Below are 144,179 nucleotides of genomic sequence, written 5' to 3' on the forward strand. Positions count from 1 at the left end.
GACCATGATTAAGAGCTCTGTCGTGTCGGTGATGACAGCCTTATGTAGTTTCAGAGCAAATGAATTTGTACACGTTGCATTATCATTCACTTCCCAGTGTATGGCGCTCCATGTTGGACAGGGCGTGTGAGCAGCTTTGACAAACATGTTTGAAACTTATTTAAAAACAGAAAGTGCTGAAGACAATGACCAGTCTGACAGCATCTGTGGAGTGAAAGCAAAGTTAATCTTTCGGGCTCTGTGACTGTTCCTCAAAGCACCCAGTACGTCCAACAATTTTTGTTTTTGTTTCAGATTTCCTGTATCCAATGATCTTTGCTATATTGAAAATGTGTTCTGTAACTTTTCATTTCTGAAGGAACTTAGGGGTCTGGCAACATCTGCAGAGACAGGGAAACAATGTTAATGTTTCAAATCCAGTGTAAATCTTCTTCAGACGTGTAAAGAGTTGGAAAGTGAGCGCTTTAGTATCTTGGCAGAGGTGGGAAAGAGTGTTTGGAGGCCCAGCGTGAAAGACAAATAGGCTTGAAATTGTGGTAAAAGAGACACAGATATATAATGTGTGTAAATTAATGTGTAAATATTAGAAATTGATTTTCTCTGCTGAATGGAACATAAACAGGACACGAACTTAGGGATCCCAGGAGGGAGAGTGTACGGAAAGTGGAGAACCACAATCGGTTCAGGCTGGGAATTTATGGAATTCAATATTAATTCCTACAGACTGTAACGCACCAAAGTGTAAAGTGAGCTGTTACTCGAGCGTGGGTTGTGCTTCATTGGAACATTGCAGCAGCCTGCAATTTCTTAGAATCCCTACAGTGTGGAAACAGGCCCTTCAGCACAACAGGTCTATACTGACCCTCCAAAGAGTATGCGAAACAATCCCATTCTCTACCATAATACTATACGTAGACCATTGACTATTTCACCTAACATCAACATCCCTGAACACAATCGGCAATTCAGCATGGCCAGTTCACCTAACCTGCACAACTTTGAACTGTGGCAGAAAACTAGAACACCCAGAGGAAATCGCACCCACTTCCCTGATGCTGTGAGGCACCAGTGCAAACCACTGAGACACTGTGCCATCCAGGACCGAAATATTATAAGGCCACAACTCTATACGAGCAGAAATGAAGCCATTCAGACCATCAAGTCTGCTCCAGCATTCGATCACGAATTATAGATTTTCAACCCCATTTCCCTACTTCCTGTCAGTTACCTTTGATCCCCTTGTCAATCAAGAACTTATCTGAGTCTCTTTTAATTATACTAAATAGAACATAGAACAGTACAGCACCGAACAGGCCCTTTGGGCCATGCTGTTGTCCTGAGATTTAATCTTAATGTAAAATGTAGTAATTTAACCTATGCACCCCTCAACTCACTGCTACCCACGTGTATGTTCATCAGTCGCTTAAATGTCCCCAATGACTCTGCTTCCACCAACAGAGCTGGCAATGCATTCCATGCATTCATAACTCTCTGCGTAAAGAACCTACCTCTGAGGTCTCCCTTTTACCTTCCTCCTAATATCTTCAAACTATGACTTATCGTACTAGTCAATCCTACCCTGGGGAAACGTCTCTGGGTATTGACTCTCTCTATTCCTCTCATTATTTTGTACACCTCAATCAGATCTCCTCTCTCCTCCTTGTCTCGAGAGAGAAAGGTCCAAGCTTGTTCAACCTTTCTTCATAAAGCAAGCCCTCCAGTCCAGGCAGCATCCTGGTAAACTTTCTTTGCACCCTCTCTAAAGCCCCTGTATCTTTCCTGTAGTAGGGGGTCCACAACTGGACACAATATTCCAAGTGTGGTCACACCGGGGACTTGTAGAGCTGCAGAAAATCTTTGCGGCTCTTAAGCTCAATCCCCCTGTTAATGAAAGCCAAAACAGCATATGCTTTCTTGACACCCTTTCCACTTGCATGACAACTTTGAGGGATCTATGCACTTGCGCACCCAGATCCCTCTGTTCCTTCACACTGCCAAGAATCCTGTATTTAATGCTATATTCAGGATTCGAATTTGACCTTCCAAAATGAATCACTCCGCATTTACCGAGGTTGAACTCCATCTGCCATTTCTCAGCCCAGCTCTGCATCCTGTCTATGTCGCGCTGCAGCCTACAGTAGCCCGCTATACGATCGACGACGCCTCCAATCTTTGTGTGATAAGCAAATTTACTAATCCACCCCATAACCTCCTCATCCAAGTCATTTATAAAAACTACAAAGAGCAGAGGCCCAAGGACATAGCCCTGTGGGATCCCTCTCAACACTGTCCTCCAAACAGAATATTTTCCACCTACAACCACTGTCTGCCTTCTGCTAGCCAGCCAATTCTGAATCCAGATAACCGAATCTCCCTGTATCCCACACTTCCTGACTTTATGACTGAGCCTTCCATGGGGAACCCTATCAAATGCCTTGCTGAAGTTCACATGCACCACGTCCACTGCTCAACTGTCGTCGACGTGTCTTGACACCTCCTCAAAGAAATCAATGAGATTTGTGAGGCATATCCTGCTCCTCACAAAGCCATGCTGACTGCTTGAATCACACGATGCTTTGCTATATAGTCATAAATCCTATCCCTCAGAATTTTTTCCAAACTTTGCTGACCGCTGACGTAAGACTGACTGGTCTGTAATTGCCAGGGATTTCCCTATTACTCTTCTTGAAATAAGGAACAACATTCGCCTCCTTCCAATCCTCCGGTACGACTCCTGTGGAGAGTGAGGAGGCAAATATCCTAACCAGCAGCTTAGCAAACGCCTTTCTCGCTTCCCGGAGCTGTCTAGGATAAATTTGGCCCTGGGGACGTATCTATCTTAATGTTTTCCAAAATTTCTAGCACATCAATTTCATCAATCTTGATCTGGACCAGCTCCTCCAAGTTTTCATTTACAGCAAGTTCCCTTTCCCTGGTGAAAATCGAAGCAAAGACCTCATTTAGGGCTTCCTCTATCTGCTCAGACTCCACGCATAAGTTCCCGACGCTATCCCTGATTGGCCCTACCTTCTCCCTAATTATTCCCTTACTCCTCACGTATGAGAAAAATGCTTTTGGATTCTCCCTAATCCTTCTTGCCAAGCCTTTTTCATGCCCCATCATGGCTCTCCTCGGTCCATTTATGAGCTCCTTTCTAGCAAGCCTGTAATCCTCTAAAGCTGTGTTAGATTCTTGCTTCCTCCATCTTCCGTCAGCTGCCTGCTTCCTTTTGACGAGAAGTTTCTCTGTTCTCGTCATCCAAGGTTCCTTAATCTTACCCGTTCTTACCGTCTCAGAGGAACAAATTTGTGTATTTCTCGCAACAACTGCTCCTTAAGCAGTCTCCACATACCTGCTGTGCCCTTTCTGTGGAACAATTGCTCCCAGTCTGTACTTCCCAATTCCTGTCTGATAGCATCATAATTTCCTTTTCCCTTATTAAATATCTTCCTTGAGAAACTGCTCCTTTCACTCTCCCAGACTATGCTACATGTGAGGCAGTTGTGATCACTTTCAACAAAGTGCTCTCCCACCATTAGTTCTGACACCTGTCCTGGCTCGTTGCCGAACACCAAATCCAAAATAGCCTCTCCCCTTGTTGGTCTGTCTCCATACTGAGCAAGGAAACCATCTTGAACACACCTGACAAAAACGGCTTCATCCACACACTTAGGAGGTTCCAGCCGATATTGGAAAAGTTGAAATCGCCCATAACATTAACCCTGCTAACTTTTGCACTTTTCTGGAAACTGCCCGCCTATGAGATCTTCAATCTCTCTACTGCCATTAGATGGTCTGTAGAAAACCCCCAAATTTGGCGACTGTTCCCTTGCTGATACTAACTTCCACCCATACTGACTCAGTAGACAAACCTTCCTCAACAACCTTCATTTCTGTAGCTGTGACGCACACTCTGATTAGCAATGTTACACCCTCTCCTCATTTTCCACCCACCCCGTTCTTTTTTAGATAAGATTAGATTACTTACAGTGTGGAAACAGGCCGTTCGGCCCAACAAGTCCACACCAACCCTCCACAGAACAACCCACCCAGAACCATTCCCCTACATTTACCCCTTCATCTAGCATTACGGGCAATTAAGCATGTGCCAGTTCACCTAATCTGCACATTTTTGGATTATGGAGGGAAACCGGAGCACACCCAAATGTGCAAACTCCACACAGACAATTCCCTGAGTTGGGAATTGAACCCGGGTCTCTGGCGCGGTGAGGCAGGAGTACTAATCATTGAGACTGTGTGCTGCCCCGAAACATTTTTAAACGTTTTAAACCACCCCTGCCCCTGTGAAACCTACGTCTCTGTTATCGATATCGTAACCCCAAGTACTGATCCATAATCTAAGTTCGTCACTCTTAGTTCAGACATTCCTTGCATTAAAGCAGATGCACTTTAACTGATCCCTTTGTTTCATCGCGTGAGAAACCTTCCTGATAGATTCAATATATCCTGTCACAGTCCCGTTTGCAACTAATCCCCTCTCAGACATGTGGTCTTATTCCTACCCCTCTCTGCCAAACGCATTTTAATCCTGCCGGAATCACACGAGCAAACCTCCCAAACAGGCCATTTGTGCCCCTCCAGTTCAGGTACAACCCGTCCTTCATGTACAGGTCCCACCTTACTCAGAAGGTATCCCGATGGTCTAGGTATCTGAAGCCCTCCCTCCTGCACCAGCCTCGCAGCCACGTGTAAAGCTGCATTCGCTGACTGTTCCTCATCTCACTAGCCCGTGGCACTGGTAGCAAACCTGAGATCACTACTCTACTCGTCCTGCTCTTTAGTTTCCAAACTAACTCTCAGGAGTCACGTTTCAGATCCTGAATCCCTTTCCTGGCTATATCGTTGGTTCCAAATGATCTGGTTTCCAAAGCCTTCTGTGGTAAGGGATACCACAATTTCAGCACTCTCTGGCAAAAGACCCTTTCATCTTATCCCCTTTCTAATGGGTTTTCGCTTTGCTCTAAGCCTGTGTCCTTCTGCCAGTGCCAACGTCCTCCCAATTTTGTCTGTATCAAGGTCATTCAGTATTCTGTAAGTTTCAATATGATTCCCCCACCACCAACCCCCCCCCCCCACCCCCCCACCCATCCTTGTAATCTCCATCGAGTATAAACCCAGAGTTCTCCAATGTTCCTCATGTGCTAAGTTTTTCATTTCTGGTGAACCTTCTCTTGACACACACCAAGGCTAATACATCCTTCCTGATATATGAGGCACACAATACAGGAAATGTGGTCTGACCAGAGCCTTAGAAAGCCTCAGAATCCCCACCATTATATCCTACTCCTCTCAAGATGAATGACAACACTGTATCTGCCTTCTTAACTACTGACTGAACCTGCAAGTTTATATAAGGCAAATCCTGCGCTTGGAATCCCAAGTCCTTTTGTTCCTCAGATTTCTGATTTTTTTTCCCATTTAGTAATTAGTCCATGCCTGTTTTCTTCATACCAAAGTACATGACCTCACACTCTCCCACATTGTATTCCATCTGCTACTCCTTTTCCCACTCTCCTAAACTGTCAAAATCTTTCTGCAGGCTCTCTGCCTCCTCAATATTACATGCCCCTCCACCTGTCTTTGCTTCATCTACAAACGTATCCAGAATGCCTTCTGTCCCGCCACTCAGATCGTTAACCTATAAAGTAAAATATTGTGGCCACAACAATGACTCTTGTGGAACACTGCTAATCACCGGCTGACATCCTGAGAGAGACAATTTTATCCTCACTCTGCAACCTGTAAGAGAGGCAATCTTTTATCTATGCTCGTCTCTGTCCTCTGAGAACCATGGGTCCTTATCTTACTCTGCAGCCTCCTGTGCGGTACCATGTCAGAGGCCTTCTGGAAGTTCAGATAGGTAACTCTCTATTGTCCAACCCGTCGTTACCTCCTCAAAGAATTCTCATTATCTTGAGAGCAATGTAGGTTCTTGAAATGGGGAGCAATCAGAATGTCAGTGTCATTCCTACAGACAGAGTGGAGATATTCATCAAAGCAGTTTCTGTTTAGCTCAGTAATGTAAAGGAGACTGCATTGTCAGCAGCAAACAACAGGAGATTGGATTGAAAGCGTACAAGTGAAATGCTGCTTCACCTGGATGGTGTGTTTAGAGCCTTGGATAGTGAAGAGGGAAGAGAGGAATGGGCAAAAGCTGCAGCTTTACATGGGAAGGTGCCATGGGGGAGTGGGGAAGTGTTCGGAATCATGGAGCATGCCACAGAAGGAATGGTCCCTGTGAATTTCTGACAGTGGACGGGAGGGGAAGATGTGTTTGCTGGTGCTGTCCTGCTGGAGGTGGTGGAAGTGGCGGAGGATGATTCTGTGAATGCAGATTCTAGTGTGGACAAGGAGAGATCTATCATTGTTCTGGGGAGGAAGGGACGGGGTGAGGGCAGAAACGAGGGAGATGGGCCAGACGCAGCTGAAAACTCGGTCCATCAGCTTTAGGGGATTTCTCGTTTGAGAGAAAAGGATGACATGTAGGAAGCTTCCCACTGGAATGTGACATCATTGAACAGAAATGACAGAGCCAGGGAAACTGGGAGAATGGAGTTACCCTCAGCTGATCATGTGTTCAGCCACATACGTAGGTTCCCCCTGAATGATTGAGAAGAGCCAGACATTTCAAATGCAGATTTATGTCATATATCTGGTCAAATACGGAGTGTGAAAATAGACACAGATGAAGGTCAGCAGATATGTTTGTGGCGGGGGTGGGGTGGGGGGGTAGGGGTGTGGGAACATTTATGCAGGTACTGATTAATAACTCTCAGTAATGTTTGGCTCTGGTGAAAAAGAAGATGATATGAAGATGTGAAGATGAACCACCCATGATCCACAAATGCTGTGAAGTATGCTAATCAATCACAAACTAAAGAATTCAGATTGTTGAGCTCTAGCGTCGGCCACATTTGGAAAGTTTACTTTTGGAACAAGAAGCAGATTGTATGAAACAAAATACAAAGAAAAAACATTTCAAATCTGGCAAGAAATATGAAAAGAAACTAACCGCAAGAGTTTTCCCATATCAAATAAAAAGCATTCATGATGTGTGTGTGACCCTTGGAAGGAAGGTAGGAAAGGATATGTGGGACACCTGTAGGATGTGACTGGGGAACTGATTTCAGGGAACATGCAGAGAAATTAAAACATTATTTTACATTGTTCCTCGGAGGGGAAGGCACGAAGCGTTTCAATGGTATAAACAAAATTGTAGTCAGATGAAAGTTTTGCATTGTCTCTAACAAAATGAACAAGGCTTTTCTCAAACAGAAAAGACCAAAGGTAAACAGCTCAACAGCAATTCATAGCTCGTTTTGATAGAAATGGTTTCAGAGTGACTCGTGGCACTGTGTGAAATATTCCATAACTCTTGGGATTACAGGAGTGTTCCAGTGAAACTGGCGAAACTCCACAGTGGCGCCTGTCTTCAAGAAGAGAGTGAGTCTTCAAGTGTTTAGATGTTCCCTTTGCTTGATTAGTGGAGCATATTTGAGAGGATTAATGGCCTCATGATGCACTTTCATCCTGAGGGATTTAAAAAAAAAGTAAAACTCTGCTCCTTCCTCTGATGCGTTGCATACTGGGGGATGAACATTTTGCTCAAATTGAATAATTTTGAAAATTATTTGGAACATTGTACGAACGACGTCAACCAGAGAATTCTAGAAACTGCACTCATAAGAACATTTTATAACCATGTGGGGGTATTGCGTAGGTGAGAGAGAGAGAGAGAGAGAGAGAGAGAGAGAGAGAGAGAGAGAGAGAGAGAGAGAGAAGGTGCTGTATTGCAGTGGTAAGAGTGATGGGGCCTTATTCTGGGGAAGGCACTAACAGATATACAATGAGTGTGAGAGAGTAGAGACAATACATTGACCATTATCCTGACAGAACGGGGAAGGTTATTGATGCTTTTCCTGTATTGCTGGACTTTTCTTCGGACGCAGATACTGCACTGAGCTGGGTAGTGTGCTCAGACCATGGTCTAGGAAGAGAATGGTCCGCCTCTGTACTAGACCATTCACCATGGCCTCCGTGCCTCTGTCGTCAAGCTGTGGTGTAATTTCCCTTTATCTGCCATGCTCGGGTAAACTATGCAGGGCAGCTCCAAACTTAGAAAGCTCAACCGTGTGCCCATTGGCCTTTTCATGATGGCAGCAGTACCAGCGATCACGGAATATGCAGGGGCATCCGGGCGATGGTGAGCACCTCCAGCCATAATGGGTGGGAAAATCGTGCTGGCGTTGAATGAGAGGGACACCATGAGGTACGGTGGGTAGTTAATGAGGTGAGTTCGATAAGATAAAACCAGGAAACTAGCTCTGCCTCGTGCAGATTTTCCTTCTGTCACATTCAATGAAAATGACACTGAGACAAATTATTATATGATTCAGCCCAGTGAGTCGAACACTCTGCTGATCATACTCCCAGTTACAACGCTGCAGGACAAATGCTTATCCAAAATTCTCAATCATCATAACTTACACAAATATCCTGCTCACCCATCATTCCTAGAAACAGTGGCTTATATTGCAAGACGCTATCAAAATGTTCTTATTTCACAATTTTTAAACCTACCATCAGATCAGTCTCTAAAATTCTCTCTCAATCTTCCCCTCGCTTTTAACAAAGTTCCTCCCATTTGTTGGTATTTAAACTGATTCCCCCACCATCCCGCTCTGGCAGTGAGTTTCACATCCACAGCACTCCTGTGTCATGCCACAATGGAGATATGGAGCTGTAAATGGAGAGGTACTGCACATCCTGTCGCTTCCAGCGTGAGCTGCAAGGTTCCCCACGCTGGGCAATGATCTAATACAGTGTTACACAGCAATGCAGCGTTGGTGCACACAGCTGCATATGCTGGGAAGGTAACTGCTCCAGATTAAAAGATAAATTCACTGCTATTTACTGCACAGCTCCCCATGCTGCACAGATATCCAGTCCGTGTGTATAGAACAATGCCTTTGTGTGTCCTGCACAGCGCCCTGTGTTGAACAGATCTTTTAGTCCAAATTTATAGATGAGTGCACTGTTGGACACATAAGTAGTGAACTTGTGAGCTCTAAACAGTGTTCGATCCTGAACGGATTGCTGAGCAGTACACTAGCATGGTCTACGCAGCGCTTCATGTTGAGGAGGTACCTCATCTGGGCTTATACGTGCTCGGGCTGGATCTGAGAGGTGGATTGGGTAACCGATATAATTCTTGACATGATTAGCACTCCTCCAGCTCGGCCCATTCCGCTGGTAAATGTAAGGTGCTGTGTTTGAGATAGAATTTACTTGGTCAAAATATTCGACATTAAGCAAAACACAATTTATTCGAAGACTGTCGATAAAAGACAACAAAAGGAAGACAAACTTGCAATAACTTAATTCTGTTCGAAAACTTAGAAGAATAATAGTTTATTTAACTACTATACACTAACTGCTCCAATATGGTATCATCCAATAAGCCCACAAAGGTCAAAAACAAATGCAGGAAACAGATTATCTGACATGCAGTTCTCCAATCCAGGAGGAAAGAACATCAAAAGACAGTTCCAAGAGAAATCACAGAGAGAGTGTGTAGAACCGAGGAGAGATTTCCTGCCTTCCAACCCTGCTGAGACCCCAGCAATAACTGGTGAAAGGTAAAATTAAGAGTCCTGGTTCTGTGAGAGTTTGACCATCACTCCACAGGACCAGGCCGTGGCTGCAAGAACACAAGGAATGGACTGTATCTACATCGTCTATGGCTTTGTAGGTGTCTCTCAAAAAATGCCTAAACCCACCTAAGCCGTTAAATGCTGGACAGACAAAAGTCAAAGTTAAACATAAATAAATAAAACAAAAAGATGAGGCGGGCCTGGTGATCAGACACAGTCGGCCTCGGGAGCCCCGCAATTCCTATATTTCCAAAGCACAGCGAATAATCGAGCTTGTGAAGAGAAAGAATTATGTCTCTCCCTCACCTCGATGTTTAAAACTGGAGATGTGCCATGCGCCCAATAATCATCGATATCAAAATCCCACCCACACCAATTATTGTGATATATCAGAGTTGCCGTGAAATGGGTTAACTTGATCTGTTTGTTCAGTGACTGTGATTAATATCAGTCTTTCTGGACCCACCTGGGTCACTGGAGGATTTCCCTCTTCCATAATTAGGGACTTCTTTCAACTTGTTATGCCATAGTATTCGGCTCAGCGTCAACCTCAACAAGATTGGGATCAGCAGCTACAGAGGAAGAGAGAGAAATCAGAATCTGAGAACATTAAAATGGTCCAACAATGGATTTAATTTGAGAATTTTAGACTAGAATGTTCCAACAATGGATCCGAATCTGAGAACATTAGACTTGAATGTTACAACAATGGACAGGAGTTTATTATTGGGTCTTTCCTGGCTTTCTCAGGATTGACCATGGTTACAGTTGCGGATACGAGCCGTACTGCTGATTAGTCAAGCTGGGTACTATCCCATCCTCGCTATTAGTGGTGTTCCTGGTAAGTCTGTCTCTGTCGATTCTATAAATGATGCTGAATGTTATTGCTATTCTGGTCGATTATATTTAACAAATACATAAACTTTCAGTCACAAACGCCATGTCCTTCTCATGCATTTCCAAAGTACTTACTCATAAACATCTGAGAAGGAATAAGACTGTTCGGAACCTTGAGTTTCCTTTTTACTGTGAACTGTTTTATATCTCCATATACTCTCTCTGTGATCAAACCTGCCGACACCCACCTATATAATATCCCCAATCACAAACTCTGCCTGAGTTCTCTTGCTGACTTCGCCATCACCTACCCCTTCGTTAACAACAGATATTATGGATCCAGTTCTCTTCTGACCTCTCTTCCAGTTACAAATAGTTTGACCACAAACTTGTTCTTGTCTCTACAGTTACTTCACAACAGGAACTGTTAAACAGAGTAGTAATGTCACTGACTGTGTAATTCAGATGCGCAAGTCATGACTCTAAAAGCATTGTCTGAAATCCTACCACTGCCGATGACTAAAGTTAAATTCCAATATCAAAAATTGGAATGAAACCTAATTTCACTCATGGCAAGCATAAACCATCAGGATTTCTTTTCTTATTTTATTGATAACCTTTGGTAAAGAAGCCTAACATGTTTGCCCTGTCTGAACTAAGTGTCACCTCAGATCCACAACAATCTGGTTGCCTCCATATTGCCTTGACAAATGGCACCGTGGTCAAGGGCAGTTAGGATGGACAATAAATACTGCCCTTGCCAGTGATGCTGGCATCCCGCGAAACAACAACATTAAAGGTGAAATAACCAAGGAAATGCGGATGCTGGCAATCTGAAATAAAATTCTCCACCGTCTGAAAGAATGTTGGAGAATCTCAGCAGGTATGGCAGTCTGTCGGAAAACAAACAAATAGTGTTTCAAGTTCAGTGAACCTATCAAAACTGAATGCAACTGAGAAATAATATTATTATATCAGGGATGGTAGGAAGGGTGAGCGGGAGGTTTGTGTTGAGTGGATGATGTCCAGCAAGAGAGAGAAAGTGAGAGAGAAAGAGAGAGAGATGGGGAGAGAGAGAGAAAGGAAAAGCAAGCAAAAGGATTGCTGATGATGGACTGGAAGGAAAACAGAATGGGAAGTTATTCGAACATTTCCCCTTTTCACATATTCCTGAATATCATACTTATTATGGGATCTCCCTGCTTACCGTGAGTTATTTTCCCTCTATCTCTTGTCTCTGAGTGTGGTGATCAACTCCATCAGCAATACTTATAGTCGCTGAGATATAGAGAAACGTAATGTTTCATTGTCAACTGTTTATTTGGAGACAGGAACTGTTACTGTGCGACTGTGTCGAGATGTAAGAGCTTTCTCAGCCAGGAAGAGAAACTGAGCAGCTGAAAAATGTAGTGCTGGAAAAGCACAGCAGGTCAGCCAGCATCCAAAGATCAGGAGAGTCGACGTTTCGGGCATGCCCTTCTTCAGGAATGAGGAAAGTGTGCCAAGCAGGCTAAGATAAAAGGTAGGGAGGAGGGACTTGGGGGAGGGGTGTTGGAAATGCGATAGGTGAAAAGAGGTTAAAGTGAGGGTGATAGGCCGGAGAGGGAGTGGGGGCGGAGAGGTCAGGAAAAAAAATGCAGGTCAGGAAGGTGGTGCTGAGTACGAGGATTGGCATTGAGACAAGGTGGGGGGAGGGGAAATGAGGAAGCTGGAGACATCTGAATTCATCCCTTGTGGTTGGAGGGTTCATAGTCGGAAGATGAGGCGTTCTTCCTCCAGCAGGAAGAGTGCCTCATCTTCCGTCTGGGAACAAACACACACACACACACACACACACACACACGCACAGACAGACAGGCAGACACACACACACGCACACACACACGCATGCGCACACACATACGTATTGTTGATAACAAACTGAAAAGCAAAATATCTGCAAAATTAACTTGAAAGAACATTGTCCAAATCTGATTTGAATTTATGACCTAATGAAAAATGTGAGTTTGACCCAAATGCTGTTCTATTTGTACAGTCATCAAGTCCTACAGCATGGAGAGAGGCAGAGAGGCCCTTTGGCCCACACTCGTCCATGCTGACCCAAATATAAAACCACACAAAACTCATTTCCCAGCACTTGGCCCATAGCATTCACGACCTTTCCTGTCCATGTACTTGCCCAAATGCCATTTAAATATCGTTAATATAAATTATTCAACTCCTTGTGTGCCACTCTCTGTGTAAAACAGTTTCAATTAGTTTCCCTTTATTCTTTCCCCTCTCACCTTAAACTGATGCTCTCGCCTCCTTGATTCCCCAACTCTCGGAAAAAAAAGATTGGGTCCATTCACCCTAACCATGTAAACTTCTCTAAGACCCCTCTCCTGTGCTCTAAAGAAAAAAGTCCTCGCTTGTCCAACCTCTCCCTATAATTCATACTGTTGAGTCCTGGCAACATTTTTGTAAATTCCGTCTGCATACATTCCAAATTAAAAACATCCTTCCGATCGCAATGTGACTAAAACTGAACACAACACTACATGTGCAGCCTCACCAACATCCTGTATAACTGCAACATAACTTCCCAACTGCTCTCCTCCATGTCCTGACCGATGCTTGCTAGTGTGGCAAAAGCCTTCTTCACTACCATGTCTAACTATGACCCCACTTTCAGAGAACGGTGGACCTAAACTCCATGGTCCCTTTGCTCAACTACACTCCTTAAGGTCCTACCAATCAACATGAAACTCCTACCTTGATCTAACGTTGCCAAAATATTTCTCAGTTCACTTCTCCAGTTTGATCAAGGTCCTGCTGCAATTTCTGATATACTTTCTCACTGTCCACGATACCACCTATTTTAGTCATGATTCGGAAATGCCGATGTTGGACTGGGGTGTACAAAGTTAAAAATCACACAACACCAGGTTATAGTCCAACAGTTTTAATTGGAAGCACACCAGCTTTCGGATCGACGCTCCTTCATCAGGTGATTGTCAATCATCTGATGAAGGAGCGTCGCTCCTAAATCTAGTGTGCTTCCAATTAAACCGGTTGGACTATAACCTGGTGTTGTGTGATTTTTAACCTATCTTAGTGTCATCTTCAAGTTTCCAAACCTTGAACGTGCCTTGTACATGCCTTGTACATTCGCAAGAATATCATTGATAGAGATAACAAACAGCACCGGGCCCAGCAGAGACCCTTGAGGCACTTCATGTGTCACAGGCCTCCAGTCCGAGAGCATTTTTCCACTATTAACCTCTGCTTAGTACCATCAAGCCAATTGTGTCCAATTTGCCAGCTCCCTCTGGATTCCATGCGATTCTAACCTTCCAGACCAGCCTATCAATGGCAACCTTGTCAAAGGCCTTCCTGAAAACCACACAGTCTACCGCCCTACCCTCATCAACATTCCTGGTCAATTCATCAATGAACTCAAACAAATTTGAGAGGCATGATCTCCCACTCACAAAGCCATGCAATCTTTCCAGTCTAAAAACAACTATTAATGATAATTATTAAAATTAATAATATAAAACTAATAAATAATAATAATATGACACTTTCAGTGGAGAATAAATTATTCATGGTAAATGATATTGGAACGTGCATCATGGGTGAAGGGCAGAATAGATTTTGTACCTGTGTCATTGAACGGTGTTGAAAAAAAGCAAGGGTGACATGGTAGTTCAGTGGCTAGTACTGCTGCCTCATAGTGCCATGGATCCGGGTTTGGTTCCAGCTTCCGGTGACTCTCTGCGTGTAGACTGCACATTCTCACTGTGTTTGTGTGTGTTTCCTCTGGGTGCTCCATTTTCCTTCCACAATCTAAAGATCTATAGGTCAGGTGAATTGGCCATGCTAAGTTACCCATAGTGTTATGTGCATGCGTCAGGGCTAAATATAGGGTAAGGGAATGGGACTGGGTGGGTTACTGTTTGGAGGGTCAGTGTGGTCTTGTTGTGACAGATGGCCTGTTTCCATACTGTAAGGAATCTTTCAAAAAACTATTTCTAAACAAACCCTATCTTTCCAAATGCATGCATATCTCATCCCTCAGACTCTTCTCAAGCAACCTACGTACCACAGATATTAGACTTCCTGGTCTATCGATCCCAGTTTTTCTTTGCTTCCCTTTTTGAATAATGGCACAGCATTTGCTAATCTTCAATATTCTGGAACCTAACCTGTTGCTAATGATGATGCAAAAATATCAACCAGGGTCCCCGTAGTTTCTTTTGTAACCTCTTGCAGTATTCTTGGATGCATCTGTTTAGGACCAGGAGGTTTATCCACCTTCATACATTCTAATGCATCCAACACATCTTCTCCTGTGATGTTGACTCACCCCAAGATAACACTACGACTTTTGTTAACCTCCCAAGTTTCATGTATTTCTCCACGGTAAAGACAGAGGAGAAATATTAATTGAGAATCTCGCAAATCTCCTGTGGTTCTAGACATGCAGGTCCACTTTGGACCTTGAGGGGTCATATTCTCATTTAGTTATTCCTTTTACTTTAATATACTTAATGAACCTCTTTGCATTCACCTTAATCTTCTCAGCCAAGGCTATCTTGTGCAACCTTTTCACCCTCCTGATTTCCATCTTTAGTAAACTGCTGTATCCCCTGTATACCTCCAGGTATTCCCTCGATCCCAGCTGCCTGGACCTGAGACACGCCTCCTTTTTGCTGGTCAAAGCCTCAATATCTCCTGACATCCGAGGTTCCCTCTTCCTACCAACCTTGCCTTTTACTCTCGCAGGAACATATAGACCTTGAACTGTAGACATTTCACTTTTAAAGTGCTCCCACTTGCAAGAGCTCCCTTCGCCTGCAAACAAACTCCTCCAACCAACCCCTACAAGCTCCTGTCTCATTCCATCAAAATTCGCCTTGCCCCAAGTTTGAACTTGAACATGTGGGCCAGTTTTGTCCTTCTCCATTACTATTTAAAAATTAATAGAACTATGGTCACGGGTCCCAGAGTGCTCCCCCACTGTCACCTCAGTCACCTGTCCTGCACTAGATCTTAGAGTATGTCAAGTTTTGTCCCTTCCCGAGTTGCACCCTCTACTTACTGCTTGAGGAAACTATTCTGAACCCACTTAATAGATACACCCCATCTCAGTCCTTAATTCTATGTCATTCCCAGACTATGTTCGGAAAATTAAAATCTCCTACTAATGCAATCCTATTGGCCCTGCAAGTCTCCCCAAACTGTCTACATACTTTTGTTCCCCTAATTCCTCGTTTATTATTTGGGGGCCTATGGTACAATCCAATGCTATCACCATTCCCTTCTTATTTATTAGCTCCCCAGACAAATCCTCACAGGATGATTCATCAGTTATGTTATCTCTGTTTACTGCTGTGTTACTCACCTTAATCAAAAATGAAACTCCCCGTCCCCTCTTTCCACCATCTCTGTCCCGTATAAAGCACCTGTACCCTGGTACATTAAGCTGCGGGTGCTGTCCCTGCCTTAGCCAAGTTTCAGTAATGGCTATAATATCCCAGTCCCACGCACCGATCCACGCCCTGAGTTCATTGGCCTTACCTGTCAGCCATCTTGCATTGAAACAGTTGCGATTTAATCCAACAGACATTCCTTGCTCCCTGTCGTTGTCTAGCCTGACCTGTCTCTTCATTTTACTGTTTCTGATTACTGCATCTCCTTCCAGCCTCGCAATTGCCTCCCTGCTGTTGAGGATCCCACCACTCCCCAACCCCAGCCAATCTAGTTGAAACCCTCCCTTGCAGCAGTTGCAAACCTGCCTGCCAGGATATTGGTCCCCTTCCAGCTCAGGTACAACACGTCCTTCCTGAACACGTCACCTTGCCCCACAAAAGATCCCAGGAATCCAAAAATCTCTGCCCCCTGCACCAATTCTTTAGCCACCGCTTCATCTGCCATATCATCCTATTCTTACCCTCACTAGCACAGAGAACTGGAAGTAAACTGGATATTAGCACTGTCTTTTATCCTTTTCCCTAGCTCTCTACAATCACTCTGCAGGATGTCATCACTATTTCTACATGTGTCATTCTGTCCTTTGTACCAATGTGCCCAATGATTTCTGACTGCTTCCCCCCACTGCCACCACCCCCCCCCAACCCCCAGTGAGAACGTTCTGCAGCCGCTCTGAGATATCCTGGACCCTGGGCATGTGGGAGGCTACACACCTTTCCGGATTCCCATTTGCAGCCACAGAATCTCCTGTCTGTTCCCCTCACTATCGAGTCAGATAATTACTTCCTTTGTTATTCTGCTTGCACAGCCTTCTGACAATGGGATTTCTTCATGAAACTGTTGAACTTGGCTGAATTGCTTTGCTTCAGGCAATGAGGAGATTCCAATGAATCCTCATCAGGAATCCTCCATTAGTGGGAAAGACGACTGGGCTTTTTTCACTCCCACACATTGCTGTGATGAGCGATTGGGAAACAGAAAGGGAGCAATAGAATGTTTCTCCACAGATAGGCTACATTTTCCATCTGTAAGTTAAATCAGTAACGTTATCAGTCCCACACTGGACTCAGTGAGCTCTTCTTGAACATTGTATGAACTATATGACTCCCTCAGATTCTCGACTCCAGGTCAGTGCATTATTGCAGTATCAATTCATTAAAAATAAATGGTTCTACTTGTTTTGAAGATGTGTTACTATGTGCTTGCATAATGTAAAAATAAGTGTTTCATGTCTTCACAATATCTGTGTAAAAATGAATATTCTTAAAAATACACAGTAATTGCTGAAAAAGCTCAGCTTGACTATCAGCATGTAGGAAGAGAATTCACAGTTCAATTTTACTGTCCAATGACCTTTCCTTTGAAACTGACTTATTCTTAAATTATTTCCCCAGTTTTATTCTCCCACACAATGAAAAATATCCATCTGGTATTCACCAACTACATTCTTCTCAAGATCTTATATGGCCAATAAAACATCCCTCAATCTCAGGCCGAACAGTTAATTCTTCACAACGTAATGCCTTCATTCCAAGAATGCGTAAAGAGAAACATCTTTGAGACGTTTCGAAAGCATTTTTGTTTTTTTTTTCAGTTTAGGCTGTTATAACTACACATAATGCCACAGATGTAATCTCAGCAATGCCCTGTACTGATGCAGAAAACATCGCTAAGATCATACCCAACACCCCTTGCACGAAACAGGATCACGACATTTACCTTCCAAATCACTTGCTACATCTTCAGGTTAATTTGATGTGATTCATGTACTAAGACACACAAGTCCCTCTGTAACACTGAGTTCTGCATTCTCCTTGCATTTAAATAAATTTCTGCTGTTTCGTCATTTCCACAAAACAGAAAATTTCCATCACATATATATTGTACTGTTTTTTTTCTGCTGAAGGTTTGCTCACAGCCATTCTCTGTCTCTATGCCATTGCTTGCTGCTATTCCCTCCCCCAGTCTGTGTCCCATTGCAGATGTTGTGCACTCCCACTGTCTGTATCCCATTGCAGAAGCACTGCCCTCCTCCGTCTGTATCCCATTGCAGATGCTCTGCCTCCCCATCTGGATCCAATAGCAGACCCTCTGCCCTCACCCATCAGTATAACATTGCAGACGCTCTGCCCTTCTCCTGTCTGTATCCCATTGTGGACGCACTGCCCTTGCTCTGCCCTCCCCCGTCTGTATCCCATTGCAGATGCTCTGCCCTTCCCCTGTCTGTATCCCATTGCAGAGGTGCATCCCTACCCCAGTCTGTCTCCCATTGCAGGCACACTGCCCTTCCCCTGTCTGTATCCCATTGTAGACGCTCTGCCCTCGCTCTGCCCTCCACTGTCTGTATCTCATTGCAGGCGCTTTTACCCTCCCCCCCCCGTCTCTATCCCATTGCAGACGTTCTGCCCTCCCCCGTCTGTATCCCACTGCAGACAGTCTTCCCTCCACTGTCTGTATCCCATTGTAGACGCTTTGCCCTCCCCGCCGTCTGTATCCAATTGCAGATGATCTGTCCTTCCCCTGTCTGTATTCCATTGCAGATGCCCTGTCTGTATTCCATTGCAGATGCCCTGACCTCCCCCTGTCTGTATCCCATTGCAGACGCGCAGCCCTCCCCTGTCTGTATCCCATTGCAGATGATCTGCCCTCCCCTGTCTGTATCCCATTGCAGATGATCTGCCCTCCCCCTGTCTGTATCCCATTGCAGACGCTCTGTCTCCATCTGACATCTTTTAACTAAGCCTGAAAAGTGAGAGAGATGAGATTGGATCTGCCAGCAAGTTTAAATTGAGAATTGCTCTTTCCTGAACATTGCTGCTTACTTGGTTGGTGGGACGTCGATGTTTCAGGATCTCCACACAAGGTGTCCTGGTCCTCTCTGGCTCTTTCCAGGATCCTCCCCACATGTTGAGGTAGAGGGTGAGGGAACGGATATCGGGCACTCTAACACCCTGCGTGGCCCTTTATGTCATATTCCAGGATGTTTCTCCTGGAATGGGAGAAGAGGGGGGACGGAGTGAGAGTGGGAGTGTGTGTCCCTGCTGTTAATGCTGGTATAGGGGAAGGGGGAAGGGTGAGATGTCCGGAGGGAGTCTGACCACAGTGTTGTATCCATGCAGTGGTATTCGTGTGAGTGGCTATTGCGTCAGTGACAGAAAAACTGAGGGAAGGAAGGTGCTGAATTCAACAGTGAGTGTGGTCGTGCTTGAGCCTTATTTGGAGATAGAGTGTGAGCCTTGTTCGGGGGTAGGTGTTATAACAGATATACAGTGAGTGTGATGGAGCAGAATAATATGGTGACACTTATCCTGGCAAAGTCGGGGGAAAGAATATTGATGCTTGTCCTGTATTGCTGACCAATTCTTCAGATCATCTCAGCGTTGAGTTGAGTCTCCCTGAACGCCTTGTCCAAGTCTATCGGTAATAACGCCAGAGACCCTTTCCCTCACTTCCCACAGTATCAGTTTGGGTGGATCTTACAAATAGCAAGGGGAAGCAAACAGTAGTGTAAAATATATCAAAACCAAATCTGTCACGTAAATACTTTACAACATATGCTCTGGAAATGAGGTATGCAAGTATATTCAAGGGGGAGCAATGACACAGTGATATTATCACTGGGGTCTTAACCCAGAGACCCAGGTAATATTCTGGGGACATGAATTCAAATCCTGACAAGGCAGATGGTGGAATTTGAATTCAATATGTATCTGGAATCAAGGGTTTATGATGACCAGGAATCCATTGTCGATTGTTGGAAAAACCCATCTGGTTCACTGATGCTCTTGAGGGAAGGATACTGCTGTCCTTACCTGGTGTGGCCTGCATGTGACTGCAGACTTAAGACAACGCTGCTGACTCTTATCTGCCCTCTGGCATGGGCAATAAATGCTGGTTATCCAGCGACACCCTCATCCTGTGAATGAGCAACAAATAATCGTGTGTGCTGCAGTAATAATGGATGGTCTCAAGTTGCACCGAAACTGCAGTGACTACTAATACTGTAAAGATAAACTTCCGTAAGTGTGTATTATGTAGGTTGAACAGTGTGTTGTGAACCAAAGGAGAGAGCAGATTATTTCAGAATTGGTGTTGTGTTGTCAGGAGAATAATTAATAACCTTGCTCTGAAGCAGCTTTGGAGGAATAGTGACATCAATATGTTACATTTTTAGCGTCTGAATGCAATATCGAATGTTTGAACATTCTGGCCAAACATCATGGAAGCCCAGAGGCTAGAGGGTCAAGTACGCTCCAACGAATTGGGGAAGTATAATATAAAATTCAATGGGAGAAGCAATGATTGTGAGAGTCATAGAGCCCGACAGCATGGAGAAAGGCCATTCAGCCCAAACTGGTCCATTCCAAACAAAATGTCCATTCACATTTTCCCCCATTTCCCTGCTCTTGCCCCATATCCTTCTTCTTCTTTCCTATCCGTGTATTTGTCCAAATGCATTTTAAATGTTGTGAATGTACCGCCCTCAACCACTTCTGCTGGCAGCTCAGTCCATGTGCACACTACCCTGTGTGTAAAAGAAATTGCCCCTCGGGTTCCCTTTTACTCTTTCCCCTCGACTCTTAAATTGATGCCCTCTAGTTCGTGGGTTGTTCAATCATGTGGAAAAAAAGACTTAGTGCATTCACTCTATCCATGCTTCCCATGATCCTATACACTTCTATCAGATCCCCCTCAGTCTCATACACTCTAAAGTAAAAACTTCTATCTTGCCCAACCTCTCACTGTATCTCAGACCATTGAGTCCGGGCAACATCCTTGTAAATTTCTTCTGCACTATTTCCAGTTTAATAACATCCTTCCTATAGCAAAGTGAACAACACTAAACATAACACTACCAGTATTGCCTCACCACCATCCTGTATAACTGCAACATAACTCCCTAATTTCGATACTCATTACTCTGACATATGAAGGTCAGTTTGCCAAATGCCTTTTTTCACTGCCCTATCTACCTGCGACTCCACTTTCAGAGAACCTTGAACCTGAATTCAAAGGTCCCTTTGTCTCAATACACTCCTTAAGACCCTGTCATTCACTATGAAACTCCTACCTTGATTTGACTTTCTAAAATGCAAGAACTGACACTTATCCATATTAATCTCCATTTGCCATTTCTCGGCCCACTTCCCCACCTGATTAAGGCACTGCTGTAATTTCTGAAATTTCTGATAATCTTCCTCACTGTCCACGATACCACCTATTTTTGTGTCACCTTGAAACTTATAATTCATGCCTGTACATTCTGATCTAAATCATAGATATATATATATATATATACGTACAATATACATGGATAAAACTAACAGTAATTGCCCCAGAACCGACCCCTGAGGCATTCCACTCATCACAGGCATTCAGTCCGACAAGCATCCTTCCACTTTAACTGTATGTTTCCTACCATCAAGTAAATTTTGGATCTGATTTGCAAGCTCCCCCTCAATTCCATATGATCTATACTTCCAGAGCAGCCTGCCATGTGGAACCTTACTGAAGGCCTTACTGAAATCCATATACACTGCATATACCACCATGCCCTTGTCAAAGTTACTGGTCATTTCACCAAAGCACTCTCACAAATTTTTGAGCCATGATCCCCCACGCACAAAGACGTGCTGACTGCTCATAATCACACCCTGCCTTGCCAAATGCATGTATATCGTCTGTCTCAGAGTCTTCTCAAGAAACTTACCTACTAGAGATATTAGGTTTACTGGTCTCTAATTCCCAGGTTTTTCTTTGTAGCTCTTCTTGAATAAGGGCACAGCATTCGCTACCCTCCAGTCCTCCGGGACCTCACCCGTTGGCTACTGATGATACAAAAGTACCAACCAGGGCCCCCACTATTACTTCTCTGTCCTCCTGCAGTGTTCCTGAATATATCTGGTCAGGACCAGGAGATTTATAGAAATACTGCATTGTCTGAAAGATATGTCGACCTTTTTCAAGTGAAAATACCAAAGAGTGAGTAAGTGACTCGATGATTAACATAACAAATTAAAGAATATATTAATCACAGGAAGCGACTTCAGAAGAATTCCAGACATTGTGGAATCCAAAGAATTCTCAGAAAATTGCAATCCAGAAAAGGGGGGTCATGAAACTGATCAGGAAATCAAAAAGCGAACATGCATGCAAACAGAAACACAAGGACTGCAAAAATCGATGATCTATAATTCCAAAGAAAAAAAGCATAGTCAAATGTGGAAATTTGCAATCGGGGTAGACATGTTTATGGTGAATAACAGGGAAATGGCAAAACAAATGACCAGTTACTTTCCATCTGTCTTAATGGAGTAAGATCCAGAAAATCACCCAGAAATACGAAGTGATTGTATAGGACTTGTGGAAGTAAAGACATAAAGTGAATTCATATCAGTAACAAGGCAATATTGAACATGCAGCTGGATTGAGCATTCCTAACCTTGACAAACCAGATGTACTTCATACCAAAATCTTCAGAAATAACTCACAAATAGAAGTATTGATTGCATTGTCGATGACTGCGTTCTATTTTTCTGTACATTCTGCAGAGTCCAGAAGCTGATGCAGATAACTGTACATTCGTAAACGTGATCCAAGCACTATAGATGAATGATCGAAGCATCTACAATGAGAAGGAAGTGTGGAGAACTGCAGACCAATTAACTTGACATTTGTTGGGAAACTGTTGGAATATATTATATAGGATGTGATATTGGATATTTAGACATTAACAGCAAACTTTGAGAGACTCAGTATGCATTTCTGAAAGGGAAATCATACTTGACAAAGTTTGGAATTGTTTGAAGTTGATTCTTACAGCGTAGATAATGAGGATCCAGTAGAATTGGCATATTTTAGGTTATCAGAAGGCTTTCTATAAGAACTCACACAGTGAGTTCGAAAATACAATGATGTGAAGGGTATTTGGAGGAATATATGTAAGTGGAGACTTAAAGTTTGGTTTGCCTTCCTTTAAGGGAGTCAGAATATAGATGTAAAGACACGTTGAAGCAGTTTCACAGAGTGTTGGTGAGATTGTACCTAGAGTATTGAGAACAGTTTTGGTGACCAAATCTAAGAAAGAATATACTGACCATAGAGGAAGTGTAATGGACATTATCCAGATAAATCCCTCAGATGGCGAGATTGCGTGATGAGGAACCTTGGCCTATGTTCTCTACAGTTTCAATGAATCAGCGGTGGGTCACTGTGAACTTATAAAACTCACAAAACATACTGCAAGTTGGAAATTAACAGAAAATTTATCAGGCTGTCTAATCTACATTCAAGGCAAATAATGACAGGATAAGGGACAGAACATTGAAGACTGTAATAAGGAGCAAAGTCGGCGCGTGGAGGGGACTGACTAACACAAGGGTAAGGCAGGACAAAAGAAATAAAGTAAAAAGAATACAAACATGGACTACTTTCTAAACGGTGAGAAAATTCATAAAGCCAAAGTACAAAGGGATCTGGGAGTGCTAGTTGCGGATTCTCCAAAGGTAACCATGCAGTTTGAGTCCGTGATTAAGAAAGCGAATGCAATGTTTTCAATTATCTCAAGAGGGTTGGAATATAAAAGCACCGTTGTACTACTGAGACTTTATAAAGCTCTAGTTAGGCCTCATTTGGAGGACTGTGTCCAGTTTTGGGCCCCACACCTCAGGAAGGACATACTGGCACTGGAGCGTGTCCAGCGGAGATTCACACGGATGATCCCAGGAATGGTAGGTCTAACATACGAGGAACGACTGAGGATCCTGGGATTGTATTCATTGGAGTCTAGAAGATTAATGGGAGATCTAATAGAAACTTACTAGATAATACATGGATTGGAAAGGGTGGACGCTATGAAATTGTTTCTGTTAGACGAGGAGACTAGGATCCGTGGACACAGCCTTAGAATGAGAAGGGGTAAATTCAGAACAGAAATGCGGAGACATTTCTTCAGCCAGAGAGTGGTGGGCTTGTGGAATTCATTGCGACAGAGAGCAATAAAGGCTGGGACGCTAAATGTCTTCAAGGCAGAGATTGATAAATTCTTGATGTCACAAGGAATTAAGGGCTACGGGGAGAATGCGGGTAAGTGGAGTTGAAATGCCCATCAACCATGATTGAATGGCGGAGTGGACTCGATGGGCCGAATGGCCTTACTTCCGCTCCTATGTCTTATGGCCTTATGGACAAGATTACAGAGAATCCCCAGATAATCTACAAGTGTGTCAAGCGGAACAGAATAACCAGTGAACTCGTGGGAATCATTAGTAACTTGCCAAGTTGCATCTAAATCAACTTTAGTAGTAGGAGAAAGAGGGGAGTGGTAGAAGGCTGTTTGTGTGACTGGAGGCTAGTGTCCAATGTTGTACCAATGGGCATCAGTGCTGCGTCCCTTATTATTTGTGATTCGGAGGTGCTCGTGTTGGGTTGCGTTGGACAAATCTAAAAATAGCATAACACCAGACCATAGTCTAACAGGTTTATTCGGCAGCACGAGCTTTCGAAACACTGCTTCTTCATCAACGTGCACAACCACGTGATGTAACTGATGTTGAGAGATTTTTATCCTTATTATTTGTGGTATTCATAAATGATGCAGCTGTGAATATGGACGAGGGGTGGGGTGTGTAATAAATAAGTTTGGATTTTATACAAAGATTGGCCGGGTGGTTGGCAGTGAGGAGGAAGGCCTTATGTTATGGGTCAATACTGATGGAATGGTCAGATGGGTGGATCAATGGCAGATGGAATGTAACCCTGATAAATATGAGGTGATGCAACTTTGGAAGAAGGAACCAGACAGGGGAGTACTCAATGAAGGCAGCACACTAGAAAGCTCAGAGGGTGCTTCTCCAGACATCGCTGAATGTGTCTGCACAGGTTAATATGCAATCTGGGAAAGGCTAGAGGAATGTAAACATAGTCTTTATTAATCGAGGCATAGATTATAAGAACGATGCGAAACTTTGGTGAGGGCAAGATGGAATACTGTGTGTAGGTCTGGGAACAACATTACAGGAAGGATGTGATTGTCGTAGAGGGGGTGTAGAGATGTTCCCTTGGATGGAGCATATCAGCTATGGAGAGAGGCTGGACAAGCTCAGATTGTTTAGTTTGGAGGAGAGAAGGCTGTGAGGTCTGTGATTCAGAGAGATAGGATTACGAGGTACATGGACAGGGTGGATAGACAGCAGCTGTTGCTGTTACTCAAAGGACCAGACTTTAAAAGTGAAGGATTTACGGTTTAGTGAAGATTTGAGAATTGTTTTTCAACCAGAGCGTGTTGGGGTCTGGAATGCACTTCTTGAGCGTGGAGTTGTCATGCTAACCTCAAACCATTAGAAACGACACTGTTGTGCACTTCAAATGCTTTAAGATTCACGGCGAAGGTCTTGTGGTGGAAAGTGGGCCGAATGTAGACTGTGTTGTATTTCTGGTAGTCCAGAGTCCGTGCTTCTGTGATTGTATGGCTGTGGAAGGCCAATCATTGAGTAGCTTAAGGTAGGAAATGATGGGTTTCTAAGATTATCTTAACAAAGTTGATAAGAGAGAACTTGTAATATTTTCTGGAAATATGTCAATAGCAAAATTAAGAGAAAAAAGTTGCAGATTTCTTACAGTCTGATACCAGATAATTGAGAACCGGGAAATAGCAGAACTATGGAGCAAATACTTTAATTATGCCTTCACAGAAGAAAACAAAACCAAAAAGAAAACTTCCTAGCAGTACTAGGGAATTTCAGTCTTGTGAGAAAAGGGGAATAGAATGTAAATAGCAACTAAACAGTTTAGAGAAAGTATTGGACTGAAATTAATGGGCATAGACAAAGTCAACAGAGATTTCTGAAATGGGAATCATATTTGAGAAAGTGGCTTTTAGGAAATTTATGTAGTAGGTATCAATGCAATACGAGTGGATTAACAGAAAGATTTTTGATAAAGCACCAAGCCTATTGCGCAAATTCGAATCCTATGGGACTCGGGCTAATATATGGTCATAGATTTAGAATGGGAGAGCTGGCAGGAAACAGTGAGTAGGAATAAAACTATGTTTTATTTTTAAATGGAAGGCTTAGAGGATATTGTACGGATCGTGTCTTGGGCTCCAGCTATTCCCAATACACATCATATCTTTGGGTGAGGGGCGCAAATGCAATATTCCCAAGTCTGCTGTCAGCACTAAACAATGTCTGCTTGTGAGTGGATGAGGAGGATATAAAAAAGCTCCAAGGTGACTGAGACAAGTGGAGTGACTGGGCAAATACGTGGCAGATGGAGAGCAATGGGAGAGATGAGATGTTGTGTACTTTGATGGGAACAATGGACTGGCAGCCTCTCATTTGAAAAAGGAGTGGTTGAAAAATGTTGCACTATAAATGAACTTAAGCTGCATTTTTGTTTATTTCTGCGTAGCCCTCTGAGTCCATGTGTGACAGTGAGTTCTGAAGCCAGAAGTCAATACTGGGAATGGCATTGGCACGCTGACCATTGTATGTAGGCCCAGCACATGGGGAACTGTAACTTTGAAAGGAATCTGGATCTCCCTGTACACCAATCACTTAAAGCAATATTGCAGGAACAGAAAGCAGGAAGGAAGAAACATGCTGTATTCAGCTTCATTTCAGGGACATTTGAGTACAGGAGTAAATGTATCTCACTGCAGCTGTACAGGGCCTTGGTGAGAACCCATCTCGAACATTGTGCAGTATTGTGTGCAGTTTTGGTCTCTTTTCCTAACAGATGACAAACCTGACATTGAGGGAGAGCAGCAAAGGATGACCAGACTGATCACTGGGATGACAGACTTGTTATGGGAGCAGAGTTTGGGGTAACTGGACCTGTATTCAATGGGGTTTAGGAAAATGAATGGAAATCTCAGTGAAATATATAACACTCTGACAGGGCGAGACAGATTAGAAGCAGGGATGGTAATTCCCCTGGCTGGGACGTCTAAAACAAGGGGCCACAATATTAGGTACAGACAGGCCACTTTGCATTGAGATGAGAATAAATGTCTGCATTCGGAGACTGGCGAACCAGGGGTACTCTCTCCCAGATCAGGCTGTGGAAGTCAAGGGGCTGAATATAAATAATGATTTGTGGAAACTAAAGGGATAGGGAGAGAGCAGGAGTATGGTGTGAAGATAGAAGATCAGCTGTCATTCCAGGTTGTTCTCCAATAACGCAATAACTGCGTTCCTGTGCAACACTGTGGTGTACAAAATCGTGTAATATTAATAATGGCGTCTATGGAAAAAAGAGGGTAATTGGCGAACCCCCAAAAATATCAGTAAAAACCAAAAATTAAATTTGATCGAACAAGCAATACGACAGTCTAAATAAATCTTTAAATTACATGTTGTAATGGAACAATGCTGTAAATGCAACGCATTCACACTACAGTCACTCACTGGTGCACGATATCTTTCACTACAATCTTAACCAGAAAGCGCGCGGGGGCTGACTGACCATGTGATGCCGATGGGGAATTCCAGTTCTCTCCAAGATTCTCCCCACAGTTTGAAATAGAGTTCTTTCGAAACATAGACTACAATTCCCAGTTTCAGGCTCAGTTTCAAGGCTTGCAGAGCGGATTGCATTCCGGTTTTTGCTGAACACATTGCTTGTACCTTTTGTAGAAAGAGGGTTTCTGAGGCAGGATTTGCTGGTCAGCTGGTGCCCGACAAGGAATCGCGTCACAGTGAACGCCAGTTCACTTTATAGTAAAAGGTTCATGAATTGCATTGCAGCCGAAATGTATTTAATCAACACGTGTTATTGGTGAACTGCCTGTACATAGAATGGAGGCACAAAACTGATGGGCTGAATGGACTACTACAGTTCTCATTTTATGTTTCACAATGTTTAAACATATTAAGAGATATGTATATTGTATGGGGAAAACTGCGTTGAGGAGATGTTCGTCCATTAACTAGAATAGGGAAAGCTCAATGAGTTGTATGACGTATTCCTTTCCTGATGCTTCTGTGCAGTGTGTGGGAAAGCTCTGTAAATGTTGTCACAAGCTCTCAGCTGTTAGGAAGGAGGTCTCTGCAGGGTCAACAGGATTGTGTTTCCCATTCCCTTTTCTGATAACGAGGCTGGTGCCCGGTGTTCTCTCCGGGTTTATCCTTTAAGACCTCGAAGCAGTTTGATACAATTGAGTGCCTTGCTTGGCCGTTTCAGAGACCATTGAAGAGTGTATCACATGTCTGTTTGTCTGGAGTCACTTTTAGGCCAGACAGGAAAGCACGGGGGATTCACTTCCTGAAAGTACACTGGGGAATGAGATCGACATCTATAATCGACCTTGAACACAAGATCAATATTACTGACACCAGATAATAGATCACGATATTTTATTAATTGTTTTTAACTTGCACCAGTTTCCAGAGAATTATCCTGGTCTGGATTAGCAATCCAATGACAATTCCACAACAGCACCATCTCCACATGGGGGCCTATCGGAAACCACACTGAACCGATTATTTCTGTACTGTTTGACAGCTCTATCAAAAATAACCCCAACCAATTTGACCATCGTGATGGGACTGAGGGCGTGGCAATTGGTCTAATTGTAATTATTTCCTTCTTAGGGGATGGGACATAGTTGAGTAATTACCCACATTGCCAGGGAGTTGTCAGAGTTGGAGCTGGAATGAAACAGCTTCCTCAGGTACACGGCTTGTTGTGTAGCAAAAGTCCTCAGTCCTATTGCAGGAATGGTGTCAGGGCCAAATGCCTTTGTCATATCTACAGTGTCCAGCTGTTGCTTCATGTCACGTACAGTGAATTGAATTGGTTGAAGACGGGCATCTGTGATTCTGAGGGTATCATATTGAGGGTGACGTGGGTAATCGACTCAACACTTCTGGATGAGGATGGTGCAGATACTGCATCTTTTATATGGATGCACCGGGCTGTTGCATTATTTAGGGTGGAGGTATTTGTGGAGTCCTCTCCTCCAGTAAGTTGTTAAATGGTCCATCGACTTTTATGCATGGATTTGACAGGACGACAGAGCTTAGATCTGATTTGTTAGTCTTGGGATCATCTCTCTCTCTGTATCAGATGTTAGTCCTGATGTTTGTAGTGTAACCAGTCAAGTGCAGTAGCTTTAATGGATTGTCATCAGGTTTAGGTGCACGTGATTCCGACCCGACCATGTTCACCTACACTCGTCACTGACCCATGGATCGGCTTGATGGAAATGGTAGACGGATGGACTATCCTGGGGGAAAAGTTACAGATTGTCATTGAAATCTACAGCATCAGATGATAACCAAGTTTTAGCTGCAATATCTACAATTCAATGCTACTGACTGGCCCCCAGTTCACACCGAGACCCATTCACCCATCAGCCCTGTATTCAGTGACCTACTCTGGTTTCTGATGCGGAAATAAATCCATTTTCATTTTCTCATTCTGCTGGAAGTCTTTCCTTGGTGTCACGCCTCCAATTTGTTACATAAACAATATCAATTTAAGGTACTAATCTGAATCTTTTCCTTTCAGTAATGCCATCTTCTGTATTTGAAGTGAATGTGTTTCCGTCTGTTTTTCTCCCTGACCATGATTCAGAGCTCTGCAGTATCAGTAATGCCAGCCTTATGCAGTTTCAGAGTCACGGAACTTGTCACCATGCATTACTGTTCAGTTCCCAGTGTACGACACTCCATGTTGGAGAGGATGTTTGGGCTTCTTTGACAATATGTCGTTGGAAATTGTTCATAAACAGAAATTGCTGAAGAAATTGCTAAAGTTGTTGCAGAATTTTCTGGAGTGAATGCAGAGTTAAACTTCTAGGTCCAGTTAATCTTCTATAAAGGTTTTTTATTTTTATTTCCATGATTCCATATTTATTTATTGAATTGAAAAATTCTTCTGCGCCTATTCATGTCTCTAGAAACTCTGCAGGTCTGTCACCATCTGTAGAGAAAGAGAAACAGTGTTAGCGTTTCCAGTCCAGTGTGACAATTCTTCAAATTGCAAAATGGTCTTTTAATCCCTTGCCGGAAGTGGAGGATGGGTGGCAGGGAAAAGAGTGTGTGGCAAAAGAAAAACGGGCTTTTAGCAGTGGTGAAAGGAAAGATTCTGTATAACGGGTCGAATTTATGGTGTGAATGGGGGAAAGGGTTCTCTCTATTGAATGCAAGATAAAGAAGACACAACCACACAAAGTCATATGGAGGCCAGGAGGGAGAATGTTGACCATGTGGTATTATATACATCTGGCCACAGATTTTCACTGTCGTGATCATCACCCCCTTTAGACAAAGGAATTCAGGTGCTTGCCTTCTTATTGGCACTAGTAAGCGTTTCATGCTGCCTTAGTATTGTAACATGGAGAAAAACAAATCACAGCATGACATTTGGGCTGAGTGTTGGTTACCTGTCGTTTTTAATATTATTTCAATTTTGCAGTGCTTATCTTTAAAAGCTTGTTCTTGAAGTTAGCATCAGATGGAGTGTAGGATGTTGAGGAGTGACATTATAGAAACATATAAAATCATGAGAGGTATGGATAGGGTGAATAGCCAAGGTCTTTCCCAAAGAGTAGGGGAATCCAAACATAGAGGGAATAGGTTTAAGGTGAAAGAGTGTAGATTTAAAAGGGACTAAGGGCAGGTTTTATACACAGAGGGCGGTGTGGGTATGGAATGAGCTTCCAGAGGAAGAGTGGGAGATGCAAGGACAGCTACAAAATTTAAAACTCATTTGGACAAACATATGAAAGGGAAACATTTAGAGGCACATGGACCTAATGAAAACAGATGGGACTAGTATAGTTTGGAAGATCTGCCCAGCATGGACATTTAGAAAAGCTTCACGCAGAGTCAGGGTGGTTTTGTGAAAGGGAAATGATATTTTGCCCTGTAAAATCATGCAAAGTATTTCTGGAGATGCCTGTAAATGTAACAAGTGGACTTGATAAAGGCGATCTGGTGGACACCAGGCTTTCCAGAGATTTTCCACAAGGTGTTACAAAACAAAAGTTCATACACTAACAGAAGCTCTAGGAAGTCGGATACTGTATTAACATGGGATGATGATTGTTTAACACAGAAATCGGAGAGTCAGGATTAATGGATCTTTACGATAAAGGTGTATCTGCTGGAGTACCACAAATATCAGTCTGATGGCATCAGTTATTTACAATCTATGCTGACAGCCTGAAGGAGGTAGCTGAGTGCAATATCCATCCGAGTTTGAGGATGACACTGAGGATCATAAGGCAGGCTGTTACTTAATGGAGAGGACTTCCAGAAAAGGAACAGTAAAGGCATTGGAGTCTTCCTGTGTATGAAACATAAAGTCAGCCTGATGATGCAGCAAGGAACTTGGATGGTACATTGGGCGGTTTCCTGGGAAGGAAGGGTTGTGTTATTGAGCATCTCTAAAATGGTGAGGCGATAATTCATTGGGGTTTAAATGAATGAGGAGTGATACTGCTGAAACATACAAGACACAGAAGGGGTTGGTGAAGGTAGATGTTGAGAAGTTGTTTCCATTCTTGAACAAAGTGTCAAACTCGATGATATAGATACCGAATAAGGAACATCGATTTCAATCTGAGATGCAGAGTAATGTCTTCTCTCCGAAGGTAGTGAATGTCTGGAATTCCCTAACTCAGAGAGGTGTGGAGGGATACAAGGAGTCGGCAAGAGAGTGGAGTTGAGCCCTGGGGTAGATCAGCCATGATCTTATTAAATGACAGGTTTAGCTTGAGGGGCCGATTGACCTACTCCTGTTCCTCTTTATTAATTTCACATGTTATGCTTTTGGAAAGTAATGGGTTATTTTGCTGGAAATCGTGTTGTACAATGTTGCATTCAGGGAGAGCAGAGGATTTGTTGTTTTAACCCTGGGTGTGGTATGTGGCTATATTCCCAGCGTATCTGGGTCTGCAACATGACCCACATCTGGAGCAGAATTTACAGAGAGGGGAAGCCTGGAAACAGGGATTGAGGGGTGGGGGTGGTGGTCACTTCCTGATCCAGCCTGGATTTCCCAAGTACATTTCCAAAACTCCACCTAACCATCGGAGTGGCCTCGATCTGCCCCTGTTTCGCATGTCCGAGGGCTGAATGGAACATCAGAACATAGGGCAGAGGGACACAAGTAGGCCATTCGGCCGTTTCACACTACTCAACCAGTAAATAAGGTCATGGCTCATCACATTGTGATCCCAACTGCACTTTTCTTTCCACGCACCATTATCCCATTATCCCACGCACCTGTCCATGGAAAATCAGACAAAGCCAGCTTCGATGTAAAATAAAGGTCCAGCCACCCCAAACTTCTGGGAAAGAGAATTCCCACTTGACTGAAATCCAACTTTGTGCAGTTTTCTTAAATCCTGTCATGATGTAGGTTGGATGGTGTCACTGTTTCCTTTTCTCGTCCCATTCCTCCACTGCTGACACCAAATTTTAAATGCAACCACGTTGGTGATATGGCCAATGATAAAGTTCTCAGATTGAGTCAAGTTTAGTGACAGGAACAAGTCATGCAGATTTCTTTAGTTAGCCACAAGTAACTAATAGAACTAACGGAACTAACTAATAGAACAAACGGTGGATCTGTGGTTAGCACTGATACCTCCCGTCACCAAGTAGCTGCATTCAGGTCCAACCTCGGGCAACCCTCTTTGTGGATTTTGAACAGTCTCCCCATGTCTGTGTGGATTTCCTCCCAGTGTTCTAGTTTCGTCCCATCATCCATAGATATGCAGCTCAGAGCGGATTGGCCATGCTAATTTGCCCATAGTGCCCAGTGATGTGCAGGTTAGATAGGTTAGTCATGGGAAATGCAGGATTACATGGATAGAGTAGGGGGGCAGGTCCGGAGGGGATACTGTTCCGAGGGTCAATGTGGACTTGATGGACGGAATGTCCTGCCTCCACACTGTAGAGATTCTATAAAAACAACAAGAAGTTTGCACCATACAAACACCCAGTGGGTATCTATCTGATCACTCTCCTCTAGGTTTTGTATGTTTCAATAAGATCACCTCTCATTCCAAGAGTAACTTGTTAAAGCTTTCATAATATAAGACCATCATTCCTGGAATACATGAAGTGAAACATCTCACTGCTTCCAATTTAATTATATCCTTTCTCAGGTAAGGAGACAAAAATTATCTCTCACACAGATGAAGTTATTTTTAGTTTTCTCAATGGTGAGAGTATTTGGAACTCGCTTCCCTGCAGAGAATTGCAGGCAGAGATATTGAATATATTTGAGGCACAGACAGAAGGTTCATAAAGAATAACAGAGTCAAGGATTATCGGGGAATGGCAGGAATGTGCAGTGTTGGGGAAATGCTGACAGTGGTAAAAAAAATCACACTGCTCCAGCACATCCAGGAATATAATGCAAAATGAAATGATAATATCGATAAAATGTTAAGGGGAAATCCAAGATGGTGGCGATGTGGAAGGTCTGCTTTGTTGGGCTCTGCATCACAGCACGGGTAAAGTGGTTCCCTATCCCACTCCATCCCAGCCATTTACTTAAAATGCTTAGTTTTTGAAAGTTTTGAGATTAGATTAGATTAGATTACTTACAGTGTGGAAACAGGCCCTTCGGCCCAACAAGTCCACACCGACCCGCCGAAGCACAACCCACCCATACCCCTACATCTACCCCTTACCTAACACTAGGGGCAATTGAGAATGGCCAATTCACCTGACCTGCACAGCTTTGGACTGTGGGAGGAAACCGGAGCACCTGGAGGAAACCCACGCAGACACGGAGAGAATGTGCAAACTCCACACAGTCAGTCGCCTGAGGCGGGAATCGAAGCCAGGTCTCTGGCGCTGTGAGGCAGCAGTGCTAACCCTGAGAGTTGGAAGTTGTAGTAGCCTTAGTTTGTGTAGTTTTCAAGCTCTATGAGACTTTGTTTGTTAATGATCAGTAATTCGAGTTCTTCCTCTCTCGAGTTTAAATGTTGCTACAGTGTGTTCTGGGTAATGATGTGCTTAGATGGTCTACCTGGACAATTATGGTGAGCCATTGGCCAGAAAAGAGGAAAAAATTACTTTCTAGTCTTAAAAAGAGAGGGTGGATGTTGAACTCTTGCAGGAGATGCACCTTGATGACCAGGGACATTTGACATTACAGCAGGTCGTGCTTGATCGGGTTTATTTCTCATCTTTTAATATTACGAGAAGGGGAGAAGCCATAATGGATAAAAATAATCTTCCATTTAACCTAACAGATTGTATTTGACATTCATGAGAGGTTCATAATACCCAAAGGCTTGAACTATAGTAAAGAATATAGTATTTTGAATGTTTTTTGCACCCCCACCCCACCCCCCTCCCCCCCACCCGCCACCCCCCGCCACCCCCCCGACTCCCAGCGAACTCTCATAAATTCCTGGTAGATGCATTTTCCAAATTCAGTTATCTTGCATCGTGGCACATTATTGTAGAAGTTTTCAAAAGTCTTATGGACCACACGGTGGACAGAATGTCCAAAGGTTCCCCAATACCCTCGTTCTCATGTAAGCAATTAGTGGATATGTGTGCAGAACGAGAGCTGGTGGATGTCTGGTGGCAGATCCACATCACAAGTAAGGATTTTATTTTCTTCTTTAACTGGCATAAATTCCACACGAGGGTTGATATCTTCCCCATTCCTGCAACCATCTTAGATTCAGTGGCATCCTGCACAATTGGGAATGTTACTATTTCTGACCCTGAAGCAGTATACTTATTGATTAAGATTAAGGGCAATATAATAGATTCGAGACACTCGCGAATGTATCCCTTTATTCTTAAGATTAGTTGGTTAATTGAGTATTTAGATTAGATTAGATTACTTACAGTGTCGAAACAGGCCCTTCGGCCCAACAGGCCCACACCGCCCCACCGAAGCGCAACCCACCCATACCCCTACATCTACCCCTTACCTAACACTACGGGCAATTTAGCATAGCCAATTCACCTGACCTGCACATCTTTGGACTGTGGGAGGAAACCGGAGCACCCGGAGGAAACCCACGCAGACACGGGGAGAACGTGCAAACTCCACGCAGTTAGTCGCCTGAGGCGGGAATTGAACCCGGGTCTCTCTGGCGCTGTGAGGCAGCAGTGCTAACCACTGTGCCACCGTGCCGCCCACTGTTAGATTACTTACAGTGTAGAAACAGGCCATTCGGCTCAAAAAGTCCACACCCATCCACATTTACCCCTTCACCTAACACGACAGGCAATTAAGCATAGCCAATTTACCTAACCTGCACATGTTTGGACTGTGGGAGGAAACCCACGCAGACACACGGAGAACGTGTAAACTACACACAAACAGTCACCTGAGGCAGGAATTAAACCTGGGTCTCTGGCGCTGTGAGGCAGCAGTGCGAACCATTGTGCCACTGTGCTGACCACTGCAATGTATTCATGTCTTTCTGAGCCATTAATTCAGATTCAATCAGTAACTCATCCACTCTATGGGAAATTGCTAAGGCTTATGCCAAGGGAATAATTATTCCTTATGATGTAGCAGAAGAGGAAGCAGGAATGCTGGTTTGAGGCAAAGCTGAGGGCAGCCGAAAATACATACTGTGATTGACCCTCAGTGGCTAAACTGCAGAGGATCACAATGCTTCAGTCTACAGTGAATTCCACGCTCACACAGACAGCCAAGAAGGAACTTATTTTTGCAAAACAAAGGCTGTTTGAACATGGTTATAAACCAGGCAGGTATTTATTCTATCTTGCCAGGAAAACGATCGCCCCTCTTAAGCCATTACCTCAATTAGGGAAGGTATTGGGATCCTTATCTTCAATTCCAAGAAGATTAATGTCTCCTGTACGAGATGTTTCACCGAATTATTTCAGACTGAACATTTTGAGGATAGATGGATTAAGATGGAGTCATTTTTCAAGAACCTGAGTCTTCCAGGAGTAACCCCTGAATAGGTGTTGTGCCTTAATGCACCATTGTCAGCGCAGGAGGGTGTGAAGCAGCTTCAGAATGTAAGGGTGCATGTTCCTGACAGATTTCCTAGTGAGTTTTATAAATAATTTATAAACCTATTCTCAGGGTTGATGTTTAACATGTTCTGTCACTCATACAGACACAAACCCCTCCCTCCATCCTTAATACAGGCTCATATCTCTCTGATGCTGAAGAAAGGAAGACCCCGGAGGATTGTGCTTCTTACACGCCAATCTCACTTTAAAATGTTGGACTCAAAATTCTGTCTGAGATCCGTGCATTAAGGTGGAATTTTTGCTGCTTTCCATTACCAAAGAGGACCAAACAGGCTTTGTAAAGGGCCGCAGACCTTCCTTCAATGTTAAGAATTAACTCACTATGATCCCAAGAGTGTCAACAACAATCTGTCCAGGGATTATTGATCCCTTCAGATGAGGGAAGGCATTTGATAGGGTTGAGTGGCCGGATCTCTTCTGTACATTAGAATGGTTTGGTCGATGCAAAGTTTTTATCAAGTGGGTGAGGGTCCTTTACCGTGATCCTCTGGCTGCGGTTCTCACTAATGGTGTGGCCAACCAGTAATATTAATATTTCTCCAGGCAGCCGACAAGGTTGACACCTTTCACCATTGTTGTTTAAATTGGGGATTGAGCCACTGGCGGAGGCCATCCGTAGGGATGCCAACATATCTGCCCCAGAAGTGGGATAGAAGTCACGTAAGATTATATTGTATGCAGATGAGGGTCTTATGTTTTTGTCAAATCCCACAATTTCGGTAGTTCATGTGATGCAATGCATTAATTCGCTTGTTGCCTTTCCAGGCGATAAATTAATTTTACAAAGTTGGAGGCCATGCCTATGGGAGATCTTAGGAAAATACCTGATACTGAGGCTAAATCCTGGTTCCTTTTAAATGGTCACGGGGGTGGTTTCCCTATTTCAGTATATTCATTACATTTGTCTTTGATCATTTATTTAACGTGAACTATGTCCATTTGTTTGACAAAATTAAACAAGACCTTCAAGGATGAGAGGCATTTCCAATATCCTGGCTCGGTCAGATAGCTGTTATTAAATGAATGTCCTTCCTCATTTCCAAACACAGTTCAAATGTTTTCTTTGATGTTTCCCAGACAGATATTTCAGAAACATAATGGCTGGTTTAGCTCTTTTATTTACACAGAGAGTGGTGGGTGTGTTGAATGCACTACAATCAGTGGTAGTAGAGTCAAATACGTGAGGGAAACTTAAGAGACTCTTGGATAGACACATGGAACAAAGTGAATGGAAGCATGTAGGTTAGAGTGGGACAAACAACACAACGTCGAAGGCTGAAGGTCCTAACTGCATGCATTCATGTAGAACCTTGAGCTCAATATCTGCATGAATTCATGTAAAACTCCGTTATCTCACTTTTTAGCTTAGAATCAATTTAAACATCATGGCATCGTCAGAGAACACAGGGGGCCAACACCTTCAACATTTTGTCTTGCTATCACCATTGTTCACAGCTCACCTGAGAATGCAACTTTTTTTTAAAAATAGATTTTGGGATTTACAAATGAAAGAAGTGAAACTATCACGGTATTCTAACAGATGAAAGGCTTAACAGACAATCAGTTGTTCCATGTATAATTTCAGTTATATCACATTGTAAATTTTTGCTATAAATTCTGTGTTACGATCGAGCCCTCAACTATCACCTGATGAAGGAACGAGGCTCCAAAAGCTAGTGTGCTTCCAATTAAACCTGTTGGACTATAACCTGGTGCTATGTGATTTCTAACTTTGTACACCCCAGTCGAACACCGACATCTCCAAATCAGTACTGTTCTTTGTTCTGTGTCCTATGGAAGTGCTCAAGAAGACTTGGACATTAAGAAGATTTTAGAATTGGTGCAGGTCAGCCTTGATCTTAGTGAAGGGTAAGGCAGGCATGGAATGTGAATGACCTGCCCCTGTTTCTGATACTCTCCCATTCTGTTATTGGAAAATTCATATGTGTTATTTTCCTGTAAGGTCTTTTATGGAATGTTGCAATCAGGGAGACCTCACTGGGTGAGATTTGGGGGCTGTATTCACAGTGAATCTGTGATCAACATGATCAACAAATGAAGCACAAGATACAGAGAGGGGAGGTTTTGTAAAGAGAAATGAGCAACCTCTTCCATACCCAGCCTGGGTCTTCCAATTACATTTTCCAAATCTCCCAAACCGAGTGGGACAGTCTCGAGGGACCGAACTGTTTCCTCTATTTCTGTGCACCATGCTATAACAATACGTGGACTCTAACTGCTCCTGTCTAGCAGGTTAGAGGGGTTGAATGGAACACAGAAACATGGGAGGGAGGAGCAGGAGTGGGTCATTAGATAATTTGAGCCTTCTCCACCAGACATTAAGATTGTGGCTGATCAGATTGGGGTCTCAGCCTCATCGTCCTGTCTGTGTCCCATTATCCGTGACTCAGATCTCTGTCAAATCTTTAACTAACTCAGCTGTAAATACTTGTAATGAGAGAGGCACCACAAACTTCCGGGGAAGAGAATTCCCATTCGAATGGCCCTTTTAGAATTCTTCCTCATCCCGCTGTGAGAATAAGAGAATCATACAGTGTGTAAAAAGATCCTTTTGTCCAATTTGTCTATGCCAATCAGGCATCTTAATCAGATCTCATCCCACTTGCCAGCATTTGGCCCACATCACATAATTCATTCCCATTTATGTACCTATCCAGTTACATTGTAAACATGTAATTGTACCCGCTTTCACTACTTTCTCTGACAGTACACCCAGCCTCTGTATGAAATAGTTTCCCCTCAGGTCCCTTCTGTCTTTGCCCTGTCACCTTCACTCTATGCCATCTAGTTCTGGACGCCCCTACACTGGGAAAAAGATCTTGTGCAATCAGACTATCCATGCCCCTCAGGATTTTATTAAACCTCTGTCATGTCACCATTCAGTCTCTGACAGTCCAGCGGAAAAAGCCTCATCCTGTTCATCATCTCTCTTTAGCTCAAACCCTCAGGTTCCAGAAAATCTTTGTAAATCTTTTCTGCACCCTTTCAAGCTTAACAACATCCATCCTTTAAAAGAGTCAACTGATATGTACGCAGTTTTATTAAAATGGCCTCACCTCCGTCCTGTACAAGCCCCTCACGCTACCCCTACTCCAATTCTCAATGTTCTGACCGATTAAGACTAGCATGTCAACCACGTTCCTCACTACTCTACCGACCTAAACTCCACTTTCAAGGAACTATGAATCTTCACCCATAGTTCTCTTTGTTAAGCAACATTTCCCAGGGCACTACCCCGGTTCAACTTACCGAAATGTCAAACCTCACCAATATCTAAATTAAACTCCATCTGCCAGTCCTTGGCTCATTGTTGGTCAAGGATCCAGTTATATTCTGCGATAATCTTCTTCACTGTCCACTGAACCAATTTGGTGATGTTATCTGTAAACTTACTAACCATGCCTCCGATAATCACATGAAAGTTGTTTATAGCCGTGATAAAAAGCAGTGAGCTCAGCACTGTTTCTTTCAGAACACTGCTAGCCACAGGTCTTCAGTTTGGAAAACAATCCATTACCTTCAATCCAAGTTTGTATTCAATTGGTTAGCTTTTACTAGATTACATATAATCTAATTTTAGTAATCTGTCTACGATGGGGAACCTTATTATATGCCTTGCTGAAGTTTGTGTAAAAATTGTACACCACAGTGTATTCTTCAATCTTCTTTGTCATCACTTCATAATACTCAATCACATTAATTAGACATGATTTCACAAATCCATATTGACTATCCCTAATCATTCCTTGTCTTTCTAAATAAATGCAAATTCTATCCCTCAGAATCCCCTCCAAGGAACTCCTCGTCTCTGACGTTGGCTGATTGAGTCGATAATTCCCTGTGTTGTTTTGGCTCCCTTCTACCTTTTCTAGCCCCACTCCTCCACTGCCCACAAAAAATAATTATAACTATGTTGGTGATATGGCCAATGATATAGTTCTCAGAGTGTGTCAGGGTCAGTGTTCGGAACAAGTCAGGCAGATTTCTTTAATCTACTAAAACAACATGTCTATGAACAAAACAAACGATGATGGAAAGTGAAACGACGAGAGGATATTGCAAATATGTACAGTGATACTTCCCTTTGAAAAATACTGAGAAACACACACACACACACACACACACACACACAAAGACACACACACAGACAGACAGACAGACACACACACACACACACACACACACACACTCACACACACGTATTTTCGATAACAAACTGAAAAGCAAAATATCTGCAAAGTTAACTTGAAAGAACATTGTCCAAATATGATTCGAACTTATGACCTAAGGAAAAATGAGAGTTTGACCCAAATGCTGTTCTATGTGTAGAGTCATCAAGTCCTAGAGCATGGAGAGAGGCAGAGAGGCCCTTTGGCCCAAACTCGTCCATGCTGACCCAAATATCCAACCACACTAACCCCATTCCCAGCACTTGGCCCATAGCATTCTTGTCCTTTCCTGTCCATGTAATTGCCCAAATGCCGTTTAAATATCGTTAATATAAATGCTTCAACCACTTCTGTTGGCAGCTCATTCCCTTTGTGTACCACTCTCTGTGTAAAACAGTTTCCATCAGTTTCCCTTTTATTGTTTCCCCTCTCACCTTAAACTGATGCTCTCCCCTCCTTGATTCCCCAACTCTAGGAAAAAAAGGTTGGGTCCATTCACCCTATCCATGTAAACTTCTATAGACCCCTCTCCTGTGCTCTAAAGAAAAAAAGTCCTCGCTTGTCCAACCTCTCCCTATAACTCATACTGTTGAGTCCTGGCAACATTTTTGTAAATTCCGTCTGCATACATTCCAAATTAAAAACATCCTTCCGATCGCAATGTGACTAAAACTGAACACAGCACTACAAGTGCAGCCTCACCAACATCCTGTATAACTACAACATAACTTCCTAACTGCTCTCCTCCATGTCCTGACCGATGCTTGCTAGTGTGGCAAAAGCCTACTTCACTACCATGTCTAACTATGACCCCAGTTTCAGAGAACGGTGGACCTAAACTCCATGGTCCCTCTGTTCAACAAACTCTTTAAGGTCCTACCAATCACCATGAAACTCCTACCTTGATCTAACGTTGCCAAAATATTCCTCGGCCCACTTCTCCAGTTTGATCAAGGTCCTGCTGCAATTTCTGATATACTTCCTCATTGTCCACGATACCACCTATCTTAGTGACATCTTCAAGTTTCCTAGCCATGCCTTGTACATTCGCAAGAATATCATTGATCCAGATAACAAACAGCAACGGGCCCAGCAGCGATCCCTGACGCACTTCATGTGTCACAAGCCTCCAGTCCGAGAGAATCCTTCCACTAGTACCCTCTGCTTACTACCATGAAGCCAATTGTGTATCTAATTTGCCAGATCCCTCTGGATTCCATGCGATTCTTCCCTTCCAGACCAGCCTATCAATGGCAACCTTGTCAAAGGCCTTACTGAAAACCACACACTCTACCGCCCTACCCTCATCAACATTCCTGGTCACTTCATCAATGAATTCAAACAAATTTGAGAGGCATGATCTCCCACTCACAAAGCCATGCAATCTTTCCAGTATAAAAACAACTATTAATAATAATCATTAAAATTAATAATATCAAACTAATAAGATATCAAACTAATATCAAACTAAGAATAAGATGACACTTTCAGTGGAGAATATATTAACCATGGTATGTGATATTCGAACGTGCATCATGGGTGAAGGGCAGAATAGATTTTGTACCTGTGTCATTGAACTGTGTTGAAAAAAAGCAAGGGTGGCATGGTGATTCAGTGGCTAGTACTGCTGCCTCATAATGTCATGGATCCGGGTTTGGTTCCAGCTTCGGGTGACTTTCTGTGTGGAGGTTGCACATTCTCACTGTGTTTGTGTGGGTTTCCTCTGGGTTCTCCATTTTCGTTCCACAATCCAAAAATCTATAGGTCAGGTGAATTGGCCATGCTAAGTTACCTATAGTGTTATGTGCATTCGTCAGGGGTAAATATAGGGTAGAGGAATGGAACTGGGTGGGTGACTGTTTGGAGGGTCAGTGTGGTCTTGTTGTGCCAGATGGCTTGTTTCCATACTGTAGGGAATCTGACAAAAAAACTATTTCTAAACAATCCTTATGTTTCCAAATGCATGCATATCGCACCCCTCAGAGTCTTCTCAAGCAACCTATGTACCACAGATATTAGGCTTCCTGATCTTTGCTTCCCTTTTTGAATAATGGCACAACATTTGCTGATCTCCAATATTCTGGAACCTAACCTGTTGCTAACGATGATGCAAAAATATCAACCAGGGTCCCCGTAGTTTCTTCTGTAGCCTCTTGCAGTGTTCTTGGATGCATCTGTTTACAACCAGGAGATTTATCCACCTTCATACAGTCTAATGCATCCAACACACCTTCTCCTGTGATATTGACTCACCCTAAGATAACACTACGACTTTTGTCAGCCTCCCAAGGTTCATGTATTTCTCCACGGTAAAGACAGAGGAGAAATATTCATTGAGAATCTCGCAAATCTTCTGGACATGCACGTCCATTTTGGACTTTGAGGGGTCATATTCTCATTTAGCTATTCTTTTTACTTTAATATACTTAATGAACCCCTTTGGATTCACGCTAATCTTCTCAGCCAAAGCTATCTTGTGCCCCCTTTTCGCCCTCCTGATTTCCTTCTTCAGTAAACTCCTGTATCCCCTGTACACCTGCAGGTATTCCCTCGATCCCAGCTGCCTGGACCTGAGCCACGCCTCTTTTTTGCTGATCAAAGCCTCAATATCTCCTGACATCCGAGGTTCCCTCTTCCTACCAACCTTGCATTTTACCCTCACAGTAACATATAGACCTTGAACTGTCGACATTTCACTTTTAAAGTCCTCCCACTTGCAGGAGGTCCCATCGCCTGCAAACAAACTCCTCCAACCAACCCCTACAAGCTCCTGTCTCATTCCATCAAAATTCGCCTTGCCCCAAGTTTGAACTTGAACATGTGGACCAATTTTATCCTTCTGCATAACTATTTAAAAATTAATAGAACTATTTTCGCGGGTCCCAGAGGGCTCCCCCACTATCACCTCAGTCACCTGTCCTGCCCTAGATCTTAGAGTAGGTCACGCTTCGTCCCTTACCGATTTGCACTCTCTCCTTACTGCTTGAGGAAACTATTCTGAACACACTTAATAAATTCACCCTATCTCAGTCCTTAATTCTATGTCATTCGCAGTCTATGTTAGGAAAATTAAAATCTCCTACTAATGCAATCATATTGGCCCTGCAAGTCTCCCCAGTCTGTCTACATATTTTTGTTCCACTAATTCCTCGTTTATTATTTGGTGGCCTATAGTTCAATCTAAATCCTATCACCATTCCCTTCTTATTTATTAGCTCCCCAGACAAATCCTCACAGGATGATCCATCAGTTATTTTATCTCTGAGTACTGATGTGTTACTCACCTTAATCAAAAATGAAACTCTCTGTCCCCTCTTTCCACCATCTCTGTCCCGCATAATGCCTTTATGCCATTGCTTGTTCTGCCCTCCTCGGTCTGTATCCCATTGCTGATGCTCTGCCCTCCCCTGTCAGTATCACATTGCAGATACTCTGCCTCCCCCTGTCTGTATCCCATTGCAGATGCTCTGCCCTACTCCTGTCTGTATCCCATTGCAGATGATCTACCCTTCCCCGTCTGTATCCCATTACAGACGCACTGCCTTCAGCTGTCTGTATCGCATTGTAGATGCTCTCCCCTCCCCTGTCTGTATCCCATTGCACACTCTCTGCCTTCTCCGTCTGTGTCTCATTGCAGACGCTCTTCCCTCCCCCTGTCTGTATCCCATTGCAGACGCTCTGCTCTTCCCCAGTCTGGATCCCAATGCAGGTGCTCTGCCCACCCCATCTGTATCCCACTGCAGACGCTATGCCACCCCTGCCGATATCCCACTGCAGACGCTCTGCCCTCACCCATCAGTATCCCATTACAGGCACTCTTCCCTCCCCCGACTGTATCCCATTTCAGACGCTCTGCCCTCCCATGTCTGTATCCCATTGCAGACGGTCCGAACTCCCCTGTCTGTATCTCATTGCAGACGCTCTTCCCTCCCCCTGTCTGTATCCCATTGCAGACGCTCTGCCCCTCCCCTGTCTGTATCCCATTGCAGACGCTCTTTCCTTCCCCTGTCTGTATCCCATTGCAGAGGTGCATCCCTCCCCCAGTCCGTCTCCCATTGCAGACACACTGCCCTTCCTTGTCTGTATCCCATTGTAGACGCACTGCCCTCGCTCTGCCCTCCGCTGTCTGTATCCCATTGCAGACGCTCTGCCCTCTCCCCGTCTGTCTCCAATAGCAGGTCATCTGTCCTTCCACTGTCTGCATTCCCTTGCAGACGCTCTGCCCTCCCCCTGTCTGTATCCCATTGCAGACGCTCTGTCTCCATTTGACATCTTATTGAATGACTAGCCTGGTGCATGAGCAAATAGAGCTCCATCTCCTTCATCCGGTTCATTAGAATAGATTGTAATTTGTTGATGACCTCATACAGATCCATGAAGAATTCCACTCGTTACAGCTTTCCAAACACAAAATGAGTAATGATCTATACTCTGCATTTCCTGACAGCTACCCAGGGCCCACCTGCTTCTGCATAACAGCCTGGGATGGTTATATGGCGTCCCCCTGTGCTGTAATTTACTGAATACTTCATTCTGTTTGGTGCGGTCTGTTTGGTGCAGCCCATTTTGCCGCAGACGCATTTAGGCGCAGAACTATTTCAGCGAAGCTCATATTTATTCCTTTTCAGGCTTAGATAAAAGCATTAACCAAAGCAATAAAAATAAAAATAGTGTTTATTCCCTTTAGTAAAAATGTTAAGAAGACACCTGAGTAAGTATAACATTGACTCAGAGTTTTCTTTCAGAGCTAAAATGATAATTGGTCTTGCAATTATTCAGATTGAAAACATCCATGAAGCTATTGAACATTTGTCTGATGCGCTTCCAGATGAATTGCAACCGCTGCTGGACTGGTTCGGGGATAACTATGGAGGTAGAAGATTACGCAGTGGAAATAGTCGGCGTTCACCGCTGGCATGTTGGAATGTGGAATTTATATGAAAGAACTTTAAACAATGACGACAAAACAGACAATAATGCAAAAGCTGCCCACAGGAGATGACAATGCGTACTTGATGTGGAACATCCAGTTATTTGGAAATATATTGACATTTTACCAAAAGTTCAGAGAGGAAGGGACATTTACTATGAGCATTTGATAGCAGGGCACGATAGTCCGTTGAAATTAAAGAAGCAGATGCTAGAATACAAACACTGGTAAGAAGATTTAGTGAGAGAAATGATGTCGAGTATTTACGAGGATTGTCCATAATTTTGAATGAACGTCATGTTTTAGATTTTTCGTAATGAACTTATATCGTTTACTTTATTTCTTTTAACCATTTTTAATGAAGAGAATAAACATTATTCGTATTTTTAGTCTTTCATTAATGCTTTTAACTAAGCCTGAAAAGTGAGAGAGATGAGAATGGAACTGCCAGCGAGTTTCAATTGAGAATTGCTCTTTACTGAACATTGATGCTTACTTGGTTGGTGGGACGTCGATGTTTCAGAATCTCCACACAAGGTGTCCTGGTCCTCTCTGGCTCTTTCCAGGATCCTCCCCATATGTCGAGCTAGAGAGTGAGGGAACGGATATCGGGCACTCTACTTAGTTACAGCATCTGTAAGCCACCCTCTCTCTCTATCGCCTCCCTCTCCCTCTCTCTCGCCCCCTTCACTCTCTCGTCCCCCTCCCTCTCTCTCCCGCCCCCTCCCTTTCTCTCTCCCGCCCCCTCCTTCTCTCTCTCCCGCCACCTCACTCTCTCTCCCGCCCCCTCCCTCTCTCTCTCTCGCCCCCTCCCTCTCTCTCTCGTCCCTCCCTCTCTCTCTCTCACCCACCCACCTGTCTCTCTCTTGCCCGCCCCCTCTCTGTCTCACACCTCTCCCTTTCTCTCTCGCCCGTCCCTCTCTACCTCGCTCCTCTCCCTCTCTCTTACCTCCTCCTTCTCTCTCTTGCTCCCCTCCCTCTCTCTCGCCCGCCCTCCCTCTCGCTCTCGCCGCTCCCTCTCTCTCTCTCACCCACCCACCTCTCTCTCTCTTGCCCATCCCCTCTCTCTCTCACGCCTCTCCCTTTCTCTCTCGCCCCTCTCTCTCACCTCCACTTAGTGGAGCTGCTGGGGATGGTTTGATGGAGGTTGTGCTGTGAGCTGCCTCCGACATTCCGGAAAACCTGAGGATTTGGTGACCCAAGTCTGAATGGAACATGGGGACTGTCGTTACAGCATCTGGGTCTGTAACATGAACAACAAATGGAGCAGAGACTGCAGAGAGGGGAACCTCTGAAACCACGGAGTGAGTGTGTGTGGGGAAAGTGATCAGTGTCGGTGTCTTAGTCTGGACAAGTACACATTCTCACTCTCCCCGTTAAATACACTGATGCACACTCTCCCTATCTGCCCCTCACACACATTCACACTGCCCCTCTCTCACGATCCACACACGCACTTCACTCTGTCACACACACGGATGAATACAGACCATCTCTCTCTCTCCCTCCCGCACAGACACGCACAATCCACCTCACTCTCTCTCTCACATACAGAATGTGTGTCTCTCTCACCCCTTCACACAGAGACGCCCTCTCTCTCATACATACACACACGCGCTACTCCTACTTTGTAAATAAAACCAGTCTGACTGCAGAGCAAGACACAGACGGAGTCCAAACAAGGCCTCAAGCTTAGAATACATTATCTGACCGCAAGTGTTGCTTCATTTACATCGATAGTACCTGAAGATATCTCCAGGCAGTGACTTGAAATAAATTCTGTGATTTGCATTTTAATCAATCAAACCCGCATCTCCATTCTAACTGATTAAGTACTTAAGAGCCATCTTAGGTGTGTACAATTCATGTGCTTGACTTGTACAACCCTTTCATCTTGGCTAAAGATGGCTGGAAGTGAAGACGTTACGGTGGAACCGTTGATGAACAGTAGAAGGCTTTCAAAACAATTTTTCAACGTTCTCAGCAACAGCATATAACCATGAAATGGAAGGACTACAGGAAAAGGGTAATCTGCCATGAATGTCTCAGGAAATAAGGGAGCTATCAAATTAAAATAAATGGCATAAATAATGGCAAAGACCAGTGGGAAAGTAGAAGATTGGGAAAACTTTAAATGTCAAAATAATGTCAAAACCGTTAAATGTCAAAATAAAGCAACAAAAAAGTTATCAAGACACATCAGATAGGTTATGAGAGTAAACTACCTCAGAATATAAAGACAGATAGCAAAATATTCTATAAATATACAAAACGAAATGAATGGATAGGGTAAGCAATTGTCCTTTAGAAGGTGAGAAGTGGGATCCAGTAATGAGATATGAGGATATAGACAAGGAATTGAAGAGTTATTTAGTTGGTCTACACCATGAAGGACACTAATAACATGTCAGTAATTGTCAAAGACAGGAAGGTAAGTGAGTACCTGGAAACAACCATTCCCAAGAGAGAGATATTGTTGGGCAAGCTCATGGAGCCAAAGGTAGATAAGTCTCCTGGCCCTGATGGAATGTATCCCAAGGTACTAACAGAGGTGATGAGAGAAATAGCAAATGCACTTGTGGAATTTTTTCTGATTTCACTGGACTCTGATACAATTCCAGCAAATTGGAATACAGGACTTCACACACTACTGTTTAAAAAGGGAGATAGACAAAACGTGGGTAATTATAGATCAGTTAGCCGAACATCTGTAGGAGAAAATATTTCAATCTATAATCAAGGAATACATGGGAATGCATCTTGATAGAAATTGTCTCGTTGGGCAGACACAGTGTTGGTTAATGACAAGCAGGCCACGTGTAACTAACCTACTGGAATTCTATGAAGACATTACAACTGCAGGGACCCAGTAAGTGTGGTGTACTGAGATTTCCAAAAGACATTCAATAGAGTGACGCCAAAAAGGCTGCTGCGTAAGGTGTGGCATTACGGGCAATGTATTACCATGGATAGAGGATTGGGTAACTAACATGAAACAACGAGTGGGAATACATGATTGTTTTTCTGGTTGCTGATCAGTGACTAGTGGAGTGCCTCAGGGATCGGTGCGGGCCTGCAATTATTCACAGCTTACATAGATGATTTGGAGTAGGGGACCACGTGTAGTGTCTCAAAGGTTGCAGACGATACTAACATGAGTGGCAGAGTAAAATGTGCAGAGGACAGTTAAACTTTACAAAGGGACATAAAGAGTTGAAGTGAGTGGGTCAAGGTCTGGCAGATGGAGTACAATTATAATAAATGCAAAATCATCCATTTTGGTAGGACAAATACTAAAGAGGACTCTTATTTGAATTGTTAAAAATGCAGCATGCTCTTGTGCAGAGGGACCTGGGTGTCCTTGTGCATGAATCACAGAAGCTGGTCTGTAGGGGCAACAGGTAATTAACAAGGCAAATTGAATTTTGTCCTTCATTGCGAAAGGGATTGAGTGTAAAAGTAGGGAGTTATGTTACAGATTTAAAGGATGCTGAGGAGACCACACCTGTAGTACGTGTAGTTTTGGTCTCCCCATCTGAGAAAGGAAATACTAGCACTACAATGTATGCAGAGGAGGCTCGTTAGGTTGGTTCCAGAGGTGAGGGGTCTGGTTATGAGGAGAGACTGAATAGATTGGAATTATACATTGATTGGAATTTGAAAGAATGAGGGACGAAGGAGTAGAAACATTTATAATTGTGAAGGGAGTAGGTACGATAGAAATATTAAGGATGTTTCCAGAAGCATGTGAAATTAGATAACAGGGCAAAGCCTCAAAACTATATGGAGCAGATTTAGGACTGAATTGAGAAGGAACGTCTTGACCAAGAAGCTTGTGTATCTGTGGAATTCTTGAGGATTTATCATTGAATGTGTTTGAACTTATATAGATAATTATTTGAAGATTAAAGGAATTAAGGATTATGGTGAGTGGGCGGGTAAGTGGAGCTGAGGCCATGAAATTATCAGCTATTATCTTATTGAATGGTGGCACAGGCTTGAAGGGTCCGATGGCCTACTCCTGCTCCTCGTTTGTACGTTCTTATGTAATGTGTCAACATGAAATGGGAATTGTATTTGACAAACTGACTGGTCGATGCATACAGAGAAGAAATAGATGTAACTGAAATTATACATTGAAACATTGATTGTCTGTTGAGCCTTTCATCTGGTTGAATACCATGGTATTCACACAGATTAAAGACTCAAAAGACTATCAATTTTTCAATGTTATAATTTCATTTACATCACACTAAAGTGTTGCTATAAATTCTGTGTGTTAAGATTGAGCCCTCCACCATCACCTAATGAAGGAGTGATACTCCGAAAGCTAGTGTGCTTCCAATTAAACCTGTTGGACTATAACCTGATGTTGTGTGATTTTTAACTTCATAGCTTTTGTTCATGTCAAAGGCCAAGGTAAATTTGTGGGGACTATTTCCTTCTGTCAGAGGGTAGTGACTGTTGGGGCTTCTCTATCACAGACAACTACATCTGAGAATGTTTGAGGGAGCACTGTGGTGTTAATGAATGTTGACACATCAGGGAGTTAAGGGCTACAAAGAATTGGGCATGAAAGAGAAATTGCAGCCAAGAGAGATCAGCCCTGACCTTACTGAATGGAAGGACAGGCTTGACGGGCTATATAGCCAGGTATTATTAGAATAAACCCTATAGTCCAGTCACTTTATTGCCTCTTCAATTACCTGTGGTACTTCAAGTAGCTGGCTAGGCTGATACTGTTGATGTATGATCTAAACTGGGTCTAGTTCTATCGACTGGAGGGACTGATTGGTCTCCTCCTGTAAATGTATGTCATGGTCCAGGGACTGAGAAGCCACATCCTGTTCTGGTGTAACTGAAATCCATATAGACCAGATCGACCACCCTTGGAGAAAGTCTTCACTGCAGATGCTGGTGATCAGAATTGAAAAGTGTGGCATTGGAAAAGCCCAGCTTGTCAGCCAGCATCCGAGAAGCAGGAATATCGATGTCGTGGACATTCTTGATGATAGACTTGTGCCCAAAACGTCGATTCTCCTGCCCCTCGAATGCTACCTGACCTGCTGTGCTTTTCCAGCGCCACACGTTTGGATGTCTACCTGTCCGGGCTACTCAACATTCCTGGTCACATCATCAAAGAACTTTACCAAATTCATCAGGCGTGAACTTCCACTCACAAAGCCATTCTTGTTATTACTAATGAAACCCTGTTTTCCCAATGCATATACATCTTATCCCTCAGAATCTTCCCAAGTAATTTACCTACCACAGATATTAAGTTACTGGTCTGTATTTCCTGGACATTACTTTTCTTCTTGAATAGGGGCACGACATCTGCTTTCCTCCGGTCTTCTGGGATCTCACCTGTGGTAACTGATGATCAACATTATCAGCCAGGGCCCCCGTAAGTTCTTCTCTAGCTCCTGCAATGTTTTTGGATATATCTGAAAGGACCGTGAGATGTATCCAACTTCAAACATTCTAGTAGATCCAATACCTCCTGTACTGTGATATGGACCGTCTCTAAGTTATCACCAATAATGTCCCCAATTTCCCAAGTACTCACGTCTTTCTCCACGGTAAACATAGAGGAGAAATATTTGTTGAGGACATCACTCATCTCTTATGGTTCCACACAAACATATCCATTTTGGTCTTGAGGGGTACTATTCTCTCTCTAGTTACTGCTTTTCCTTTAATATACCTAAAGCACCTCTTTGGATTCACCCTGATCTTCTCAGGCAAGGTTATCTCCTACCCCTTTTTTCCCTCCTGATTTCCTTCTTCAGTTAACTCCTGTATCCCCTGTACACCTTAAGAGATTCGCTTAATCCCAGCTGCCTCTACGTGAGCCACGCCCCCACATTTCTTTTGGTAAAAGCCTAAACATCTCTTGTCATCCAGTGTACCTCATTCCTGTCAACTTTCCATTCACACTCACAGGAACATATAGATCTTAAACTCCCACTTGCTAGAGGTCCCTTTGCCTGCAAACAGACTACTCCAATTAACCCCTGCAAACTCCTGTCTAAGTCCATCAAAATTAACCTTGCCCCAATTTAGACCTTGAATCTGTGTACAAATTGTTTTCCCTCTCCATAACTATATTAAAATTAATAGATCTATGGTCACTGGTCCCAAACTGCACATCCACTGTCACGTCACTCACCTGTCCTGACCTATTTCTTAAGAGTAGGACAAATGTTGCTCCTTCCCAATTAGGACCCTCTACATTCTGCTTGAGGAAACTTTCCTGACGCACTTAATTCATTCCTTCCCATCAAATCCCTTAATGATCTGGCAGTGCAATTCTGTGTGATAAAAAATATTTAAGTCCCTATTATGACAACCCAAATATTCCTGAAAGTCTCCGCAATCTCTCTACATATTTTTGTTCCTACAATTTCTGTTTACAATTTGGGGGCCTATCGTACAACCCCAATAATTTCACCATCCCCTTCTTATTTCTTAATTCCACCCACAAAGCCTCATTGGATGATCTCCATCAGTTATTTTATCTCTGATCACTGCTGCGACACACACTTTATTCAGAAATGCAACTCCCATCCTCCCGTTCCACAATCTCTGTCCATCCTAATGCATTTAACCCTGGTACATTAAGCTGTCAGTCATATCCATCCCTCAGCCATGTTTCTGTAATAGCTAGACTATCGCGCGCTGATAACCTATCCACACCCTGAATTCATCGGCCTTAACTGTCAGCCCTTTTGCTCTGAAATAAACACAATTTAATCCATAGGCATTTCTTTTTCCCTATCGTTTTCCAGCCTGATATGGCTGCTCAACGTACTATGTTTGATTACTGTATCTTCTTCCAGCCTATCACTTTCCTCACTGCTCTTGAGGATACCACCTCCTGCCAATCTCGTTTAAACGTTCCCCTGTTGCACTAGCAAAACTGGCTGCGAGGATATTGATCCCCCTCCAGTGGATGTGCCACCAGTCCCTCCTGAACAGGTCAACTCTGTCACAGAAAGGCTCCCAATGGTCTAAAAATATGAATCCCTCCCACTGCACCAATTCTTTACTCATATATTTATCTTGACATCCTCCTATTCTTACCTTCACTAGCTCATGACACTGGAAGTAATCTGGAGATTATCACTACCGAGGTCCTGGTTTTTAACTTTTCTCCTAGTTCTCAGTTAATCATTCTATAGAAACGCATTCCTGTATCTAACGGTGTCATTTGTACCATCGTGCACTTTGACTTCTGGCTGCTCACCCGCCCCCTTGAGAACTTTCTGCAGCCACTCAGAAACATCCTGGATCCTGAAACCTGAGAGGCAACACACCATCCTAGTTTCCAGTTTGAGGCCACAGAATCTCCGATCTGTCCCCCCTAACAATCAAATCCCTGTCTCTAAGGCCCTGTGTACCTTTATCCTTTCCTGCTGCCCCCCAGATCCAGTGCAACCATCTTGGCTACTGCTGCTTTCCCCTGAAGAGTCATTTCCTGACACCCATCTCCCATCCCCCAACATACACCAAACCAGTATCCAGAACGGTATACTTGGTTTCGAGAGGAATGGCCACAGGGGATTCCTGCACTTTCTGCCTACTCCCTTCGCCATTCCTGGTGGTCGCCCAGCTACTCTCTGCTTGGAACACGACAGGAAGCAAGGAACGAATGCTGGATTGAATTGCTTTTAATTAAATGCAACAGGGCTGACAGGCAAGGCAGATGAACTCAGGGCTTAGATCTTTACATGAGACTGGAATGTTATGGTCCTTACAGTAACGTGGCTAAGGGAGGGACTTGGGTGTGATCACATCACTAAAGCTTTTATCTATGAAGTGCTCGATATCTCGGATGATCTGGAGTGCTTCCAGACCCAGCTCCTGAACACGGTCTCCCAGGAGCTGCAGCAGGGTGCACTGCCACACGTGTAGTCATCAGGGACAGTGGAAATCTCCCTTAGCTCCCAAAAACCGCAGGAAGAACATACAACTGCCCAAACTGCCATCTCCATTGCTGTCAGACTTGTGTTAAAAAGAGTTTATCTGAGCTTACCTTTACCTTTTGCTGAACCGCTACTCACCGATGTCTCTGGAACCAAAGCATTACTGCCTACTCTGCCACTAACAGTACGTCAATCGAACACTCCACATTTAGTTTTGGTTAGGTCAGGTGGGAGACACTACAGTGATGTGTTGTTTGGGCCTTAAGCACTCCTAAGCACCAGGCCCATGCTTGGATTTGGGGGGGTGGGGGGGGCGGGTGGTTGTCTTGCTGAGATCTTCCTCCTAGTCGTGGTGACTGCGCTGATGCAAACCTTCACCCTGACAGCTTATTCGCGTTGTCGCAGTCCTCTGGTGTTTTCTGTCTACTAGCACTGCACTTATGAATTCCTTGTATCTGTAGATTGTATTCGAAACTGTGTCTCACTCTGAAGGGAGAAATGTTGATGTTCCAGTGAATACAGGCTATTAGAAAAGGTTTACCATTAGACATACGAATGACAGTATACCCATCCGCTCGCTGACTCTGCTTTTTCTTTCAATTATTCTGATAACTTTCCATTCCATTTTCCTGCGTTTTCCCTGTAACACTAGTTTTAAAATCTGTCCATCTCATCCTTAAGATATTTGGTGATCATTCCTCAACAGCCTTGACAATTTTCTACAATTGTTTCCCTCCCACTGAGGTGAGACTTGGTGGTCTTTAATCCCATGGCTTTTTTTCTAGCATTCTGTGTGGAAGTTGAACCTACATTAGATGTTATCATGATCGATCATACCACCTTTGTGGCCCGAGGCAAACCAAAATACAACACAAAATTTAACACCCTGGAATCTCCTCTCTCATCTTCCACCTCAGTCTAAGATACAGTTCATCCAGATCTAGAGATTTGCCCACCTTTTATCCTGCATCAACTTCCAATTCTTCCTCAACTTCTGTCCAGGAACTGCTTCTCCAAAGTGAAGACCAATATGCAGTGCGTGTTTGACATATTCTCCGGCTCAATGCACATGTTGCCTCCTTGGTCCCTCATACTCCCTATTCTTTCTCTTGTTACCCTCTTACCCTTAATAAACCGATAAAATGTCTTTAAATTCTTCAAAATACTGCCCACTAATATTTTTATCACCCCGCGTTTTACTCTAGGACTTACTTTCTTGAGATTAGACCTTTACGTTCTCTACTCTTCTGGGACTTGCATTGACCTGCTCACTTTATGCCTGCTTTAAGCTTCTCTTTCGTTTTTAATTCTGTTCTGAATATTTGTGGACACCCCATTCTCTCTGGGCTTGTTTTCTTAAATTTCATCTTTGTTGTAACATGTTGGGGTGACACTCGCATCAATTCCATTGTGAGCATGTGATCCTCACCACCCCCACGCTGTTCTGCTCCACTTTCACCCAGAAGTAACTGTACTGTGGCCAGATCCTGTTTTTCTCTTGGTAAGATCTGCCTCCATCATTTAAATTATTGTTATTTTTCAAACCTTTTTTTCTTTTGGTCTTTTCCTTAATATGCTAAAAATGCTTGAATCACGATCACTGGTCCTGCAATGTTCTCCCAATCCTGCCTGCAACATCGATCTGGCTTCGTTCCACAGTGAGGCTCGGCACAGACCCGCCCATTGTTGTATCTGCTCCATGTTGAAATAAGAAGCTCTCTGGAATAAATGTCAAGGCATCTTTGCCCTCTTAAAATAATTATCGCTGCCCTAATCAATGTCTGTAATTGAAATGCCTTAATGTAATGATCCTATTATTGTATTTACACACCTCAGGTAATTGGTTATGTACCTTCTCCTGTATTTTCTTTTATCTGGAGGTCTATAATAGATCCCCAGTAGTGTGTCTGTCATTATTTTGGTCCTAACCTCAACCCACAACCATCATTTGAATGACCTTCCAAGATATCATCCGTCCTTACTGCAGTCCTTGACTCCATAATTAATAAGGCAACACCACCTTCTCTTTTAACCCTCTCCTGTGCTGCCCATAGTTTTTGCATCAGAGAATATTGAGTTGTCAGCCCTGACTTCCCTCAAACACACCTACGTAATTTCAAAAATGTCCACTTCCCCATGTCACCTCGTTCCCTTATCACATCTGTCGGTCCGATAATATTCCCAGTATTATGGTAAAGAACATCCAGCCTGGAATATCGCATTTGGAATAATCTGTCCCTCGGAGTTCTTCAGTCATTTACTGTTTATCAAGCTGCATTTCCATGAACTAAAACTGTAACTCTGGGACTGAATCAATAATTGTTGAGTTGTAATTTCTTTTTTAATTAATATGTTAATCAAATGCAACGTTCCACAACTGAACAGTCAGCTTCAAATACAATGAATTCTTGCTGATTAATTCCCTGCTCAGTGTGTAGCAGGATCAGCCCTCAGTAATGGAGAATGTGAGGACTGCAGATGCTGCAGATCAGAGTCGAAAAGTGTGGTGCTGGTAAAGCACAACGAGTCAAGAAGCATCCGAGGAGCAGGAGAGTGAAAGCTTTGGGCATATGCCCTTCATCCGGAAGGCACTGGTGTGTTCACATTTTTTTCCATTCCATTATTCATAGAATATTTGGAATTGTACTTGCTCAGGAGGACAGCACTGTATATAGCCATGAAATGGAAAGCAGTCAATCAGTTGGTTGAACTGGGAGTAGATAAAGTGAGGTGAAGTACAGAATGAGTGAAGTCCAAACATAAGGATAGATAAGTCCCCTGGACCAGACAGAAAGCACCCGAGGTTACCAGAGGAATTGAGGGAAGAGATTGCTGCACCTTTGGCGATGATCTTTGTGTCCCCAGTGTCCACTGAAGTACTGCATGATGATCGGATGGTGGCAAAAGTTATTCCCTTGTTCAGGAAAGGCAATAGGGATAATCCTGCGAAATACAGGCCAGTCAGTCTTACTTCTGTATTGGGCAAAGTATTGGAAATGATTCTGAGAGACAGAATTTATGATTACTTGGAAAATCATAGTTTTATTAGAGATAGTCAGCATGGCTTTTTGAGGGGCAAGTCATGCCTCACACAACTTATTCAATTCTTTCAGGATGGGATCAAACACATTGATGAAGGTAGAGCGGTGGATGTGATGTACATGGATTTTAGCAAGGTTACCATAAAATCGGCTCATTCAGAAAGTAAGGAGGCATGGGATACAGGGAAATAGGGAAATCTGTCTGTGTGGATACAAAATTGTCTGGCCTGTAGAAGACTGATGGTGGTAGAACATGGAAAGTATTCAGCCTGGAGCTTGGTGACCAGTGGCGTTCTTCAGGAATCAGTTCTGGGACTGTTGTTCTTTGTGATTTTTACAAATGACTTGGATGATAAAGTGAAAGGATGCTTTAGTAAATTTTACGATGTAACAACGATGTTGGAGTTATGGAGAGTGTGGAGGGCTGTTGTAGGTTGTAATTGGACATTGACAGGATGCAGAACTGGGCTAGTAAATGACAGATGGAATTCAACCTGGATAAGTGTGAAGTGACTCATTTTGGAAGGTTGAAATTGAATGCAGAATACAGGGTTAAAGGCAGGATTATTGGCTGTTTGGAGGACAATAGGAATGGTGTGTTCCATATCATAGGACGCTCAATGTTGTGACCCAAGCTGATAAGGTTATTAAGATGGATGGTGTTTTCATGAGCCAGGGATTGAGTTTAAGAGCCACAAGTTTATGCTGCAACGCCAAAAACGTCTGGTGAGACTACACTTCGAATATTGTGTTCAGTTCTAGTTGTCTCATGACTGGAAAGACATTGAGGCTTTGGAGAGAATGCCAAGGAGATTTACCAGGATGCTGCCTGGACTGGAGGACATGTCTTACAAAGAAAAGATGAGGGAGCTAGGGCTTTCTCCTTGGAGCAATGAAGAATACGAGGTGACATGATAGAGGTGTATAAGATGATGAGAGGCATAGGTAGAATGGGTAGCCAGAGACTTTCTCGCAGGGTGGAAACGGCTATCTCGAGTGAGCATAATTTTAAGGTGACTAGAAGAAGATTTGAGATATCAGAGTTAGGTTCTTTACATAGAGAGTGGTGTGTGCTTGGAATGCACTGCTAGTAGCGTTAGTAGAGTCAGCTGCATTAGGGATATTTAAGTGAGTATTGGATAGGCACATGAAGGGTATGTCAGTTAGTCTGATCTTCGAGTAGGATAAAAGTTTAGCAGGTCGCCAAGGCTTGAAGGGTCTGCACTAAGCTGTACTGTTCTGTGTTTTATGTTTCACCCAGCCTGTTGATTCTTATCAATTGTTGAATGTGTGAGGGAGTGATCTGAGTGAGATTAGGAAGCTGGTGGGGGTTGGGGGGGCGGCGTTAGCCCAAAACTTCCAGTTATGTTGTTCATTGTTACATTCACCTGAATATCAGTACAATATGTGACGTCTCCTACACCAAGTAGGCTCCGCCAAGTTCAGGTATTAACGTCATTCTTGACTTGTCATTTGCTGCTGTTTCTTCAGATACAATCTGTTGGGTGACCCATGTATTAATCAGATGTTTGCTATGTTTCGTGAAGTGCGCAAAACTAAGATGTCAACTATGATTATTTGACTGAACTATTATCTCTGAAAAGAATTAGGTTGATTCTATATTTATGGAACAAAAATATAAACTTCTGTCAAGATTTTCTAACACAGAAATAAAGAATGCACATTTATTTTCTATCCAACAAACAACATGGATGTAACTCTTTTGGCGATCAGAATTACATACACAATGTCAGGATTCAAAACAATGCATTGTCACTCCAACATTTTGAAAGTGGTTGGCTTCTGAGTAATTGCATGTTCAGGGTGAGCAAACGATTGAATAATCAAATAGAATTAGCGTTCTTATACATTTATATATAATCAATCAGTTTAATTTCTCACTGAAATGTACAAGCTTCAGCTATTTGCCAGCAAATTAGAAATGGCTATAGTTCAACATGCTCTGTGAATATTAAACTAAATAAATGACTTGTGTTATCAAATTTTAGTGAACAATAATTTGAAAACCTTTGACTTTTAGAAAGAATGTTATTTAATTTGAAATGCAGACAGCAAACAAAAAAAGGTGAACATATTATCGAGTGAGTGAAAAGTCAAACCTTTTCAAAGAGATTTGTGCCAAAGCAATGACAGATTTGTTTGAGTAATTGGAATACAACATTTAAAATATTCATATTCTGAGCAATAATTAGACTATATAATGAAGCTGGCCTTGCAATAGTTGCATTTTAAATGCTAATGCTGCACTAAATAATCAGATATTCGTGAGCATTTAGAATGGGAAATAATCGGATACTGACTTTTATTCTCATCAGACACATGATAGAGTGCAAAACTTTAAAGTACAGGAGGAGGCCATTGGCCACTGTGTGTACATCAGCTCCAGGAATGTCTCCAAAGCCCCTCCCATTTGCCAGCACTATCTCTGCAGCCTGTTAAATTCATATTTCCAAATACATATCCAATTCTATTTTTTAATGTTCATCCACAACTCTCCCAGACAGTTCCATTCAAAATCCTAACAACTCTCTCAATAAATAAGTTTTTCCTTATCTCATTCCTGGCTCTTTTGCTGACCAGCTTGAAATTAGAACTCCTTGATGCTGTGATGCCAACTAATGGAAACAGAGTATTCCTGTTTTACTCAGCAACTTTTATTTTTCATACGTTTGAGCACCGCAATTAGTTCACATATTTGTCTGTTCTGCTCAAGTAAGAATAAGCCTTGCAAGAACTGTTACAAGCACTACATCGAAAAAAACAGTCAGAAAACTAGCCACCTGGATACATGAACAACTAGCCAGAAAAAAAAGACATGACCCACTATCAGTAGTATCCTGACATACAGATGAGGAAGTACACGATTTTGACTGGGTCTGCTTATCCATCTCGGACAAGCCAAACAGAGACACGCACGAGAATTCCTAGAAAAATAGCATTCTAACCTCAACTCTAACAACAAACATATCAATTTTGATTCCATCGAACACTCTCTGAGAAGAAGAACCGGACATAAAATCACCAATACTGGAAATTACATCACTGACTCAAGGAAACCTAGACACTTAAATAGCAAGTGGGACATAACACCAGCACTTCACCAGAGGCTCACTGATAATGTTCCCTAGTACAGTGATGAACCATCTGAAAATGAAATCTCCAGCTCAGTGAGCAAACTGACATCCAGAAGAAGCACAATTTCTCTCATCCTCCCTTTAACTAAATACTTCACTCCAGTTATCATTCCGATTACTTTAAGGTAATTTGTATTCTTCTGCAAAGTAATATAGTGTCTATCTGTGTGTGTTTGAATGCGTGTGTGTGTGAAAGAGAGCGAGAGAGAGAGAGAGAGAAAATAATCCTCTGTAATCTCTGGATTAACCCCAGTGCCATGTGGAAAAGAGGGAAGGATGAGGAAGACAGTGGAGCTTAACATGTTGTTAAAAATCTAGTTCAGGGGTGAGAGTTCCAGATTGTTGGATCATTGGGATCTCTTCCAGGACAGGTGGGGACCTGTACAAAAAAGACAGGTTGTATCTTAACTGTACAAGCACCAACATCCTTGTGGGGACGTTTTCTAGTGCAAGTCAGATGGATTTGAATAAACCAAGAGAGTGAGAACCAAAGCAGAGGATCAGGGACTGAGCAGAAGTTCGAGGTGAATAGGATATCAGGCACGGCCAGTCTAATGACCATGCCGAGAGAAGGAATCAAAACAGTGAGTGAGGAATTGGAATACATTATAGCGATGAGGCGCAGGTTTTTCAGAGGTTAACAAGTAAGGATGGAGAGTGTGGGGGATGTGAGGGAGTGAGGTGTGTGAGATCAGGGAGACAGTGAACAAGAAAATGTTAAAGGGGAAAGAGGTTTGGGTGGGGAATTCCGTGATAAACAACTGGCAGCAAAACACGGGAAAACTTGCTGCTTGTCAAAGTGAATACCTGGGAAAGAATTTATTATGATTCAGATAAATAACACCCTTATTGCTAGAGGTCTGTATTATAATGGAGGAAAAGCTGTGTTCATATTATGGCTGTAGCTTTAATAATGGTTGCATACAGCTAGAATAGTGTCAGTGTTGTTGTTGGACAATGCTTGCACTGAACATATGAATTACACTGGATGGTCCGAGAGATGGCTGGGCTGCCTTTGGTTGAGTGAGTGCTGAAGATGCATGAGATGATGCTGGTTTGTAATATATCCACTTACTAAGTACAGTCAAAGGAACAAAGCAGCAACTGCCATTGTTAATTGTTTCAGAATATACCAGAGTATTCATGGCTGCCACTGCAAAGAATCATGCAATGAAAAACAGGCTTATCACGTCTGTGCCAGCAAGTGCTTATCCAAAGACATTTTAAACGTTTGTGAGGTTACCTGCCTCAACTACCCTCCTAGACAACGCATTCCAGATTCATACCATCCTCTCAGTTCGAAACACATTCCACAAATCCTCTCTCAATCCCCTGACGTTCACTTTAAAAGTGTGTCCCTTTATTTTTGATCCTTTCACTAAGGAAAACAGCTGCTGTATGTCCATCCTCTCCATACCCGTTCGGTTCTTGTACACCTGCACCAGGTTCCCTCCTCAACCTTCCCTGCTGCAAAGAATAAACAAGCAAATTTAGCCCTCCTCTTTCATACTCACTTTTGAGTACTCACTTGTCTTGTTACTTCTGACTTACATCTTCCCAAATTAGCGGTGTTAAATTTCATCAGACCATTGACTATCTGAATAATCTGTTTGTATCCTCCTATAGCCTAACACTTTCCTCCTGACTGTGATCCACCCAGCCCATCTTTGTGTCATCCACAACATTGGTCATCATTCCACTGCTCCCCACCTTCCACATTCTCACAATCGTCATTTCTGAATATCATAAATAAACCATGATTTCCTTCCTGTTCTCCAGATGTTATTCAGAGGATGATTTGACAATTCCAGTCTCTTGCTTTTCCTATTTTGGTGAATTTATGAGTGATGTAAACAAATTTTATGAGGGACCCACAAATAGCGTTTTCAACACAGACTTGAATTCACCTTTTACACTCTGCCCCTCTGCATGTTTTGTTTATAAACATTGTAAATAATTTAGGATAAACTAGGGTTTGGCATCTTGTGGTGGAACATTAGCATTTTGCGTGGCACTGTTCTTTGTAAAATTCCCTGCAATAGCCAGAGCAGAAGAAATTTTTCATCTGCAGGATGGACATGCACTCATTTATTGTTTGTTTTAATCAGCGAATGTAATAGACAAACTGCAGAAGATCAAATCATATTCTCATGTCCACCTTGAATTGGAAGCAAATACATACAGTAAAAAAATCAAAAATATTGAAACACCACATAGGGGAGAAAAAAACATGTCGTCTGCACTTGATGGAGATATAGAAATATATAGCACATGTACAACCTGAACAAGAATCAAGTGATAGAAGAGAAAGTACAAGAAATCCTTTCTTAATTTCGAATGGAATCCAGATCCCGATTTTCTTGTACAGTGATGTTTTCTCATCCAATCTCACTTCCTCAAAAACAAGCTTTTCCGAGTAACTAAAATTTCATCTGCCGTTCTTCCTCCTCCGTCCTACTCTTTTCTTACACTCCTATTCCACTTGCACTACCCCTTCTGCTGCTACATACTCTTCCACAGATGATCTCCCTTCACACTCTTCTTCTGCCACTCCAACTGTAAGTTACACCAATTCCCCAGTTAATCCCACTTTCTCTGGCCATCCCTTCCCCTTTTTGCTTTCCAACTGGGATGATGGGAGCTGCTGGCTTCTGTGCTGCTATTGATCATCAGTGAATGATGAGATTGAGATGATCAATGTCCAATAGGAACAGACAATAGTGTGTTTCTGTCATTGTCTGATGCACTGTGAACAGGGTGGTTTTGTTCCCCATGGTAAAGAGTGGAGTGTCTTTCTGTCTCTCTGTCACAGAGCTTAACCAAACAGCCTCATCACAAATAGGACAAACCTCTCCTCACAGTCAGAAATCCACGCATCAATTTTACCTTAAACATTGTGAGTAGAGTGAGCACATTGTTCAAACAGGCTGTGTACTGGCCATTTGTTCTTTATTCATTTAACTGATCTTCCAATGTCATTTGAGGTGAGACCAGAGTAATTTGCGTTGCATTAAAGGAGTGTTTGACTCATGTGACATCAGAGATCCTGAGTAAACTGTGGTCACTGGGAATCGCAGGAAATTTTGCGCTGGTAATTTCCTCACTGAACAATGACACTTTCCCCAGAGCTATTGGGAATGACAAATAAACTCTGCCCTTGCTCGTGCCTTCCAAAACCATGGATAAATTGCCCTGTTAATAACATCAAGACAAATTATATTTTCACAGTTTGGTCTAAAGTCTCCGAAAAGGAACACCTTGCTGCTTGAGTGTCACTCCACTGAAATCAGGATGTTACAATAAGATTACCTTCCCAATTATTTTCACTCAGTTACTTTCTGAGGTCTGATCGTGTGATGTCAGTACCACTGAGATCAACGTTTTCTCCGTCCAGCAGAATCACATTATATTGTCTCAAGGCTGCACAACTCCACAATTCTAATTTATTCACCGGCTCATTCGTTGTTCTAAACAAATGTACTGGGCACACAATTTGCAACAAGGTAGAGATGCCCTTGACCCTCTGGAACCTTCCTCCCCTCCCATACCTGCCCTCTGACTCCATGCCCTCCCCCAACTCCACCTCCTGTCGTTTATTCACCATCCCTCCTTAACTTCCACTCTCTGATGCTGAATGTTCTGTGCTAATCAAATATCTGAACATTACCTCTCTGTGCCCCCACTTTAATGAATTTTAGGCATGACATTTAGTTGAGCTCTTCCGCTGCCTTTGCCTCAGTGCCCATTTCTTTCGGCAATATTCCTCTCCCTGTCCCATATACCCCGTTACCCAGCTTCAACACTCTCCCTCCACCTGGACCCCTCCCTCTAGCATTTACCTGAACTAAATCGGTTCATTGAGAAATCTCAACATGACATTGGTTGTCGTAATTTCTCTGCACTCCTCTCACCAAATCCAACCTATCACTGTCCGAACAGCCTACACTCCATGTGCTTAGGTCCAACCCTGACTGTGTTATTCAGCCTGTGCCGACAAGGGTCGTGCTGCTGTCGTCTGGTGGACTGACCTCGACATTGCAAAGGTTGAACACACACTCTCAGGTACCTCCTCTAATCTCCCCCTGGACCATGACCCTACCATGGCACATCAGGCAATTGTATCAACTATGATAACTGAGCACATTTCATCTGGAGATTTCTGCCCCACTCGCCCCACGCCCCTAACTGCCCCCGAGCTGATGATCCTCTGATAGCAGAGCTCGCTTCTATCTCCTCTCAAAAATTCACAAACAGAACTGCCTGGGCAGACCCATTGCTTCAGCCTGCTCCTGCCACACAGAGGAAGTGAACGGATACACACTTGGGCTCCAGTTATGCCTGTTTCTTCCTGGGGGACGTCGACCATTCCCTGTTCCAGTTCTACTCCAGCACCCACCCACAAATCTTTGTTCGATACATAGATGATATCATCGCTGCTGCATCTCTCTCTTGTCCGGAATTGGAAAAGTTCACCATTTTCGCTTGGAATTTGAAAGTCTCCATCACTTTCACCTGGTCGATCTCTGGCTCCGTACTTCCTTTCCTCAACATTTTTGCTTCCATTTCTGGGGATAGCCAGGCAACTGATATCCGGTATTATCCCACCGACTCCCACAGCTTCCTACAGTACACATCCTCACACCTGGTTTCCTGCATAAAGTCAATTACATTCCCCCAGTTCCTCCGTCTCCACTGCATTGCTTCTGATGATACTAAATTCAATAAGGAATCCTTTCACATGTCCACCTTGTTCGTCAATCAAGGGATTCCCCATCACTGTTGTCAACAGGGTCCTCAACCGAGTCTGACCCATCTCCTGCACTTCTAGCCTACCCCTCCCCTTCCCTCTTGCAACAGAGTTTCCATTGGCCTTACCTACTATCCCAGCAGCATTCACATGCAGAGGATCATCAGCCCACATTTCCCCCACCTCCAGCGAGATGTCCCCACCTGCACATATTCACCTCTCCTCCCTTGTCTACTTTCTACAGGGATTATTCCCTCCAGGACACACTGGTCTACTCTTTGTTCACTCCCACCACAGGTCCACTTCACACTCCCCTGCCGGAGGTGTGACACATTCCCATTTACCTCCCTCCTCATCAGTATCAAAGGGCCCAACTTTACCTTCCAGGTGAAGCAGCACCTTATCAACAATTCCCACAATCCGGTCTACTACATGCGCTGCTCACAATGTGGTCTCCTCGACATTGGGGAAATGAAGGGTAGACTGGGTGACCGCTTCACAGAACACTCAAGTTGGACCGCTGCAGATGACTCTGAGCTTTCAGTTGCCTGCCAGTTTAACAGCCCATCCTGTTCCCTGACCAATATCGCTGTGTCAGGCTTGCTGCAGTGCTCCAGGCAAATTCAGCGCAAGCTGAAAGAACTGCACCTCATTTTCCATGTGCGGCCTTTGCAGCCCTTTAGATTCAATATCAAGTTCAATAATTTTCGGGCCTGAACTCCCCAAAGTCCGAGCCCCCTATCCATACACCAGGCCGAGTTGTCACATAGCCTTCCATTACTCACACCCTATTGTTAGCTACTAACAGTCTCCATTAAGAGCTATCCAGTCTCTTCTGCATATAAACCAACATTTTCCGTGTTACTATCAGTTCTGAGGAAGGGGCACTGGACCTGAAACGTTAACTCTGATTTCTTTCCACAGATGATGCCAGACCTGCTGAGCGTTTACAGCAACTTCTGTTTTGTTTCAACATTTTCATCGCAAGGTCTCACAATGCAATACGTCATCGATATTTAGAGCCCTGTCAAACATAGGAACTTTGTAATTTCTCACTTAAAATCAATAACAAATTACTCGAGATTCAACTAAGATAACAGCTTTGCTGCTATCATTCAGATCAGACACTTTGTCACAGTTCAGAAAGAAGAAAGAAATCAAAAGAGCTGGAGCGAAACTCAGTAAATCTGGCAACATCTGAACAGAGATGCAAAAAATTAACCTTTGATTCTAATAGGACTTTTCACAACAGTGTCACATCATATTACATATGTTAATTCTGCTGCTCTCTGCAGACACATCCTCACCTTTTTTGTTTATCCAGCATTTTCTGTTTGCATTTCATGTTTCCATTTTCACTATATTGCATGTTTCTTGACAGGTCTACATGTTGACCTTGGTAATATTTGGACAATGTGGTACTTTCATGTTTCTATTACTGTTGGTGTGTCTGTGATACCCGAATTACAGCCGAAATCTGTTTATTCTTTAAGTTCGAAAGTTAAAAAGAACATCTGAACATCTTGTAAATCTCAGGAAATCTATTTTGTTTGAAAATACATTTTAGAGGCAGCTGAAATTCATGAAATAATAGCGATAGATTTTTGATGATGGAACACTGTCTCCTTCATTGAACAAGCTTGTCTCCCCAATCTCCAAAAGCTTTCAATGCATAACATAGAATTATTACAGCAAAGGTGGTGAAAACTCAGCCCATTGTCTCTTCCAGTTTGGAATGAGCGATATTTCTACTGTCATTCTCTTGTATTGTCACCATACCCCTGTACATTTTGATATTAGCATCTGCCTTTAATTGTAAGCATCCTGCCAGATATGAACAACATGATCAAGCTCAAACAAAAACAGACGTTGGAGGGAAAGCTCAGCAGGTCTGGCTGTATCTGTGAAGAGACATCAAAGTTAATGCTTCAGATGCGGTGACACTACTCAATCTGTATTCCCAATGATGAAATGGTGTGTATATAAAATAGAGTTCACTTTATCACATTTAAAATTATCCGTTTCAGTTCACATTGTCATTGAGCATTACATATCCCAAGCGTTGGCTCGTTCCTTGTTGTGAACTATATTTAATTCTATCTGACGTTAAGAGTGATGATGACTGGGGAATATCATTGTACTCCCCATGCAGTCTCTACAGCCACTATCCTCATTCCGCCCTATCTACTAGGTAAGTCTGACTTATTAATTCATAAGTCTTAATGAATAAGATCACTTTTGGTTTTGGGCTGGGGGAAAAAAGGTGAAAAATTATTGCTTTACAGCAAATAAAACTGCATTAAGATGTTTGTCAATTTGTATAAATTAATTACTGAAGCATATTCTATCTGGAAGGTCCAACGTTTCTTTATTAGAGCAGTGAGAGGACCATTCAGAGAAGTCCACACTTCCTGTCTAAGTTCAGGGCAATTGTGCCCAGTGACAGTCTGTTGGCTTGGGTTTGTTCCTGTGAAGGAGAGATCAGCACAGTAACAACATCCTGACGGTGTTTCTTTATTTTGTGGAGGGGCAGAGATTCCGGGTAAGATGGTGACAGCATTGCAAACGTACAACAAGGCAGAGTATTCTAGCCTGCGATCAGAAAACTTCCATCATTCTCCCTCACAACTGACTTCACTCGAGGAATTGGCGATGGGAGATGTGACCAATAGCGAGCAATGTCAGCATCAAGTCCAGTCCAGTCCAGATATATTGTGAACTGAATGTGCTGTATTGAAAGCTAGAGCGGTTTGCTCAGTGACCGCGATTGATGTTAGTCTCCATGCATTGTAACTGTGCCCTATTGGTGAGGGGCTTCACTCAGTGCGTTATCCCGGTGTAGGAGCAGATGCATCAGCTCCAACAGTAACAGAGATCAGCAGCTGTACAGACGTGGAGAGGACAGATCTGAATCTGCGAATAATGGACTGGATAATTACACCAATGGAGAGGAGGCTTTCCTTGGGTCTTTTCAACATTTTCCTTTGTTGGAAATGTCTACCTTATCAAATATTCGTGGTGCTGATTGTGCGGGTTGGAGAGTGTGTTACTAACCTATGGTGGAGGAGCGACACTCCGAAATCTAGTGTGCTTCCAATTAAACCTGTTGGACTATAACATGGCGTTGTGTGATTTTTAACTTTGTACACCCCGGTCCAACACCGGCATCTCCAAATCATAACGTATTCTCGCTATTGTTGGTGTTCTCTACCTCTGTCCATTCATGAATCCCATAAACAATTTTGAACTTCATTGCAATTTCTATTATCTATATTTGCCAATGAAAGAAACTTTTATCTTCAATTTCAATTGCAGTTTCCATTCATCTGAATTACAGACCACTCCCTTACATCTGAGAACAAAACTGTGCACAACCTCGAGATCTCTTTTTGCCCTGAACTGATTTATGTATCTTGTTCTCTCTGTCACGAACCCTGTCCACTACCAGCTCATAATATCCCCAGTCTTAATCTCTGCGTCAGTGCTGTGGCTGAACAAACCATTGTCTGCTCGTTGGTAAAATTCAGACTTTATGTATCAAGCTCTCTTCTGGCCACTTTTCCAGTTACAAGTATTTTAATCACAAAATTGTTCTTGTCTCGGACGTTCCTTCATGATTAGGACAATGTATCAGAGTAGGAATGTCGCTGGACATAATTCAGGAGCAAAGCTTATTAAACGAAAGACATTGTTTCAAGCGATTTGTTTCAAGTCCTACCACAGCTGATGGCAGAACTTAAATAAAAAATGATAAGAATTGGAATAAATGTGAATTTCACGAAAAACAACCATAAAACCACATTTTGTCTGAACATTTTCCTGTTTCACTGATGACCTTCGGTAAAGAAATCTAATGGCACTACGCGGTCTGGGTTAAGTGTGACTTCAGACCCATATCAATGTGCTTGATTTTATATTGGCTTGTGGAATGGCCTCACAATCAGGACAATCAGTGATGATTAACAAATGCTGCCCTTGGCAGAGATGCCGACTTCCCATGGAATAACCAATGTGAAGGTTAAACAAATTTGAAAGATGCTGGAGATCTGAAATTGCATAAATAATGCAAGAAAAAGATCAGAAAGTGCTGGGAAGCTTTTCTGAACTGAAAGCAGCTGGAAAATAGTGCGAACAATGCTGGTGACAGGGAAGTCTGCTTTGAAGGGCAGGAGGAGTGAGTTGAATCGATAGAGAAAGAGAGAGATAGAAGACAAAGAGCAAACAAAGGGAATGATGATCAGCTGGGGTGGAAATAAAATGTGAGAATCACCTCATTTATTTTTAACTTTTCACATCTTCCTGAATATCACGCCCATGCTGCTACACGTATCCCCCGCTCATAAAAAAATAGCTTTTTGCCATTTCCCTTTCCGAAAAACCTCCATTACGTCCTGTTTTCACTAATCAAAAGAAATCCGAAGAGGATTTTCACTTTCAACAAGAAAAGTAAATTTTCCCCACATAAATTAATGATACCTCACTTTATGCCATATCAGCTTATGAAAGGCTTTGTAGGAATACTCTACTTTCATATACCGAGGGAAATCTCTATCTATCTAAGATCATGTTTAAAGCGATTTGATCCCACCGGTCTGTGTTCCCTGAGTGTCGGCATGTTCTTATATTTCTTAATGGGATTTAGGTATCGCTGGCTGGGCCAGCATTAGTTCACTTTTTTGATTGCCCTTGAGAAGACCTTGAGCCTCACAGGGCACTTACACAGAGTGAGGCGTACAAGGTGACAGCTGCACAGGAGCTGTGCGATTCATGATCGAATTTAGCAAGATTAATATTATTTGAAAAGTTAGAGATGTCAATACGTCAGTCTAATTAGGGTGGGGAAGAAGGTGTTCCTGAGCATACTGGTCCATGTTTTCAAGTCTCTGTATCCCCTCCCTTTTGGAAGAGGTTGTAGGAGATCATTACCAGTTTGGGAGAGATATTTGATGTTGCCAGACTTTCGCTGACAATGAGAAGTATAAATGGATGGAAGGTTGTCCTCCATGATAGTATGGGCTGTGCACAAAACCAACTGTAGTTTCTTATGGTCCTCGGAAGAGCAGTTACCGTTACACTATTATGCACGTGAATAGAATGCTTTCAGTTGCCAGTATGCAGAGCACTGGGAGAAGGCAGTTTCAAAATATTTAGATGTAACAATTGGTTGTTAAATGGATATCTACATTCTGGTTGCTGTTTTGACAACAATTGAAATTTAACCAATAAATTTAAATTATGTTTAAGATAACAAAACATAATTGAATTTATTGTATTGCCAACATCCAACCAAAGAGCCATCACATGCTTCAAAAGAATAGACAAGCCATCACCATCACAACGAGAGAGAAAGCGATGGACACGTAGGAGAGAGAGAAAACAGCGAGGCAAACAGAAGGACAGTCAGTAAAACAGAGAAAGGAAACAAAATAAGAAACAAACATTCACAAGAACAGGGAGAAGGGGAGATAGTAAGTTATGGGAAAGAAACAGAAGAGAGATAAAAGGAAAATACAAGGAAACAGACAGTGTGAGAGAAATAGTGAGATACAAAGCACACAGGGAGCTGGGGATGGGGTCACAGTGAGCTGGGAGTGGTGAATGGGAGGTTCTGGGGCTGAGGACCAGAGACAGGTGGAAGTGAGCACTGTAGTAACTGGGGGAAGGGAGGTCAGGATTTACTTTGACCTTTACCAAGAAATGCAGACAAAGCATAGTAAAGAATGATGTACAGAACAATGGCTATAAAATATGTTTGAGAGCCATGCAGGTTACGATGCACAGGGCGTGTGCGAGGCGAGATCAGCAGGAACAAGATCAGCATTATCTGAGATTAGGGAGTCCACTCATCAGTCTAATAACAGTCAGGAAGAAGCTGTTCCTGAACCAGCTGCTCAGTGTTTTCAAGCTTCTGTACCTTTTAGTCTGAGGGAAGGGGTTGGAGGAGACCATTACTGGGGTCTGATGGGTCATTGCTAATCTTATAACAAAGAACATTCCAGCACAGAAACAGGCCATTCGGTGGTCCGAGCCTGCGCCGATCCAAATCCTCTATCTAAACCTGTCGCCTATTTTCTAAGGATCTGTATCCCTTTCTTCCCAGCCCATTCATGTATCTTTCCAGAAACATCTTAAAATAAACCACTGGTCACAGTTCTCCATTTTGAGAAACTCCCTCCCCTTACTACTCTCTGCCTCCTGTTGCCCAGCCAGTTCTTTATCCACCAGCTCGTGCATCATGTGACTTCACTTTCGACATACCTCGACCATGGGGAAACATACCAAACGCCTTCCTGAAGTCCACGTACATGACATCTACATTGCCTCCTTCATCAATCAACTTTGTCACTTCCTCAAAGAAATCTATTGATTTGGTAAGACATGACCTTCTCTGCACAAAACCATGTTGCCTATCACTGATAAGACTATTTTCATTCAAATAAGAATAATTCCAATCTCTGGACCCTGTTTTTGTGGAGTTTTTTACAATCTCCCCGTGTCTGCATTGTGAGAATTAACTCGTTTCTCTCTTCACAGTATGTTTCTATGTTTGTTTCAGGTTTCTGCCATCTGCAGTATATTTACTTGTATTTGATGGAGAATTGCTGCAAATATGACGGGTTTATTGTAAAAGTGGCACTGGTGCTCGGGCTCCCCGAGTACATGGGAATCTTGCCCAGCTACTGATGTGAGTGCATGTCCTACTCCGTCTCTCTCGAGCCCTGAGTCCATCCGTTATTGCATGCAGCCTTTCACCGAGCCATTCCGGGGTTCCCCACACCCCATCGCCTGGCACTGGATGCTCCCTACGCAAGGAGCGCACAAAGACACTGGGCACTTTCTGACACGCTAGGGATCCGGGGTAAAGCCCCAGCCATTAAAAGGAACAGAATAGCTAAAAGCCAATTGAACAGCAAAGCAGAGTAAACAGGCTGAATGACAGCCATCTGTTGTGACATTTTCAGGACTTTTGGACTAATTTCTGTTTATCCACGTCCATCTACAAATATATACTCCATATGTATACCTTGTCCCACAGGTTTGGTGAAGGTGAAAGATATCAGATCCTATGGTCATTGCGACTGATTCGTTGGGCTCCACTTTCATAGTTAATGAGATCACACTAAGTTTTTATTGTCAAGTCTATCCATTTCAAAGTAAAGATCTTGCCGGAGTTATGCTGAAAGGATTTTTGAATGTTGAAGAGACTAGATTACGCCACGTGCCAGTGAAGTTAGGAATAGGAAGGCAGTATAGTTAAAAACATGGCCAAAGAGCTGGTAGGGTAGGCAGCACTTGCGATATGTGGATCATTGGGATTCCCGGATCGGTAGGATATCCACAAGAAGGACTGGATGCATCTGAACTGGCAGCAATCTCCGATATGTGGGTCATTGGGACTCCTGGGTCAGTATGAAATACACAAGAAGGACGGGATGGAGGTGAACCGGCAGCAATCTCCTGGCAGGCAGGTTTTCTATTGTCACTCAGGAGGGTTTAAACTAGTGTGGTGGTGGGGGAGGGAGGGTGGAGCCAGAGCAGTACGTCCACAAGCACATGACTGAAGAGTAGTTGGAGACTAATCCCAGTACAGCTAAGAGCAACAACAAACTGGCAGAGGGGAGTGAACACAATGGGACTGGCAGTCGGAAGTATGCTGATTTTAATGTGAGCAGTATGACAGGCAAGACAGATGAGCCTGGAGTTTGGAGTTTGAATGAGTCGATATTACTATGATATAACTATTACAGAGATTTGGTTGAGACAGGGATCAGAAAACTGTCAATCCAATGGGTCCAGAGAGAGTTGAAGAATGTGCATTGAGAGGCTGGAGACTGTTGTTTGAAGCATAATAATTATCCAGCAGTTTATTGGAATTGGACAGTGTGTGATGAAATGTACAGATAGAAGGGACAATGGAGGAAACAGAAATTGTCTGTTTGCAATACTTTCTGCTTTACTGACAGTCTTTTCTAATCTCCTATTACCAGAGAATAGACGAGGAGAATTTACATCAGGGAAACTCAAACCAAATATCAGGTCAGGATCTGATGGAGTTGGGCTGAAGTGTATTTATTTCAATGGAAGAATTATTATGGTTAAGACCGATGAACCGACAGCCTGAATCCGTGCATGGGACTATGATGTTGCAGCTTTACAGAGACTTGGTTGAGAGAGGGAAAGGACTGGCCATTCAACATTCCAGGGTTTCATTGTTTTATGCGAGATGGAGAGGAAGGTAAAAGAGGTGGACTAGGTGTTTTAATAATCGGGAGAATGCCACATCTGTACTTGAAGAGAACATACAGGAGGGACTATCCACTGCAGCAATATGGTTAAAGCTCAAAAATAAGATGGCTGCAAGCACTGCGTTACTATAATCCCCCGCAACAGCCACGGAGGGATTGAGGAACAGATATGTACGTCGATTAAAGAAAGGTGTATTAAAAACAGAGTGGTCATAGTGAGTGACTTTAAGATCTCCAGTAATGACGAGGAGTCCCTTGGAGCAAGAGGCTTCGACGGGGCAGAATTTATTAACTGCAGCAGTATGTGGATTGTCCAACCAGAGGAAGAGCCATACTGGATCTCGTATTGGCTAATGATCCTGGCCAGGTCACTGACCTTTCAGTGGGACATAATTTTAGAAACAGTGGTCACAGCTCCTTCAGATTTAAGATAGGTACGAACATGGATAAGTCAGGACCTTGTGTGAAGCTACTGAATTGGCGGAAGGCAAATTACGTGAGCATCAGGCAGAGCTAGGCCGTGTCAATTGGGAGGAGCTTCTATCAGGGAAACCACATTTTGTATGTGGGAACTGCTTGTTAAATCCTGACAGCATAATCATCTGGTGATCGTCCTCCCGCCTGCACGATTTTAAATCTATTTTGTTTGAACAGATATTTCAAGGCCACTGCATAACAGGCAACAGGAAGAGATAAAGGATGATTCTGCACTGTGTCCTTCGCAGGACCAGCTTGTCTTTCCAGGCACCTGATGTCTTTATTGTGCTGAAGTCTTCATAGTGGTTCAGAGAGCTTCAGAATTAATAGAGCACTGAACGAAGCCGTTTAGCCAATTGTACAACGATGAGCTCTCCAACATCACAATTTGAAAACAGAGAGAACTGTGTGTGTGTGTGTGTGTGTGTGTGTGTGTGTGTGTGTGTGTGTGTGTGTGTGTGTGTGTGTGTGTGTGTGTGTGTGTGTGTGCGTGAGAGAGTGAAAAATTAACAGAGAAAAAGGAAGTGAAGAGAGATAAAAGGAATGGAGGGAAAATGGAGCAACAGAGTGAGTGAGATCAAGGGGTGTCAGACGAGTGTGAAGTTAGATCAGAAGACAGCATGAGGACAAACATACAGAAATTTTATTTCGAAATTCCCACAGACTGCAAGCCCTTTGACTGGTGCCATACCCTGTGAGCACTATGCTGTCATCCCAGCCAGATCATTTATCGCCAAAAATTTCACAGAACCGGGTTGCTGACTGCTGAACAACTTCCAAAATAACAATAGATTGGTTCCAGGGAGAAGGTGAATTAATTTAAAAATTCTGGGCCAACAGGAACTTGTAGTCACTCTAGACAATGTGTGAGACAGGGCGAGAGAGTCTCAGTGAGGGGGATCACTGACTGGGGGGAAATCAGTACCTCAGCTGTGGGTCAAATAATGACCAATAAAGCTTGAATACCTCGTCCGTGGTTTTGTAATTCACATTTCAATTCATATAGCTCCACATCGTAAGTGAATTTTAACAGACTTGTCTCTTTGTATTTTTCATGTTTTGGTATGTGCTGAAACGCTTCTTTTTTGTCCCAGTATTTTGTGTTGAATAAACACATTATATTGTTGTGGTTCTGTTCGCCGAGCTGGGAATTTATGTTGCAGACGTTTTGTCCCCTGTCTAGGTGATATCCTCAGTGCTTTGGTGCCTCCTGTGAAGCGCTTCTGTGATTTATCCTCCGGCATTTATAGTGATTTGAATCTGCCGCTTCCGGTTGTCAGTTCCAACTGTCCGCTGCAGTGGTCGGTATATTGGGTCCAGGTCGATGTGCTTATTGTTTGAATCTGTGGATGAGTGCCATTCCTTTAGGAATTCCCTGGCTGTTCTCTGTTTGGCTTGTCCAATAATATTAGTGTTGTCCCAGTCGAATTCATGTTGCTTGTCATCTGCGTGTGTGGCCACTAAGGATAGCTGGTCGTGTGGTTTCGTGGCGAGTTGGTGTTCATGGATGCGGATCTTTAGCTGTCTTCCTGTTTGTCCTATGTAGTGTTTTGTGCAGTCCTTGCATGGGGTTTTGTACACTACATTGGTTTTGCTCATGCTGGGTATCGGGTCCTTCGTCCTGGTGAGTTGTCTGAGAGTGCCTGTTGCTTTGTGTGCTGTTATGAGTCCTAGTGGTCGCAGTAGTCTGGCTGTCAGTTCAGAAATGTTTTTTTATGTATGGTAGTGTGGCTAGTCCTTTGGGTTGCGGAATGTCCTCGATCCGTTGTCTTTCCCTTCGGCATCTGTTGTTGAAATTGCACCGGATCATCAACGCCACACTCACAGGAATCCGATTCACGAGAGAGGAAGAAAAGGACAACCAACTCCCATTCCTCGACGTGACGGTACAGAGAACACCGAACGGAGAATTCACCACAAAGGTTTACAGGAAAGCCACACACACAGACCAAATCCTGAACTACGAAAGCAACCACCCCAACACACACAAAAGAAGTTGCATCAAGACACTATTCAAAAGGGCCACAACACACTGCAGAAACATCACAGAAGCGCTTCACAGGAGGCTCCCAAGCACTGAGGATGTCAACTAGACAGGGGTCGAAACGTCTGCAACACAAATTCCCAGCTTGGCTAACAGAATCACAACAATGAGCACCCGAGCTACAAGTCTTCTCACAAACTTTAAACACATTTTATTACTGAGGAAGAAATAACCTGTTCTGATGGGACAGTCTTCGTCTGAACCGTGCTGGGACCAGAGTCCAAGTGAATCCTAACCAAGGATGTAGACAGAGCTTTAAACTGATTAGGAGTGTGTGTGTGTGCGCGCGGGGTAGGGGTTTCGTTACAGAGTTTAATGAGAAAAGAGGAGGTAAGAGCACAGAGCTCAAGTGAGGTTATTAAAATCTTCAGCATAGACGCAAATAGAACAGAGTGTATGGAAAGTGTAAGCAATCAAACTTCAATCACACTGAACAAACAAATGGCATAGAAGAGGAAACGTTAACACAAGATTGAAGGGTTACATCTGAATGCGAGCCGTATAAGGAATAGGGTAAATGAGCTTGTGGCATAGATTGAAATTGGTAGGTATGACGTAATGGGCATCACAGAGAAGTGGCTGCAAGGGGATCAGGATATTCAAGGACATATATCGTATCAAAAAGATCGAGACAGTGGATTTACATTATTAATAAGAAATGAAATTTAATCAACAATAAGAAAGGAAGTAAGGTCAGATGGTATAGAATCTGCATGGTAGAATTGAGGAACCACAAAGGTAAGACAACCACAGTTGGAGACTTGCACAGGCCTCCAAAGAGTCGTCAGGAGCTGGGGCACAAGATACACCAGGAGATAGAAAAGATCTGTAGAAAAGACAACGTTCCAGTGATCATGGGGGAGATTTCAATATACAAGTGGAATGGGAAACCAGGTTGGGAGTGGATCGCAAGAAAGGAATTTGAGGAATGTCTATGGGATGGCTTTTTGGAGCATCATGTGGTGGAGCCCACTCGGGAACAGATGACACTGGATTTAATGACGCAGGCTAGACAAGGGAGCTTAAGGTGAAGGAAAACTTCAGAAGCAGTGATCAGAACATGGTTGAATTTATTCTGAAATTTGAGAGAGAAAATAGAATCAGAGTTAACAGTATTTCAGCTGAATAAAGGCAACTGGAGAGGCATAATGGAGAAGCTGGGTAGAATTGACCGGGACAGGCGTCTAGCCGGAAAGACAGGGTAACAGCAATGGCTGGAGATTCCATGATAATTTAAAAGACATTGCAGAGATGCGTGCTGAGTATTAGAGGTATGGTACAGGGAGGATGAGGCAACCAGGGCTGACAAGGGAAGTCAGGGATTGCATATAAGCAAAAGAGTAAGCAGAGTGAAGAGCAGTGTGGAACTGGAGATTTGAGGCCAACAGAAGGCAAGAAAAAATAAATAAGGAGGGAGAACATTAAGTATGGGGGTAAGCTAACCAGTAATATAAAGGAAACTGTAAGAGATTCTTTAGATATATAAAATGCAAAAGAGACGTAAATGTGAATATGGACCACTGGGAAATGATGCTGGAAAGACAGTAGTGGGAAGCAAAGAAATGGCTGAGGAATTTTGCATCAGTCTTCACGGTGGCATACACGAGTAATTTCCCAAGAATTGAAGAGAGTGAGAGGGCAGTCCTAAATACAGTGGCCATCACCAAGAAGAACATGTTAGAAAATGGAATGGCCTGAATGTGGATAACTCACCTGGACCAGATGGACTACACCCCAGCCTTGTAAGGGAGATCGCTGAAGAGTTAGTGCAAGCGAAAGTGGTAATCTTTCAGGAATGACTAAAATCAGGAAAGGGCCAAGTGGCTGTATAGTTGCTAACACGTCATCCTGTTTAATAAGGGAGTTAGGCAGAAGATGGAAAACTGCAGACTGATTAGCAGACTTGGTTGTGGGTAACATCATGGAATTCATCGTGAAGAATGGGATTTCTGAATACTTGAAGGTCTTTGGTAAAATAGGACAGAGTCAGCATGGTTTCATCAAGGGGAGGTCATGCCTGACAAACCTGCTAGAATACATTGAGGGAGTAATGTGCAGATTTGATCAAGGAGAACCAATAGATGTTATCCATCTGCACCTCAAGAATCCTTTGACAAGGTGCCATGCATGAGACTATTGAGAAAGATATGGGTCCATAGTGTTAGAGACAAGGTGGAAGTTGAAGTTTGTCTGTCTGACAGAAAGCAGAGAGTGTGGATTAAAGTGTCCTTCTCAGGATGACAGCCAGTGACAAGTGGTGTTCCAAAAGACTGAGTTTTGGGACCACAACTTTTCACTTTGTGCATTCATGATCGATATGAAGGAACTGAGGGCATTCTGGCCAAGCTTTCAAACTGTGCAAAGATAGATAGAGGGACAGGTAGCATTGAAGAGGTGGTTTGGCTGCAGGAGGGTGCTCTGGCGCACCTCCTCAATTGCCCAAAACTCCGGCCTTGAGCTTCACCCTTCCAACTACAACAAGTTAGAACCTCTCTGGTGCATGCCTTCCATCCCACCAACCTCAGGATACAACGCATTTCTGCCACCAACAGTCAGACCCCACCACCAGAGATATACTTCCCTCCCTACCCCTATCGTCATACTGCTGAGACCATTCCCTCACAGCTCCCTCATCAGGTCCACGCAACCCCACCAAGCTACCTTCCACTCCCGGCACTTTCCCTTGCCACTACAACAGGTATGAAACCTGTGCCAACACCTCCCTCCTCACCTCCACCCAAGGCCCCAAAGGCTCCTTCCACATCAGTCAGATAACATCCCATGCATCCAAATACCTCTTCTAGTCTGTCCATTGCTCCTGGTCTCCACTACATTGGCGAGACAAGACGTCAACTTGCAGAACAGTTCAGGGAACACTCTCGGACACACACACCCAACAACCCCACACTGCCCTGTGGCTGAATACTTCAACTCCCCCACCGACTCCGCCAAGGCTTTGCAGGTTTGTGGACTCATCCACTGTCAAATTCAAACCACCTGACGTCTGAAGGAAGAACGCACCATCTTCTGCCTTGGGACCCTTCAAACACACGGTATCAAGGACAATTTTACCAGTTTCCTCATCTGCCCTCCCTCCACCTTATCCCAGATCAAACCCTCCAACTCAGAACCGCCGTCTTGAACTGTCCTACCTGTCCATCTTCCTTCCCATCTAGCCACTGCACCTTCCACTCTGACCTATCAATATCACCACCCACCTTTATCTAGCTGTCGCCTTCCAAGCGACCTTCCTCCCAGCACCAGCCCCTCTCATTTATCTCTCTGGCACCTTCCGCCCACCCCACATTCCTGATGAAGGCTTTATGCCTGAAACGTCGAATCTCCTGCTCCTCGGATGCTTCCTGCCAGGCTGTATTTTTCTATGACCACACTTTTTGACTCTGATCTCCAGCATCTTCAGTCCTCACTTTCACCTGCTGAAGGAATTTCACAGGTTCGGAGAGTGAACAAAGAAGTGGCAGATGTAGTACAATGTGGAAAAGTGTGGAAAAGCATTTTACCAGGATGAATAGAGGCATAGCCTATTTTATAAATAGCAAGCAAATTCAGAAATCTGAAGTGGAAAAAGACTAGGGCTTTCTAGTCCAGGGGTCTTGAAAGGTAAACTTGCAGTTTATCAGTAGTTAGGCAGGCAAATACAATGACGGCATTTATTTCAAGAAGGCTTCAATATAAAACCAGGGATGTACTTCTAAGGCTCTACAAGGCTTTGTTCAGGCTACATTTGGATTATTGTGCGCAGCTTTGGGTCCCATATCTCAGGAAGGATGTACTGGTCTTGGAGCGTTTTCAGAAGAGATTCACAAGAATGGAGCCAGGAATGAAAAGCTTAACATATGAAGAATATTTGAGGGCTCTGGGTCTGTATTTGATAGAGTTCAGAAAGATGTTAGGAGGTCTAATTGAAACTTACAGAATACTGCATGCCGTGGGACAGAGTGGATTTTGGGAAGACATATCCAATGGTAGGAGAGACGAGTACCCAAAGGGACAGAGTAAAGAGAAGATCTTTTCAAACATAGATAAAGAGTGACCTCTCCAGCCAGAGAGCAGTCAATCGATGGAATTCACTGCCACAGAGGGCTGTCGAGTCCAGATCATTGAGTATATTTAAGAGTGAGACAGATAGGTTCTTGACTGTAAAGGGGATCAAGCGTTACAGGTAGAAAGCGGGAGAATGGGGTTGAGAAGTTTAACAGCTATCATTGAATGGCGGAGCAGGCTCAATGGGCCTAATGGCCAAATTTATGCTCCAATGTCTTCTGGCCGTATGTTTAATATTGGCTCTCCTCATTCCTCATTGGAGCTGTATCCTGAAATTTGATCTTCAAATGATTTACAAAGAGTAACGTTTCCCTACTGATGAGTGGGAAGTATCATGTTTCCTCACTCCAGTCTCAGCAGCCATGTCCCCAATATCATAATCACACTGCAATTGAAATCCAATGGTAAATAATCACAGTTGATTGACATCGATAACATTAACAGCATGACCCTCACCTGCCCTCTCTGATTCTCGAATAATCATCTGAATTGTGTGTCACGTCATATTCTCTGTTGACATATTCATGTCAGTTGTCCTTTATCACTCATGTTATCATAGGCACATTTTCCTGTCAGATTCTGGACTAGAAAAGTTCTCTCCATATTTTACTGACATTATAATCCCTCAACAGTAGTTGCAGATTGTATGTTTCCATTTATAAACGTCGAAGCTTGTTTATGTTCTGACAATCCTTTGTCATTATTACCATATCCAATGCAGATTAAATGATTGCACGCAATCAATCTACCATCCCCAATATTCCGTCCCTCAGTCACTCCCACATATCTCATGCCAAATGTATAAATTTTAAACGTTCTTTAGAATTTTCATAAAATCAATGTTAAATTGAAAGGGGTTAACTGGAGCTATTTGTTCAGTGACTGTGATTAATGTCAATCTCCGTGGATCCTAATTATCCCAGTGGAGAGTTTTCATCGTTGAATGATAAGTGGGCTCTTTTCAGTGTGTTATCCCGTAGTATGAGTAGGAGCATCACTGACAGCACTTACATGGATCATCAGCTCGAGAGAGAGGGGGAGTAGAAATCAGAATCTGAGAACATTAGACTGGAACGTTAGACAAATGGTTCAGAATGTGAGGACCTTGGATTGGAATGTTCTAATAGTGGATCAGAATCTAAGATTAGTAAACTGGAATGGTACAACAATGGATCAGAATGGTGTTCAAGACTCATTCTCTAGAGCCACAGAATAATAGTCTGTTGATATCTCATGAGGGAAATTAAAAGCAACAATTTTCATTTGCCATAAAAGCCCATCTGCTTGCCCCAAGTCCTTAAGCGAAGTCAATGGGTCATTCTTCTCTAGTCAGGTTTCAGTGTGACTTCTGTGAGGAACATGTGGGTGTTCTGCACCTTTAACAGAATTAAAAGCCAGCAATAACTACCTGACAGCACCAAGTCTTCGAAAAATAGATTTAATGTAACATTTGGTCGAGTGGCTTATTTTCTCAAGACAAAAACAAATTCAGCCAAACAGTTTAAGTTATAACCCAAAGTGCCCACCTCTAATCAAGTTTGAATTTAGTGTATTGATAATCTTAAAAGCCAATGACACAGTCCAATGGTTTGGGGGCACAAGACCGCGGGAAATTGACAGTTGAGAGGAGAACTGCCACGTTACCAGCATGCAAAGACTGCCTGAAAAATAGTTCTCCTCTCGGTAACTTTATTGATTAGTAATTTGGAAAAGCAGAATCTCAAAGAAGAAAAGAAGACAGGAATATGGAGAAGAACCGACAGCTTCTCGGTTTTGAGATAAGAAGTTTTGTTTTGTAAATCTTAATTAGGAGTCTAATCGAACTAGTATAGTGGAGGGGGTGGGGGGAGATAAAATATAGCTCAGAGGAAGAAGCTGTAAATATTCGTTCATCTATTATTCCCTGTTATGCTTTAAGAAATAAAGTTGTTAATTTTTACTTCAAATAGTTTTGGACTCTAGAATTATCATGGATGACTGCAGTTTATAAATCTTTTCCCTGTTGTTGGTTTTACATTAAGTAGGAGAATGTATCCTGTGTTGTAACACTACAACCCACAGGAATGTGCTTTTCTCTTTACTGTCCTGTGGAACAGCTGAAACAAACACTCAGTTCAAGATCGGCATAACATGCTGCCGTGACCAGGGCTGCATACATCCGGTGAGAGAAGAACAGAAGTAAAGATAGCTCCCTTCCTCTGCCTGTTTCTCGTATTCTTATAGCTCATTACTATTCAGGTAGGTGATCAGTCTTGAGGATGATATCCCGAGTTCCGGTGGACCAGGTATTTGGAGCAGGTGGCCTCCATCTGCTAATATTAGGAGCTGTGAGGAGCTGAATAGAACATAGGGCCATAGGACTGAGCAGCAGGAGTGGGCTATTAGACACTTTGTCACCGCTCCAAAACTCACAAATTCCATGGGTGATGTGCATGTGGTCTCAAAAGCATTTTTCTGTCTGTATGCCATTTTCCTGCATTTACTTGTCTATCAAATGTCACCAAATATAATTTTGAATAAATGCAAGCATCCAGCACGACAAACTTCTGGGGAAGGGAATTTCCACTTGAACAGTCCTTTGAAAATGTCTCATTTGTGTCTCAACCAATGTTGGAAGGTCACTCTGTTCTTTTCCAGTCCCACTCCTCCACTGGTTACACCAATCTTAAATGCAACCAGTTTTGTGATGTGACCAATGACGTAGGTCTCAGAGTAGGTCATTTTCTAGAAAAGTGTGAGACACAGAAAGTTGAACTCATAACAAATGGTAAAATGATAGAGTGCCCCAAACGTTATTCTGCCTTTGAAGTTATTCTGCTCACACAATCTACTGGTAGTGGGGTTTCACTCTGGAATAGTTGAATTTGGCTGAATTCCCTTTGTTTCAGGCAGTGGAGGGATTCCAGTGAATTCTCACCAGACATCCTTCACAAGTGGTAAAGATAACACAGGGATTTTATGGTCTCACACTTTGCTATCGGATGGAACAACGTAAGAGAGAGAGAGATCAATAGGCTGCTGCTTCTCAGGCAGGGGACAGTTTTCTCCCTCTCTGTGTTGAAACATACGATAATGTCAACTGAACACCAAACTGGACCAGGTGTGCTCTTCTGGAACATTGTCTGGAAAACCCGATTATAGATTATATGCAAGTGCATTCGTTTCAATCGCAAAAAAGTCCCCACTTTATAATTTGAAGATATGCTTACATGTGTCTGTGTAATTTGTAAATATTGTTAGGTGTCTTCATAGGATGTGTGTTAATATAAATGCAGCTTTTTCTTAAAATTTATTTTCTGGCTTTAGTCTCCCTGACAAGAGATAATATGCATCCAGTTGATACACTCTTCAGAAAGTCATGGATGGTTCAATACTATTTCTCAGCTAAGATCAAAACTGATAATCCCCGATAACAAAAGGCCGGCCTTCCAGTAATGAGTAAAGGGAATCCTCTTTGAAAATCTTCGAAAAGAATTAAATCCGTTCATTTTAGTTTCGTTGATCAAAACAGCACACAGTGCATCAAATGTGGTCACAGCAATGCCCTCGTACCGATGCAGTTAAACATTCCTGCGATTAAACCTGATACGTTTTGCCAAAAACAGCATCATGCCACTTACCTTCCAAATCACTTGCTGCATCTGCAGACCTACATCATATGATTCATGTCCCAGGAACATGGAAACCGCCTGAATCACAGAGTTCTGCAATCTCTCTGCATTTACATTGTTTACCATTGTTTTATTCTTCATGCCAAAATACACAACCTACCTTATGCTATTTCTGCTGAAGGTTTGCTCACTAACCTTCCCTGTCTGTTACACATTGCAGACTCACTACCTTCATTTGATGACACATTAAATGACCATCTTGGTTTACGAGCTAATTGACCTCCAAACAATTCCCTCCCCTTCCTCCAGATCTTGAATTCAAATTGTTGATCATTGATGACCCCACAGTGATCTCTGAGGCACTCCATCAGTTACAGCTTTGCAGCCTGAAAATAAACATTTGTCTCTACTCTCGGTTTCCTGTTAGCGACTGATCTTTGCTGGACAGGAGAGTCAATGTTCCCTGCTCCTGGGTAGCCGTTCAGGCGTGTTTAATGGCCTCTTGCTGGGCTGTGTGATGTACTCAACGAGCTCAATGACTTCATTCTATATTGCTGTGCAATTCCTTAGAGTGACAGAATGGTCTCCTCCTGTCTCATTGTATCGATCCTGTCTGATTGAATGGGGTGGTCCCCTACCATGTAATAGCCTCGAGGGTGGATTGAGGGAACAACACACGGGGTAGGGACAATGGTTGGTCATTTGGCTGCACCTTTCAGAATGTTCATGGCTGATCCGAGTGTGTCTGTCCATCCGTCTCCTGTCTGTTCCCAATAAACATTGACTCTCCTGTTCAACACAGATCAGTCGAGCGCAGACTTATACACTTAATGGCAAGGTCCTCGGGAGTGTAGCTGAACAAAGAAACCTTGGAGTGTAGTTCATAGCTCTTTGAAAGAGGAGTCGCAGGTAGATAGGATAGTGAAGAAGGCGTTTTGTATGCTTTCCTTTGTTAGGCAGAGTATTCAGTACAGGAGTTGGGAGGTCATGTTGCTGCTGTACAGGACATTGGTGAGGCCATTGTTGGAAAATTGCGTGCAATTCTGGTCTCGCTCCTATCGGAAAGATGTTGTGAAGCTTGAACGAGTTCAGAAAAGATTTACAAAGATTTTACCAGGGTTAAAGGATTTGAGCTAAAGGGAGAGGCTGAACAGGCTGGGGCTGTTTTACCTGGAGCATCGGAGTCTGAGGGGTGACTTTATAGAGGTTTACAAAATTTTGAGGGGCATGGATAGTGTAAATAGGCAAAGTCTTTTCCCTGGTGTCGGGGAGTCCAGAACTAGAGGGCATAGGTTTAGGATGAGAGGGGAAAGATACAAAAGAGACCTAAGGGGCAACGTTTTTCACCCAGAGGGTGTACTTGTATGGAATGAGCTGCCAGAGGAAGTGGTGGAGACTGGTACAATTGCAACATTTGAGAGGCAATTGGGATGGGTATACGAATTGGAAGGTTTTGGAGGTTTTTGGGCCAGTTGACAGCAGGGGGGACTAGATTGGGTTGAGATATCTGGTCGGCATGAACGGGTTGGACTGAAAGGTCTGTTTCCATGCTATACATCTCTATGACTCTATAAACGAGTCTTTACTGCTCCCTGAAGATGAGGACATCACATTTAGCTCAACACTAAAGTGAAAGGTACGTCCTTAATTCTTTGTGGGACCTGTTATTTTAAAGCTATGTTAACTGAACATCAAATAACCACCTCTGTGCAGATATAAGGACAGAATAATTAGGAATAAACATAAACCATTCCGGACTCCAAACCTGTCCCACATCCCCATTGAACATTTCCAATCGAATATGTATCAAACCCAGCCTCTGCTGTTGTCTCAGGAAGAGAATACCTGTTAGCATATCACCACATGAAAAAAGGAGCAGAATGAGGCCATTCAGCCCATCGAGTCTGATATGCCATTCAATAATTTCTTATATGTTCCTCAACCTCATTCTCCTGCCTTAACCCAAGAATCCTTGATCCCGTTATAAAACAAAAAACTTATCAATTTGTATCATTGTCTACGTGTGCATATGTTTGTCCATCTGCTTGTCATCTGTGTATTTGTGCATCTATGTTTATCTTTCTGTGTATCAGCCTGTGTTTCTATCTATGTTTGTGTCTATTTGTGTGTGACTCTATATGTCTGCTTGTGTTTCCATGTGTGTGTATGACTATTCCCTTGTATATTTTGTGTTTGTTCGTATATTGGGGTATTACCAATAATTCTGTGCATTTCTATGTCTACATCTCTGTGCAGTGAGGTAACTGTATTTGGTGGGGGGGGGGGAGTTAAATGACTGTCGTTCGAAATGCCAGTGTGTTTACAGTGAGAATTGTCCTTCACTGAGCACTGCTCCTGAATCGGTCAGTGGGACATGGACGTCCCACAAATTTCATGCGAGGCATCCCAGTCCGCTTCATCTTGTACTAGGTTCCGCCCCACATGGCGGGTGTGGGGGGGGGGGGGTGGTGAGGGAATGGATATTGGGCACTCCACCACCCAGCTTGGCCATTTCTGTCCTATTTCAGGCTGTTACTCTTGGAATAGAAGAACGGGATGGAAGGAGTGAGGGCAGGAGTGGATGGCCTTGCTGTTCGTGCTGGTGGAGGTTGATCTGGGAGGAATTGTGAGGTGTCCGGAATGAGGCAGTCGACAGTTTTGAATCCATATAGTATTATTAATGTGTGGGCGTATTGCGTAGGTGATAGAGAAATTCTGGGAAGGAAGTTGCTGAATTCAATAGTGAGAGTGGTAGTGCCTGACCCTTATTTGGAGATAGCGCATGAGGATTTTCTGGGGGTAGGTGCTATAACAGATGATAAAGCCCCAAGCCTATTATGCAAATTCAAATCCTCTGGGACTGGGCATAATATGGTTTTAGAATGGGAGAGCGGGCATGAAGCAGTGAGTAGGAATAAAACAATGTGTTTATTTGAAAGGAAGGCTTGGAGGATATAGTGAGGATCGGGGTTTGGGCTCCAGCTATTCCCAATACACAACATATATTTTGTTGAATGGATCAAATTCAGTATTTCCAAGTTTGTTGATGGCACTAAACAATATCGGATTGTGAGTGGGTGAGCAGGATGCCAAAAAAACTGCAAGGTGATTGCGACAAGTGGAGTGTCTGGGTAAATACATGGCAGGTGGAGAGCAATGGGGGGGAGGGGGGAGGGGGGGGGTGGCGGGATATGGTCTATGGGGGATATGTGATATTGTCACCTTTGATGGTAAAAACAGAACGCGAGCCTATCATTTGAAAAGGGATTGTTTGAAAAATGTTGATCTGTAAAGGAACTTAAGCTGCATTTTTGTTTCCTTCTGTGCAACCCTCCGAAGTCAGTGTAGGGCAGTGAGATCTGAATCGAGAAGTCAATACTGGGAATGGCATTGTGACGCTGACCAGTGTACACAGATCCAACACGTGGGGAGGTGTAGCATTGAAAAGGATTTGGATCTCCCTGTGCACTGGTCACTGAAAACAATTTTGCAGAGCAGAAAACAGATAGGCAGATAAATAGTGTATTCACCTTCATTTCAAGGGGATTTGAATCCAGGAGTAAGGGTGTTTTAATGCAGCTGAGCAGGGCCTTGGTGAGACCTCATCTGGAACATTGTGCAGTATTGTGTGCAGTGTTGGTCTCCTTACCTAATAAAGGAGAAGCCTGACATTGAGGGAGAGCAGTAAAGGATAACCAGACTGATCTCTGGGATGACAGGCTTGTTGTGAGAGCAGAGTTTGGGGCGGCTATGCCTGTATTACATGGGCTTTAGGAAAATGAGTGGAGATCTCAGTGAGATATATAAAACACTGTTAGGGCGAGACAGATTGGAAACAGGGGTGACAATTCCCCTGGCTGGGACTTCAAAACAAGGGACCACAGTATTATGTACAGACAGGCCACTCTGCATTGAGATGAGAATAAAAGTTTGCACTCAGAGACTGGTGAACCTGGGGTACTATCTCCCAGAGCAGGCTGTGGAAACCAAGGCACTGAATATAAATATGGATTTCTGGAAACTAAAGGGATAGGGAGACAGCAGGGTATGGTATGAAGATAGAGGATCAGATACCATCACACGTTGTTGTCCAATAACGTGGTGGTGTGTTCCTGTGCATCACTGTGTTGCAGAAAATCATGCAATATTAATGATGTGGTCTATGGGGAAAAGAGGATAATTGGCGAACTGCAAAATATCAGTAAAAAACAAAAATTAAAGTTAGTCTAACACACACTCGCACAGTCTAATTAAACCTTTAAATCATATTTTGTAATGAAATAGTGCTAATAATGACAATGCCGTCACTAGCTACATCCCTGCACCTTTCACCAAGCTCTTCACCAGAAAGTGCGCAGGACTGACTGACCACGTGATGCCAACATGGAATTCCAGTTCTCCTGAAGATTCTCCCCCTGTTTGAAATAAAGTTCCTTCTAATTGGATAGAGCAATTCCCCGTTTCAAGCTCAGGTTCAAAGCTTGCAGAGCGGATTTCATTCCTGTTTTAGCTGAACATTCACAGGGTGCATTTGGCAGACAGAGGATCCTGAAGCTGGGTTTTGTTGTTCAGCTGGTGCCTGGCAAGGAGTCGCGTCACAGTGAGCGGGAGTAAACTTTATAGAAAAAAGGTGCGCAATTCACGAATCGCATTGCAGTCAAATCACGTTTAATGAACACGTGTTATCAGAGAACTGCCTGTATATTGAATCGAGGAGCCAGATTGATCGACTGAAGGTCTACAACAGTTCTTATTTTATATTTCACAATGTTTAAACATATTAATAGATAAGAACACTGTGTCGGGAAAACTGCATTGAGGAGCTTTTCTCAATGAACTAGAATGGGGAAGGCTCAATGTGTTGAATGACCTACTCCTTTCCAGATGTTTTCGTGCAGCCTGTGGGAAAGCTCTGTAAATGTTGTCACAAGATCTCAGATGTTAGGAAGGAGGACTCTGCAGGGTCAACAGGACTGTGATTCCCGTTCCCTTTTCTGATATCGAGGTTGGTGCCGGGTATTCTCTCTGTTTATTTCCTTTAAGACCTCGGAGCAGTGTGATACAATTGAGTGTCTTGCTCGGCCATTTCAGGGACCATTGAAGAGTTTATCACATGTCTATGTGTCTGGAGTCACTTTTAGGCCATACAAGGAAAGCACGGGAGGTTCACTTCCTGAAAGTACATTGGGGAATGAGATCGAAGTTTACAATCAACATTGGATACAAGGTCACTGTTACAATCACCAGATTCTAGATCTTGATATTTTATTAATTGTTTTTAACTACCACCAGCTGCCAGAGCATTATCCTGTATTGGATTAGTAATCCAGTGACATTTCCACAACAGCACCATCGCCACTATCGGAAACCACAATAACCGAGTTATTTCTGGACTGCTTGACAGCTCTGTCAAAAAGAACTCCCACCAATTTGATTATCGTTAAGGGACTGAGGGGTTGGTAAATGGTCAGAATGTAATTATTCACCTATTAGGGGACCAGACATAGTTGAGTAATTTTCCACATTGCTGAAAATGTGTTGCTGGAAAAGCGCAGCAGTCAGGCAGCATCCAAGGAGCAGGAGAATCGACGTTTCAGGCATGAACCCTTCTTCTGTTCCTTGGATGCTGCCTGACCTGTTGCGCTTTTCCAACAACACATTTTCAGTTCTGATCTCCAGCATCTGCAGTCCTCACTTTCTCCTCGATAATTTTCCACATTGCCATGGAGTTGTCAGAGTTGGAGCTGGAATGAAACAGCTTCCCCAGGGACACGGCCCTGTTGTGCAGCACAAGTCTTCAGTCCTATTGCAGGAATGGGGTCAGGGTCCATTGCCTTTTTCGTATCTACTGTGTTCAGCGGTTTCTTCATGTCACATGCAGCGAATCGAATTGGGTGAACACTGCCATCTGTGATTCTGTGGATATCATGGCGAGGATGAGGTGGTTCATCCTTTCAACACCTCTGGCTGAGGATGGTGCAGATACTACATCCTTGTCTTTTTCACTGATGTGCAGGGCTGTTCTATAATTTAGCATGGGGATATTTCTGGTGTCCTCTCCTCCAGTAAGTTTTTTAATAGTACATCGACATTTATGTCTGGATGTGGCAGGACTGCAGAGCTTAAATCTGATCTGTTGGTCTTGGGATCATTTCGTTCTCTCTATCAGATGTTAGTTCTGCTGTTTGGAATGAAACCACTCAAGTGCCGTAGCTTTGTTGGTTTGTCATCAGCTTTAGGTACACATGGTTCTGACCGTGGCATGTTCGCCCACACTCGTCACTGAACCATCGCTCGGCTTAATGGTAATGGTAGACTGATGGAATATCCTGGGGAAAATGATACAGATTATGTTTGAATACAATCCTGCTTCTGTTGTCTACAGCATCACATGAAAGCTCAGTTTGAGCTGCAATATCTGCAATTCAATTCTACTGACTCTCCCCCAGTTCACATCGAGACCCATTCACCGATCAGCCGTGTACTCAGTGACCACACCTGGTTTATGATGCAGTAATATTTCCATTTTCATATTCTCATTCTGCTGATGGTTCTCCTTGGTGCCATGCTTCCAATTTGTTATATTACTCAAACCCTTTAACATATTCATTTGAATCTTTTCCTTGCTTGTCGTGCCATTTGCGTTTGAATTAAATGTGTTTCCCTCTGGTTTTCTCCATGATCATGATTAAGGGCTCTGTGGTGTCAGTGATGTCAGCCTTATGCAGTTTCTGAGCGAATGAATGTGTGCACTTCAGTTCCCAGTGTAGGGCACTCCGTGTTGGACAGGGCGTTTGAGCAGCTTTCAAACACGTCATTGGAACTTGTTCAAAAACAGAAATTCCTGAAGAAATAAAGCAGCTCTGGCGGCATCTTCTGTAGAGAATGTAGAGTTAATCTTTCGAGTCCAGTGGCCCTCTACAAAGCCTGCAGTTTCTTCAGCAATTTTTGTATTTATTTTGTATTTATTTCCAGTATCCATAGTTATTTGTTTCATTGAAAATTTGTGCTGTGCCTATTCGTTTCTGAAGAACCTCAGCAGGTCTGGCAGCATCTGCAGAGACAGAGAAACAGAGTTAGCGTAACAAGTCCAATGTGACTTGTTCTGAACTGAAAAGGGTTGGCTTTTTAATCCCTTGCCGGAGATGGGGGATGGGCGACTTGGAAAAGAGGGCGTGGCAAAAGATAAACGGGCTATTATCAGTGGTGAACGAGAATATGATGCAAAATGGGTTGAAATTAAGGTGTGAATGGGGGAAAGGGGTTTTCTCCCGTTGAGTGTAAGATAAAGAAGACACAACCACACAAGGCCATAGGGAGAACAGGAGAGAGAATGTCGACAATGTGGTATTATATAGATCTAGATCTCTACGTTTTCACAGTATACATCATCACTGCCTTCACACTATGGAATTCACGTGCTTGACCTCTTATTGGCACTAGTAAGAGTTTCATGCTGCCTTAGTTTTGTAACATAGAGCAAAACTAACAGTATGATGTTTGTGCTGTTTTGTACACCTGTCATTTTTAATATTCTTTCAAATTTGCAGTACTTATCGTTAAACGTTTGATCTTGAAGTTAGTATCAGATGGAGTGTACGAGTTTGAAGGGTGGCATTCTAGAAGTTTATAATATCATGGGAGGCATGGATAGAGTGAATAGCGAAGGTTTTTTTCTGTAGGATCGGGGAGTTCAAACACAGATGCATAGCATTAAGGCGGAAGGGGGAAACTTGAAAGGGACAAAGGGACAAAGTTTTTTACACAGACTGTGATGTATTATGGAATGAGTTGCCAGAAGAACAGTGGGAGATGCAAGTACAGCTACAATATTTCAAAGACATTTGGACCGACATATGAATGGGAAATGTTTAGAGGCATTTGGGCCAAGTGCAAGCAGATGGGATTAGTATAATTTAGAAAACCTGGTCAGCATGGACAGGTTTGACCAAAGGGTCTGTTTGTGCACGATGTGACTGGATGGACGTAGAAATTGAGGAAAATGTACGAAAAGTGATGATGTAATAAATTGGTAAGAAATATTAAAACAAGCATCATGAGCTTTTCTGTCAACATAAAAAAAGCTTGAAGATGTGTGTGGGAGCTGAAGCAGAATTGAAGTGAGGAAAGTACATTGAGGCCATTAGGAGGGTGTGACTGGAGAACTGGCCACAGGGAACAAGCAGATAATTTACACTAGTATTTTAAATCACTCCTCATGAGGGAAGTACTGTAAGCACGCCGATGGTATAAACAAAGTGGTAACAGGAGGGAAGTTATTGAACTGTCTCTAACAAAAGGAACAAGGTATTTATCTAACAGATAAGAATAAGGGTAGGCAGGTCAGCAGTAATTCATAGTTAATTTTAAAAGAAGTGGTCACAGAGTGACTAGCGGCATTGTGTGAAATATTCCATAACTCTTTGGATTACAGGAGTGTTCCAGTGAAACTGGAGAACGTCCAATGTGGCGCCTGTCTTCAAGAAAGGAATGAGACAGAACGCAGGAATAATTTAGCCTAACCATTATTGCTGGGAATCTGCTAGAGCCTGTTATTAAGGAAGGCATTGCAGGGCACTTAGAAAAGCTTAACGCAGAGTTGGCATGGTTTTGTAAAGGGGATACTATTTTTGCTCTGTTAATTCACACAAATTCTGTTTTGGAGATCCCTGAGAATGTCAAGATTAGAGTCATGCTCTAAAAGTACAGCATGTCAGGCAGCATCCGAGGAGCAGGAAAAAAATCAATGTTTCGGGCAGGAGCACTTCATCAGGAATCCCTGAGAAAGTGACAAGCAGATTTGATAAAGGGCACTGGTCAACATGAGGCTTTCCAGAAAGTTTTCACAAGGTATCACAAAATAAATGTTCTGACACAAGACAGAGGCTTGTAGTATGATAAATAATATATTTGCATGGGATAATGGTTGCTTAACAAGAAATCGGAGAGTCAGGATTAATGGATCTTTATGATAAAGATGTATCTACTGGATTACCACAAATATCAGGCCGATGGCATCAGTTATGTACAATCTATACTGATAGCCTGACAGCTGGAGCTGAGTGCAATATACATTGGAGTTTGTGGATGACTTTGAGAACCAAAATGCAGGCTGCTATTTCATGAAGAGGAATCCCAAAACAGGAGAGATTGGAGTGTTCCTGAGTATGAAACGTAACGTCTGCATGCTGATGCAGCAAGTAACTAGTTTGGCTCATGAGGCGGCTTCCTGAGATGGAAGGGTTGAATTATTGAATACATTTAAAATGGTGAGGAGATTATTCATTGTGGTTGAAATGAATGAGAGTGATATTACTGAAATGTACAAGATACAGAGGGGGCTTGACAAGGTAGATGCTGAGAAGGTGTTTCCCCTGAGTCTCGAACTCGAGGTGGTAGATACTGAATAAGGGACATCGATTTCAATCTGAGGTGAAAAATGATGAACTCTCTCAGAAGGTAGTGAATGTCTGGAATTCCCTAACACAGAGAGTTGTGGAGGGATGCAGGAAATTGGATCGGAAAGTGGAGTTGAGCCCGGAAATAGATCAGCCATGTTCTTATTGAATGAGAATTCAGTCTTGAGGGGCCGAATAGCAGTCTCATGTTCCTACTTCTTAGTTTTTTATGTCATGCTTTTGGAAAGTAATTGGTTATTTTCCTGGAAGTCGTGTTGTACAATATTGCATTCAGGAGAGGAGAAAATTTGCCTGAGTTAATCCTGGATGGGATATGAGATCTGCATTCAAAGCAATTCCAGAGCAGAAGTTACAGAGTGGGGAAGCATGGAAAAAGGGATTGCGGCTGGGGGCCACTTCCTGACCAAGCCTGGAATTTCCAAATGCATTTCCGAAACTACACCTAACCATCGGCGTGGCTTCAATCTCACTGTTTGTAGCAGGTCTGAAGGGCTGAGTGGAACAGCAGAACATAGGGCTGAGGGATGCAAGTGGGCTAAACGGCCCTTTGACACTATCCCACCAGTAAATAAGGTCATGGCTCATCTCATTGTGGTCCCAGCTGCACTTTTCTCTCCTTGCACCATTATCCCTGATTCACCTGCACATGGAAAATCAGACAAAGCCAGCCTCGATATAATATAAAGATTCAGCCATCTCAAACTTCTGGGGAAGGGAATTTCACTTGAGTGAAATCCGACTTTGTGAATTTTTCCTCACTCCGGTTCTGACTGAGGTTGGAGGGTGTCACTGTTCCCTTTTCTAGTCCCACTCCTCCACTGCTCACAACAAGTTTTAAATGTAACCGGGTCGGTGATATGACCGATGATAAAGGTCTCAGACGGGGTCAGGTTCAGTGACAGGAACAAGTCAGGCAGATTTCTTTCGTCAGCCGCACGTAACTGATAGGGCTAATGGAGCAGCATGTTAGATTTGTGGTTAGCACTGCTGCCTCATATCAGCAAAGAGCTAAGCTCAATTCCAACTTCGTCCCACACTCTATGTGGAGTTTGAACATTCTTCCCGTGTCTGTGTGTGTTTCTTCCCAGTTTTCTAGTTTCCTCCCACAGTTCAAAGATGTGCAGCTTAGTTTGATTGGCAAAGGTAAATTACCGATTAGTCTGTTTATTTTTGTTTATTCAGGGTGTAGTGAGTCTTTGGAACACTCTTCCCTGCAGACCATTCGAGGCAGAGGTATTGAATATTTTTGAGGCAAGGTTCACGAATCACAGATGAGTCAAGGATTATCGAGGAGTGTGCAGCAATGTGCAGTGTTGGGGAAAATGTAGACAGTGGTACTGAATGACACGGCTCCAGAATATCTAGGAATTAAACGAAATGATAACATCGATAAAGTTTTATTGGGGAAACAAGATGGCAGCGATCTGAAAGGTTAGCTTTGCTGATCTCTGTACCACAATAATGCTCTACCCCACCCCACCACAGTCATTTACTTACAATTGGACACTAAAAGAGCGACAGAATCCTCACTAATGCCATTTTGTCAAGTGGAAATGACAAAACATTGGAAAGGATCGAGTAAGTCCCAACACGCAGTACACCCTTCAGAAGCTTTCAGCATGCCTGTGGCCGCACCTGTAACACCCTCTGCTCGTTCAATAGACCGAGTTACTCACCAGGACTTGGTCACCGAGTTCACCAAGTTACGGGCAATGATTGAAACCATGATTGAAGAAACAATCAGCAGGAAGATAGAACCACTCTCAGCAGTGCTCCAAAAACATGAACAGCAACTTGAAAGGCTTGGAAACAGAACAGATGAGGTCGAGAGACAAACTGCAGGGGCAGAGACTGTGATCGATTCCTGTAAGGAGCGGATCCTCACCCTTGAAAAATAGGTCCGTACCTTAACTAAACAAGGTGACGACCTCGAGAGCAGGGGCAGGATGAAGAGTGTTCATATCATCCGTCTGCTGGACCGGACATAAGGTGATCAGCCAGTGAGTTTTTATTTGAGAGAACTGGCTGCAGAGATTCCTTCACTTCGAAGCTGAAGAGGGACGGGTGAAGAGTGAGACACTTCATCAGGTTACGGTGCGCAGGTCAGGCTCAGACCAACGCCCTCACCCTGTCCTTGTGCTATTACATTGTTGCAGGGACAAACAAAGATTTAGGGAAGCTTCAAGAACACAGGGAAGACACCCGAAGAGGGCTCCAGGAGTATGTTATTTCAGGTCTTTTCAGCGGCAGTGATTCAGAAAAGAAAATCTTTTGATGATATCAAGAGACGATTAAGGGAACTTGAGATTCAGTATTCCTTAATGGACTCAGCGGTGCTCCGTATGCTCTAGTGGATCTTTCAATAGATCCACCAACTCTCCAGAGGATGCGAAAACTTTGTGGACACTTTAAAGTAGGCTGGATGCATTAATGGAAAGCGATAACCTTGTTTCCCTTTTTTTAAAAGAAAGTTTGTTGACCGTTTCTGGTATTAAGCAGTGTTAAATTATAGTCGGGGGTGAGTAGAGTACACACTTTTAACTTCTTCATTAGTAATACTACTCATTTGTCTCTTGATTAGTTTGTGTGTCGGGTTCGGCTCAAGCTGGAGAGAGTTATGAAGGTGATCGTGATGACTGAATACCTACCTAAGGGCAGTTCTGTCCCGATGTTTGTGATTAATTGCCTTGGATGCAGTATTGATAATGGGGCAGAAGATAGAGATTTGTGACATGCAAATGCCCCCAGTCGGCAGGGGGTAAATGCCCCTCCTGAGTGCCACTGGCACTTTGTATTTTTTTTGTTTTAGAATGTATTTAGTTTTGGAACGTTTTGAGAGCTTGTTAGTTGTAGTAGCATTAGTTTGTATGTTTTCTTAAGCTCTATGATTCTTTTTTCATTGGTGCTCAGTAATTTGTAATTCGAGTTCTTACTCTCTGGAGTTCAAATATTGTTTCAGTGTGTAATGTTTAAGTCGTGCTTAAATGGTGTATCTGGAACATTACGGGGAGCCATTCGCCAGTTAAGAAAAAGGAGAGGGTGGATATTGTCGTATTGCAGAGATGCACTTTGATAACAAGGAACATTTGACATTACAGCAAGGTGGATTTGATCGGGTTTATTTCTTGTCTTTTAACACTAGGAATAGGAGAGAAGCCATACTAGTGAGGAAGAATCTTTCATTTAAATTAGTAGATTGTATTAGACACCCACGGGAGGATCATAACCCTCAAAGATATATGGGGAAGAAAGCAGTAGTTTGAATGTTTATTGCTCCCTGGCTCACTACCATAAATTCCAGACAGATGCATTTTCCAAATTAAGCAATCTTTCTTCGTAGCACATTATCGTAGGAGGAGATTTCAATTGTATTTTGCACCCACGGCGGACAGCATGCCCAAAGGCTCCCAGTACCATCTTTCCAATCTAAGCAATTAGTGGATTTTTGTGTGGAACTGGGGCTGGTGGATGTTAGCAGGCAGATCCACCTCATAAATAGGGATTTTACTTTCTTCTTTAACCCGCAGAAATGCCACACTCGAGTTGATCTCTTCCACACCTTGCAGCAGTCTTCGAATCAGTGGTGTTCTGTACAATTGGGAATATTCCCATTTGTGACCATGCAGCAGTATATTTATTGGTTAAGATTAAGGGCAATATAGCAGGTTCGAGACACTGGCGAATCCCTTTATTCTTAAGGATAGTAAGTACATTGAGTATTTCTGTAAGGAATTCAGATCTTTCTTAGCCATTAATTTAGATTCAACCAGTAACCCATCCATTCTATGGAAAATTGCTAAGGCTTATGCCAAAGGAATAATTATTCCTTAGGGTGCGGCAGAAGCTGGAGCAGGAACGCTTGCTCCAGGCACAGTTGAAGGCAGCCGAGAGGGCATACTTTGATAGACCCTCGGTGGCTAGGCTGCAGAGGATGACAAAGCTTCGGTCTGCGGTGAATTCCACGCTCACACAGACAGTCAAGGAGGAACTTACTTTTGCAAAGCAAAGGCTGTTTGAGCATCGTGATAAACCGGGCAAGTAGTTAGCCTATCTTCCGATGAAAAAGAGAACCCCAAAGCCATTACCTCAACTAGGGAAGGTACTGGGACCCTTTCCAGTGATCCCATAAAGATTAAAGCAGCATTTCGGAGATTTTACTCCGAATTATATCAGACTAAGCATTATGGGGATAGATGGATTTAGATGGAATCTTTCTTCAAGAACTTGGACCTTCCAGGGGTAACCCCCAAATAAGCGTCTTGCCTTCATTCACCATTGTCGGTGCTGGAGGGTGTAAAGCAGCTTCCAGGCGGAAAGGCACCCGGTCCTGACGGATGTCCACGTGAGTTTTATGAGGAATTTATAAACCTGTTGTCAGATCCGATGTTTACGATGTTCGTCACTCACACAGTCACGACTGCATCCCACTATCCTTAAGAGAGGCTCATATCTCTCTTATTCTTAAGAAAAGGAAGACACCGAAAGATTGTGCTTCCTATAGGCCCATCTCACTTCTAAATGTTGATTTAAAAATTCTGTCTGAGTCCCTTACATTGAGGATGGAAACTATTTATCCTTCCATTGTCAAAGTATACCATAGCGGCTTATAAAAGGCTGCAGATATTCCAACAATGTTAGGAGATTCCTCAATATGATCCAAGCGTGTCAACAGCAAATTATGCAGGTATTAATGATCTCACTAGATGCAGAGATTTGGTCTCGGCAAAGTTTTTATCAAGTGGCTGAGGGTCCTTGAAAATGACCCTCTGTGTGCGATCCTGTAAATTTAATATTTCTAGAGGCAGTCGACAAGGTTGTTTACACCAGTGTTGTTTGTGATGGTGATGGAGCCACTGGTGAAGGCCATCTGCAGGGACCCAAACATATCTGCCACAGAAGTGGGATAGAAGTCACGTAAGTATACATTGTCTGCAGATGATGGTCTTAAATTTTTGTTAAATCCCACAGTTTTGGTACCTCACCTCATGCAATGCATCAGTTCGTTTGGTGTCTTTTCCGGCTATAATATTGATTTTACGAAGTCAGAGGCCATGCCTCTGGGCAAACTTAGGGAAACACCTGATGCCGTGGGAGAATCCTGATTTCCTTTTCAATGGTCCGGGGGTAATGGGGATGTTCCCTATTTAGGTATATTCATTAATCCTATCTTTGGACTTATATTTAATGTGTAATTTGTCCATTTGTTTGACAAAATTAAACAAGATCTTTGAATACTTCCAATATCCTGGCTGGGTCAGATAGCTCTTATTAACATGAATTCCCTTCCTTATTTGCTATACCCCGTGTGAATGCTTTCTTTGATGTTTCCCAGACAGACATTCAGGAGATTAAATGGATGATGTAGCTCTGATTTGTCACCATAAGCGACCCCTTATCAAGTTAACCAAATTAGAACAACCCCACAGTTTGTGGGGAGTAGATCTCCAGGATGTTAAAAGCTATCAATTAAGCTCTTCTTTACCCGATGTTAGTGAGGCCTCGGTGTCAATATGGTTAGATATTGAAGCTTCTCAGGCAAAGTGCTCCCTTATTAGTCTGCTATTCATAGACAAAATGAGGACAGTTAGGAAGTATTACCATTTCCCAATAAATATCAACAACTTTAAAGTAGGGAGGGCAATGTGTCCGATCGAGGGCAACATAGCCAAACCTCCTTTCTTACCCCAAAGCGTGGTGTACCATGTTTCCGACGGGGAATACTGGATTCCATGCTTAAACTATGGACAACTCGTGCGTGTATCTTGCTTTGATAGTTTATCTGAGGGAGAAACAAGGATGTCCTTTGATCAAATAAGTCGCAACTATAGACTACCGAGTAGAGATCTCTTCTGTTTTCTTTTTATCAGATCAGAGATGTTATTCAGAAAAGAACCACGCTTTTAACAGACCAGTACAGATCCGATACAGAGAAGAGGGTGCTTATTGCTATGAACACACTCTCTGTCAGTACCCTTTATCATTTGTTGGAGAGTGACCTCTCAGACGAGACATTGTGACTTTCTGGGGTCTACAAAGAGAGTTGGGGATTCAGATCTCTTTGGACATAGGGGAGGATATTTGTGTAAATGCAAGAAGGATTTCAATCTGCAAGAAGACTCTTACCATGCAGTTGAAGATTCTTCATAGAGTCTATCTGGCCCCAGACACCCTCGCAAAATTCAAGATGGAGTATGTCTTAAATACAAAATGACTATGGACACTCTTACTCATTGCTTGTTGACCTTCCACCGGCGCTATAGGAGCGGTGTGCTCGCTGGGATGGAGAGGATCTTGCGGACCGAATTGGAGATGGATCAGGTTTCCCTTTTCCTGGGCCTGCCCAGTTTACCTTACTCAGATGTGCATAAGAAAAAATACTTTAATACCCTCACTCTCTGAGTTCAGAAAAAAAGTTCTGTTGCATTCGGTGTCTGAAAACCCCCTGGGTCTATTGGTTTGTCATAACCTCGTCATGGAGCATAGCCCTTTAGACTTTTTTAAAGGTATGTTGCACCATAAAATAGAGGATTTTTATAAGAAATGGCAGCCCTTTTTGAATTACCAAGGTACAGGCTGATCTGCCATTCTAATAAGGACTTTTATATAGATATGACGAACTTGACTAATGAATCTAATGGCCAGAGAGGAGGAATTACGAACAAATGAACGTGTATTAGTTAATGCTCTTGAAGGTTGAGAGCTATAGTTTTGTTACACTGAGTTCTACTATTCGTTTTTATTATTTTTTTATTTTTCTTTGGTCCGTTGATTTACCTTTTCTTTATGTACATGCACATGGGTGTAATTGTGTTCAATTTGCATTGTTTTTTGAGTTGGGTACTTATTGGTTCATCGAAGCATTAAAAAGATTTTCTCTGAATAAAAATATTTTTGAAAAAATTAAAATATTAACATGGATAGAATAGAGTCCCAAAGGACCACTTTCTTGTTAGTGAGACCACAAATTATGGTTTATCTTAAGGGTCATCACACTTCGGGTGACAGGATGATGTTGAGAGGGTGTGCCCTTCGTGGCAACCTCTGTCTGTGTGGAGAATTGAAAATGCGCTGTTGGTCCACAATGCCACCAATTTTAGTGTCACCTTCAAATTTACTAATCATGCCTTATACAGACTGAAGAATATGATTGAAATAGATAATAAACAACAATGGACCCAGCACTGACCCTTGAGGCATTTCATGTGTTGCAGGCCTCCACTCCGAGAGCATCCTTCCACTATAACCCTCTGTTTCCTACCATCAAGCCAATTGTGCATCCAATTTGTCAGCTCCCTCTGGATTCCATGCGAATCTAACCTTCCAGACCAACCTATCAAGAGTAATCTTATCCAAGGCCTTACTGAAAACCATACAGACTATGTCTACTGCGCTATCCTCATCAACATTCCTGGTCACTTCATCAAAGAACTCAAACAAATTTGTGAGGTATGATCTCCCACTCACAAAGTCATGCAATCGTTCCAGTCTAAAAACAACTATTAATAATAATTATTAAAATAAATAACAACAAACAATAATAAATAATAGTAAGATGACATTTGCAATGGACAATAAAATATCCATGGTTTGTGGCATTGGAACATATATCATTGGTGAAGGGCAGAATAGATTTTGTGGAGAAAGTGAGGACTGCAGATGCTGGAGTTCAGAGCTGAAAATGTGTTGCTGGAAAAGCGCAGCAGGTCAGGCAGCATCCAAGGAGCTGGAGAATCGACGTTTTGGGCATGAGCCCTTCTTCAGGGAGGGCTTCAGGATGATTCCTGAAGAAGGGCTCATGCCCAAAACGTCGATTCTCCTGCTCCTTGGATGCTGCCTGACCTGCTGCGCTTTTCCAGCAACACATAATAGATTTTGTACCTGTGTCATTGAACTGCGTTGGAAAAAGGCAAGGGTGGCATGGTGCCTCAGTGGTTGGCACTGCTTAATCATAGTGCCACGGATCCACGTTTGATTTCAGCCTCGGAGGACTCTCTTTTGGAGTTTGCACATTCTCCCTGTGTTTGTGTGGGTTTCCTCTGGGAGCTTCATTTTCCTAACACAATCCAAAGATGTACAGGTTAGGTGAATTGGCCACTGCCTTATGTGCATTAGTTAGGGGTAAATATAGATTACGGGCATGGGACTGGGTGGGTTGCTATTCAGAGGGTCGGTGTGGCCTTGTTGGGCCAAATGGCCTGTTTCTATACTGTAGGAAATTGAAAAACAATAAACTATTTCTAATCAAACCCTGTCTTTCCAAACGTGTGTATATCTTATCCCTCAGAATCGTCTCAAGTAACCTACCGACTCCAGATGTTAGGCTTCCCGGTCAATAGTTCCCAGATTTTTCTTTGCTTCCCTTCCTGAATAATGGCACAACGTTTGCAACACTTCACTATTCTGGAACCTAACCTGCGGCTAACGATGATGCAAAAATATCACGCATGTCCCCGTAGTTTCTTCTGTAGCCTCTTGCAGTATTCTTGGATGCATCTGTTTAGAACCAGGAGATTTATCCACCTTCATACATTCTAATGCATCCAACACGTCCTCTCCTCTGATATCGACTAACCCCAAGATATCATCACTACCTTTGTTAACCTCCCAAGTCTTCATGTATTTCTCTACAGTAAAGACAAAGGAGAAATATTCATTGAGAATCTCACACATCTCCTATGGTTCTAGACATGCATGTCCACTTTGGACCTTGAGGGGTCATATTCTCATGTAGTTATTCATTTAACTTTAATATACTTAAAGAACCTCTTTGGATTCACCCTAATCTTCTCAGACAATGCTATCGTGTGCGCCCTTTTCGCCCTTCTGATTTCCTTCTTCAGTAAACTCCTGTATTCCCTGTACGCCGCCATGGATTTCCTTGATCCCAGCTGCATGGATCTCAGCCACTCCTCCTTTTTGCCTGTCAAAGCCACAATATCTCCTGACCTCCAGGGTTCCCTCTTCCTGCCAACCTTGCCTTTTACGCTCACAGGAACATACAGACCTTGAACTCCCGCCATTTCACTTTTCAAGGCCTCCCAATAGCCGGAGGTCCCCTCGCCTGCAAACAAAATCCTCCAAACAACCCCTACAAGTTCCTCTCTAATTCCATCAAAATTCGCTTTCCCCCAATTTAGAAATTGAACATGCGGGCCCGTTTTGTCTTTCTCCATAAGTATTTTAAATCTATGGTCACTGGTCACAGCGTGCTCCCCCACTGTCACCTCAGTCACCTGTCCTGCCCTATTTCTTAGAGTAGGTCAAGTTTTACCCCTTCCCGAATTGCACCCTCTACAAACTGCTTGAGGAAACGTTTCTGAACACACTTAATAGATACACCCCATCTCAGTCCTTAATTCTATGTAATTCTCAGTCAATGTTACGAAAATTAAAATCTCCGACTATGGCAATCCTATTGGCCCTGCAAGTCTCCCCAATCTCTGTACATATTTTAATTATTCTAATTCCCTTTTACTATTAGGGGGGCTATAGTACAACCCAAATAATATCATCAATCCTTTTTTTTTATTTCTTAGCTTCCCCCACAAATCCTCACTGGATGATCCATTAGTTATTTTATCTCTGATTACTGCTGTGGTACTCTCCTTAATCAAAAATGAAACCCCCTAACCTCCTTCCACCATCTCTGTCTCGCATAAAGCACCTGTACCTTGGTACATGAAGCTGCCAGTCCTGTCCCTCCCTTAGCCATGTTTCTGTCATGGCTATAATATCGCAGTCCCACGTACCTCTCCACGCACTGAGTTCATCGCCCTTACCTGTCAGCCACCTTACATTGAGATAGATGCAATTTAATCCAACAGGCATTCCTTGCTCCCGGTCGTGTTCCTACCTAACCTATCTCTGCACTTTACTGTTTGTGATTACGGTATCTCCTTCCAGCCTCGCACTTGCAACCCTGCTGTTGAGAATCCCACACCGTCCCCACGCCAGCCTGTCTAGTTGAAACATTCCCTTGTAGCACAGGCAAACCTGCCAGCCAGGATATTAGTCCCCTTCCAATTCAGGTACGACCCGTCCTTCCTGAACACGTCACCTTTGCCCCATAAATGATCCAAGTGATCTAAAACTCTGAATCCCTACCTCCTGGACCAATTATTTAGCCACGCATTCGTCTGCCATGTCTGCCTGTTCTTACCCTCACTAGCACGGAACACAGGAAGTAAACCGGATATTACACTGTCGTGGTCCTGTCTTTTACCTTTTTTCCTCGCTCTCTATCATCACTCTGCATGACCTCATCATTACTTCTATCTGTGTCATTTGTACCAATGTGCACAATGACTTCTGACTGCTCCCTCACCCCGGTGAGAACGTTCTGCAGCCTCTCTGAGATATCCTGGACCCTGGCACATAGGAGACTATACATCATCTTGGATTCCCATTTGCAGCCATAGAATCCCTTGTCTGATCCCCTCACATATCGAGTCTGAATAATTACTTCTGAAGTTATTCGTCACGCATAACCTTCTGACAATGGGATTTCTTCCTTAAACAGTTGGATTGGCTGAATGGCTTTGCTTCAGGCAGTGGGGAGATTCCAATGAATCATCATCAGGAATCCTCCATGAGTGGGAAAGACGACGAGGCATGTTTTCATTCCCACACATTGCTGTGTTGAGCAGCAGGGAAAGAGAAAAGGAGCAATAGACTGTTCCTTCACAGATAGGCTACATTTTTCTATCTGTAAGTTAAATCAGTAATGTTAACAGGCCCCAAACGGGACCATGTGAGCTCTCGTTGAATATTGTCTGAACTATATGACTCCATCACATTCTCGACTCCAGTTCAGTGCATCATGCTGTTGTCACACACCGAATCAATTCATTAACAACAAATGGCCCGACTTGCTTTGAAGATGTGTTGATATGTGCCTGCATAGTGTAAACATAAGCGTTTGATGACTTCACAATATCTGTGTTAAGATGAATATGTTTTATTCTTAAACAAATACAGAAATTGCTGGAAAAGTTCAGCCTGTCTGGCATCAGATATGAAGAGAAATCGGAGTTCAATTTTTCGGTCCAATGACCTTTCCTTTGAACCTGACTTATTCTTAAATTATTTCCCCAATTTTATTCTCCCAAATAAGAAAAACTATCCATCCGGTATTTACCAACTACACTCTTCTCAAGATGTTATACGGTCAATAAAACATCTCTCATTCTCAGGTCGAACTGTTCCTTTTTGTAACGTAATGCCTTCATCCCAAGAATGATTAAAGAGAAAAATCTTTGAAACCTTTCGAAATCAATTTTGTTTTTATCAGTTAAGGCAATTATAACTTCACATAATACATCAGATGTGATCTCAACAATGCCCTGTACTGATGCAAAAATCATCGCTAAGATCAAACACAACACCCCTTACACGGAACAGAATAATTCCATTTATTATCAAATCACCAGCTGCATCTTCAGAGTAATTTGATGTGATTCATGTACTAAGACACACAGATCCCTCTGTACCACTCTGTTCTGCATTCTCCTTGCATTTAAATAATTTTCTGCTGTTTTGTCTTTTCCCCAAAACAGAAAATTCCCATCACAGAAATGTTGTAGTTTTTTCTGCTGAAAGTTTGCTCAAAACTGTCCCCTGTCTGTATCCCATTGCAGACGCTCTGCCCTCCCCTGTCTGTATCCCATCGCTTGATTCTCTGTCCCTCCCCCTGTCTGTATTCCATTGCAGATGCTCTGCCCTCCCCCTGTCTCTATCCCATTGCAGACGCTCTTCCCTCCCCTATCTGTATCCCATTACAGATGCTTTGCCCTTCCTCTGTCTCTATCCCATTGCAGACGCTCTGAACCCCCCCCCCCCGCTCCCCCGTTGTATCCTATTGCAGACGGTCTGCCCTCCCCCTGTCTGTATTCCACTGTAGATGCTATGCCTTTCCCGTCTGTATCCCATTGCCGACGTGCTGCCCTCCCTGTCTGTATCTCATTGGAGACGCTCTGTCTCCCTTTGACATGTTATTGATTGACTATCCTGATGTATGAGCAAACTGAGATAAATCCTCTCCATCCAACTCATTGGTGTGGATTGTAATTTGTTGATGACCTCACACAGATCCCTAAAGAATTCCACTAGTTAAAGCTTGCCAAAAACAAAATCAGTAATGATCTCTTCTCTGTATTTCCTGATGCTGCCCAAGGCGCCCCTGCTCCTGCGTAACAGCCTGGGATGGTTATATGGCGTCCTCCTGTGCTGTGTAATTTAATGAAATGATTTGAATACTTCATTCTATTCCTGTCTAACCCCATGGAGGTGCATTATGGCCTCAACCTGCTGTATTGTTGCGATGCTGACTGGCTGAATGGGATCTTTCTCTCCCTCTGTAACAGCCTTGGAGGAGAATTGACAGAACAACGGGTGAGGTAGGAGCAGCAGTTGGCCATTCGTCCCCTCTCCAACTTGCTGCTCAGTTTAGAAACATCATGGCTGGTCTGATTGTAACTGAATACCCCTTTCCTGTCTGTTCCCAATAAATGTTGACCCTCCTGGCCATCAATGATCAGTCAAGGTCAACCTTGAATATCCTCAATGACCCAGACTTCACTGTTCTCGGGGGATGAGAACGCCACAGATCACACAATCCAAAGGAGAAAGGAGCAAAGTAATCTCAAATGGAAATGGGAGACCCCTTTTATATTAAAGCGTGTTCACCTCACAGCAAGTCACCTACTCTTTTTAGAAACAAGGGCACAGCAAATAGGAAGAAACATATACCATTCAGCCCCTCAAACCTATCCCACAGTCAAATTGACTGTTCAGTCAAGTATTTATCAAACGTAGCTTCTACTGCACCCTTGGAAAATAATCCTGACACCTTAAGGCCACAGAGCATAAGAAATTGGAATTAGGCCATTTGGCCCATCAAGTCTACTTTGCTATTTGATCCTGTCGGGTGTGTTTCTCAACACATCTTTCCTGCCTTCTCACTGTAACTCTCGATCGTTGTTTTAATTTAACCTTTGTCTTAAAGACATAGTTGCGTCGGTGTCTCTGTATGTGTGTGTGATGTGTGTTTCTGTGTTTAATGGCAGGAGACAGGGTGGTGGTGGATGGTTGTTTTTGAACTGGAAGCCTGTGAGCAGCGATGATCCAGAGGCAAAATTGTTGGGTCCACTTTTGTTTGTCATTTATATATATGATTTAGATGAGAGTTATAGAAGGTATATTTCGCAAATTTGCGGATGACATCAAGTTTTGGTGTACAGTGAACAGTGTCTGTATAATGGTGAACAGCTGAAGATTACAAAGAGACCTTCACTAATTAAATCAATGATTCATAGAGATGTATAACAGGGAAACAGACCCTTCAACTTGTTCATGCAATCCGATTATTCTAAATTGATCCACTCACATTTGCCAGCATTTGGCCCATGTCCCACTAATCATAAAGCCATCCAGTTGCCTTTTAAATGTTATAATTGTTCCAGCCTCCACCAGTTTCTCTGGCAGTTTATTCCATAGAAGCACCACCCTCTGCAGGAAAAAAGTGGTTCTTCATTGTCTTTCAAATATTTCTCTTCCCACCTTCAACCTATGCCTTCCAGTTTTAGACTCTCCGACCTTGTTGGGGGTGGGGGGGGGGGGGGCGGGGCGGGGTGAACCTTGACCACTCACTCTATCCATGCCCTTCATAATTTTATAAACCTCTAGAAAGTGTAAATGTGACTCCAATCAAGAGGGTTGGCGGCGCTTTCAGTCATCCTGGGTCTATAGTCTCAAATTCAGTCGTGGTACCTCTTCCTTCTCCATCAAGGCACGATTCCAAAAAAGTTTCATCAACTTGTTCAGATATATTATGAAACAGCTCTGTGGGAATTGGAACTAGATTTTTCGGCGGAGTGATAGGGACACTACCATCATTCAGCATTAGCCCCTAAAGCTGCAACATGATGCTCTTGTATGTTGTTCATCAGCCTGTTGTAACATGCTGTGACACACCTCCACAGGACATGACTCCACTCCACCTTCTCCAGAGATAGGGGCACTATCAGACAGTCATGGACTGGAATCGAATCCAGAGCTCCGGCGCAGAAACGTGGGCACCATCCATTAAACAAGGCCTAAATCATGCCCAGATTTCGGGTCATATTTGAAGTGTATGGATTTATTAAATTCTGGTTAACATTACCAAATTATACAGGAGACATTTCTAATTGAAAAAAAAGTACAAGTTATTAGCCTCAACTAAAGGATGTTGAGTGCATTCGCTGTGTCATTGAGATAACGAATGAACATCTTCAATTGCTTGGCTATGATTTCTGGTTTAAATGGTTATTGCCAGTAGTCTGCTATATTAGGGAAAGAAATCCTGCAGACACACTCTGCACTATTAATGATCTCGAGTAGATATCAATACTGAACACCAGAGAGGAGAAAGGAGCACAATTCTGGGCGCAAACTACTTGTCATATTTCAAATCTCAATAATGTGGCTTCCCTCCTCCTAAAATCATTCATTGAGACAAGGCAACTGTTTCCTTTCCAGCTTTTGGTTATGGACTCCTCACTCTGCCTGTACAAGGCAAACCAAACTCTGGGTCTTTGGGAAAATCAAGGTTGGTGTCTGTAGGCCTTCTGGACAGGGGATTGTCGTTTAATCCAAAGGGGGAGTGTGAGGGGGCAGTAATATCACTCACTGGGCTGAGGTGTGGCAGATGGAGTTTAACATGGATACATGTGAGGCATTGCATTTTGGTAAAACAAACAAGGGGAGAGCTTATACAATTAATGCTGGGCTTTGGTAGTTCCATAGAAAAGAGGGACCCAGGGGCGCAGGTATAATTCTTTGAAGTTGTGGCGTAGGGTGTTTAAGGTTACTTCATTGCTCATACCTTTGAGGTTAGAAGTTGGGAAGTCATGCTGAGATTGTGCAGGATATTGATACAGCCTCTTCTGAAGTACTGTGTGCAGTTCTGTTATAGGAAGGAGATTATTAAGCCGGAGATGGTTGAGAAGAGATTACCAGGATGTTACCAGTAACACCTCATCTTCTGCCTCGGAAGCCCCAAAAACACGGCATGAACATTGGATTCACTGGTTTACAAATCCCTCCTGGCCAACCCAGATCCCAGATCCAACCCCCGGACTCACATCTGCCCTCTCGAGGAGACTTAATGTCCATCTTTCTTCCCACCATCTGCTCCACACTCCCCACCGATCTATCACTATCACCTCCTATCTTCACTCACCTATCACTGATCTTTCCCCCAGCATCACCCCATCACCCATTTTCTGTTAGCCCCTTCTCCCTCCCCAGTCCTGAAGAAAGGTCCTGCCTGAAACGTCGACTCTCTTGCTCCTTGGATGTTGCCTGGCTTACTGTGCATTTTCCACCGCCATGCTTTACCTGCACCGAATTATCCAATATCTGCAGTCACCATTATCTCTTAGGTACAATTCCCTTTTAACATAGCCATGTCGCAGTCTGTTATCACCGCATGTAATCTTAGGGATATTTTCTTCTCAGATCATGGACGATAAAAGTTCTCTCAATGTCTTCCTGATATTGCAGTGCCTGATCAGTGGATACAGAACGTATGTTTCAATTTATAAACGGAGAAGCATGCTTATATTCTGATAAACCTTTGGCATCGCTCCCATATCCAAGGCAGACTGAATGTTTACACATGCTTGATCTACCAGACCCAACATTTGTTCCCTCAGTCACCCCCACATATATCATCCAGAATATGTAAATTTTTAATCATAATTTGGAATTTTAATAAAAGACATTGAAGTGAAATGGGTTAACGGGAGGTATTTGTTCAGTGACTGTGATTGATGTCAGTCCCCGTGCATCCTAAATATGTCACTGAAGGACTTTCCTCTTCTATTAATTAGGGACTCGGTTCAATGTGTTATCTCATACTATCAGTGGGAGCATCACCGACAGCAGTAACAGGCATCAGCAGATCCAGAGAGAGGGGGAGGAGAGATCAGAATCTGAGAACATTAGACTGGAATGTTCCAACAATGGATCAGAATCTGAGACCATGAGCCTGAAATGTTCCAGCAATGGACAGGAGTTTATCCGAGGGTCTTTACCGTCTCTCTCGGCCTTGGATCTCATTAGTTTTGCGCATCTATGATATACTGATGGTTATTCAAGTTGGTTACTATTCCATCCTCGCTAAGCTGGTGTTCCTGGTAATTCATTCTATCTGTTCATTAAGCCAGGTTGGACTGAATTGCTGCACATATTATTTAAAAATTAGAAAGGTGGATGCCAACATTTTCAATTCCAATGAAATATTCCATTCCTCACAAATAGTATCGAGCAAATTACTCATGAAAAATTGCTCACCAAATTGTGAGGAGAACCAGACTGTTCTCAAACTCCATAATCCGTCTAGCCCTGCACTGATCTACATTTCTATATCCTCCCACTCACTAATCCTGTCCAATACCACCATCATGATATCCTCAACTCCTCCCCTGCCTCAGTGCATCTTCTGAATAAACCATCAATTGTGCAGTTGTTAAATCTGGATACAATTTATCAAGTCCCTTTTAACCACATGTCAATTACAGAATAATTGCTCTTGAGTATGTTGAACTTGTTTACTGCACAGATTCTGTCAGACGGGCAGATGCTGCATGCTGCTGAAGTCATTGACACATAATCTAGAGGCACAGAATAATAATCTGTTGATATCTCATGAACGAAATTGATGTTATTGGACTGAAACTATCATCATTTGTGAGAAAAGGCCCATCTGCTTGCTTCATGTCCTTCAGAGAAGCCAATGCGTTATCCTTCCCCAGTCATGTCTGGGCAAACCCACAGCAATGTGTTTTACTCTTGACTGTCCTGTGGAACAGCTGAACCAGGCACTCAGTTCAAGCTCAGCATAACATTCTGGCCTTGTCAGGACTGCACACATCCCGTGACAGAAGAACAAAAGTAAAGTTAGCTCCCTTCCTCTGCCTGTTTTCCTTATTTCTACACTTCATTTCCATTCAGGTAGGTGTCCATTCCCTATTTCAAGTGCAATCTTTCTGACCGAGTCTCTCCCCAAGAGTGATGTTCATTTACACGGGCACCTCTGGTGCTGGCTTTACTGATGCTGCAAGAAAGATGGAAGGAACTTTTAAATTCCACAACAGTGGCAGTGCATAGAGAAGGAATGGGTTTTTATGTCATAATAAAAATACGGAGACCAGTAAGTGTGGGAAAGGAAGTATTGTGATCATCACTGAGAGTGTAGTTGAGGCCATATTCGGGGTATTATGGACAGATTTTTCTCCTTTAAAAGGAATTACCTCATTACAATAGAGGTTGTGCAAAGAACTTTTATGAGACTAATCCCTGGGCTGGTGGTAAAAGACGAGTGAGTGAAGGTTAATCTGTAGCACAGTCAACGAATAGATTACTTACAGTGTGGAAACAGGCCATTCGGCCCAACAAGTCCACACCGCCCCGCCGAAGAGTAACCCACCCATACTCCTACATCTACATTTACCCCTTACCTAACACTATGGGCAATTTAGCATGGCCACTTCACCTGGCCTGCACATCTTTGGACTGTGGGAGAAAACCGGTGCACCCGGAGGAAACCCACGCAGACACGGGGAGAATGTGCAAACTCCACACAGTGAGTCGCCTGAGGCGGGAATTGAACCCGGCGCTGTGAGGCAGCAGTGCTAACCACTGTGCCACCGTGCCGCCCAGGTCAATAACAGGTTATTGCATTGAAACTTGATGGTGATGGACAATCACTCGTTATATTCTACACAGACACGGAGAAGGTGATGAATTCCATGGCTAATATTTTTATTTTTACTCGGGATGCATGATTCTGGGTATTTCAGCGCCTCTGTCGATAAAATCTTCAGTCATATCCAGCCTTGATATTAGGGTCAATCCCTCTTACCTGAGCAGGTCAGTTAAACACTTTTGTTAATGTTAATACGTGATGGTGTCTGTGTGGAGAGTATTTTCTTCTCATAGAGGGTAGTGAATGTTAGGAATTCTCGGTCTAGAAAGTTAGGGGAGCTATATCACGCCAAGTATTTAAAAAGGAGGCAGATGGATTTTTGACCTGTCATAGAGCTGAGGGGTGTGAAGAATTGCGCATTAAAGAAGAGTTAATGCCAACAGTAGGTTAGCCATGATAGCATACAACGGTTTGAGCATCCAAATTACCTCTTCCTGTTTCTTATGTTCTCATATTCTGTCTTTGGAATGTTAATGGTTTTAATTTTCCTGGAAATTTTCCTATTGAATGTTGAGGACAATGAGAGAAAAGAATTTTATAAGCCATCTCTGGGAGAGGTATGGGCTGGATATTCACATGAATCTGTGAATATGACCAACATGACCAACAAATGAAACACCACTTGCAGAGAGGAGACACTTTTTAAAGACGTGGGAGACCACTTTCATACACAGCTTGAATTTCCCATCACATTTTCCAACTCACAGCAAACCACACAGTGTTGGGGGACTGAATGATATCCTGTAATACTGCAAACCAGGTATTTGGAGCAAGTGGTCTCTATCTGCTCCTATACAAGTGGTTTTAAGGACTGAATGGAACATAGGAACAGAGAACTGAAGAGCAGGAGTGGGTCATTAGGCTCTTCGTCATTGCTCGAACAGACAGTAAGATCATGGCTGATCTGAGAGTGGTCTGCGCAGCACTTTTCTGTCTGTCCACAATTTTCCTCCATTCACATGTCTGTCAAATGTTCCAAAACACAACTTTGAATAAATGCAAGCATCCAGGCACAATACTAGGGAACTGCACAAAGTCAAAGTACACAGGCAGCACAATTCTGGAAGGCAGCAGGCATTTATCTATCAGTCTTGTTCCCATTCAATTAATGCTGTTGCAGTTTATCATTTTAGATTTGTTCATGGAATGTGGGTGTTGTTGATAGGCCAACATTTATGGACCATGTCTAATTACGCTGGAAGTGGTGGTCTTGAGCTGCCATCTTGAGCTGAAACCTCTGGGGAAGAGAATTCCCATTTGAACAGCCCGTGCGAATTTCTCATTTCTGCTCCGACAAATGTTGGAGGGTCACTGTGTCCTTTTCCAGCCCCACTTCTCCACTGGTTACAACAGGTTTGAAGTGTAACCTAGCCCAGTCTCTCAAAAAATGTGAATACACAGAGTCACACACGTACAGACACATACACAATCGCACATGTCTGAAGACGAAAATGAATAGGAAAAGGTTTCCAGAGTTTCATAATAGTTGAACACATTTCAAATGGAAAAGAGATAATGCGTCCCAACTGATACACTGTCTCCAACGATATTCTATTCAAACAAGCTGCTGGTATGAGACTTCTTCCTGGAACAGTTGGATTTGGCAGAATTCCTTTCCTTCAATCAGTGGAGCGATTCCCATGAATCCTCAACAGGAATGCTCCAAGTTTGGTGAAGATGACTCAGGGATTTTTACTCTCACATTTTGTGATCAGATGTGGCAAAGTGAGAGAGAGTGGGCAATAGACAGTGGGTAACGACCATAAGATCATCGGATACAGGAACAGAAATTAGGCCATTCAGCCCATCGTGTCTGATCCACTATTCAATTACGGCTGACAAGTTTCTCAAAATCATTCTCCTGCCTTCTCCCTGTAACCCTTGAACCCTTTGATACTCAAGAAGCTAACGACCTCTTTCTTAAATATACACAATGAACTGACCTCCACTGCCATCTGTGAAAATGAATTCCATTGATTTTCCACTCTCTGGCTGAAAACGTTTCTCCTTACTTCCGTTCTTAAAGAATTTCCCTTGGCTCTAAGGTTGTATCCTTGGGTCCGAGAGTCTCCTACCAATGGAAGTCTTCTCACCATCCGTACTGTCCAGGCCATTTAGTATTCTGTATGTTTCAATTAGATCCCCCCACATCCCTCTGAACTCCATCAAGAACAGACCCAGCATCCTCAAACGTTCTCATATGTTAAGCTTTTCATTCCTGGGAACATTCCCGTGTACGTCCTGTGAACCCATTCCAAGGTCAGCACATCCTTCCTGAGATATGGGGCTCAGAACAACGCACACTACTCCAAATATAGTCAGACAAGAGCCTTATAGAGCCTCAGAAGTACGTCCCTGATTTTACATTCAAACCCTTTCAAAATAAATTCCATCACTGCATTTGCCTTCCTAACTACTGACACAACCTGCAAGTTTACATTGAGACAATCCTGGAGTAGAATTCCCAAGTCCCTTTGCACGTCAGACATCTGAATTTTCTCGGTAGTCCATGTTTTTTATTCTTCCTAACGAAGTGCATGTTCCCACAATTTCCCATGTTGTACTCCATCTGCCATTTCTTTGCTCATTATCCTAACCTATACAAATCCTTCGTGAGCCTCCCTGCCTCTTCGACGTTACCTGTCCCTATACCTATTTTTGCTTCATCTTCAAACGTAGATAGAATGCCTTCAGATCCTTCATCTGGATCGTTAATGTATAAAGTGAAAAGTTATGGTCCCAACATTGAGCCTTATGGAACACCACTTGTCACCGACTGTCAACCGGAGAGGGACACTTTTATTGACACTGTTTGCATCCTGCCAGACAGCCAAACTTCTATCCATGTTAGCACCTTGCCTCTAACACCATGGACCCTTGCCTTACTCAGTAGCCTCCTGTCAAAGATCTTCTGGAAGTTCTGGTCGATGACATCCATGGCTCTCCTTGATCTAAGCTGATTGTTACATCCTCAAGGTTTTCTAGCAGATTTTCCAGGCATGACCTCCCCTTGATGAAACCATGCTAACTTTGTCCTACTTTACCATCCACATCCAAGTATTCAGAAATTTCATCCTTCACAATGGATTCCAGGATCTTACGTACCGCCAAGTTTATATTAGTCACTTTGTAATTTTCCGTTTTTTTGTTTACTTTTTTAATCTCCCTGATTCGAGAGATTCCTGAAAGATCTCCACCAACGCCTCCCCTGTCTCATCAGCTATCTGTCTTAGAAATCTGGAGTGGAGTCCATCTGGTCCAGGTGATTTACTTACCTTCAGGCCATTCAGTTTTCCCAACACCTTCTCCGAGGTGATGACCACCTTACTCAGGTTTGTCCACTAAGTCTTTTCAATGTTTAGGATATTGCTCGTGTTTTCAACCGTGAAGACTGACACAAAATAATTTTTCAGCTCCTCAGTCATTTCCTTGATCCACATTACTATCTCTCCTGTGTCAATCTCTAGCGATCAGATGCCCAATTTTGCCTCTCTGTTGCCCTTTATGTCTCGAAAGAAGCTCTTACAGTCTTTCTTTACATAACTGGCTTGCTTATCCTCATATTTAACTTTCTCACTCCTTTTTTCTTTCTCTCTGTTGGTCTTTGCAAGTGTTACGATGTGGGGGTGAACGCCTCTGTTAATGAAACCAAACACCCAGGAGAGCTCACCTCACCTCGTAATCTATTCGAATATGAGTGACAGAGAACTCCCAAATTCCACTATTTAAAGAAAATAACGCCAATTTATTTTTAACTGTAAAGTGAACATTATGCCACAACTATTTACAACTTTAACCAACCCACCCCCCACAACTGCCCCCAAATCTCTAACAATATGCTGTTTCAATCAGACACTTATAAAGATTACATCAACTTAATTTCACAACCACACAGCCAATGCCGTCCTCAGTGATGTTACTCTCCTGGCTGATGAATTCCCTGGGTCGTCCTATTTCTGTTTACTGTGAATATGTTTCAAATGAAAAAATATATATGACAGTGAGTATTTCCTAATTTCTTGCGGAGCAAGATGATTGATCCCAGGCTTCTTCCGTCTCGATGGCATCTGTTCTCTCCCCAATTTTCAAAATGTCCGCATTTTATGTCCCCAGCATCAAACTGTCTCACTGTTTCAATGTTGGCAAAACAATAAATTTAATCTCGATTTGCTTTCAGTGACAGAGAGAGTGAAGGAAAGAGAGTGTTGCATGCAATAGTGAGAGTAGTGGAACAAGAGCCTTGTTCGGGGGTAGGTGCTGTAACAGATATACCGAGAGTGTGAGGGAGTAGAGAGAATAGGAAAACCTTTGTCCTGGCTGAACGGGGAAGGTTCTTGATGCTTGTCCTGTATTGATGGGCATTTCTTCAGATCATCTCAGCATCGGGGTGAGCCTCCCCAATGTCTTGTCCACGTCTATCACTAATAACAGCACAGAGCACATCCCATAGCTTCTTCAGAATATGTTTGCATGGATCTTGCAAACAACAAGGAAGAACACTCATTGGTGCCTTACATATCTAAACCAAAACTGTTGTGCAACTTTGCGCATCCGATTATCTGGAAATTAGATATGTAAATATCTTGAGTGATGCGGTAATACTGGATGATCCAAATTTGCATCTAAACTGCGTTAACTAAATGATTGCCAATGCTGTGAAAAATCTATTTCATGTGTATATGAGGTAGGTTGAAGAGTGTGTTGTGAACCAAAGTAGATAGCAGGTTATTTCGGGTGTGGTGTTGTGTGGTCAGAAGGACTAATTATTTATCGTGCTCTGAGGCAGCTTTTGGGCAATCGCATTAATATGTTGAAGTTTACACGGCGCCTGCAAGCAATATAGAATTTTTGAACATTACACTCAAATATCATGGAAACCCGAATGCTAGAGGGTCAAGTGAATTGGAAAAATACAATATCACATTTAGTGTGAGACAAACATTGGCTTTTAGTGATAGAAATACTGTATTGTCTGAAAAATGCATACATATCACTAAGTTACAAACACCAACGAAAGTGAAGGTGACTCATTAATGGTTTACGTAAGAAAGCAAAGATTGCATTAAATCTAAGGAAGCAGCTTCAGAAGAATTCCAGATATTGTGCAAACCTGAACATTCTGAGAGATTTACTTTTCCGATAATAAGGATGAAGAAAGTGTTAAGGAAATCAAAAAGAACATGAAAACAAACAAACAGGAAACACACAGACTGCTTACATCTACAATCCTTATACCAAAGAAAACAAAAGCAAGGTCAAATGTAGAAATTTGTAAGGTACAGAAGAATTTATTTATGGGGAACAAGGAAATGGCAGAGAAAATAATCAGCTACTTTGCATCTGTCTTCATAGAGAAAGCGCCAGGCAATCTATGTGTAAAGCAAGTGATCACATGGGACTTATGGAACTAAAGACAGAAAGTCCATTCATATCAGCACCAAGGTAGTCCTTGAAAATTGAGCTAGATTGATCATTACTAAGTCTGATGGGCCAGATATACTTCATATCAAAATGTCAGAAATAAAACAGCATATTAATTGAACTGTCGGTGACTGTATTTTATTTTCGTGCAGACTCTGCAAAGGCCATAGACATTGTAGATAACTGAAAGGTAGTAAACATGATCCATCTATGGGCACAGGGAAGAAGAGATAATGTGGAGGACTGCAGACTAATTCATTTGACATATGTAGGGAAACAGTTGGAATCCATTATATAAGAAGTGATATAGGGTATGTAGAAATGAACAGCAAAATTGCAGAGAATCACAATGCATTGCTGACAGAGAAATCTTGCCTGACAAACTTCGGAATTATTTGAAGTTCTTTCTTGCAGCATAGGCCACGGACAGCCAGTGGAAGTAATGTATTTGGATTTTCAGAAGTCAGGGCAGGAAAAATTCCTAGCTGTAACAGCTGCTCCTTTTTTGAGGTATTTTAGGTGTTGGAGTTGATTTCCTCGAATTCCAGAAGCAGCAATTACTGTTTTGTATGCTGTTGCATTATTTTGGAACTTTGGGGAAAAAAAGTCAATGCAACAGCAGCTTTAAGAGGGAAAAGAACAGACAAAGGAAGCACATGGTGAGGGGAAGGAACTGACAGGACAGTGTACCTGCTGAGTTACTGCCTTTTGTATTTGAATTCATGTATCGCTGGATATCGGAGTGCGTCTAGGAAAATTAGCAAACAGTGAAATTTACAACTGGTTTGGAGGAACTGTTTGGGCAAGGTTCCCTGCCAGATTAGTGAATTGTTTTATCTGTGTCCTACAGAAAGTCTGGGCAAGTAAGTCGAGTAGGTTCTTCATTAATTATATGTTTTTGAGATATGTCTCTTGATTAATCTTAAAATATAAGCCATAAATATTAATTTTACTTTGAGCAGTGTTTTGTAGAGGAATAAGACAGTTTTGTTTTTCTGGGTCAGTAGATTGTGAAACAGCACAAATGGCCTCAGTAGAATCATATGCGCTTCTTGTCAAATGTGGGAGTTTAAAGAGGATTTAAGGCTTATTGCAGATTATATCTGCAATAAATGCTTCTGGTTGAGAATTCTGTCAGATCGAATGTATCGTTTTGAGAGACAGTTAAAGACAATGAAGAATTTGTAACAGCAACAGTATGTGATGGATAGCAGTTATAGGAAGGGGGGAGGTCTCAGATACAGTCACATAGATGGGTTAACACCAAGTAAGGTAAAACAGTTAAGCAGGTAGTGCAGGAGTCTTCTGCGGCTGTCCCCATTTCAAACAAATTTGGAAAATGTAGCGGGTGATGGATTCACAGGGGAATGTAGCACGAACAGGCAGGTGTCTGGTATTGAGATTGGCTCTACTGCAACAAGGGATACGTCGGATTCCACGAGGTCAATTGTGTTAGGGGACTCCGTAGTCTGAGGAACAGACAGACGGTTCTGTGGCCAGCAAAGAAAAAAATGGTGGATGGTATGTTGCTTCCCTGGTGCCAGGATCAATGATGTCTCAGAGAGGGTATAGAATGTTCTCACGGGGGAGAGGGGCCAGCAAGAGGTCATTGTCCAAATTGGAACCAACGACAAAGGAAGGGAAAAGTTTGAGATTCTGGACGGAGATTGCAGGGTGTTAGGCAGAAATATTAAAAGGAGGTTCTCGAGAGTAGTAATATCTGGATTACTCCTGGTGCTACGAGCTAGTGAGGACAGGAATAGAGGGATAGAGCAGATGAAGGCATGGCTGTGGAGCTGGTGTATGGGAGAAGTATTCACATTTTTGGATCACTGGAATCTCTTTTGGGGTGGAAGGGACCTATACCAGAAGGACGGATTGCACCTAAATTGGAAGGGGACGAATATACTGACAGGGAGATTTGCTCCAGCTGCTCGAGTGGATTTAAACTAGTAAACCAGGGGAGGGGGGAGTGGGCAGAGAGATAGTGAGGAACCAGATCAATCTGAAATTGGTACAATTGAGAAAAGAAACAAGTCAAATAGTCAGGGCAGACAGGGACAAGGTAGGACTAATAAAGTAAACTGCATTTATTTCAATGCAAGGGACCTAACAGGGAAGACAGATGAACTCAGGGCATGGTTAGGAACATGGGACTGGGATATCATAGCAATTGCAGAAACATGGCTCAGAGATGGGCAGGACAGGCAGCTAAATGTTCTAGGATACAAATGATACAGTAAAGATAGAAAGGGAGGCAGGAGTGGCGATTTTGATTAGGGATAGCATTACAGCTGTACTGAGGGAGGATATTCCCGAAAATACATCCAGGGAAGTGATTTGGGTAGAACTGAGAAATAAGAACGGGATGATCACCTTATTGGGCTCGTATTATAGACCCCCTAATAGTCAGAGGGAAATTGAGAAACAAACTTGTAAGGAGATCTCAGCTCGGGTGTCAGAAAGTAGGGTGAGTTGGTCGGAGATTTTAACTTTCCAAACATAGACTGGGGCTGCCAAAGCTTTATGGGTCGAGATGGAGAGGAATTTGTTAAGTGTGTACAAGAAAATTTTCTGATTCAGTATGTGGATGACCCGACAAGAGAAGGTGCAAAACTTGGCCCACTTTGGGGAAATAAGTCAGTGGAGATGCACTATGGGGCCAGCTACCGTAATTCTATTAGATATAAAATAATGATGGAAAAGGATAGACCAGATCTAAAAGTTCAAGTTCTAAATTGGAGAAAGGCCAATTTTGACGTTATTTGGAAAGAACGTTCAAAACCTGATTGGGGGCAGATATTCACAGACGGCTGGAAAATGGGAAGCCTTCAGAAATGAGATAACAGTAATCCAGAGAAAGTATATTCCTGTTAGAATGAAAGGAAAGGCTGGTAGGTATAGGGATTGCTGGCTAACTAAAGGGTTTGATTAACAAAAAGAAGGAAGCATCTGTCAGGTATAGACAGGATAGATCGAGTGAATCCTTAGAAGGGTATAAAGGCAGTAGGAGTATACTTAAGAGGGAAGTCAGGAGGGCAAAATGGGGACATGAGATAGCTTTACCAAGTAGAACTAAGGAGAATCCAAAGGGTTTTTCTTTACAAATACATTAAGGACAAAATCATAACTCGGGAGAGAATAAGGCCCCGCAAAGTTCAGCAAGGCAGCGTTTGTGTGGAGCCGCAGAAAATGGGGGAGACACTAAACGAGTATTTTGCATCGGTATTTACCGTGGAAAAGGATATGGAAGACATAGAATGTCAGGAAATAGATGGTTACGTGTTGAAAAATGTTCATATTACAGAGGAGGAAGCGTAGGATGTCTTGAAATGGTTAAAGGTGGACAAATCTCCAGGAACTGATCAGGTGCATCCGAGAACTCTGTGGAAAGCTACAGAAGTGATTGCTGGGCCTCTTGCTGAGATATTTGTATCATCGATAGTCACAGGTGCGGTGGCGGAAGACTGGAGGTTGGCTAACGTGGTGCCACTGTTTAAGAAGGGTGGTACGGACAAGTCAGGGAACTATAGGCCAGTGAGCCTGACGTCGGTGGGGGGCAAGTTATTAGAAAGAATCCTGAAGGACAGGATGTACATGCATTTGGAAAGACAAGAACTGATTAGGGATAGTCAACATGGCTTTGTGCATGGAAATCATATCTCACAATCCTGCCAGAGTTTTTTGAAGAAGTAACGAAGAGGGCAGAGCGGTAGATGTGATCTATGTGGACGGGTTCGACAAGATTCTCTATGGGAGACTGGTTAGCAAGTTTAGATCGCATGGAATACGGGGACAACGAGCCATTTGGATACAGAACTGGCTCAAAGTTGAAGACAGAGGGTGGTGGTGGAGGGTTGTTTTTCAGACTGGAGGCCTATAACCAGTGGAGTACCACAAGGATCAGTGCTGCGTCCTCTACTTTTTGTCATTTACATAAATGATTTGGTTGCGAGCCTAAGAGGTATCGTTAGTAAGTTCGCAGATGACAACAAAATTGGCGTGCAGTGGACAGCGAAGAAGGTTACCTCAGAGTACAACAGGATCTTGATCAGATGGGCCAATGGTCTGAGAAGTTTAATTCAGTTTACTTCATGGAGTTTAATTCAGATAAATGCGAGGTGCTGCATTTTGGGAAAGCAAATTTTAGCAGGACTTATACACTTAATGGCAATGTCCCGGGGAGTGTTGCTAAATAAAGAGAGCTTGGAGTGCAGGTTTACAGCTCCTTGAAAGTGGAGTGGCAGGTAGATAGGATAGTTAAGGCGGCGTTTGGCATGCTTTCCTTTATTGGTTAGAGTACTGAGTATTGGAGTTGGGAGGTCATGTTGGGGCTATACGGGACACAGGTTCGGCCACTGTTGGAATATTGCATGGAATTCTGGTCTCCTTCCTATTGGAAATATTTTGTTAAAATTGAAAGGGTTCAGGAAAAATTTACAAGAACGTTGATGGGTTTGGAGCATTTGAGCTACAGGGAGAGGCTGTACAGGCTGGGGCTGTTTTTCATTGAGCGCTGGAGGCTGAGGGGTGACCTTATAGAGATGTAAAAAATTATGAAGGGTATGGAGAGGATAAATGGACAAAGTCTTTTCCCTGGGGTGATGGAGTCCAGAACTAAAGGGCATAGGTTTAGGGTGAGAGGCAGAAGGTGTTGGGTGGCACAGTGGTTAGCAATGCTGCGGCATAATGCTAGAGACTCAGTTTCAATTACTGCCTCAGGCTGTGTGGATTTTCTGTGTGGAGTTTGCACATTCTCCCTGTGTCTGCGTGGGTTTCCTCCCACAATCCAAAAATGTGCAGGCTAGGTGAATTGGCCATACTAAATTGCCTGTGGTGTTAGGTGAAGGGATGAATGTAGGGGAATGGGTCTGGGGGGGTTGTGCTTCGGCGGGTTGGTGTGGACTTGTTCCCACACTGTAAGTAATTAAACGTAAAGGACCTAAGGGACAACTTTTTCACACAGACAGTGGTACGTGTATGGAATGAGCTGCCAGAGGATGTGGTGGAGGCTGGTAAAATTGCAGAATTTAAAAGACTTTTGGATGGTTATATGAATAGGAAGGGTTTGGAGGGATATGGTCCAGGTGCAGGCAGGTGAGACTAGATAGGGTTGGGATATCTGCTCGACATGGACGGGTTGGACTGAAGGGTCTGTTTCCATGCTGTACATCTCTATGCCTTTTTAACTCATACAGTGAGTTCGTAAATGCAATTAGTGTGAATGGTATTTGGAGGAATACATGTAATTGGAAAGTTAAAGTTAGGTTGGAGATTGTTCAAGGGAATTGAAATATAGAGGTAAAGGCATCATGAAGCAGTGGCATAGAATGTTGGTGAGAGTGTACCTGAGGTATTGAGTGCAGCGTTGGTGATCTAATCTAAGAAAGATTACACTGATCACAGAGGACGTGCAATGGACATTCTCCAGATTAATTCCTGAGATGACAAGAGCTTCTGATGGGGAGATTTGTCTTGCGACCTCTCCAGTTTCAAAGCATGAGAGGTGATCGCAGTGAAATTTCAAAAATCTCTGATTCATGTGATGTGGTGGAAATAAACAGGATGTTTCTCTAGCTGTCTACTCTATATTTAAGGCAAATAATGACAGGATAAGAGATATGCCATTTAAGACCGTAATAAGGAGGAAATTCTTCCCTCGGAGGGGACTGACTAACACAGGGGCATGGAAGCCTGTTGGCAGGGCAAGATTAAGGAGAATCCCCAGATATTCTTCACGTATATCAGGTGGAACAGAGCAACCAGGGAACATGTAGGGCCTATTAGTGACTTGGCAAGTTGTATCCAAACTCAACTTCATGGTAGAAGGGTGTTTGTGTGACTGGAGCCCAATTTCCCCGGTGCACCCGGTAGAGATCAGTGCTGTGTTCCGTAATATTTGTGGTATTCATAAGTGATGTGAATGTGAAGTGGGTAGGGGGAGTGTGATAAGTACGTTTGTGTTTGACATAAAGATTGGCCGGGTGGTTGGCAGTGAGGAGGGAGGTCTTATGTCACAGGAAGATACAGATAGAATGGTCAGATGGACAGAACAATGGCAGATGGAATGTAACCCTGATAAATACGGGATAAAGTTTGGAAGAAGGAACCAGACAAGGGGAGTACTCAAAGAATGGCATCACACTAGGAAGCTCAGAGCGTGCTTCTCCACACATTCCTGAATGTGACTGGATATGATAATTGATGAGTTCAGCATGACTGTAGGTAAAGCCTTTATTCATTGACCCAAAGATCATCCGAGTTTTATATAGCACTTTGGTAAGGCCAAATGAGATATTGTGTGCAGTTCTGGGAGCCGCATTACAGGAAGGATGTGATTGTACTGGATGAGGTGCAGAAGATATTCACCAGGATGCTCCCTGGGATGGACCATATGAGCTTTAGAGAGAGGCCGGGTAAGCTCGAGTTATTTATTTTGGAGCAGAGGAAGTTGAGCGGATAAGTCATTCAGGTTTAAGATTACAAGGGGCATGGACAGAGTGAATAGACAACAGCTGTTCTTTTTAGACAAAGTTTCAGCTTCCTTACAGAGTGAAACCAGGAAATGGAGAATGGAGAACAGAGAAACATGACACAACTACTTCACTTCTGTCTTCACAGAAAAATGCATAAACAAAGCCTTCCCAGCAATAGGAGAAAACCTGAGTCTGATGTGAAAATGATGTGGAATGATATAGTAAATAAACTAATTTGGAGAAATTATTGGAACTGAAAATAATGGGCATAGAAAAAAACAACACAGATTGATGAAATGGGAAACATATTTGAGAAACTGACTGGTAGACCAATTACAGAAAATACAATAGAGGCATTGAACTTGGATTTTCAGCAAGAATTTTAATAGAGTCCCAAGCCTAGTGTGCAAAGTGAAAGCACATGGGATGGGGGGTAATATATGAACATGGTGTTAAAATGGGAGTGTTGACAGGAAACAATGAGGAGGAATAAATGGATGGTTTTCAGTTTGGAAGGCTCATGAGGCATCGCAATGATTGGTGCCGGGGCACCAGATATTCACAATACATCTCAAACATCTCGTTGAGGGAATCAAATGCCAAGTTTCTAAGTCTCCTGACGGAACTAGGATTTTGAAAGTGAGGAGGATGTGAAAAAAAATTAAAGGTGATTGAAACAAATGGAGTGAATAAGTAAACATGTGGCAGATGAAGAGCAGTGTGGATAGATGTGATGTTGTCTACTTTGTTGGGAAACACTTAAATTCCAGCCAACCATTGGAAAAGGGAGTGGTTGAGAAATGTCCATCTATGAAGGGAATTGCACTTTTCTTCTGTTATTGTTTGGACAGACATCTGAGTTCCATGCAGGGCAGTGAGTTCTGAAGACAGAAGCCAATACAGGGAATACATTGGCACACAGACCAGTTTACACAGACCCATGTGGGGAGCTTTAACATTGAAAAGAATCTGGGATTTCCCTGTACACCAGTCACTGAAAGCAATATTGCAGCAGCATAAAGCAGTCAGGAAGATAAATGGGGTGTTGACCCTTATTTCAGGTTGGCTTGAGTCCAGGAGTAAGGGTGTCTCAGTGCAGCTGTACAGGCCCTTGGTTCGAACTCAACTCAAACATTGTGCAGTATTGTGTGCAGTTTTGGTGTCCGTACCTAATAAAGGACAAACCTGACATTGAGGGAGAGCAGTGAAGGATGAACAGACTGATCTCTGGGATGGAAGACTTTTTGTGGAGCAGAGTTTGGGACAACTGAGCCTGTATTCCATGGGGTTTAGGAAAATGAGTGGAGATCTCAGTGAGATATATAAAAAACTGACAGGGTTAGGTAGATTGGAAGCAGTGTTGATAATTCCCTTGGCTGGGAAGGCTAAAACAAGAGGCCACAGTATTAAATACAGATGGGTCACATTGCATTTAGATACGAATAAATGTCTGCACTCAGAGACTGGTGAACCTGGGAATTCTCTCTCACAGAAGGCTGTGGAAGACAAGGCACTAAAGACTAATAAGGATGTCTAGACACCGAAAGGATGGGGGAAAGAGCAGGAGTATTTCGTAGAAATAAATGGTCAGCCATCATTATATTGAATTGGATAGCAAACTCGACAGACCAAGGGGACAACTGCAGTTCCTATTTTATAGCTTCACAAGGTTAATCACCTTAAGGCATGTGTACAGTGTGTGGGGAAAGTGCATTGAGGAGATGTTCAGACATTAACTAGAATGGGGCAGGCTCAATGTGCTGTATGGCCTATTCCACTCCCGATGTTTCTGTGCGGTCTGTCGGAAAGCTCTGTAAATGTTGTCACAAGTTCGCAGATGTTAGGAAGGGGGTCTCTGCAGGGTCAACACGACTTTCTTTCCAGTTCCCTTTTCCATACTGAGGCTGAGGCTGGGTGTTCTGTCCGGTTTTATCCTTTAAGACCTTGGAGCAGATTGATACAATAGAATGTCTTGCTTGGCTTTTTCAGAGACAATTAAAGAGTTGATAAATGTCTGTGTGTCTGGAGTCAGATTTAGACCAAACCAGGAAAGCACGGGAGAATCACTTCCTGAAAGTTCGTTGGAAAAACAAATTGGTGTTTACAATCGACATTGACTTCAAGGCCACTGTTACTGACACCAGATTTGAGATCTCGATATTTTGTTAATTGTTTTTAACTTCCACCCACTGCCAGAGCATTAGCGTGGTCTGGATTATTCATCCAGTGTCTTTTCCAAAACAGCACCATCTCCACATGGGGACCTATCAGAAACCACACTGAGCAACTTTATGTCTGTGCTGCTTGACAGCTCTATCAAAACGAACTCCCAATTTGACTATCGTGATGAGACTGAGAGGGTTGTAATTGGTCAGATTGTAATTATTCCCCGACACTGAGTAATTTTCCACATTGCCAGGGAGATGTCAGAGTTCAGCTGAAAGGAAACCGCTTCCCCAGGGGCACGGCTTGTTGTACAGCACAAGTCTTCAGTCCTATTGCAGAAATGGTGTCAGGGCCCATTGCCTTTGCCGTCTCCACTGTGTTCAGCTGTTTCTTCATGTCACGTGCAGCAAATCGAATTGGTTGAAGACTGATCTGTGATTCTGTGGGCATCATGATGACGGTGAGTTGAATCATCGACTCAACACCCCTGGCTAGGATTGTACAGATACTATTTCCTTGTTTTTTACACTGATGTGCAGAGCTGATCCATTGATAGAATGAGAATAATTGTGGACCCCTCTCCATCAGTCAGTTGTTTAATCGTCTATCAAGATTTTTGGCCGGATGTGGCAGACTGCAGAGTTCGATCTGGGTGTATTGACCTTGTGACAATTTCTCTCTCTCTATCATTAGACGTGGTTTCATTTGATTTGATAGGAGTCATTGTCGTATGTATCTAAGTGGAGTGAAATCTTTGTTTATACACAGTTCTGGCAGATCATAGTGAGAGTTGGAGCTGCCTTTTTTTAGAGACATGGAGTGGCCGAAATTTAAAAGTCTACTTCAACTGTCTCTTTTTGAAGAGCCACAAAATAGCCGGAAATTAAAATAGGTTGCTTCAGCATTAGTGACAAAGGGCCTTTGAGAAGGGAATTATTCCAAAGCATAATAAAGGATAATCTGATTCATAAGATTCTGAAACATGCCAACATAGTGATAAAGAAAGTTCTTTTTGAAAGAATCGATTATTTTTAACAGAACAAAGATGCAATAATGAAATTGTAGCACAAAAACTTTGAAGAATCATTACAAAAGGTAACTTATTCTGATCTCAGTAAGGATTCTTTTCATCCACAAAAACAGCAACTCAAGTTATCTTTCAGAAGCTAGCTGCGCCTTTGAAACTATTTACAATAGTGATAAGTCCGAGTTTAATATTTGGTAAATAATCATGGACACAGCTTTCAACGTAATTCTAAAAGCTTAAAGAGATGCCTGGCATGTCTTGTCTAATTCACTAAGAAAAAAAGTTAACAGTAGAAATAATAATAATAATACGAATTTTGTAACAGAATCAACTTTTTAATGTAAAATGTGATCTCGGAATTTGATAAGAGATCGCCTGCCCATTGGAGAATAGAATTTATGCAATCCTTCAAGATAAACAATGAGGGATATGACTAAAAAGAGCACAGCCACGAACTTTGGAATGTATTATAGAAAGATCCCAAGGCCTAGAGATAACAACAATCGTTAAACTTCCGAAACAAATAAGAACCTCGGGCTGTCCCTGGGAGTGTCCATCATTGATCAGTTGTTTAACAAGATTGGTTCTGCAGAAGGGGAGTGGAGGGTACACTGACAAGGTTGTGTATGATCATTGCAACACAGAACGTATAAAAATACTGTCTTTTTACTGTAAACTCGAAGTGTGCCATTGGATTTGCCGTCTGATCTGAGCTAAAGATTAAGGAAACGATTGTCTTCTCATGTCAAAGCCAGATTCGAGGAAGATCCTTTGGTATTCTCCCAGCATTAACCAGGTTTTGCTTGAATTAAAGTCCATTCCGTGCCTGTGTCCTGTCTGCCTCCAGAGTCTTTGTCCCTAGCTGGGGAATCTCCCTCCAACAATAAGCAAGGACATACAGATCATAGGGTAAAGGAAAAACTTAGACTGAGACAGGCAGGCGACACCAGAAAGGGCAGGCAATAGGCAACATCAATGTGAGCAAGATCAGCATTATTTGAAGTTAGAGAATCCATTCCTCAGTTTAATAATGGCTGGGAAGAGGCTATGCAGGAGCTGCTTGTTTGTGTGTTCAAGCTTCTGTATTGTCTGCATGGTGGAAGAGATTGTAGGAGATCCAGGGTTCGATGGGTCTTTGATCAAGCTATCAGCCTTTCCACGGCAGTGAGCTGTGTAAATGGAGACAATTGATAGGACGTTGGTTTCCGTGATGGCATGGGCTGTGCACACAACCTTCTGTCATTTCTCTTCCTTTCCTGGGCAGGGCTGTGGCCACACCAGGTCATTATGCACACAGATAGTTTGCTGTCAGTGGTGCACTTGTAGACATTGGTGAGGGTCCTTGTGGACATGTCAAATGTCCTGAGCTGCCAGAGAAAGAAGAGGCTTTTCTTGTGCCATCTCGACTTTCATATCTACATGGGAGGTCGGTTTTCGTCACTCCAAGCAACTTAATGCTTTCCACTCTTTCAACTTCAGTTCCATTGATGCAGATGGGGGCATGTTCTCGTCCTTTCTTTCTGAAGTCATTGATCAGTTGGTTAGTTCTGCCGACGTTGAAAGAGAGGATGGTCTCAGTGCAGCACATCACCAAGTCCTCTATTTTCGTTCTGTATTTTGACTTGCCATCATTACATACCTGTCCTACTATGATGATGTCATCAATGAACACGTAGATGGCATTTGTTCAAAATTTGGCAATACAGTCGTGGGTGAAAAGGGAGTATAATAGGGGGCTGAGGACACATCCTTTGGGATTTCAGTATAGAATGTTATCATGGAAGAGACACACTTACTTATTTTCACTACTGTGCACTGTAGGTCAGAAAGCTGAGGATCCAAATTCAGAGGGCGGAGCCAAGACTAAGGTCAGGGAGTTTGGTGATCAGTCTGAAGGGAATAATGGTGTTGAAGGTGAACCTATAGTCAATGAGCAGGAATCTGACGTGGGTGTCCTTGTTGTCCAGATGTTCCAGGGATATGGCACGCGCTATGGACCCATTCCACTGGTAGGAAAATTGTAGGGGATCGAGGCAGGCTGGGTGACTGGAACTGATGTGGACCATGACGAGCTTCTTGAAGCACTTCATGCCTCCCTCAGTCTCCTGCGCTCTAAAAAGAAATGTCCCAGCTTATCCAACCTCTCCCTATGACTCAGACCCTTGAGTCCTGGCAACATCCTTGTAAAGTTTCAGTTTAATACCATCCTTCCTATAGCAAGGTGACCAAAACTGAACACAATGCTGAACTGGGAAATATTTGTAACTATATGTTTCACTTTGCTGCCAATTATTATGCTGCTGTGATATTGCTTTATTTTTTGTGTTATTCTGAAACCTTATTATTCATTGAATCCTCTGACGGTAATCCCCTCGGGTGAACGTCCTGCTGACTGTTTGAATGTGAATCAATCTATTTGTTTGGACTGATATTTTGAGGCCGCTGTATATCAGAGAACAGGAAGAGATGATGGATGATTGTGCAGTGTGTGTCCTTTACTGGACCAGCTTGTCTCTCCAGGCACCTAAAGCTTTTATTGTGGGCCAGAGTACCTCAGAACCGTTACATCACAGAAGAAAGCTACTTAGCCCATTGTAGGTCCATGCACACAGAACATTACTGCTCAGTACCTACAACATCCTTCAGCACTGCCGACAGATCCACCGACCTTACTGTCAACCGTACATTTACTAACTTATCCTTCTATACCCTCATTAAGGTCATTTTCAAAAGGACAAACAACAGTCACTCTAAAGCAGATCCTTGCAGTATACCCCTAGCAACTAAACTCCAGGATGAACATTCCCCATCAACTATCACCTTCTGTCTGCTTTCAGCGAGCCGATTTGTGATCCAAACGCTAAATTACTCACAATTCCACGTCTCCATATTTTCTGGGAGAAAGTAAAGACTGCAGAAATTTGAGATCAGAGTCGAGAGTGTGATGCTGGAAAAGCACAGCGGGTCAGTCAATATCCGAGGAGCGAGGAGAAAATGAAGACTGCAGATGCTGCAGACCAGAAAACTGATTCCTGATGAAAGGCTTACAAGAGAAACATCAACTTGCATGCATCTTGGACGCTGTCTCATCTGTTCGGCTTTTCCAACACCACGCTCTCCATATTTTCTTCAATAGCCTACCATGAGGGACCTTATCAAACACTTCACTGAAATCCACATAACTCACTTTACCCTCATCCACCTGTTTGGTCACCTTCTCAGTGAACTCGGTGAGATTTGTGAGGCATGACATACCTTTCACAAAACCTTGTTGACTATTCGTAATCAAATGATTCCTTTCTAGACGATAGTAAATCCTATCTCTTATAATCCTTTCCAACACCTTACCCACAACCAAAGTAAGCCTGGTATCTCATTAACAGGGTTGTCCCTTCTCCATTTCTTGAGCAAGGGGTCAACGTTTGCTGTCCTCCAATCTTCTGGCACTATTCCTGTAGACAATGGCGATGTAAAAATCCGAACAGATGTTTGTGTAAACTCCTCCCTAGCTTCTCAGAGAATCCTAGGATAAATCCCATCTGGCCCAGGGGACTTATCTATTTTCACACTCTCCAGAACTGCTAACATCTCCACGTTACAAACTTCAATCCTGTCTAGTCTAATAGCCTGTATCTCAGTATTGGCCTCGACAGCATTTTCTTTTTCCATTGTGAATACTGATTCAAATATTAATTTACAGCCTGTCCTATCTCCTCAGACTCCACACACAACTTAACACTACTGTCCTTGATTGCCATTAATCTTCATTTGTTCATTCTATTATTCATGACGTACTGATAGAAAGCTTGAGGGTTTTCCGCGATCCTACTTGCCAAAGACTTCTCATGCTCTCTCCTGGCTATCTTAGCTCTTTTTAAAAGACCTTCCAGGCTAACTTGTAACTCTCAAGCATCCGAACTGAGCCTTCACGTTTCATCTTAAAATAAGCCTCCTTCTTCCTCTTGACAAGCGATTCAATTGCTTCAGTAAACCACAGCAGCCTCACTCTATCACTTCCTCCTTTCCTGACAGGTATAAACTTATCAAGGACACACAGTAGCTGTTGTTTGAAAAAGCTCCACTCTTAAATTGTACCCATCCTCTGCAGTTTCCTTCCCCATCCTATGTATCCTAAAACCTTTCCTAATCGCGTCATAATTGCCTTTTCCCCAGCTATAACTCTTGCCCTGCGGTATACACCTGTCCCTTTCCATCGCTAAGGTAAACATAACGGAATTGTGGTCACTATCAGCAAAGTGTTCACCTACCTCCACATCTAACACCTGGTCTGGTTCATTACTCAGTACCAAATCCAATTTGGCCTCGGCCCTTGTTGGCCTATCTACATACTGTGTCAGGAAACCATTCTGCACACATTGGACAAAAACTGACCAATATAAAGTAATTCAGCTGCAGCATTTCGAGTCAATATTTGGAAAGTTAAACTCTTACATAACAACTACTCTGTTATTTTCGCTCCTATCCATTATCATCTTTATAATCCTTTCCTCTACATCGCTGGAACTTTTCAGACGGCAATAGAGAACTTTCAGCAGAGACTTCTCCGTGTTTGTATCTCACCTCTTCCCATACGACCTCACTAGACGAGTCCTTATCAAGCATCCTTTCTACCAAAGTAATGCTGTCTTTGATTTTCAATGGCACCTCACCCTCCCCCACCCCAACCCCACTCCCGCCCCACTGTTAGTACCTTCCTTGTTCTTATTAAAGCATCTAAACCGCGGACCCTACAACGATCAGTCCTGTCCCTGATCTGTCCATTTCCCCAAAATGGCCAAAACATCAAGATGTACAACTGCACAATTTGGAAACAGGGAGTGATTGGAGGGATGTTAAAAGAGGGTGAGTTTGATAGATCAGAAGACAGCATGAGGGGTGATAGACAGGAACAGACAGAAAATGGAAGTTTTATTTAGAAATTCTCATGGATGGCAAGGTCTTTATCTTTTGCCATACCGTTTGAGCACTGTGCGGATACTGGCTATGGTCCCAGAGCATTTATCGCCAATAATATCACAGAGCTGAGTTGCTGACAGTTAAACAGAGTCCAAAAGGCAAAGTGATTTTTTTTTTCTCTACAGTGAGAAGGTGATGTAATATAAATAGACTGGATGAACAGCAGGAGGAACTGAGAATCGTACTCAATACTGAGATACTACACCAGAGAATCTCAATGAGGTGGATCACTGACAGAGGGGAAATCAGCATCTCAGCTGTGAGCCAAATAATGATTGACAAAGATTAGACACCACTTCCGTGGCTTTGTAATACACATTTCAATTTATGAAACTCAATATCATGAGTGTATCTTATTTCTTTGTACTTCCCATAGTTTAGTACGGACAGAAAATTATTTTGTCACCGTATTTTGTGTTCAATAAACAAATTTTACTCCTCATTCCTCACTTTAGATGTATCCTTGAATCTGTTCTTCATATGAGTTATAAAGAGTAACATTCCAATACTGATGACTGAGGAATATTATTGTCCCTCCCTCCAGTCTAAACTGCCATGTCCCACAATTCTCTGTTTTCTGTCTCCTCCACAACACCATAATCACACTGTAATTGAAGTCCAGTAAATAACATTTCATCACAGTTCACAAACATCGATAACATCAATAGCACAGGCCTCATCTGCATCTCCCTAAACCTGGATTAACAATCTGAATTGTATTTGCCACGTTCAATTCTCTGTTAACATATCCATGCCATTTGTCTGTTACAATCCCACGTTTCTCAGACACGCATTCGCCTCAGATCATGAATTATAAAAATTGTTTCAATGTTTAATTGAAATTATGATGCTTGATCAATAGTTCCAGGATGTATGTTTCCATTTATAATCAGAGACACGTGTTTACGTTCTGATAAACTTATGGCATTGCTCCTGCATCCAAGACAGATTGAATGGTTACACTCAATTGATCTACCGGCCTCAAGATTTGTTCCATCAGTCACCCTCACATAGCCCATCCAGAAAATGGCAGTTTGAATCATTGTTTTGAATTTGAATAAAACAATATTGATTTGAAAGACGTTGGCTGGAGCTATTTGTTCAGTGACTGTGATTGATGTCAGTCTCCGTGGATCCGAGTTGTGTCACTGGAGGGTTTGCCTCTTCTATTAATTAAGGACTCAGTTCAATGTGTTATCCCAGTATGGGCGGGAGCATCAATGACTGGACGAACAGGGATCAGCAGCTCGAGAGACAGGGGAGGATAGATAAGAATCTGAGAACATTAGACTGGAATATTCCAACAGACAGGAGTTTCTCCAGGAGTCTTTTCTACCTTTCTCAGCCTTGGATATCATTAGCCTCACGGATCGAAGATATCCTTTCGATTATTCAAGGTGGTTACTATCCTATCCTCTCTATAGTTGGTGTTCCTGGTAAATCATTCCATCTGACCATGAAGCTGAGTTGTACTGAATTGCTGTTCATATTCAAATTTTAAAATTTGCAAGCCATCATTTTCAGGTCCAGTCAAAAATTTTATTCCTTACTGATTATAACTAGCAAATTACTATTCACAGCTTACTCAACAATACACGAGGAGAAACCAGACTGTTCCTAATTTCCATTAACTTTTTTCTTCATTCATATTTACATTTCTACATATTCTCCCCATTCACCAATCCTGCCCAAGACCACTATCAGGATATTTCAGTCACCTTCTCAGCCTCAATGCAGCTGCTGAATAATCCATCGTTTGTGCCTTTGGTAAATTCAGATATAACTGTTTCAAATTCCTTCTAACTATGCTTACGTCACTTGAGCTGGTTAATTTGTCCTTTCCACAGAATCTGTCAGATGGACAGACAGTGCATGGTGGTCAAGTCATTTACTCATAATCAAGCGGCTCAGAATAATAATCTGTTGGTATCTCATGAAGGAAGTTGATGGAATGCAAATGAAATCATCACCACTAGTTTTAAACAGGAGCATATCTGTTTGCCTCATGTCCTTTAGAGAAGGCAATGGGATATCCTTTCATGATCAGGTCTCTGTGTGACTGCAAACCAGCAGCAATGTGGTTTACTCTTTATTATCCTGTACAACAGCTGAATCAGCCACTCAGTTCAAGATCAGAATAACATGCTGGCCTGACCAGGGTTGCACACATCCCGTGAGGGAAGAACAAAAGGAAAGAAAACTCCCTTCCTCTGCCTGATTTCCATTTTCCTGCAAGTCATTTCCATTCAGGTAGGTGACCATTCCCTGTTTAAATTGAATTCTTTCTGATTGAGTCTCCCTCTGAACGTGATATTCATTGACACCTCTGAGTCCATCGACACCTCTGGTGATGACTGACACACAGATGAAAGAAACTTCAAAAATCCACAACATTCGCAGTGCAGAGAGAAGGAATGGCTTTTTATACCACAGGAAAGAAGCTGAGACAGCTAAGTGAGAGAACAGAATTGCTGTGATCAACCTTAGAGTGTTGTTGAGATAGTATTTAGGGTATTGTGCATAGATTTTCTCTCCTTTATAAGGAATAATCCTCTTGGCAGAAAGAGAATAAAGGAGTTTTACCAGACATCAATATTGGGATGATTGTACCATCGGGCGTGCATGAGGATCTGTAGCGCTTTGAAGAATAAGAGGTGATTGCATTGAAACTTAAGGTGATGGACAGTCACTCATTATATTCCAAACCGAACTAATACGGTGATAAATTCCATGGTTTTTTTTAATTGGTTTACATAATTCTCAATGGCTTAAAAGACTCTGAGAATGTTCCTCTCACTCCACGCCACTCCCCATTTCGATTGAGAGAGAGACAGCCAATCTTTAACCAAACTCTTCCAACATTAATCCAGTGCATTTGGTGTGTGATCATACATAGAACTTCACATTATCCACCATCGTGACAGGAGCCACAATACCATCATTCTAAAACAGTTAACTGTCCCCACCAGCTTCTGACCCCCACGGAGAACATGAGTCTGTCTTCTTGGAGATGGAAGATGCCTCCTTGTGGCTTGCCACAAAACATTTGGCTTCCTTCCTCACTGCCGGAAATACACGTTAAAGTATCATTTGTTCCACAGGCAATGGAGTCACGAGGAGCAATGTGAGCAGGCTATGAGTGCAGTCTCTGCTCTATTCGTTTTCCAGGTTGGAGCATCAATGCCACCCTCCTATTCCTGTATAAGTGTCTCGAGGGGTGAATGGTCTCCTCCTGGTTCCATCGAACAGGTTTAGGGGTCTTACTGAACTCTGCCTGTTCCTGTTTAACAGTTCAATGTACTGACCAGACGCCTCCTCTTCCTGTGGAACAGGCAGGAGGATTGAATGGGCTGTCCCTCTTCTTGATCAGTCATTTCGATGGGCTGAATAGCTTCCACATATCCGTGTGTAACCAGCTTGAGGTGCTGAATGAGCTCCTCTTTTAACTGTGGAAATGTGCAGTGCCTGGCCGTTCTGTTACATGAATGTTACCGACACTTTAACAGCACAAACGTGAATGTTGTTTGGGTCTTGCTGAATATGGACACAGACCTGTTCAGGAGCTGAGTGGGGACAAAATGTTCTGAATATTGTGTGATCTACAGTGATCACTCCACTTCTGATCTTGGGATAGATGAGGGGCGACGGGAATGGGGGCACATAGACGTTGACGAAGGGGCTGAAGATGTTTGTGCCGAGAAAGTTAATCTGAGGATCTCCTGAAGAGATGTCCCGGGACTGAGAGGATTGTTGGCCACCGACCACAAACATCTTCCTTTGTGCTCTGAAAGACACCAACCAGTGAGGAGGTTAGACCTGATTCTCATTAAGCTCAAAAAATTAGGTGGTCCCGATGACATCCTCAGTCAACTACTGCCTTGATATCAAGGCCATTCACTCTTTCCTGAGCCCCTGTGTTCACCTCTTGTTCAAATCAATAGGTGACGGTGTATGTGTAGAGAGTGTTTTCCTCTCACAGAGGGTAATCAATGTCAGGAATTATCTGGACAAGAGAGTTAGGGGAGCTACATCACTGAAGGTATTTAAAGAGGTGGTACATGAATCTTTGACCTGTCAGAGAGCTGTGGAATGTGAAGAACTGGGCATTATGGAGGAGTTAATGCTAACACTAGATCAGCCATGATCATATACAATGGTTTGACCATCCGGATTACCTATTCCTGTTCCCTATGTTTTCATTTTCTGTAATTTCAAAGTAAACGGCTGTAATTTTCCTGGATGTACTATAATTGTATGTTGTAATCAGAGAGATCAAAGCATTTTTGAGTCATCTCTGAGTGAGGTATGGAGCTTTATTCATAACGAATCCTGGTCTAGACCAAGACTAATAAATGAAGCACAAGGTGTAGAGAGGGGGCGCTCTATAAACATACCAGAGGCGTCTTTCAAAACCAGCCTGGATTTCCAAATAACATTTTCAAATCCATCCCAATCTGAGTGTGACAGTTGTGAGGGATTAAACGAAATCCTGTGTTACTGTGGAGCATTGGCCCCCATCTGCACCTTGCAGGAGCTGTGAGAGGCTGAATGCACCATGGTAACACGGGACAGTGGAGCAAGAGTGGGTCATCAGACACTTTGTCACGGCTCTACCATGCACTATGATCTGATTAAGGTCCCAGCAGCACTTTTCTCTCAGTGTACCATTTCCCTACATTCATTTATCTTTCAAATGTCTTACATAGACAATTTTGAACAAATGGAAATATCCAAGCATCACAATCTTCTGGGGAAGGGAATTCACACCTTCACAAACCTATGAGAATCTCTTGTTCATGTTCTGACCAATGTGGGAGGGTCACTCATGTCTTTTCCCACTCCTCTATTGGTGAAAGCTAATTTTAAATGTAACCAGTTGAGTGCTGTGCCCAATGATATAGGTATCGGACTGGGTAATTTTCTAGAAAAATCTGAGACAAAGAAAGTTGAACTGTGAACAAATGGTAAAATGATAGAGTGTCTCAAATATGTTTCTGACTTTGAATTTATTCTGCTCACACTAATGTCTGTGAATGCGGATTTCTTCCCGGAACAGTTGGATTTGGATTTGTCTGAATTCCCTTTGCTTCGAGCTGTACAGAGATTCCTATGAATCCTCATCAGGAATCCTCCACGAGTGGTAAAGATGACTCAGGATTTTTCTGCTCTCACGCCTTGTTTTCAGGCAGAACAAAGTAAGAGAGAGAGACCAATTGGCTGCTGCTTCTGAAGCAAGTAATATTTTTCTCCGTCTCTGTGTGGAAAAATACAAGAATGTCAACTGAACATCAAACTGGACGATGTACACTCTCCATGTACATTCTCTGGAATGGATGATAATAGACTGTATGCTGTATGCAGCATCATTGCTGTTGTTGTGCACACTGCCTTGCATTAGCAAATGAAAATAATGTGCCCGTTTTATGATTTGATGAGATGCTTATATGCATCTGCATAATTTTTAAAAATGGGTTTATATCTTCATAATATTTGTGTTAATACCAATGCATCTCATTCAAAAAGAAATCTAGCTTTAGTCTTCTTAACAAGAGAAAATATGTATCCAGCTGAAAGACTTCTCTGAAAATCGTGGTTCAGTAAGATTTCTCATCCAAGATCTAAACAGATAATCCCCGACAACAAAAGGCCTTCATTTCAGGAATGAGTAAAGGGAAGCATCTTTGAACATCTTTGAAAGGAATTGAGTCCTTTTTATTGGTTTAGAGGATCAGAACGGCACCCAGTGTATCTGATGTGGTCTCATCAATCCTTGCACAGAAACAGTGAAATATTCCTAATTAAACCTAATACCCGTTGCCACAAGCAGCATCATTCCACTTACCTTCCGAAGCACGTGCTGCATCTGCAGACAGACTTCATATAATTCATGTACCAAGAATATGAAAAACATCTGCATCACAGAGGTCTGCAATCTCTCTCCATTTAAATTGTTCCCGACTGCAACAGACAACTCACATTATATTATTACTGTTGAGGGTACGCTCACTAACCTTCCCTGTCTACATCATAATGCAGATTCACTCCCTCCATTTGAAGATCTATTGAATGATCATTTTGGTGTACAAGGTAGTTCAGCTTTGATCCATTCAGTCCCTTCATCCAGATATTTTACATAGATTATTGATCATTGATGACCTAAAGTGATCTCTGAGTCAAAACTAGTTACAGTTTTATTTTAAAAAATCATATATCTCTACTGTCTATTTCCTGTTAGTGACAGTATCGCTGTTCCTGTGCAGCAGTTCAGGCAGGTTTAATGGCCTCGTCCTGGGCTGTGTAATGTACTCAACGAGCTGAATTATTCATCCTATATTCCTGTGAAATTCCTTAGATGGGCAGAATGGTCTCCTCCCGTCTCATTGTAACGATCCGGTCTGGCTGAATGGGATGGTCCTCTACCCTGTAATCGCACTGAGGGATGGATTGGGGTTGGGTCAGCAGTATATCTCTGTAACTGCTTTGAGGGGTGGATTGAGGGAACAACTCATGAGGTAGGGACAGCAGTATATCTCTGTAACAGCATCGATGAGTGAATTGAAGGAACAACACATGGGGTAAGGGCAGCAGTCTATCTCTGTAACGGCCGGGAGCGTGGATTGAGGGAACAACACATGGGATAAGGGCAGCACTATATTCCTGTAACGGCCGGAAGGGTGGATTGAGGGAACAACACAAGGAATAGTGGCAGCAGTATATTCCTGTAACGGCACAGAGGGTGGATTGAGGGAACAACGCATTGGAAAGGGGCAGCAGTTGGCCATTTGGTGGCACCATTCAGAATGCTCATGGCTGATCCGAGTGTGTCTGACCATCCGTCTCCTGTCTGTTCCCAATAAACATTGACTCTTCTGTCCGGCAAAGATCAGTCAAGCTCAAACTAAAATACCTTAATTAACCGAGTCTTCACTGCTCTCTGAGGATGAGGACACCACAGATAGCACAACAGTAAAGGGAAAGGGACATCCTTCTTTCATTGTGGGAAACATTTTTTTAAAAACTGTGTTAACCTCATATCAAATCACTGCCCCTTTTCGGATATAGTGGTACAATAACTAGGAATAGACATTAACCATTCTGCCCTCCAATCTTTTCCCATATTACCACTGACTGTTTCCAATCAAATATGATGCTACTGCTGTCTCAGGAAGAGAATACCTGAGAGCATAACACCAGATGAGTGCTAGAAAAGGAGCAGAGTTAGACCATTTGGCCTATCGAGTCTGATATTCCATTCAGTCATTTCTAATATGTTCCTCAACATCATTCTCCTACCTTCTCCCTAGAATCCTTGATCTCCTTATATATCAAAAAACTTATTTATTTGTGTCTTAATGGCACTCGTGTCTGTGTCTTAATGTGTATTTAAGTGCGTGTGTGAGTGTGTCCATGTGCATATTACTTTTGTATTTGTGTGACTGTGTCTGTCTGTCTTTGTATCCGCCTGTGTGTTTCTATCTGTGTTTGTGTCTATTTTTGCGTGACTGTTTATGTCTTTGTGTGCTTCTCCATGTGTGCATGCTTATCTCCTTGTATGTATTGTGCATGTTAGTATATTGGGGTATTTACCAATCCGTCTGTGTATATCAATGCCTGCATCTCTGTGCAATGGGGTATCTGTTCTTCTACGAGTGAGAGAGATGAGGTTGGAACTGACAGTAGGTTTGAATTGAGAATTGCTCTTTATTGAACACTGCTCCTTATTCGGTTGGTGGGACGTGGATGTTTCAGAATCTCCACACAAGGCCTCCTGGTGCTCTCCGGAGCTCTCCAGGATCCTCCCCACATATCAGGGTAGGGGGATGAGGGAACGGATATCCAGCCCTCCACCACCCGGGTTGGCCCTTTCTGTGCTATTTCAGACTGCTTCTCCTGGAATGGGAGAAAGGGAGGGAATGAGTGAGGGTGGGAGTGGATGGCCCTTCTGTTAGTGCTGGACTGGGTGAGGTGTGACATGGTGAGGTGGCCGGAGGGAGTCTGTCCATAGTGTTGTATCCATATAGTGCTATTAGTGTGCGGGGCTATTGCATCAGGGACAGAAAATGTGGGGGAGGGAAGGTGCTGAATTCAACAGTGAGTGTGGTCGTGCTTGAGCCTTACCTGGAGATAGAGTGTGAGCCTTGGTCAAGGATAGGTGCTGTAAGAGACATACAGTGATTGTGAGGGAGCAGTGAGAATATACGGTGACACTTATCCTGACAGAGCGGGGTGGATATTGATGCTTGTCCTGTATTGCCGGACATGTCTTCACATAATCTCAGCATCCCCGAATGTCTGATCCAAGTCTATCACGAATAATGACACAGGCTCTGTCCCTCAGATTCCACAGAATCAGTTTGGGTGGGTCTTACAAATAGCAAGGAGAAACAAACTTGATGTGTTATATATCTGAACCAAAACTGACGTGCAAATATTTTACATCATATGCTCTGGAAATTATATATGCAACTATACTCAAAGGGAAGCTATGACATACTGATATTATCGTTGGGCTCTTAACCCAGAGACCAGGGTAATGTTCTGGAGACATGGTTTCAAATCCTGCCATGGCAGATTGGGGAATTTGAGTTCAATAAGTATCTGGAATCAAGTGTTTATGATGATCAGGAATCCATTCCTGATTGTTGGAAAAACTGATCTGGTTCACTAATGTCCTTTAGGGAAGGAAACGGCTGTTCTTATCTGGTCTGGCCTGCATGTCACTCCAGATCCAAGGCAACGCTGTTGACTCATAACTGCCGTCTGGTATGGCCAGTAAATGCTAGGTATCCAGCTAAGCCCTCATCCTGTGAATGAGTAACAAATACTCGTGGGTTCTGCAGTAATAATGGATGGTGTCAAGTTGCATCGAAACTGAGTTGACTAAGTGACTGCTAATGTTGTGCAAAATAAATTCCATAAGTGAATATCAGGTAGGTTGGAGAGTATGTTGTGAACCAAACTAGAGAGCAGATCATTTCGGATTTGGTGTTGTGTGATACTGATTAAGGATGATCAGTCATGATCATATTGAATGGTGGTGCAGGCTCGAAGGCCAGAATGACGTACTCCTGCACCTATTGTCTATTGTCTATTGTCTATTGTGTAGTCGGAAGCACTAATTACTAACCCTTGCTCTGAAGCAGCTTTGGAGGAATTGTGACATTAATATGTTGTATTTTACACGGCGTCTGCATTCAATGTGGAATGTTTGAACATTTTGGTCAAACATCATGGAAGCCCAGAGGTTAGAGGGTCAAGTTCGCTCCAGTGAATTGGGAAAATACAATATCACATTTAGTAGGAGAACAATGATTGTTAGACCCAGATAGTCTTATAGCACGGAGACAGGCCATTCGGCCCAAACTGGTCCATTCCAAACAAAATGTCCATTCACACTAACCCCATTTCCCTGCCATTTCCCTGTATCCTTCTAATCCTTTTCTACCTGTGTATTTGTCCAAATGTATTTTAAATTTTGTGAATGTACCCGTCTCAAACACTTCTGCTGGCCGCTCATCCCATATGCATACCACCCTGTGTTTAAAAGAAATTGCCCCTCAGGTTCCCTATTACTCTTTCCCCTCTGACGTTAAATTGATGCCCTCTAGACCGTGATTGCCCAATCGTAGGGTAAAACAGACTGAGTAAATCGATGCCACCCATGATCTTATACACTACTATCAGATCCCCCTCAGCCTCAGGTATTCTAAAGTTAAAAAAAAAATCCTAGCTTGTTCAACCTCTCACTATAACTCAGACCATTGAGTCTTGGCAACATCCTTGTAAATTTCTTCTGCACTCTTTCCAGTTTAATAACATCCTTCCTCGAGCAAAGTGAACAAAACTGAACATGACGCTACAAGTGTGGACTCGCCAACATCCTGTATAACTGCAACATAACTCCCTAATTTCGATACTCAGTGCTCCAACTGATGAAGGCCAGTGAGTCAAAAGCCTTTTTCAGTGCCTTGTCTACCTAGGACTCCACTTACAGAAAACGGTGCACCTGAATTCAAACGTCACTCTGTTCCACTGCAATCCTTAAGGCCCTGCCAGTCACCATGAAACTCCTGCCTTGATTTGATTTTCTAAAATGCAAGAACTTACACTTGTCTGAATTAAACTCAATTTGCCATTTCTCGGCCCAATTCCCCACCTGATCAAGGTACTGCTGTAATTTCTGAAATCTCTGATAACCTTCCTCGCTGTCCACGATACCACCTATTTTAGTGTCACCTTGAAACTTACAAATCATGCCTGTACATTCTCATCTAAATCATAGATATATGTAATATATGAATATATGGTCGCAGCACCGACCCCTGAGGCATTCCACTCATCACAGGCCTCCAGTCTGACAAGCATCCTTCCATGATTACACTCTTCCTCCTATCGTCAATCCAATTTTCGACCTAATTTGCCAGCTCCCCCTCAATTCCATATGATCTAACCTTCCAGAGCAGCGTACCATGGGGAACCTTATTGAAGGCCTTACTGTAATCCATATAGACTATATATACAACCATGCCCTTACCAAAGTTACTGGTCACTTCATCAAAGCACTCTAGCAAATGTGTGAGCCATAATCCCCCATTCACAAGGCCCTGTCTTTCCAAATGCATGTATATCTTCTCCCTCAGAATCTCCTCAAGTAACTTACCTGCTACAGATTTTAGGTTTACTGGTCTATACTTCCCCGGTTTATTCTTTGTAGCCCTTCTTGAATAAGGGCACAGCATTCACTACCTTCCTGTCCTCCAGGACTTCACCTGTTGGCTACTGATGATGCAAAAGTACCATCCACGGCCCCCGCTATTTCTTTCCTGTCCTCCTGCAGTGTTCCTGAATATATCTGGTCAGTACCAGGATATTTATAGAAATACTACAACGTCTGAAAAATATCTTTATTTATTTCAGGTAAAACACCCAAGAGTGAGAAAGTGAGTTAACAATGATTAGCATAATAAATTAAGATTATATTAATCACAGGAAGTGACTTCAGAAGAATTCCACACATTGTGGAATCCTGAAAATTCTCAGAAATTTACAATCCAGAAAAGCAGGGCCATGAAACGGGTAAGGAAATCAAAAAGGGAACATGCATGCAAACAAACAGGAACACAAAGACTGCATAAATCTATGGTCTATATTTCAAAGGAAAGAGAGAAGCATAGTCAAATGTGGAAATCTGCAATCAGGCGAGACGAGCTTATTATGGATAACAGGGAAATGGCCAAGCAAAATACCAGTTACCTCGCATCTGTCTTCATGGAGGAAGATCCAGAAAATCACCCAGAATTACAACGTCATTATATAGGACTTGTGGATCGAAAGACATAAAGACAATTTATATCAGTAACAAGGCTCTACTTGAACATGCAGCTGGATTGAGCATTGCTAACCTTGACAAACCAGATGTCGTTCATACCAAAATTTTCAGAAATAAACCACTAATAGAAGTATTAGTTGCATTGTCGATGACTGTGTTCTATTACCCAGTGCATTCTGCATCGTCTGGAAGCCGTTGCAGATAAATGGACATTAGTAAACGTGATCCAGGCACGACAGATGAACGGTAGTGATTCAAGCATCTACAAAGGAAAGAAGAGTTAGTGTGGAGAACTGCAGACCAATTAACTTGACATTTGTGGGGAAACTGTTGGAATCTATTATATAGGATGTGATATTCGGCATTTAGAAATTAACAGCAACATTGGAGAGAATCAGTCTGCATTTCTGAAAGGGAAATCATACTTGACAAACTTTGGAATTGTTTGAAGATGATTTCTACAGCATAGATAATGGGGAACCATTACAATTAGCATATTTTAGATTATCAGAAGGCTTTCTATAAGAACTCACGCAATGAGTTCATAAATGCAATGAATGTGAAGGGTATTTGCAGGAATATATGCAAGTGGTAAGTTAAAGTTTGGATTGCCTTGCTTTAAGGGAGTCAGAATATAGATGTAAAGATATTTTGAAGCAGTTTAACAGCATGTTGGAGAGTTCTGTACCTGGAATATTGAGTACAGTTTTGGTCACCAAATCTGAGAAAGAATATACCGACCACAGAGGAAGTTCAATGGACATTCCCCAGATTAATCCCTCAGTTGGTGAGATTGCGTGATAATGAAAGTCGGCCTGTGTTCTCTAGAGTTTCAAAGAATTAGAGATGGGTCACTGTGAAATGTATAAAATTCACAAAACATGTCACAAGTTGGAAATTAACAGGATGTTTCTCCGGCTGCCTAATACACAATCAAGGGAAATAATGGCAGGATAAAGGACAGACCATTTAAGACTGCAATAAGGAGTAAATTATGCACGGGTAGGGGACTAACTAACACGGGGCATGGAAACCTGCTGACAGGGCAAGATTAGGGAGATTTCCCAGATAATATACAAGTGTGTCCAGCGGAACACAATAACCAGGGAACAGGTAGGTCTCATTAGTGACTTGCCAAATTGCATCCAAATGAAGTTTAGTGGTAGGAGACACAAGGTGGTGGTTGACTGCTTGTGTGACTGGAGGCCAGTGTCCAATGGTATACCACAGGGATCAGTGCTGTATCTCTTATTGTTTGTGATTCGGAGGTGCTGGTGTTGGACTGGGTGGACAATGCTGTAAATCTCATAACACCAGGTTAAATCCAACAGGTTTATTCAGCGGCACTAGCTTTCGAAGAGCTGCTTCTTCATCAAAGCGCACAATCACCTGATGAAGAAGTATTGCTTCAAAAGCTAGTGCCTATGAATAAACCTGTTGGACTGTAACCTGATGTTGTGTGATGTTCAACTTTAATATTTGTGGTAATCATAAATAATGAAGCTGTGAATATGGATGAGAGGTGGGGAGTGTGAGAAGTAAGTTTGTGTTTGATACGCAGATTGGCTGTTGGCTGGCATTGAGGAGGACGGCCTTAAGTTACGGGAAGATACAGATGGAATGGTCAGCTGGGAAGATCAATGGCAGATGGAATGTAACCCTGATAAATAGGAGGGGATACACTTTGGAAGAAGGAAGCAGACAGGAGAGGACTCAATGAATGGTAGCACACTAGGAAGGTCAGAGGGTGCTTCTCCACATATCCCTGAATGTGAGTGGACAGGTTCATACACAATTTGGGAAAGTATAAGGGACTGTAAACATTGAGGCGCGGATTATAAGAGCTATGCGGAACTTTGGTGAGGCCAAGATGGAATACTGTGTATAGTTCCGGGGAACATATTACAGGAAGGATGTGACTGCATGGGAGGGTTTGCAGAGGGGATTCACCAGAATGTTCCCTGGGATGGAGCATATCAGCTATGGAGAGAGGCTGGATAAGCTTGAGTTGTTTAGTTTGGAGGAGAGGAGGCTGAGGGGGACGTGATTCTAAAGGATAGGATTACGAAGAGCAAGGACAGGGTGGATGGGCAGCGGTTGTTCCTTTTAGTCAAGGGGGCACACTTTTAAAGTGAAGGGTTTGCGGTTTAGTGAGGATTTGAGGATTGCTTTTCAGCCAGTGTGTATTGGGGTCTGAAGTACACTTCTTGAGAGGGGAGATATCATGGCAAAGTCAAAACTATTAAAAGATACGCGGTTGTGCACTTGAAATGCCTTAAGATTCACAGCAAGGCGTATTGTGTCGGAAAGTGGGCCTTATGTAGACCATGCTGAATTTCTGATAGTACAGAGTCTTTGCTTCTGTGATTGTATGGCTGTAGAAGGCCAATCAGTGAGTACCTTAAAATAGGATTTGATAGGCTTCTGAAGAATGTCTTAACAAAGTTTATAAGACAGAACTTGTGATATTTTCGGGAAATATGTTAATGGCAAAATTAAGAGAAAGAAATGTGCAGCTTTCTTACAGTTTGATGTCAGGTAATTGATGACCGGGTAATGGTAGAACTATGGAACAAAAGTTTCAGTCATGCCTTCACAGAGGAAAACAAAATAAAAAAGAAAACTTCCTAGCAATACTAGGGATCTTTAGTCTGGTTAGAAAAATGGAATAGAATGAAATTAGCAACTAAACAGTTTAGAGAAAGTATCGGAATGAAATTAATGGACATAGACAAAGTCAACAGAGATTTATGAAATGGGAATCATATTTGTTAAAGTGGCTTTTAGCAACATTATGGAGAAGGTAGCAATGTAATACGAGGGGAATCTCAGAAAGATTTTTGATAAAGCCCCAAGCATATTGTGCGAATTCGAATCCTGAGGGACTCGGTCTAATGTATGGTCATGGTTTAGAATGGGAGAGCTGGCAGGAAACAGTGCGCAGGAATAAAACAACATTTATTTTTAAATGGAAGTCTAGGAGGATATAGCAAGGATCGTGTCTTGGGCCCCAGCTATTCCCAATACACATCATATATTTGGTTGACGGGCTCAAATGCAATATTCCCAAGTCTGCTGACAGCACTAAATGATGTCAGCATGTGAGTTGTGAGGAAGATGTAAAAAAGCTCCAAAGTGACTGAGACAAGTGAAATTACTGGGAAAATACGTGGCAGATGGAGAGTA

This window comes from Chiloscyllium punctatum, chromosome 4, assembly GCF_047496795.1.
Source record: "Chiloscyllium punctatum isolate Juve2018m chromosome 4, sChiPun1.3, whole genome shotgun sequence".
Taxonomy (NCBI): Eukaryota; Metazoa; Chordata; class Chondrichthyes; order Orectolobiformes; family Hemiscylliidae; genus Chiloscyllium; species Chiloscyllium punctatum.